This window comes from Megalops cyprinoides, chromosome 4 (genome assembly GCF_013368585.1).
Source record: "Megalops cyprinoides isolate fMegCyp1 chromosome 4, fMegCyp1.pri, whole genome shotgun sequence".
Lineage (NCBI taxonomy): Eukaryota > Metazoa > Chordata > Actinopteri > Elopiformes > Megalopidae > Megalops > Megalops cyprinoides.
In genome coordinates this window covers 10,477,748-10,621,926 of record NC_050586.1, presented here as the reverse complement: position 1 = coordinate 10,621,926, position 144,179 = coordinate 10,477,748, and the positions used below count along the sequence as shown (strand labels likewise).

Below are 144,179 nucleotides of genomic sequence, written 5' to 3'. Positions count from 1 at the left end.
AAGTTCAAGAACTACCTTGTTCCATGTCTTCAGCTATATACAGAGAAGTTGTTGGCCTCAATGTCTTGTCTGGGTGTCCCAATTTCACGTCGTTAGTGGTGTGTTGTATCTGATGGCCATGTCCTCGCTTGCCTACGTTGGATTTAGAGCCATCTAGTCTAATGTCTGGGATGACAGAGAGGTTGACCTGCGTGTCTGTGCTGGGCTTTGCCTGGATGTCTACAGGGACTGTCTTTTTCCTTTGTATTTTTGTTGTTCCTGCCGCTACATAGAGGGCTGAGAACAGAGGGCACAACTGTTTCTTCCTCAGAAACAAGCCGACACAAAGAGATCAAAGGACTACAGGCCAAGTACATATGAGGAGATGAGGGGAGGGGGAATGGGTGAGAGTGGTGGTTGCGCATCAAGGAAGAAAGGGACAGCGTGTCTTAATGCTCTCCGCCTTTGGTTTAATTGCAACTAAATTTACATGGGAGAGCTGAGTGAAGATGATCAATGGAGACCCTTCAAGTGGTTTCCTCTGACCATGATTCTGATTAGATCACTCCTGATAGATTCCAAGCCTTCGAACAGAGAGAAAGAGAGAGAGAGAGAGAGAGAGAGAGAGAGAGAGAGAGAGAGAGACAGAGAGAGAGAAACCTGGATTTCCACGAGTCATAAATCGCTCTCTGTCAGGGAAATGTAAATCAATGTGACGGGCTCAGATTGATGGGGCCTTTTCTGGCTGAGCGCACTTTGATTTCAGGCGCAGAATTCTCTCCCCTGCCACAGGTAGAGCAAGGAGAGATGGAGATGGAGAGCGAAAGAGAAACACAAGGGAGGGAGAAAAGGTGGGCGTAAATAATAAATAAAAGAAGAGCCCTATAGATCGGCACATTTGTTTAATACAGATACAGTATTTATAGTTTAGTAACTCATTTATGTGTCCCAAGGACCCTGAGAAAGACTAACTACTGTACTATACATGAAAGCAATGGTTGCCATCACTGCAGAGTCTGTCCCCGGGCGCTGAGTCCAGGAGGGGTGTGGTCATACCTGTCCATCTCTGGTGTGCGCCTCATTGCGATGCATTAGCAACCCTTCGAAAGCAAACAGAGCCAGGGTAGAAAGGGCGGAGTGGTGATGCTGCCGCAGCCGGCTGACAGATTCGCTTCCTCCATCAATAAATCCACCGGGCTTGGTGCAGCACAGAGTCATGCCTGTAAATTAAACAGAGGGAGGTGAACAAAAGTTGCTCTACTACTCCGTCATGGCCACCTGACTTAGGACCGGGTGTGTGGTGACTCCTCCCAGGAAGAGTGCCTGTTGAACCCCTGCATCATCTGCATATTAAACAGACAGCGATATATAACAAATTTAGTATTGTGTTTATACAGGGTGGGTCCTATACATCTGACTGAAAAACATTTTTTTTTCAAAATCACATGTTGCTTACTTCAGTTTCAGGTATAACCCAAAAGGAGAAAAAATAGATTGTTTGGTTCATTTCTTGGACATGTGAAATGAATATTATACTCTTATGTTAAAATAAATACATTTTCACACCGCCACTCAATTATCACCCTATGTACGTACTGTATGCGTATGGACTTTATGTATGTAGGTACACTATCTTAGGAAAAGTCATAGGACACCAAGTCTGATCATAGTAAAATCAGTATGCGTATAGGTGTGACTACACATGGTTTGAAGCCAATAACATTGGAACATTGCGAGTGGCCAGCAAAGAGCCCTGAACTCAACTTGACAGAATGTTCTTGGGAGGAACTGGAATGCAGAATTAGGACAAGGCCAAGACCTCTTCAGCAGGTGAGCTTACTAATGCTTTAAAGGAGGAGTGGAGCACTATCTACCACCATACATTTAAACAGTCATTAAGGCCAAAGTTGAGCCAACACACTATTAATTTCTTTGAATAAAGACCTGTTTTATTCATAACTTTTGGCAGGACAATGTATACATGTATGTATGTGTGTGCATTATAAAATAGACCACCACAGACACCTGCTTAAAAGCATGCATTCTAGCATGATATGTGAAAAAACACCTTGTTGACTTAGGATCATATTATCCAGCTATGGCATTTTAAGTTTTTATCAAATCACACAATCTCTGAAATCAGTCCCCTTGTATTAAAATAATTACACAAAGGATTAGATTGTGGTTGGCTTTTCCAAGAAGTCTAGAGATCTTAAAGTTTTAAAGTTTTACATTTCTCCATTTGAGAGAGTGCATTCAAAAGAAAGCTAGATATGCACTCAAGTCATTTATTTTACTATCAGTGAAATAGAGAAATAATACACTGGTCTATGTTTTGCAATTTATATTAATATTGATTTTAATTTAAAGGAATTAATGTTCATTTAAAATGTTAATTCAAAATTATTTTCAATTTAGAAGGCATACTTCTTTATTTAGAAACAATACTGTTTTAATGATTTGATTACAAATGTATTCATCACCATGTCACAGGAGAAAGTTCATTTGATGAAAAATCAAGCCTTGAAAATACATACTTTGAAAATGAATAATGAATGACTTTGTAGGCAAGTGCTCAGTAAGATGTTTTCAGCAGAAAATTTTTTGGTTCATATTTCTGGTGCAAGTTGATTTTGAACTTGACTGCACCACTGCAGACACACATAAAAAGCCACAACTTCTGTAGTGTTTCTTTTGCATTTCACTTTCTTCTGCTTTCTGTTACTATTGTGTCAAATCTTGAGACAGAACAGGTGAGCAGAGTATGACAATTTGAAGCTAAACACTTGTGGGGATATTAGTTGTATGAACAACCCCAGGGACTCTTTGCTTTCAAACACACTGTCTCTCTTTCACACACACATACGTATTCTCTCTCTAAAGTTGTGAACCTTGTGCAGATCCACCACTATACTTGGAACAGTTAGCAGAGACCTTTTAGAATGCTTATTTGTGAATGCTACACTAGAGTGAAAGTGAAAAAGATTTTTTATAGAGCATTTTATATGCAGAGGGACCATTTATTTTTATTATTTCTGTCTTTGAGTTTGACAATTTGCTTCATGATACTTAAGTCTAAGGAGCTGTAAAACAAGTCAGAAAGTAATTGGATCCTTGAGAACTGTAGGTTGGTGTTTGCACTTGTAGTAGATGCTGGAGCTGGTATAAATTAAAATAAATGAGGGACAGAGAGAAAAAACCCAGAATATTCTTAAGAATGGCCCCAACCTTTAAGGAAGCACTTAGTTGCTGAAAAAACTTGTTTAGGTGAACAAGGATCTCAGGGTGGGTCTTAAGATTAACCTGCTTTGATCAAGTTTTGTGTCACAATTGTGTGTTTCATTTGTAACTTGGTGTATGGTAATGTATTTATTATTGCATATTGGGTGAGGTGGGGGTGGGGGTTGGGGGCTTTTGGCAGTGCATTGCGGTGGGCTAGTTTCCCCATCTATGGTGCGATGCCATTTTGCACGCAGTGCCTGCCAGGTTTGGCTGTGGCTCACCGCGGCCCTCTACAGCATAATGTGGTTACTGAAAATGGATGGATCGATATTTTGAAAACTAAACAAAGAGGCATTGGGCGGTACTCCAATTCAGCGGAAAGTTACTTCTAACAGTGTGCCAGGTCCACCACTGGGTGTCATGATTTTCAGCAATTCCAAAAAAAAAAAACCCTTCCAAAAAACTTTAGTTTATAATTCTGCCTTTTTGTGACAGTTATTCACACATTCTTGTATAACATAGGAAGTGGCGGATATTTTCTTGGAAGGAGGATAAAATTGTTCTGTAAGGGAAAGGGAAAAGATCTGTTGAATGTGGAATTTATGCATTGAACTGTAAGGGCCACTGACTTGGCCCTCTCCATTGACTTCATTTTGAAATGTTTGTTGAATTTTCAGGAAAACAATCCATATCCAGCTCTAAATAGACATACATAGTATATTAAATTACACTGAGAATACACTATTTTTGTGAACATTTTTTTTTTACTGATGATGACTGAGAGTACACTATTGATAATTTTTTCACCCGTATCCCCTTTAAATAGTAGGAATCCCAGTGTTGATGGAATACCTTTTAAGAAAATGTATTTTTTGCTTTGCTATTTTAAGAGCAGTCTATAGCTTTGAAATGCATCGTTACTTTAGTCCTGAAGTTATGAAAAGCTCCTGGGACCAGCCCATTAAGGGGAGTAAACAATAAGACTTTGAATCATGTGATATTTACATCAGCGTTTTTCTTGGCCAACACACAGACATATTGGAATTAGAGGCACAGTTTTCTGTGAGAAACTTTCTGCTGTTTAGCTACCTGCCTTTTATCATTTAAGCTGCTGTTAACTGGGACACCAGGGAGAAACATGAATTGCATTTCAGTTTAATTCAATTCTCCTAATCTTGAGATTTCTGGGTTATCATGTACACCAACAGAGTATCCTCTGCAGAAGACGATACAGGGGCAGATGGGACTTACGTACTTACTTCACACAAAGCCAGTGCCTTTGCTGAGCAAAACAAACAAACAAAAAAAAAATGATCCTGTTAATTCCACATTGCAAGTTCTGCTGTTATGTTTGACAAACAAATAGCACAATGTCAAGGCAATGCATGTGGAAAACCCAGCTCCAGTAAGATGAAAACATCACTGCAATTGTGCGACCAAACTGTTGCTAGAGGGGAGTCAAGTCAAGGTTGCAGAAAGTGGGAGTAAAATGAGAAAATGTATCAGGTACGCTCCAAGGATCCAAGGTAAATCCGAAAAGAAACTCTTTGCGAAAAAGGTCACTATTGAATGAGACCAAAAAACAGTTTCTATTGATGCAAATGCCTCCTGTGATGATTTTTTTCTAAACATGGAACACAAATATCACAAATTCGAGGCAATCATGACTGGGAAATTATGCAAATGTATTTATTTCATGGCCAATTTCAAATTTAGACTGCACTTGACTATTACTGCTTTTGATTGGGGATGAATGATGTTATTTATCAAATCTTCACAGTACATATTTCATATTTCCTTGACCCAATCATTGTGCGGGCACAACACCTGATTGTGCCTCTCCTGAAACAAGCTGTACTTTGCTGCCTTTAGAAATAGATGGAACAGGGGTTGCACTGTGACATTTGGGAAAGGTGAAGAAGGAGGTATCATTCTAAGACCATTTCTGAGAACCACTGTCTTGATGTGGGAGGGCCATGGGCTGAAAGCATACATAGAAAAAAAAGCTATTTTGGGATACAATAAACATTCAGACCTACTGCACATGCAAGTGACAGGGATAAAGCATGACACACACACACACAAACAAGCAAAGAATAATCACGGAGTGTGTTTTTCTTTTGCTTGTTTCTCTGCCATGCTGCTCTTCCCTCTTTGTGTTTTTCCTCCCACGCTCTGCGACAGTCTTGGCATCTCTCTCTCTCTCTCTCTCTCTCTCTCTCTCTCTCTCTCCTCCTTCCCCCTTTCTCCGTCTCTCCCCCCCTGTTGAATTAGCAGATAGGATTTGAAAGGGGTCATTCTGAGTGTAGTTTGCTCCTGTCTTGTATGTGACAGGTCATTCCTTTCAGGCCAGTTGGTGATGTGGGTTGCCCCTTACTCACCAAAAATCTCCTTGTTGTCCAGCAGCTCTGCTGACTTCCACCAATCTCTGCCTCTCCTATTCTCATGTCACCAAACAATTGCTCATTAAATTTTGTGCCTAGCAACCTCAAGTTTACATTTTACACAGTAAGTACAGTACATAAATCTATAAATAGAGCCATTGGAACAGGGATGGGATTATCTTTCCTTTCTGTGGCATTTTGTTCACCAAATACACATAAAGACGGAGGATATTTACACACACCAAAAGATGAGCTAATTTGTCCAATAGACCAATCACTCAGAATACTGTCAAGGCAGGCTGTCATTATTATAATAGTGCCAAATGCTACATTTCCAAAGCCGTGATGATCCAATTTAAGCCCATTTATAAAGACAAACAGGCCAGGAGGACTGTGCTTAAACAATCAGCACATTAACGTGCGGGACACATTTGGAGTACTCCAGCATCCTGCATATGATAAATTGAAATTAGTAGTCTGAGTCTGTTCACACACAATTTAAATTCTGTAATCCCTTGTTATTCCCTGTTTATAGTACATGCTATCGCAAGAATTAATAAAGTTGCAATTCTCTGCCATATCAAATACATGTGAATTTTACAATGCTTAAATCTGTACCCATTACTTATTGTACTGATACAAATCAGATTAAAGAAAAATCCTTTTATCAGAATTTTATTTATTCTAATTTCCTCCTGATACCACTCAGCTTCAAGATGTTAAAGTTAAACTGATGTCTAATTTTCAACCCCAAAGGAGACTAGTGTTGCAGTGCTAGAGAATTGTTTCCTGCAAAAGTCAAAGGCACCAACGATTCAGGGCATGATGACATGAGCTGGTTTTAACTTAAACATGCTTTTGACAGGGGCCCTGCTCTGCAGACACGAGCACCATTTGCATTCTAGTCAATATGGGTACAATATGACTGTCTGCTGCAATTTAAACTGTCACTCATCTGTCCTGCTATTGGCGAGGCCCATAATTCTATCCCTTTTTATAATGCAATGCCCCGGTTTCTGACACCATGCTCTCTGTCTTATCATGAGCAGAAGATGCCCTCCAGGATCATAGAATAGATTTGTGTCAAAGCAGGACTTTCCATTTCCTTACAAGAGGGAGTCTTATGTGTCTTCTCATCTCTCTTGTCAGTGCTAGTCCCAGAACGACGATAAATGCTTGGTGAGGCAGAGCTAGGCATTGGTATAAAACACTTGTTAACACCTGCATAGTCTTTGGTGCTGATTTAAGAGGAGATGATAACCTTGCAAATGGCTGACCATTTGGGGGAGTGGGAAAAGAAATCTAAGCGATACCTGGCTGCAAGAATATCATGACTAACATTTTTTTCATTTTTAATCATCTTTCTGCGATTACAAAAATTGTAGCCTGATTACATCTTTTGCCAGGTACATTGTGTGCTTTGACTGGCATGACATGCTTTGACTGATGTGAACTGACTGTTCATTTTCTTGGAAAAAAAATAAAGCAATAAAGGATAGATAAGGGAATGACATTCCTCAGTATAAAATGAACAAAATGTAATGACAAGCTTACCCAGACTGAAGCGTTGATCTTCTAAGCTTTCGGCTGAGTAGCAAGATTTTGTGGTGTTTATAGATGATTGAGAAATGTTTTTTTTGGGACACTAACATTAATCTCAAACCATTTCTTCTGATCTCTCATGGACAGTGCTGTTTTACGTCAACAGTGCACATCGTTTGCTCCCAAAGTGAAATATATTGTGAAATATGTTGTTCAGCCTAATAATATATAGCAAATACATTTAAAATATATTAAAGCAGAAATGTATTGCAAAATACCAAAAAGGAAATAATTTGCATATTTTCAATATATTGATTTAGCTACAAAAACCTCTCTAAATTTTATTTTCAGTACATTATTTTCTATATTTTTTGTGTTATATTTCTATTTATCCTCTCATGATGAGCCATATCTGGTCTGTGTGTGAAATTCCCCTCCAAAACTTGTATTCCTTTTGACTAGTCTTCACTTTTTCATCCACATATTTCCTATTGAACATTTAATTGAAGATTTAATTTGAGTGCTGGAGTCCATATTTGAATTGGCAGTTATAAAAATGTGTGCCCCTAATTAGCATCTGGTATTGCTTTCACCTAACTGGGTATAGATGTCATAAGGACTCCTCTATAAAAATATGCAGGAAATGTGATAGTCTTAGTCTGACAGTCCAAAATGTAACTGGATAACTGTTTAATCAATGAAAGACTGTTGACTTCTTTCACAGCTGTTTTAAATGTTAAAAGCTGCTAAAAATGTTTTTTTTTTTTTAATGAGAGATTTCAGTGATCTATGACTGTGTCACCATGCTGCCCTACACAAGAGCTCTGACATTATAAGAATATAATTTCAGATACTATACAATAATTGCTGCACAGTGGCTAGTGCTGTTGTCTTGAAGCTCCCTGGCTGTGGCTAATTTATTTAGTAGTATCCTATTAGCATTCAAAACAACAGTGAACATCAACACATTGTAATATTAAAGTTGATTTATCATGTTTTCCCTAGTCAGAAATCTGTGTTTGTCAAATCTCAAAGCCACTGGGAGTTACAGTTGACTCAGTTTCGTCTGATTCTGCCGACTCTGTCAGATATCAAGTTTGCCTGACTCCGCCAACTCAGTTGCACATCAAGTTTGACCAGCTCTGACATTGATTCAGATAGGAGTATTAGTGACAAATGACAAAAATCTTAGTAAGCCTGAAAACTGACTCTGACAGCTGACAATGTCCTAAAATGGGCATTGTACCCTGATGCACCCCAAAGTGTCTGGGCACCCTTGACGTTGATATTTCTGCTGGTAGTTGGCCAATGGTTCATCACCTGTTCTTTTCTGGCAGCTGTGACATTGTAGTTTTTGTTTCCCAGATGAAGGTTTTTCTTGGTTATCATACCCATTGTCAACACTGCATGTCCAGCAAAGAAAACACGATTTTTGTCTCAGCACCTGTACCTCTATAAGGAGTAACACTCATGATTATGTGACAAAGGTGTATTGTCCAATTTATTGGAAAGAAATGCTGTGAGTCAGAGTACGGAAAATGTAATAATGCTGGTTTATAAGCATATTCTTGTAGCAAAACTTCAGACCCAGCTCAGGTTTTTAATGTGTTTCAGTACAGATAGCAGAGATAACATACTGAAGTTCTAAAAAATGATTACAGAGGAGAATTTTCAGACAATCCCTGTGCATTAACACTATTACATTACATTATCATCATTAAAGAGTCATTATCATCATTAAGCTTACAAGGTGTGAATACATTGTGCATCTAGTAAAGTGGTATGAAAAGCTGCACAGATGAGGCAATACTAACTGCATATGAACAAGCATCAGTGCCAACCACAGTGCTGAGATCTCAAGTGGGTGCCTGGTTAAATGTGCAAGTAGAGACAAACCTAGAAAAAAGCTGGTTCTATTTATGAGTAGAAAAATCCCACTTAACACTTCCTTTCCATGTCAAGTGTTCCCTCTTCCACCAATCTCCACCTTTATGATGTTCAGATAGGGGGTCAGCAACCCCAGCTTCAAATAGAATGGTCAGGTGCGATTGCTGCATCTGACTCTTATCCAAAGATCACCACACTTATATCCACACCAGCAACAATCTCCACCTTCTCCAATGCATGCATTCACATCGTATGGAAATTCATATTTACCGAATTGATTTTATTTGTGCAAAAATGAATTACATATCAAGCATGCACAATTATCTTAAGCTCACAATGTATTTTCTATTAATTTGAAAAAGATGTTTTAATAACATATTTCTACATTTTAATTCTTTCCATCAGGAAGGCAAGTAACATTTTAGCAAAATGTAGAACTGTAAAAGCAATATCTGCATCAGCTAAGACTACATCAAACGTTGCACGTTGCCCAGTGCATATCAAAATGTACTAGCCAAACACTTACATTATTCTACCTCATAGTGAATTCATGTTGCATGCTCTCTATGCCATACTGATTGATTTATGCTTGAACAAATAAATAAATGATAATAATACCCCAACATTAGACACTCAGAAATTTCATTCAGTACCCTTAAACTTTGTGTTCACCTCAAGCCTTTGCTTGCTAGTCAGAGATTACTGCCATTCATGCAATTCCCACAAAAACAACTGTGAGCGAAAAAGGCCAAAAGGCTAAAAGGTCCCTGGGATTAAATGTCTAATGAAAGATGATGGGTGGAAATGAATTAAAACACCAAGCAGATCTAAGAGCTAAAACTCCCATGCACCAAAGGGATGGATGAGGCACCTCCATCGCCCAATCGCCGAGGCCAATTAACACCTGTCTGTAACTAATTGCCTGATTCCGAGAACACAGCAGAAACGCTTCGCAGGCTATTAGAGATGCAAAATACTGGCGGGCCAAATGATCCATCCAGCACCTGCTTGTCGAACAGCTCCTCAAAGGTTCAGGTTGTTATTCTGTATATTTGCCAAAAAGAGGTGTTTATCAATACATTCATCTTGGGATTATCATTGATTACATCTGAGGCACTTAATAAAATTGGACTGTAAAGTTGAGGGACCATGTTATACTACATATCTCTGATTCATTTGATAAGGATGAATACACCAGCTAATTCATAATGTTTTCACAATGTGGCTGTGATGATACAACATCATAGATTTTGAGAATGACATGTATTACTTCCAAAAGAAGCCCATGGCAGTACTGGCCATTATATTTTTTCTTTACAGCCAAAATATCACATATATTATTGTGCAAACTGGCTTCCGCAGATAGATTATTTCCAAAGATTATAGTGGAAAAATACAAAGTTTAGTGTGTCACTGGGCCACAATAACTAAAAAAGGTGCTCTGCTATTAAAACAGATTTGGAAGCAGGAGATGGGTGCCATTGCAATCCACGGGGGTGCACAAAAAGTAATAAATGCTACGTGGACATTGGGATATAGGGAGACAACTGGGGGTGCACTAAGGAATGTCTGGGGGTGCAATGCACCCCTAAGCACACCCATAGTGCTGGGCCTGTATCAAAATCACATAAAACTCCAAATTGACCAAAATATAATTGTCCTGATTATGAGGTGACGTCTCTGTTAAAAAATAGAATCTAAAAAAATGACAATAATGCACTTCATTGAACCAAAAATTAATACTTCAGCAATGGAGAATTTTCTTCTCCACCTGTGCAGGAAATGCTGAAGCGAGGTGCGTGCAATCATGTGACACTACTCACCTGCAGCCAGTACGCATTTTATACACTGCAATTCCCACAGTGTGCTACAGGAGTGGCAACACCAATTGGAGTATTTGGTGCTTCTCTCACTGATGACATTTCATTAATTTACAGGCACATGAAGAGAAATATGAAAAATGTTGCTACACTTAGAGTGTTTTTCTAGGTGCTGAGGAAAATTCAGTCTTTGGCTCTGTTGGACAGCTATAGTGAGTAAGAAAACAGCCACATGTGCTGAATGCATAGCACCCCTTTAGCCAACAGTAGCTCTTTTCACCACTTAGTATTAGCGGCTTTGGCTTGTCTGAAAATATAGAGGTACTACACTTTAAAAAAAAACACACTGTGTAGAAAAATGGCTAATATTGAGGCTAATGCAGAACAATACACTGGCTTGCACACACACACTAAGCAAACTGTGCCTAAATGTGTTTCGACCTACGGGCTTCCTCACGCAATGAACAGATACATCAACACATGCATAGAACAGGCCTCTTATTTCTCCGTCTCAGGCGTAAAAATAGCAGCACAAGCAGCTGTGGCTACAGTCTATGATTTCACGTCTGATTGTTTACTGAGGAAGTTACAAAAGAGCTTTGTCTGATGAATGTTATTTTTCTCTCGACAATCACTACCATCTTTCAATCAAGCACCTCAAGGATCAGCTTCTATTTTCTTTTGAGAGGCTATTGATTTTCAGAAGACAATGCTCTGTCTCTCTCTTTTTTTTTTGGATCATTTCAATTCGTATAACAATTCCTCAACAAGAGAAGAGAGAGGGGGAAAAAAGAGAAACGTTTCAATACACAAAATAAAGTGAAGAATATCTGCTGCTGTGATTGGATTTTTCAGGGCTTCATCCGGTAAATGCAGATGTCTGCTGGGCAATTGCATATTGCTGTAAAAATGAAATGAAAGTGATGTCGGATGTTGAGTGTGATATTTTTTCTTAGCCTCTGTAATAGCAAAATCATAACTGAAGGACAAAGCACTGCTGAAAAAGCCCACTGTTTGTAATCTATGTGAACTACAACTGCCTCTAATGTTTGGCACTGCTAATTCATTCTGTAGAACTGGCTGTCAGGAGTGTGGCAGGATTCCCATGTGGTCTAAAACGATGGAGTCATGAAGATGCATACATCATGTTATCTACAAGGGCCCAGCATATACACAGTCTCTCTGCTTCTCTCTCTCTCTTTCACACACACACACACACACACACACACACACACACACACACACACACACACACACACACACACACACACACATTATTTCATCAATTTAAAGACAAGAGATACCCTGGTTCTGGGATGGAAGCAACGCCTGTATTATATATCATGAAGTCTAGGTCTTCAAAACATACACGCCAATTTTTTTTTTCCTTAAAAATACAAATAGGTGCAACTTAATCTTAAACCAATAGGCTCCAGTATTTGTTTACTCTGCACTGCTCCTGTTTCAGAGTTGATTGAAGTTGCCTCTCATTTTAATTTCAGCGGCGGAAATTAACTTTGCTTTAATTGAATATACAGCACAGTGAGCCGCAAAGAGAAGCATTGTGATACCAGCACTTCAGGTAATAAGTGAGAGAACAGTAATTTAGCTGCATGATTACAGTTGATAATTAGACACTGATCCTGCAATTATGTGGGAAAGGTTTAAATCTCGTACCCAGTGAATCCTTCATGTGATTTACATTCCTTATACAGAGGACTCCATCTGTACATTCATATTGCCTCTGAACTTGTAAGGATGTCCCACTGTATTCTGAAAATAGACTTGCATTTTTGAGGAGTTGTAAAGCTGGAAAGCACTACCATGCATATAGATGTTACAGACTTCATGCATAATTAGGTTTTAATGTGTTGACATTCGAATTATACCTTTAATTGTGAATTAAATTTTGACATGATGTTATTCAAGTCTTTGCCAGGTTAGGTAGGACAGGCCTAGCTCTAGTTTTTTAAAATGAGAGTACTCCTTACATAAAACTAAACAGTTTCATTTTTCTGCAGTGACAGTGGGAGATTAATATTAGCATTACTTCATTATCCAGGCTCACACATTCCTAAGTGTTCAACTAAAAAGAAAAGAATAAAAAAAAACAAACAACAAAAAAACAAAGATGAATTCAGTCCAGAAATAATTATTGAGATTCCTTTGATCAAGTGATTATATGACAGAATATGTAATTATATGAGATTGTGTAAAATTACAAAATGCAAAACCAACAGGATCTATTTATTTTTTCTTCTTTTCTTCCCCTTGCAGCAGCTCTGAAACTCCCCCTATGCCACTGCTTCCTACTTCTACTCCTTTGTGATAAATCTCCTGCCTAGTTTAGAGTGAATAACCAAGCTCATTCTCTCTAGTTTACTCCCACTAACCTTCCCTCCTTCTGTGCTAGGCCTGCCTGCCTTCCCATGATCCTCCTGTTCTGCCCTATGAGTCTCACTCCTGGGATGTCCGCCAGCAAGGTGAGACCCTTTCTACTGCAGGAAGTCCATGGGGGTCTCAACAACCTTGTCCGATGGTCAGGTGTGAGGGCATCCACCTGACTCCAGGCCAAAGATGACCTCATCCAACATTTGTCCTTACACGCTCACCAAAGATCTTTAGAAAAGCTTTTTTTTTTTTTTTCGTTTTTGGTTTGGAGATTTTCATCTCCATATGAAATGTTACCTTGTTCAGGCAGAGTGCTCAGAGTGTCAAAAGATGCTGGGATATGATTACCAAAGAAAAAAATGATACAATTCTTTTGTTCTTTTGGAGTCTTGCCACCCTAAAGTTCAAGCTTTTCAAAGTTGTGGAATTCACTGAGTGTTCTGAACAGAACATTTTTTTCCCCAAAACATCACTTAAGAATTTCCCACTCCACATGATACTTGATTGCCGTTGGCTGCAATATGTCAAATGTCTATTCCAGCCTGGTGGTTTTGGCCTGCATTTTTGACCTGCATAACATCTAAAACTGGTGCAGCTAATTTCACCCCTTGACACATTACCTCTAACTGGGAGACGGATGGAAATTATGCCCTGAGAGAACCTGTTCCCACATGGTTCAGGCTGGTACTTGAACTATGTGAGAACATACACATCGTTGTGTGTGACCGCACCTATTGGCCTAAGGAAGGTTGCTGAAATGTGCGGGGGTCCCAAGTGGCTTAGCTGGCAAGGTCTTTGCTTTGAACACAGACTAAGTTCTAAAGCCTGGGTTCATAACTGTTATCTAATGTTGACAATGACTGGGATCCCACAGCTGCAGAACAAATTGTCTTTGTTCTGGTGGGGATAGTGGTGGGTAGGTCAGTTAGGGTTTCCTTGTCTAGATCAGTCAGGGTATCCTTATCTGAGTCACCCCGTGATTTTTCAGGGACCTGCGAGTTGCTTGGGAATACATCAGTGGATAGATTCAGTGAGAATCTACTTCCCTGCGGCACACTGTGTGACATGCAGTGCAAAAAATAGCATTTGGTTGTACCTGTGTATGCATGTATTGGAATATTACTTTCGCCTTGCCTCAGCGCTCCCTTGCAAGAGCAGAGGTTGTCACAGTGAGACAAGCCTGTGCAATGTACAGTCGGTGATTCCAAAAAAATAGGGTTGGATAAGGGAAGAAAAAAGTTGCTGAAATGTTCGAGCTGGAGGAAGGGTTATAGATCCAACACTGTACGAGGTTGAAGAAGTACAGTTATGTAGTTGTACAGTATACAGTCATGTAGGTACAGAGTATACAATTATTTGCAGACTATAAAGGTGCAGGGCTGTTGTGCTGGTGCAACAGTTTAGTATCTTCTGAGTCTAGAATGCTTAGGCTCTGCTGTCCTGCTTCCGCATTCATTGCTTTCTGTGTATATATTGTTTTCTGTTTTACAATGGGATCCCATCACACACCGAAGAATGAAATTGATGGCCAAACATTTGAAGCTTCTGCTTTAGCTTTACAAGCTGAGCTACTGAATGAACTCTCCCTTTTTGAAAAAGTATTGTGTTCAGTAAATAGGACAAGGTGCAGCCTGGACATACAGTATAGCCTTCTTGGTCTGCAGTTGGCAACTACAGCAAAGCACTCAAAAAAGTGATTCACTAAGTCAGTCAGAGTACTTTGTTTGAATCATGAGGAGTCAAAGCAGACCTTTAGAAAAGAGAGAACATATTCAAAATATTCAAAGCAACAAAAAAGGAGAACTTATCACCAGTCATGTTTCTTTACTGATGCCTTCTATGACACATTGCATGCCTTCAAGTGATGCAAGGTTTGACTCCTCTTGGGCTTAAGGAAAATAAAACGCGATTCAAAAGGCTTTCAGAGATTGAATTCAGACAATGTCTGGTTATCTGCTTCTGGCATTGGGTTCTTAGATATTTCTCTCATTTTTACTTCTAAAAGTACAAAAAATACAAACCCCCTTTTTTTTCCATTTAACGTCCACATTTGCATCAGCCTGAGAGACACTGAGGGAGACTGTTGAAATACCTTCTAGAAATGTGAAATGTGTTCTTTCATTAGTTATGTTCAGCTTTTCACCTTTGGAATAAAGAGGATTTTGGCACAAGGCTATCTCTCTTTTTTCAATTTAGCAACTATTGTGATACATTTATCAAAAAGAGATTTTCTGGTTTTCCTTTGGCATGTAAGAATGTAACATTTTGATACCTGTTTTTTTTCTTTTTCCAGATCAGCTCCATTTAAGATGCTCTTGTAATAATGCAATCCTTTTGCGTGTGCAACCACAGAGCCTCATTTTGTGAAAAAGTGGAGGCAGCTCTCAGAATCCTCTTGACCCGATTCAGCTGTGCAGCCGACTGTTTAACTGGGTTCAGCTGGATGTGCTCAGATCCACGGCTCTTGCATTTCTCTCTGTTATTATGATTATTGCTTTCCTCTGTGCCATTACAGAAGTCAAGCAGCACAGCCCATATGTGGCTGAAACCAGGCCACTCTGATGAGTATGCCGATTGTGCTGATAGAGAAGCATATCCTTTTGTCTGGTGGTGGCTCCGACTGGCTGACAGCAGAAACATATTGACTGTAATTACAGGAAATAAAATCACATTTTATCGGGTCTTTTGAAAAACTGAAACTGATTTTGAAAAAAATGGCCAAGTAAATTAAGTTAACATTGACCGCTGAAACATGTTTTACAATGGGCATCATCTCCCCTTTCAGCAAGTAGCTGATGCATAACTTGGCATATGATAATGTGCTAAAATGAGCAGCAATCAAAAATGGCATCAATCAATTCACTCACTCAACTGTACATGTTGGCTATTAACAGTACCTTCTTTTTCACAGTGTGCATTGCGTCAACCATTGTTATCCATTATTCATCTCTGAAGAAGCTCATCACGGCAGGGTCACAGCATGCTATATTTACCATGGTGAGGTACAACACCACCCAAGGCAATTAGAAACAAAGACACTTTAACGCTGGTACGACCAAAAAAAAAGAAAAAAATCTTTAAGATGAAACCTTGAACTTGAAAACAAACCTTTGCGCCGACCTTGAGGCGCTTTTGAAGGAGGACACCTCCTGTTGAAGAGTCATACGGGTTTAAAAATAACCTGGGAGCAGGACTGGTGCCATTCTTGGTCTCTTCAGTCTGCACCAGCAAGGTAATCGGAGAGCGTTGGCACCACTCTGCCCCGGCTCCCTGGGGAAATCAGGCACACTCTCTCAGCCACCCTGCCTAGAGTCCTCCACAATGACACGGCCAGGTGCGCAGGGACAGAGGAGAGACAGAGGGGAGGAGGAACACGTGGCGACCCCAGCTACACTCTATTCTGCCCTGTCTACTCTTTGCAGGTAACCAGTGAGACAGTTTTTGTAGCTGCGTCGGCTATGGACATTTGAATTGGCAGCGAGTACTAAAACACAACATGCTGGTTTAATCTTGGCCATGAACAGATCTGGAATCTATACAATGAATGGTTGAGCATGAGAGAGGATTCCAGTCTGGCACAGACATGATTCTTGGCAATAGTTGTCTGCTTTGGCCTTTTGCGTGACTGTGTTGCACTTGGGATATGGCATAGACTAAGTAAGACTTAATGGATGCACTTGGGTTCTGTTTTAGGTGTGTAGTAATTTCGTGACAGATGTTCCACTGAATATCTTGAGGGCACAGCGCACCAGAGTGACTGACAGATATGCCCTTTCATGGTGTTTTACATGAAGAGAGGAAGTATTCAAAAATAAACATTCATTCAGTGTAACTTCATCATCACCATTATCGCTGTACCAGAAATTTGATTCTGTACAGCTGGCCATTTTGAAAAGATGATTGAACCATTTGGATATATCATATATAAATATGATAATAACTGGATACTACAATTTAACAGTAAGGAGATTCCTAATATGTTACTAAATACAAACTGCACCATTGTCTTTCCAATGGCAGTGCATTCATAATCTTTACCAGAAAAATTCACTTAATGCTGTCAATAATTTGAATAAGTGGTTCTTACATAGGTTCATTGAAATGATGAAGGACACAGAAAACTCATTTTAAAAAGGAGCAAAAAATTCAGTAATAGACTGTAAATCTATGAGAGATGTTTGCAAGGTCAGTGAACCACTGTGTGTTTATATGTGGTGATATCACTCAGTGCCAAAGGTTTTCTTTATTTGGAGTTTTACCGTCTACTAACGCTTCCTGAAGGCTTACGGTCCCCAGTGGAATCCAAACCTTAGACCGATGGCTATTGTGACCTGTGAGTTGGAAAGACGCAAAGTAGTATTAAATGGTGGGACCAGAGACTCCAACAGAATAGCTCAACAGAGGGGAAAATCTGAACAAAAAGGCCTACCAGGGTGAAGTTGTGGAGCTCTGGTCTTGGTCTTGTGCATTTTTGTAGGCTTATACAGTGCCATCTGAATCTGATACACTAGTGACAGGACTTTTTATTTCATATAATAATAACAGAATTATTAGCTGTCCATTTGTAATTGTTATCTTTAATGGCAGTTTAATGACATAATTTTAAGAGACCTGAGATGAATGATTCCAATAGACTCATTCTTTTGAAATCAAACTATTATATCATATTCCTGATTAACATTTTATCTGTGGTTAAAGAGAAAGAAAAAAAGAACTGCACACTATGTATGTGATCTTTAAATTTCTTTATTTTTTAATTTCATCATCAAAATTTTTACAAAACATCTCTGACAATAATATACTTAGAGAAGAGCCAAGTTTCGCATTGCACCAGGTCGCAAGGAAACCACTTTCAGGCTGAATAGAAAAAAATAAAAAAAGAAAACAAAAAGCCAACAAACTATGCAACGGTTAGTCTGAGAGTATTTACATCCCGCTTAATCACACCTCTTATGCCCAAAATGAATTGAAAATAAAAAAGTAAAAAACAGTTGATTTCATGAGGAGTAAATTGAACTGGCTGGATGCATTTCACCTCTGTGACAAACATCTAGGGCATGATTATACTGCCTACCTCATTTTTAAAATATATTTACAGTGATAAATCTCAGTTTCAAGGCAATGATTGGGGTGAAAAGTAGGGTGAAATCATAGAATGTATACAAAAATCCAAAATTAAAATTGTAACCATGCAGTTGTTTGACTGCTGTCAAATCTGTGTTATCTGTGTTTTCTGATTTCTCACATATGTAAAGTGTATCACTGAATCACAGACGACAAAAGATAACACTAATTGACATCAGAGGAAGTGAAACAGAGACGGCTCAAAAGCTCCCAACTTGAAAAAAAGTATTGGAATGTAAATTACATGTCCTTCAGTGTATTTTGATCAGGCTGAGCACCACATGAGCAAAGATACCGATTTAAACACAATCAGTGTCTACATAGACAGACATGGGAATGTGTCATAAAAGCAAGATATCATTTGTCAGCTGAGGGAACAGTGGTGGGATTTAAAAAAAAAAAGGCAAAGTGTAAGCCTGGGTTTTATAAAGGCCAATAGATAACTGTACGTCCCCTGTCCCTGTGGCTGTTCGAGTGCCCTCTCATGGCCTGTGCCAGTAGGTCTCAGTGTTAGATAATGACGTGGGGGGAAATGAGGCCAAACTCAAAGAGCTTGCAACAGCTATGCGGGTGTTTTTAAATGTGCCTGTGGATTTCATATCTCAGCGCGCTGGGCTAAGAGATGAAACAAACATGAGTGACCGTCTGAACAGACAGCCTCAGCAGAAGTTATACATTTTCGCTATGCATTTTTCATGAACCAGAATACCTTGGATTTCCAGATAATCACATAAACAAAATATGCAGAAAATGTATTTCATAGGATTATTTAAATTTCGAGATGATACAGTATACTGTATGCTCTGTATTCACATACTATATTTTTATGCATGGAATAGAATGAGATAGAATTTAATATAAAAGAATGACACATTTCAATTTTATGACAGAATGGCTGACTATTACATGTTTCATCTATAAATTTAGACAAGCGATGCATTAGAAGGAGAGTAGCATTTATGAACAAAAAAGTGTCCTCTCAGCCATAATTTATAGTGACGTCTGTACTCTGTAATTGCTCCATGCTTAGTGACTGTAGAGATGATTCCATGGGAAATCACGAAAAAGCCATCCTTACAGCACATTTACTAACATGTACTATAATGGGAACTATAACGTTAAAGATGCTTAGACATGCTGAGAAACATTGATCTGATTTTTGTTCCGAGGAGAACATTAACTGAAAGAAAAAAGGTCACCCTAATAACAGGACTCATAGGAATAATGGGTAGTAAAAGAAGTTTTATTTTGGTAAGTAACCCCTGGGCGGTACAAGCTATTTACGTCTCCTGGATATGCTGGGAAAACACAAAGAGCTCTACAGTGCAAATGCCACATTACTGGATTTGCGGTACAGGGACACAGTAACATGTAATAAGCTAGAAATACAAATCTGTCTTCTAAAAAGAAAAAGTATATTTCCTTTGTCCCCTCTTTCCAGTACAGTACACAGGGAGCCATTTTGATTTATCTTGTAAGAACCAGATAGGGGGGGGGGGGGGGGGGGGGCTGCTGAGAGAGGCTGCAAATTGCAAGTCCTCTGCAGGAAACAGTAGGCCATATCCACACAAAACAATGCAACATGGTTGTTACACCAGATGTTTGACCCAGCAGGAACACCATACAATGACAAAGCTGCTGAAAGATCCCCCGTGCAAAAAGGAGAAACTAAACAAATAAGTAAACAAACCAAACCAAATCAAATCAAAATAAAAAAAAAAAACAACACAAGCGTCATGTTTTGGTACCTGAAGCTGCCTTACTCAAAAACCCAATATTACTGATGGGTATGTGTGCATGTGCATGACCAAGTGTCAGTACTGTGACGGAAGTGAAAAAACAAAACAAACCAAAAAAAAAAACCCTTAACTGATTTAATATACCCACAATTCTGCAAGTCCCCTTTCGACTGACTTATAGTGAATCAACTGGACGGGATATCAAATGGTCAAAATGTTTTTGCAAAGTCAGACAAGTGCATGTGGAAGAGAAACCTTTTCTGGCTGGATTTTGGCCAAAAATTCATTTCCCAATGATGTACATGGTCCAGATCTCATCAATAATGAGATGAAGCCCCTGTGCTGCTTTGCAGGGCCTCCATATGCATCACCTCATAGAGATGCATCCCAGCCAGTGCATGACAAACTCCAATTCCATGACTGACAAGTGAAATTTAAACAAGATATCCATTCCCCCTGAGCCACGCTTGATAAGAAGCTATGGCTTAATGTCTGGTCTCTGGGTCCCTAGTGTCCAGGTCCCTAGCTGATATCCTCAGCTCTCTCTCCCTCTCTCTTTCTCTCATGCTGATCCTGCCTCCTTCTCTGTCTCTCCCTCTCTTTCTCTGTCTCTCTCTGGGGATCTGCATTTTGCTGTTTCTATGAATAAAGATAACAGAAGGAAAAGTACGCTTCATTGCAATGCCCAAGACCGTTGGTCTCATTCTTTCTGGCAAAACGTGAGCTCCCAGCAGGATTCAAATCCAAACCAAAAAAAAAAAACCAAAGCTTTAGCACATAGCACATCTGGGTTGGCTGGCTCACAACGACAGCTCTGAAGTAACATGATCAAACTCTGTTTTCTGTTTTCCAAGTGCAAGTTGAGACCCTTGACGCTAGATACGTTGCCCTCCACAAAGGCTAGGGAAAAATACACAAGCCAACTCTTGCTGCAGGTGATACAGTCAGTTTTTGCACACTTCAAAAAAAAAAAAAAAAACGAAAAAAAAAAACAACCAAACTCACTGTGAAAAAAAAGAAGGAAAAAAATGAAACAAAAATAAAACAGGAAATGGAAAACTATCGAGGTACCCCTCTTGCAGAGCTTGGAAAATCCTGTTATCCTTGCATTGTTTGGAACAAAGATAAGGGAGAGAGGGATTCTGGTAGCTTTGGAGACGGTCTTTCACCACAGCTTAAGGGAGGGGGTATTTCTTAAACTGGCCCCTTGCTGATAGTGGTTTTTAACAGTTCAAGAGAACTTGGGAAACACTAGGTGTGCAAAGAATAGGAAATAGATGCTTGTTTTTTGGGAAAGACTGAAAGTTCTTTGTCAAATCCTACACATCAATGCAAGTGTGTGGAAGATACAATGCAATATGCACATTGAAAGTGGCCTTATAGCTGTTCAGTTGGTTGTTTCATTCAGCAAGCTTCTCTAGGAAGCTTTCAAAAGGGGAAATAACAGAATAACAGAGGAGAACATCAAATAATCAGACAGAACCACAAATATAATGTCCTTCACTTTGTAATGCACACAGCTTTTCAGATTATATAATCATTTGAATACTGTGAAATGTCATTTCACCAGTGTACTGGATGGGACTTTATGAGCCAGCTGTGTAAATGCATCCACTGTTAGTTGGATATGAACGATGGTTGTTTGCTGTGTATGTTGGTTTATGCTTTATATTGTTTCTGACTTTTTCAAGTCACATACAGTTTGACAACAATGGGTTATATGCTGAACAACAGTAAGAAAAGAGCAAAACAAACATTACAGACCATAGTGGCAACTTGTATATAATCCTTATGCAGTTATAATCACATAAGTATTGTATAACTGCTGAGTAAGTAAGCATTGGTATGAAATCAATGTAACACATTAAAAGGCTGTGTCAGGGTAGAATATAAGGTGTATGCTAAGTTTACTGATATGGTATGTGTAAATTCATACACATTAGCGGTACCGCCATACACTTCACATTGTTCTTTGTATACTTGCAAAGTATCTACATGAATATACGTTCTTTGAATTGAACTGAATGACAAAAATGGGCATCATGTACATTTTCCTTCTGGCGCGAATGCCGATCATAATGAATAAACTAATCATAAACGGTCATAAATGGTCTTAAATGATCAATAAGGCTTTCACTTCACAGCAACAGAAGTTATCGTTCTCTTTTTTCCTGCACTCTTTCTTTTACAGCCTCTGATGTATATTTGAAAAATATCCAAATAGCTAATTAAGAAGAATTTAGATGATTTCCTTTAAAGGAAATTGATCTGCTCTTATTCCCCTTTGTTCTACATATGCACATTGATTGATGGCAGAGTTTTACTGTTCTTGCATACTTATATTGATTTAAATTTACAATAAGCAAAACAGTATGGGCAGCTTTACTCAGAGTTGGAGAACGGTGGCATCACTCCACCAAGCCTAAGTAAATCTTATGAGTAAACAAAATGCATGCTGTTAAGTTCGATATGAGGCTGCAAAATGACTCCCAAAGATGGGGAATGTGTTGATGGACGAACCCCATGACTGTGTATGGAGATGACTGCAATAAACACCAACTCAACATGGAACTGCCTGTCAGGGATGCAATGAACAGTTCCTATGAAACAGCTGTTGATTTAGTTTCTCTCATTATTGGTTATGCAAATTCATTAAGATCATACTGAGTTTAATTTCCATACAAAGAAGAGCACATGTCTACTTAGTGTGCAGAGCATTTTACAGTTAACTGAGATGGACCTTATGCTTGGTTAGCCCTATACGTTTTCCACCAAAATATGTGAGACATTGATTTGTTCAGTCAGTCCTAAATTCATATGCCACAGAATATTGCCATGTCAATAACAGTCTTCTTTTGTTTCTTGTATTTTCTTTCCCAAAAGCAGTTTTCATACATTCAGACCCCTTTGAAGACAATTCTAAAAAATACAGCAAATGTTGAGACAAAATCCTTAATGCCCACACAGTTTTTTGAAATGCTAATTGCTCTTGCTATCATAGACATGATCAAAAAACATTCTAAACATTTCCAGAACTTTCATGATGTTCCACAACAACATTGGTATTGAAATGGATGGAGCAAATGTATTTCCAAAATATTTTTACAACCCACATGATCAGAGTGATTTTTCTGAAGAATGGGTAGAATTTTTTTGGTTTGAGTTTGAGTTTGATCTACAACCTCCAGGCTGCCAAGTTGTCAACAGTATGCTTTGACTAACAGAAATAATGAAACATGGAGTAAAGATGAAAAAAAAATGTATTCATCATTAAACCAGCCAGCTAATATTGCAAAATATTGCAAATCATACCGTACATCCTTTCTGACAATACACACCGCTCTCTATCCTGGCTCACCTGGATTTAAGATAAGGCTCATCTTCTTGGTCACAAGGTTGTGTTTCTGAAGAAGCAAAGACATCATATTTTTTTTTACTTTATTATTCTGTATTTACAAGATTCACATGTCCAGTTGGATTCGATATTGGTTTCGTATTAGTTTGTGTTGACATTCCTTCGGTCTTCAAAAGTCTGACTTTCTCAAGGAATGTGAAACGCTTCCCGAAGAGGGTCCGTTTTTTTGTAGGGTCACACAGTAAACACCGAATGTGCTCCCCATGTCCCTCCTTACTTCCTGTCCTGCGTCCTCCACCGCCAAATGCACGTTGTGGAGCCGGACATATTGGTTATTGGGGAAAGGAGCTTTGACAATAAATCCACAAGTGACAGACAGCACGGAGAACAGTCAATACTGTTGGACAGCTTGCTGCAGGTGACCTTCAGTGTTCATTCGTCATATAACTCACCATGTTGCACACAGACCTCTCCAGTCTACAAGGGAATACAAGTTCACTGCAGATTTTACAGGCATCTTTCCACCATAGAAAGACTTGGGCAACGGGGAAATACGTAAGAAAGCATCTCGGTATGTCAATTAAGGGAGATGTGAAAATGAATGCTCCAAACTCACAAAATATTTGAATCGCCAATTTTTGCCCTTTGCACAAGTGTTGGGATCTCTGGGAGTCAGGCAGATTATATTTTTCTCAGATATTTAAACTGGTAGATTATTAGGAGTGAGCAATCACGAGTAAATTGCATCAGTGAGGCTTTAACCCTTTCAAGGGTCTTGCAGCTGAAGGAGCCCACAAGGTTGAGCATTAGAATGTTTATGATTGAATTCAGTCAGCTATAAAGCTGGTTACCTCACAAATTGTATTTAAGTGCTAAGAAAGGATTGACCAGTCCATTGCTTGCCAAAAATTATATCAAGGTGTCAGCTCAACTATTGAGTCATACAGAGCGGAGTATTCTCAGATATTGAAAAATATGACATACACAATCTAAACAAAAAAGGAGACATACAAATAAAATAGTTTGTACATTTAAATGGTACTTGTCTTTGGTAAGACAAAACTGCACTTCAACAAAACACTGTGAAAAATGGTCTGTACATTTTCCATATTCAAATAGACACATTACATTTTTGCACGCCACCTTGAATAATTTAATCTGGACAGCTCACCCCTCATAATCTAATAATGACAAACACTTCACTGCATGTACGACCACCAACCGAAACCTTATTAGAAACAACAGCAAGAAACCTTTGAGCTCTGTTTAACTTTAATTTGTTCTGCAATTCTTTTCCTCGTCTCACTGTTTTCTAGATTCTGTTTATTGCAGATTCCATTTAATTACTTGCACAGCACTGGGAAAGTGCCAGCACTAATTCCTCAAATATGGAGCTGTATATAGTTGAGGCAATAAGTGCAATAATGTTTAATTGAATTAGATTTAAATATTTTTTTAAAATTTCAGGCAGCTGGAGATGATTTCACCACCAATTGTTAAAAAAAAGAAATGACACGTCTTTCTAAAATGAAGAAGTCACAGAAAGGTCGTAAGATTTTGGATGGGAGTTACTGCTTCTTACCACACCCAGGCGTGACCCTTAAGTTTATTCATTGCTTCATTGCTCGCCACCACTGCAGTGATAACCTGTACTAGGTTCACCCTGTTCAGAACTACCCAATACAGCCAGCGTGCTCAAAGGAAACTTGCAGCTGATTCTGCCAATAAGGCCCCTACACCTCCTGCAATGACCTCCACTCCTCCAAGGCCACACCCGCCTGGTCAACATCTAAAAGTGGGTTGCAATCCCAGTCAGTGGGTGGAAACAGGGCAGTGGACCCCTCCCCCAGCAGATCTCACTGCGGGGGGGTCCGAGGGTCTGTGAGAGAGGCTGCAGGCACAGAGGGAAGGGCAATAGTCTGTATGGTGCCGCGCTCTCGTGGTCCCAGGTCCTCCAGTCCCTGGGGGGCGCCCTCGAAGCCCATGTTGAGGTGGAGAGGCTGGTGAGCCTGGCAGTAGTCCACTATGGGCTGCTCGTACCTGTAGAACGTCAGTGCACTCACCTGGTGTGGAATCTGTGGAAGTGAGAGGGAGGGGGATGAAAGGGGTAGACAGAGAGAAAAAGAATTTGGGTTACAGTCTGTGGTCTATATTTAGTAAACAAGCGAGACTATTATGAAAGCCTTGTGAACAGACCAGCTACAAGCAGTGTGGAACAGAGGTCAGACAAGAAAAATCAAAATTAACCAAAATTGATCTGAACCGGTCATGCTGGTTTTGAACCCTGTTTTGCCTTCAAGGAAAACCTGAAAACCTTCAGTAAATATCTACAGACATGCATATGTATAAATGCAAATTTTGAACTGACACTGTTTTGTGGATCCCTTTGTTTGGGAGTCTTTGCTGTCTGGTGGTAAAATAAAGGTACATGTATTGTCATTACTTTGGTGGGAGCTTCTCAGTCTGTCAGTGAATAGAAAGCACTTCTGCTTCTAGGCCTGCAAAATAGGAGCCAAAAAGAATGAGAAATTTGAAGGATTACTGCATTTAATAATTCATCAACATGGTATAACTATTTGATTTCCCATATTCTCTACCTGGGTCTCTCCTTATAAACCTGCCAAGGAGAGTGTTATAAACTGGATTAGAGCACATCTTCATGTGTGCAGTGAACCGAATGAAATAACAGCTTTTACCAGATGACAGTGGCTTGTCCGTCACACTGTGCTCTGCAGGCTCACTGTGACAATAAGTTACATTCACACTGCACCCTCTCACTTCATTTACGTTCCATATATGCTGTAACAGGTGCGCTCTGAGAGGCAAAGGTAATAAAACGATCTAGTACACGAAAATGGGTCTCTTTTTAATAAAATGGCATTTTTTTTTTCTCTTCTTTCTTATAATGCTCCTTCGGTTGCCCTGGAAAAGGCCATCTGTAACATAATAATAATAATAATAATAATAATAATAATCATAATAATAATTCATTCTGTCATTCTTTTTTTTTAATGGGATTTGTATTCATTGTTACATGCAGATTCAACATCTTAAATTGTGCTAAATTAACCAAGCAGAAAACAAATGTGAATATGACCATCATTGCAATGATGTAGGAACGATGAGAGAGGCAAAATCCCCTCGGTAAACAAAAACAATCTGCCACCGCTACAATAGCATCATCAAGACAACAAGGAGGACCAAAATGATTATTTTTCATCTGAAACTAAAATTAGATCTTCAAGAGTGCTTTGCTAAAGTGCCGGGGAGAAAACATGGCTTACTGCAGCGATAATGAGATTGAGAGATAATAAAACTTCTTTCTCCGTCAAGGGGGATTTGGAATTAGGAGATGGAAAGATGGGTTTTCTACTCTTTTTGGACTGAGGGAAGATGTTCATTTAGAGGTGGGGGATAAGGACTTAAACTGCTGTCTCTTCCTGACAGCACTGAGGCAACCTTGCTGCAGCGGGCTGCAGAATATGAATATTACTACGAGCCCATGAAAGTGAAGGGCGACAAAATGCAAATGTGGTTTGAGGTTCAGACACATTTACTAATCTGACAACGATAAGCAAAATATGTCCAACTGATTATGCTAATAAATTATTCCCTCTTGAAAAGACAATTCCCTGTCAAAACAACCATTTCAAAATTGCATTCATAACACACACACACACACACACACACACACACATTCCCAATAATGCACAAATAGACATGCAAATTGACATGAGCATGCACGCGCACGCACACACACACACACACACACACACACACACACATAGAGCAATGTTTGTGGAAAAGACATACAGGATCTGTAGGAGCAAAAAAGGTTATCTGAACAAGCTAGCATCAGCGATGGTGAGCCACCCGATCCACAGAACTCATTTTTATGCAAGTGGAAACACTTAAGCGAATGTGCATGGATACCATAGCTTTTTTTTTCTTTTAAATGGAGCCCTGACTCCATTAGGCGGAAACTGCTTATTACATTACAGGCACTTTGCGAATTCCACGGGTTCTCCCTATTTCGTGCTCCAGCGCTTTGAATTAATTAAGTGATATTGACTTCTGACCATTTCAGCAGATTTCTTTGCAGTGTGTGATCATAAATCTACATGTGTGTGTGCCCACACAAGTAAACATATGCACACGTGCACGACTGGTGTTGTCTCAATGATGATGGCTAATGTCTTTGCTTGGGTGACATAAATTAGTTGAATTAAGTCACAGAACTGAAAGAACATCCAGCATAGAGAACTTGGAATGGTTGACATTTATATAAATATGTGCATGTGTCTGCTTGCATGTGTGTGTGCATGCGGGTATGCATGTACACAAATGTTTGCGTGTATGCATTCATCTGTGAGTGTGTGTGTGTGTGTGTGTGTGTGCACTGTATGTAAATATCAACTGTCCCAGGTTCTTTCAAAGCTGTACTCATATACTCATGAAACAGCCAGAATATCAACCATTTTGAATTTATTACAGGAGCAGACTATGCAGTGGAAGTCCCATTTCAGCCTCTGAATTGCTATTAGATTGGAATTCTACCATTTCCAAGGCAGTAGGTTCCTGAGGGCAATTACGTAAGATTGAGGAGTGTCCAGCACTGGCCGAAAAGGACTGGATGGCCTGAATCACTCTCTCCTTCCATTGATTATTGAAGCCCCCTTCACAGCTGGCTCTTGAAACCCATTCTTTAGAAATTATGGACCGTAATAAATCGGTATGTCTGAGCATTGACTGCGAAAGCAGATCGCTCCAAGGATTCCATTGGATTCCAATAAGATTGCCTCCGCCGCACTAAATTACAGACCTGCTGGGAGCCCCGCGCGCGGAGATCGCCTGTCTGATGAAGCACAGAGGAGTGCCTTCAAAAGCACAATGATGGAATCAAAGATGTGGCATTTGAATAATCAGCCTGAGATCTTCAATACATATTTTATGCGAGGTCCAATTTGTATGTTTATTCATGCATTGTGCTTCTGTGGCTGTTTTGCTTGGTCTGTTTTTTTTTTTTTTTTCTTTTTTTCTTTTCCAAGTGTTTAGTATTCAGTTTAGTCTTCGGTTATTGCGCGGAAACAGACAATGCAAATGCATTTAGTAGGGGGTCCGCATCAAGGAAGCCACATCGTAAATTGCCAGTGGAACAAACGGCTAGTTTAAGGGTATGTTTGCCTAATTAGGGAAATAGGGGGAAAATGGTGAGTGCATTATAGCTGCATGGAAATGAGCTTATCCCTCGGTTGTGTTGAAAAGAAAAAAAAAACAGCTCTCTTGCACATGTCTGTGGCAGCATGAAGGAAGTGTGGGGAGGGGGGAGCAGCTTAAATCAGCATTTTAAATCATGTGTGCTCTCCTGTTAATTTTTTAATTGATGCAGATGCCATTATGCATGGCTGGCGTGATTGTATTTTGGCTTTTGCAGCGACCTGGGTTTTCCCAGCTCAACTCTGAGGCTGGAGGAACTTCCGACAGACCCGCCTTGGCAAGCGCTGCGGCAAGCCCTCCCTTCCCATTGTGTACACAAGGATGGGTTTATAATGATGGTGGCGCTTTCCAATGTGCAACATTAAGAGTTTTTTTTTTTGCCAGCTCTGTTTTGAGAAAGCACAATTATGGGAGCTGTGGCACCCACTGCTTAGCCAGCGACCGGAGACTGGTGCCTTTAAACTCATTGCCATCGACCCCATCTGGATACAAGACCTAATTGTGTTACCTTGTCAGTCCCATTGCCCGTGATAATGGATCTGTCACACACCCGTTCTAAGTAAAATTGAGCAATCAATTTTCCCTTGATTTCAATGGGATTGAAGCTAACTCTGTTTGGGAAAATAAGAGCCTTAAGTTGCATTGCACCCCACATGCATGCCTACACCGCTCAAAATAAAACAGAAAGAAACTCTAAGCACCTTGATGACCCTGGGGTGATCTGGGCAAGACAAACAATCACCAGCAGCAACAACAGCAAGAACTTGTCTGTTTCTTTTGTTTTTTGGTTGCTTTTTTTGTTGTTGTTCTGTGACTACCTCCTCCTTCGGGGCACTCTGTTTAAACACCCGTGCCCCTGCAGTGCCCCCCCCCCCCCCACCTTCCCCTTTCTCCATCCCCGAAAATAGGATTAAATTTTTGTCTGAGTGATGAATATTTAAAAAATAAAAGGCTTTTTGGCTCAGCGGCAGGAGTGTCCATCCAGGTTTAATCAGGAATATTGGGAGTGAGCTGGCTGTTATAGAGCCAGGGCTTTTAAAGACGTCACTCATAGGCTAGTGTTCAGTGGCCTGGGCAGCGGCCAGCACCGTGCATTAAGCGCTGAATGCTGTGGATGCAGGACTTTGCTCCAGGCCCTTCTCCTCCTCTCCTGCTTCCCAGCAGGACCCAGCCTGAAGGCTTCTTCGTGGACAGCCATTCATTCCCGGCGAAGACGGCAAGCGAAGGTGTCTCCGGGACAGCTACTCTCACCATCAGTGACAATACGGCAGACTGATCTCCCCACATTTCTCCTCCTGCCGTTATTACTTATTCATGTTAACTAGAGCAGCAGACGCTCGCAAACCAACAGAGAAATGTACCGGAGTTAAAATTAATCTGGGACCGAGGATGCCGCGGAAAAGTTAAATGCTAGTTTTGCAGGTTGCTTCTTTTCAATTTCAAGTAATATCTTTAAGTGACTATTTGCAGACAGGGATTTGCCCACAGAGACTGTGCCTCTTTTGGGCTGAATGACAACTGCCTCCCAGTAAAGAAAAAAAAAAACTGATGACAATCAATACATTAGAGTGCCTACAATTTGCCAAGCCAGATGTAGAATTTTTCATTCTGCTTCTCTGTCTCAGTTCTTGTTTTTAGGATAACTGCATTGGTTAGATAGTGTCTGTACGTCCACTTTAAAATGAGCGATTTAATAACAGTATTAACGTGACACTATTCACAATTTTGCAGGTGTTGCTCACAGCAACTGACACTTGTAAGCCCACACAAAAATCAAACGGCTTGTGTAAAATACAAATGCTGCAGGATGACGCAAGCGCAATAACTATTATCCGCCCATGGCAAGATACTTCACCCCAATCGCACTCACACAAATCCAGCTCTACAAATGGGTTACTACAGAATGAGTGACACGCAACATTCTAAACATTCTAAATCACCATGGTTAAGGCCATCTACAAAACAAACAAGTAATTTAAATCCGTAGTAATGAACACAAAGCGTAACAACACAACCCCACTAAAAGCATCTGAAAACTGGACCGAAGGATGCTTTTCTTAGTAAGCCTGTAGGGTGCATGAAGGAATAGAATTAGAATGCAAATCTTGAAAGATTGCCCTGAAAATCTGATTTTCTCCACATTTTTGCCTCTCTTCCCCAGCACATATCTCTGGACTGCAGCACTGTGAGTCCCGTCTCCCATTCATCTAATTATGTATTAATGAAGGTTTACTTAGAAACAGTGAGCCCATCTGGTTGATGAAAAGCAGGTTTTCCATGTCTGCATTAACATTCAGTTCACACTTAGTGCATATACATAACACTCTCCCCCAGGGAGATGGCCTGTGTAGTTACTTTTCCGTTTAGGGTTGCTTTGAGACAAACCTACTCATTCAGCACCTGAATATTTAAACATTCCTTGTTGTTTGTGTGGCTGCAGTTAGTCCATAATACTGACAGGCCTGTGGTCCTGCAACGCAGAAAATGGTGTTCAAAACAAGTTGTATAAGGTCGCTATGTTGGGTTTAAATTTTCATGATACCACTAGAAGCCCAATGCCCACATTAGATAAGTGTTTTGCCATGTGCAACAGAGATGTGCCAAGTGTTCAAATTTAATATCAACATGAGCGCATAAGTAGGTATCTACAACCAGATTTTAAGTGGGGGTGGGGGGGGGTACCTTTCTCTCTACGTCTCTAAAGGAAACTTATAAAGCAATAAAAGATCCTTCCCCAAACGCAACCGAGTGTGCACCCCAGAGAACGGGCGATCGACACTCACGTCATTGTGCTCTGCAATTAATTCTATTTTCTAAGCTATTAGGTTGGGATTGCTTATCAAAGCGTTCACTCAAATCATTTCCCTCTGCGCCGGGGTCAAGCCGCACTGAAATGATTTCTTTCTGAGAGTCATTATGGGACGGACAGCTGTGGCATGCCAGTGAGGCTCAGGCAGGCAGGGGAAAGAATGAGCCCCACTCCGGCATGTTAACAACATCCACGGGCCCCCCCGGCCTGAGCTTCTTGCTGTCAGTTGGGTAATTCAGTGCTCTGCGAGGCCCGGGAAAATACGGTGGGGCATGCGGATGGTCCGCTCTTATCATCCTTGTCCACAACAGGCCCATGGGTGCTGAGTGGCGCGCTAATGATCGCAAAGGCCTTCTCCCTCTTTAGTGGTCCGAGATAAACCACCTAATCAAATGAGGGCCCTGTAGCCCTGGAACAGATGATAAGCTTAGCTCCGCCTGGGACACGTGGGAGTTTTCCCTTTAAAGGGTTTGGTTACTGCTGACTGTCGCTGTTGTCTGCAGGTTAATGAAAATAGTATATGGACTTTCACCATTGACATGCAGAAATCAGTGTCTATGCCCACAATTCTGGAGTGTAAGGATAGCATGGGACATGTGGAATTCCTATTCAGAGAAGAAGAAATAAGAAGGAGCAGTGGAACTGATAGTAGACCATGTAGTCCATGGTGGACTTAATTTTGGATATTGCCAATAAAGTGATTTAAACTTTTTTCCCCCTTTTCCAGGCCTCTTTCTGCCTTTAATGCAGTTTCTATTTACTAGTCATTGTATAATTTTTTTTTTTCCTTTTTGGCTAATACAGAAATTCTGCTCATTGACTTATATTGTCTGGTCTTCACTTCACTTAGCTGAAGTGCATATGCACCAGAGGTTTCAATAAGCAGTGACAAGGCATAACTAGGTCACATGCAATCATGAATTAACCAGTGCTATTTAGGAAAGCAGGAAAAAAAAAACAAAAAAAAAAAACAAAATAAACAAGCAAGCAAGCTGAAAAAATGTAAACTATTAAAATAATGAATCATTGCAAATCAGTGAATTTGTTCACCTGTGTGATCTGCCCATGCTGGAAACCGATGGTGCCAATATGTTGACGCATTAGCTAAATTTAATTTCAAATATGGACAGCAACCAATTTATTCTAAAAGGATAACAAGCACAGAAAAAACGCCCCCAATCTGAGCCCAAAATAGAAGCCGAATATTGCCAGCCCTATAGACGCAGTATATCAGTGTTGACTCTGAATCCTTGGGTTAAGCATTTGCAAATGTGACTAACTTCACACTGCTGTTAAAACGGCCTTAATCCTTCTGACACCGGATTTATCTTCCCTTAATGCAGTTCATCCCATTAGATACTTAGTCATGTGAGTGTCAAAGGCTCAAATGAGTTTTATGAACTGGACCTGGCCATCAATGCTATTTGATAAATATGCCTTGAGTAAGTGTGATTGGGTTTAATGTAGCCCACTACATCGCATGCGATTGGACCTGAAGTGATATAAAGGCCTAGGTAAATACATTGTGTGAGGCCACATATGTGCCGGTTTGTATGTTTACGCTCAGTCGTTCATTTGGATAAAAAATCCTCAGCTAATAATCCATATCAGAGTGATAACGACAACCTGGTTGGCAGTTATAATGATAGACTGTTGAGCGTGAAATTGGTTTTTGTATTTTAAATCATCCCGGTGCTTTTGGGAGCTTGGCAAATCTTCACATGGTGCGAGTCATGCATCCGCCATTGGACTGTATCAGATATGAATGTGAGCTCACGGCTCGGATGGTGGGGAGTGGCAGGAAGGGGGAACCAACAGAGCCCCCCCAATTCTGCTGGACGGATAGTGAGTTCCACACGGCAGCTGCTGTGAATGGCATCACCCGGGCTCACGCACGACCCCACGCATGACAGAATGACACCAGGCAAATGCTGACTGGCAAGAGCGAAGTCCCCAATAAATCTGCAGAGATGCCTCTTTAGCAAATGGTAATTAAAATAGCCTCAGTCCTCAAATCCCTAATAAATATTTCATTAAGCCGCTCTGGGTGGCTGTTATTGTTATGGCACAACAATATTTCAAAGGGTTCTCAGTGAAGTAATTCCAAAGGGGGGGGGGGGGGGGGGGGGGGGGGGGATTAACTTTTTGGAGGGAGGGTGAATGTAGATTATTTATATGGTGGGGAAAGGGCAGCAGTTCTTGACTATAATGAAAGGCGGAACCTATTTTGAATTGGCACATGCTAAATACTGAGAGACCTCTAAAAAAATGAGGTTTCAAATGTGAGACTTCAACTTGTGACCATGACAGCAGATCCACTCAGTCTAATACAAACCCAGATACATGTCTGCAATACTTTTGAATACCTTGTGATTCTGATTCAGACAAAAATAACTGCAAGAAATGAAGAAGTCTCATGAGGTCCCATCATAAATTGTTCCAACTTTCCTTTGATGTAGTTTGCACAGAAAACACTCTGAGTGATTTTGAAAGGATTTTTAATAATCTATCTATTTAATGTTGTATTGCATGACAATGCTCATCTGTTGAAACTGGTTGTTAGGGAAAAAGGTAATCAAAAGGACTGTCTTTAAGTATCGTGCATGTATCATACACAGCCAGAAGAAAGAACACGTGGCTCACATTTCAGGACAGTGGCAGAAGGAAGACTTCAGGATCCCACTGCTGAGCTGGCTGAAGTCCTCCTGACTTTGTAATAATCGCACTGTCCCCTTTCAGCTTCTTTCTATTGCAGCTACTGGCTTGAAACAGCCATCCGAGGCAAGGTGTGCATTAACATTTCCATTTCAAGGCACACTTCAGCATCCAGATTGATTCTGTTGGTTACTTTTCCAGACAGAACACACAATGAATCTCATGTTCTCCGAGGAAGACTCAGTGCCCTTCTGTCTGGGTGATGCACTCTCCTGGATGATCACTCCTGATGGATTCTGTGATACAGCCTCTTATTCGCGCCTCCAGAGAGGCATTCACAGCCCTGCTTCCACTGCTGGGTTTTACTTTCCTGAGGTTGTAGCTTCTGTACACATCACTCTGTGTAAGTGAGAAATCAAGAAATCAAACAAGACTTTTTCTGCCAAGTTTTTCAAATCGGTTTTGTATTGTAACAGATCATATGAGCTTATAACATTATGAATGTAAGCACTGAGTGGCATTGGTATTTCATCCTTGCTTCATAAAAATTAATTAAAAACATTAAATACATTATATATAAAAAGCTTTTAATCTTCTCTGTGCCCATAGGGCTGTCTGGCTGTTGAACAGTAATGAAGATCAAATTATACAGACAGTCTGATGTCTTGAGCCACAACCATACAAACAGACAAGCACAAGCATGTATACATGCGCGCACACGCGCACACACACACACACACACACACACACACGCACACACACACACACACACACACACACACACACACACATACACACACACATATGTGTACATAAATATGCATACACACATCCATGTAAACAGCATTGAACCACTGGTTGACGTGATGCTGAAGCAGTGGTAACATCCATTTTTTTTTTTTTTGTAATTTCTTTCAGCACAGCCTTGCTCAGTGGTTATCTCTGACTGCTGTACAGTCAGCAGCGGATCCTTTTTAATGTAATACTGCAATGAAATGTGCATGGCTGACAAACAAAACCTTGTACAATTTCATGATTCCATGACTTGTCGTTTTAATATTAGCTTTTTTTTTGCTTCATTAACATAATCTGGCCTTTATGGTTCAAATGCAACAGCACAGAACCGTGCAGGGATATTCACACCATAATTGAGTTCTCAGAACATAAGAAGAAAAGCATGTCACAGATATATTGGAGGGGTAGAATGGAATGTCATTAATGACACACTGTAAAGAACCATGAAACAGATCTGTTTTTTTTCTGCTCTGTTTGTGGCATGCGGTATAGCCTGAATCCAGGTATGAATAAAAAATAAACATGCTGTCAACCGTTTTACCTACAGTATACAGCAAATAGGCTTTCCCATAATCCCTCTAAAGTAATTCTAGATTACCACTATCACCCACACATAATGATCTGATAGAATTATGGACCACTCAAAAAAACAAAACAAAAAAAACAGGAAAAAAGGAATATCAGGAGTATATATATAAAAACAAATGAAATAAATAAATGAAATAATAAAATTGAAATTTGGCAGGGCGGCCGCAAAAGTTGAAAATAAACAAGAGAAAAATGTCATTGGTGTTCAGGAATACAGAGCCTTCAGCATATCATGTCGGAATTATCCCCCTGACAACCCTCGTCAAGTAAATTGATAAATTTCGCAACCAATTTTCTAGAGATAGCGGTATCTGCCGTTGTAATGAAGCCCACCCTGGTGTCTTTTTCTGTCATTCTTTTTTTTTTTCATGGGCCCCGTTCAAGTCTTACGCACAATCGGCAAGCTGTTGGTGTGAGTAATGCCATCTGAGATCTTACGAAAAGTGACATAACCAAAACAAATGTCTGCATGCGATCGTTCCTCTTTATGACCGGCGAAATCAGAGGCCGCGTCAACACCGCGCGCCGTGCGCTTTGTTTGCGCTGTCCCTCCCTGCCTGAAACGAGCGTTGTGGGAGTGTGGAAGAAAACACAGTGTGGTACAATTATGCAAGCACATGCTGTTCATCCTTCACCCAGACTGCCGGAGCAGCGTGCGCCAACCGGGCTTGAGTCAGGAGCTATCACCGAGTGACAAGCCACCAAAAGAAATGACAACGCCCTTCGGTTCAGCCCCGATGCACTTCACTAATGCTCTCAGGCGTTAAAACAGTCCCACATAAGAGTTGGTTGTGCAAATGTATATGACAATCCCTCGTTGCAGCGCAGACAACAATATAAAGCAGTGGCTGAAAGTTTGGGGACAGATCAATGCTGAATAATAAGTGCGCTCTGAAATATTGAAACTGATTTCATTGTAGTGCTAGCAACTGCCGAGTGCCTGCAGAGCAAATATCCTGTCTACTTCAAACAAAGTAGCATCATCCCTGTCTCCCAAGCATTTTGAAAACATTTAACACCTTGAAATATTTTAGTGTTCCCTTTTTCCTTCCCATCTCCCTTTTATTCTCCCTCTCTGTTACAAAGACCAAGGGTTTGAAAAGAGGGGGAGAGGGAGAGAGGCTGGTGAGAGATTGGCTGAGTGCACATCAATGTGCTGGAGACAGACCATTTAATTTCCTAATGTATTTCATTGGTTTATGGGGTTCACCGGCTGCAGATGGAGAAATATCAAGCTAATGTAGCAACACATAGATACTTGCGCGGATATGAAGAGAAGGTAAGCCAAAGTAATAACAGCAACTGCTTTAATGTTTAAGGGATAATGATAAAGCAGTCAGATGGGTTTTTTTTTTGTTTTTGTTTTTTTTACCAAAAGCGAACTGGGGACCATTGGGACTGCATCCCCCGTAACAAAATAACAAACTCTTTTTATTATTATTATTTTTTTTAATTATTTGAATTCCCAAAAATGTTTTATCAATGGATCTGTTTTCAAGATCTTTGCACATATGAAAAATATACTGGCATGGATATTAGCATGAATTAATGTAAAACATGACATTAACTTGTGTTTATTTATAGCAAGTCAAAAACACTGGCATATTTAAGCACCTCCAGCTGTTGCCACGCCCTATCTTGAAAAACATTCCTATCTGGGGCACTTGATACATTTTTTAAAAGATCTGAAGTCAATCCCTTTTCCACCTGGAACCCCTTATATAAGGGGACATTTCTTTGCCAGCCTTATCAAAAGCCTCATGATAAACCATTTCTTTCTCTGGTAATTGCAGCTCCTCTCAGCAATCGCTGTGTCTGATAAATGAGAGCTTTGTGGAACACAAAAGTGCTACAGAAAAAAAGGCAAAATGTGCGTAAATAAAGCGGCTGATCTCTGTGTCTGCACACGCTTTTAAATTTGGAGATTTTAATTAGTTACCAGTGGTATCTGCAGCTGACATCTGAGATTCATCTTCTTAAGAAATTAACCAATGGATAGCTGAGCGAGAGCCTTAACAAACTGCTGTACAAACAGCACCTGTGATGAAGCCCCTCCCTCATTCCATTACATCCTGTAATCAAGGGCGAAGAAGAGGAAACACCGTTTACTATTCAGTACCATGTCTCCTGTCTCACTCCAGTATTATCTGATATCTCAGTTAAATCTTACACTAGTCATTAATATTTCTGATTTGTTTCTCCTACAAACAGCTGTTGAGGCCAAAATAAGACAACTGGAGGAATGAATTAAGGTGTGTTTATGAAAAAAGGACCAACATAAACGAAACACCACTTAGCAGTGAGGAAATCAATTGAAATTTGAAAATCTGTATATGTATATATATCATTTATATATCATTTTTCCATCATCTCTCTAAAACATTGTTGGAGTCAGAGGAAGCTCCAAGTAAGCATGCAATTTTAAATTGTGGAATACTGTCTACAGAAATGTCCAGTACTGTATAGCTGGGATGTGTGTGGGTAGAGTAGCTGTGGTAGAGTGACACCATGAAAAAGTGTATTTTTCTAAACTAAACAATTTTATTCCAGAACTAATTGTGCATACTATTGCTCTGCAGTATGTGTCTATTTGTCAATGGCTGAACAGAATACTATTTGTTTATTTCCTCAGGCAATACAGCAGAAGTTTTTATCTTTCTATTATTTTGAAATAATGGACCGCCTTTAAAATAACAGGCATGAACTCCAAATTTACAAAAGAGAGGACAATGTGATTGTAACAATTCACACTTCTCCTCTCCACTTGCATACAAAAAAAAGGTGTTAGAATGAAATTGCAGACCCTTTCATAAAGCAATATAAACTGCACTTCCTTTAGTGCATTTTGATCAATAAAGTATTAGATACACAACTGCATGAATATGTATTATGGACAGCCCACAGAGCATGTTTTTAGAGCTCAAAACAAAATTTTAGAAAGCTGTTTCTTAAGAGCAAAAATTGATAAAGAGAAAATATGAGATTGCAATACTGCATGGCTCCATTTAAACTTAAAATTCTCTTCTTTTGTTCAACAAAAAAGACAAAATAGAGGAGATCACAATGACATTTTTGCTAACATCTTGTTAAACCAAGTTAGGGCAATCATACTACACTATATGGATAAAAGTATTCGGACGCCTGAACATTACATTGTAATGACATTGTATTCAAATACATATACTTTAATATGGAGTTGGTACCCCTTTTGCAGCTATAACAGCTTCCACTCTTCTTGGAAGGCTTTCCCCAAGATTTTGGAGTGTTTCTGTGGGAATTTGTGCCCATTCATTCTGTAGAGCATTTATGAGGTCAGGCACTGATGTTGGACGAGAAGGCCTGGCTCACAATCTCCGTTCCAGTTCATCCCAAAGGTGCTTGATGGGATTGAGCTCCGGGCTCTGTGCGGGCCAGTCAAGTTCTTCCACACCCAACTCATCAAACCATATCTTTATAGTTCTTGCTTTGTGCACTGGGGCACAGTCATGTTGGAATAGAAAATTGCCTTCCCCAAACTGTTGCCACAAAGTTGGAAGCATAGCATTGTCCAAAATGTCTCGGTATGCTGAAGCGTTAAGATTGCCCTTCACTGGAGATAAGGGGCCTAACCCAAACCCTGAAAAACAGGTGTGGCCAAATACTTTTGTCCATATAGTGTATGTCTCACTCAGAGAAAGAGAGTGACAGAAGGAGAAAGAGAGAGAGGAGAAGCAGCTGTTTTCCAATATGGGCAACCATGTGGGTGCATGGTCTGTCTCCTGGCCGATCCCCTTGGTTAGCTATAGCCCTCTGTGGGGAGTATGCATTTCAGTTAATCTCATGCTCATCTCCTTTTTCACATCCAAAGTGCTACTCAGCTCCAGACAGATTTGGAATGGAAAGAATATAGGTCATTAGCAATTTCAATAGGATTCATGTAACATATGGCTATGGTATTCCATACGATTTTTATAAATCATGCATTGCGTCTTGTACTTCCATTTAATAATTCAAGCACCATTTCCTGAATTATTTCACAGCAAATCTGTTACATGTTGCTGTGGATCTCCAATTATCTCCCTCATTCTCTCTCTTCAATATAGACATTGTACATTGTTAATGAAATAAAATGGTGCTTCCCAGCAATTTACTTAGTACTTAGAGGGTTAAGGTAAGAATGGGTTTCATCCAACTGTAAATTAACTTTCATGAAGACAAATAATGCTTGCTTATTCAACAAAAAGAAAAATGTCTGTGGGCGTAATTCCTTGTAACCGACTTGCTTGATTACCATCGAGTATCGTCAATGTCAAGATTAATTTTTTAGCGCTCGCTTTTCTTGTTTTGTTGATGTTCTGTAATACTTCAAATTGTTAAGGAATATTGCTTAATGTCTCTTGACAATGTACTGCAGATGCTGACATATTTACTAAAAGCCTGCTAAATGCTCAGCGGTTTTTCTCAAGCAATTTGCCTGGGTGAAATACAAGTCAGAGATTTCATGGAAGTTCTTTTTTCCTCTTTACAGCAAGTCCCTCAATACAAGTATAGACCCTCAGCTGTTACATTCACTGTTCCAGACACACACTGACAGTTGACTTAAATCACTTAATTCTTAGTGCTATCAATATTTTTTTAAAAAGGCTAACTTGATTTAACATACATTGTACATATGTAAAGTGCTGCTGTGGAAGATATAGTTGAAAAAGGAAGGGAAAGATTACTCTTCCAACTTTGGACTTTCAGAGGTGTCACATTAGCACAGAGGGTGTCTGATCCAACAGGTAGGCAGGGGAGCTGAACCCCCATGTCAAGACAATGATTGCTGAGAATAACACCAGGGACATTTGCCGGGACAGAGAGTCTCGGAGTGTCCACCCACAGACGCTGGGGTTGGAGATCATTAGCTCTACAAAGGAGGTGTTGGATTCATTGGGGGTTCACATATTCTCAACCACCAGATGTCCACATGGCTCTTGCATCTACAAGCGACCCACCCCTGCCTCCAAAGCCCTCCCATCTGTGCTGTCTGGCCCTGATCATGGCTGTGGGTTGGAACAGAGCAGCCAATGTTTGTTTCCAAGTCACCTCCGGGTCAAAGGCAATCTCGGTTAATTTTCTCAACTGGTGAGTGATTAACTGAACTCTGTTCAATTAAACCAAAGAGAAGGGCAATCTCCATGGGGTGTCATTATGGATTATGCACTGGAACTGTAGTGGGATGTCCCAGCTCTAAAAGGACAGACTCTGCAAAACATGCACTGCATCGGTGTATTAGATAAAATCCTAAAAGCATATTCTTCATTAATCAAAGGGCAGAAGCTTTCATAAGCCTATGCTTATGAAAGAAGAACATGTGTTATTAAAAATAGCACTTCACGCTTGCTGGCAAAAGACATGTCCGTCATCTCCTTCTTTGTACTTTTGAAGGCAGTCCAATCTCTCTAATCTCTTATACGAAAACAACAACACTGCTAATTAGTAATGTAACATAATGAGCTAAGATAAGGTAGATAATTACAGGGCTGCTGAATATTGCAGAGACTCCCCATGATACAATGGAGGCATTAGAAATATTATTTCCCCATTGAAGCCTGTTAACTCTACTGTAGTTTAACAATTCACCCAGGAAATGGCTCATTCAAAGCCTCCCATTGCTTTTGTGTTAATCAGCCTAAAATAATGACCACTAAGGTTGTTAAAAGGCATTGCAGGGTAATGGACAGACAGCAAGGGTGAGAGACACTGGAGTTATAGTTATAACTCTGGCAATACGGGACTTAGTGGGTCATACACAGAAGGAAAGTTGATAAACTGTTTGGAAAATATAATATAAATGACAGTGGCTTCAAAAAGAGCTTTATAATGCCCATTCCCATGCCCCAGAGTCACAAGACCCCTTTCAATATCAATATACCTATGATTTGGATCGCCCCTGAGAAATGGATTCAATAACCTGGATCAGTAAAGTGCTCAGCGCTGCTTCATGGTTCTTTCGTCCACTCAAGGTCCTTTTTGGCCTGAGCCCAGGGTACACCTTCGCCTCTAAATGGCATGCTCTGAACCAGAACAAAGGGAAAAATTGAACCTGCACATTCCAATAACCCCTGTCACATTCAATCATTACAGACTGACCTGATACACTTGCAAAAAAAAAAAAAAGAAATTCAAAAAAAGGGGACCATCTCTGATTCAGCCAAGCCAGTGAGACAGTACTTTTGAATTCAGCCACTGTGTTTGAGCTGGGTATTGAAGGTCGGGATTGATAGGTGTTCCAATACTGCTTTTGACTCTGAATTGTATTAAAAAGGTAATAAATGTCAATAAACAGGAAATATGTTTACAAGTGGAATCAAAAAAGCCTCCTTTTGAAGCCCAAAGAAAAAAATGTCCATTGACCAGTTGACAGTCCAATATGCGTCAAAATGGAGATTTCCTTAGATATGAATCATTGAGCAAATGGAAAAATAAAGGTGCACAAAGGTGCATTACAGAGCAAATACTGTATATTACCTAGCTATATTTATCAATGCATTCAGGATGAAAGAAGCTCACATCCCAGCATGAGCACACAGACACACGTGCACACATCACAAACACCCACACACCCACACAAAACCCACCGTGTGGCAAAACTGGAAATCAGAACGTCACTGAAAATACAGGTCCCTCTCACTCACTCCCCGGGGAGAGCGCAGACAGGTTGTGATGAAAATGAAGGGGGTGAGAGGAGCGGCCGGCATGTTCCCCTGCGGGCCAGCCGAGCGAGCAGGGCCCTGATGGGAGTGCTGAGAGCTGGAAATGAGCTGCATTAAGGGCGCGATATCGGGTGATTGGTGTGTAATTGAATGGTTGTTCTGGAAATTTTCAGAGCAGTCTCCATCATCATTTTAATTTCATTGTAATACATGGGTGACCCCTGCTACTGCCGGCCTAATCAGAATTAATTCAGCAAGCGGCAACGGTGGCCTGCAGAAGCTCTCCTCCTTCCAGCTCTGGAGGAAGAGGAGTGGCAGGGGAGAGTTATTGCTGTGTGTGAGTCACCCCACAGGAAAACTTCATTGCCTGCTCTCCACCCCACTCCAACGCACTTTCCCTTTGCCATCTGCAGGCAGCTCATTCATATCTCTGTTGACTTAAAGACTTATTTTGTCTTTTTTAATTCAGTGAAAATTCACACAAGCGTGTGCACTGCGCGTGGGGTGAACTGCTGAGGCATGACCTGAGTGACTGCATGGATTCACAAACAGATTGACCACTTTGGACCACTGCACCCTACCTTGGAGAAATCGTTGTATGTTCTGCTGCAGATGAAGGACATGCATTATGCATTCTCAGGCCTTGGGGATGATAAATGACGAAGGCTGGTATTTGGAGCTTGAATAAACTCTATCAGTAGAAATTAAATTCGAGTTTTAGCACTGATAAGTACTGTTGTGGATTAGTCAGAGAATCCTTCACTGCCTGGTTCAAAAGAGGACAGTCTTTCTGTAAGTATAAACTTTTAGTCAGGCAAACCAGTCATAATGGTTATGACTAATGTAACACAAGCCTATACTGTAAGAGGGGAACTACCCAGAGGACACTGACAAAAAACTTAAAAAAAAAAAAAAAAGGATTCATAGTGATGTCAGAAAATTGTAAAATTTTAAAAATGTATAACTTACAATTCCAAAAAAAACATTCTTCTGGTGATTGTTAATTTGAAATGGGTTTGATTTAGCACTTAAGACACCTTGATCAGCATTTATTATCTCTGTATAACCCTTAACATATAACCCTTAACGTAAGCAAACATGACCAGTTTATAATAAGTGGCAATGTATGAGGCAGGTAAGAATAAGCATTAGGACACTACTGACATAAAATCAGTAGCACATGTTATGAAAAGCTATGAAAAACAGTTACAGGTTGGTTATAACATTTCAGTATGCTTATGACAATAGTAATGATGTATTCTATGGTACTTCTCAAGAACTCATGAAGGTGTTATGAATGTTACATATGATTCACTTGAAGTAAAATGTCAATTGGCTGAAGTCACACCTTGACTGCGTGGTGTATAGAACTTGTGCGAGGATATAGAATGCATTCAACTTTGGACATACAATGTGTCAGCATGAAGAAAAAAGTATGGGGATATTACAATAGTCTGCTGCTATTACGAATATGGGTAAGTTCCCCTCACTCTTGGTGATGTATATATTTTCCCTTTTCTTTTTTTTAAATCAGGCTTTTTCCTCAGCCACTATTGTGCTCTATTGCAGCAGGGAGCACGACCCATCGCCTTTACATTATTCCCATGCATTACATCTTCAGTGATCCGACAAGCTCACAGTGACAATAAGGCAAGACCCTTTCGAATCCTAATAATACATACCCTCAAGCCCCGACGGTGGGTGATGATGGATACATTGATAACCTTGGATGGATGCTACTATATTGATAATACTGGGGGTGTGACCATGAACCAAGAACCATGAGTAGCACTTTGTGCACACAGTCTATGCCTGATAATGATGCCCTCTGTGAGATAAAAGGCTGAACGCTGTAAAAACGTGTTTTATGTTGAGATTGGATGCGACCTTGGGCCTACTGTCTCAAAAGGAACTTTATCTTCCATTCCATTTTATTCCCTTTCCTTTATTATCTGTGGAATGTGGTTTCTGGACACTTGGGGAAAGTGTTTGGCTGGATTTGCAACACATTTATAAATTAGCTTTGCAAGGGCCATTGATTCTATATGTGCTTGATATCTCCAACTTAACACTTTCCCCCAGGGTGGATTTTCAAGCACTTAATGACTTTTTCCAGAAAACTTCAAATTAATTTCTAGCTTCAATTAGATATATACGCTCAATGATAATTATTAGGTAAAATGCTGACAATGTTACAGATAACAGCCCTGGGTGCCCTTTAAGCACTCTCTGTTTCTGATTCCTACAGGTGTTTGCACTGAGATGAAGTGCTGGCAGCCATATCATAGGTACTGTAAGGACCATAAAAAAAAGAATAGGAAAAAAAAGCTTGTCTGCACACCAATGAAGGAAGAAATTAATTTCAGAGCAAATATCAGATTTGAGCACCCTGTGGAGAGAATAGTTGGATAAACATTAGATGTTTATCCAACTGGTAACAGCTTGCTTGCACCTCTCACTTGCCTGGGATGAGTGAGCAAGTTCTTTAGTTCCAGAGCAGCCTTTGAGGCTAGCGATCGCAAAGTGCATCTTTATGCATTTCATCTTTTATAATGGGACTATTCTATCTGGAGTTGGCCATGTCTATCTTGGCATTTATGTCAGTGGGCTGGTGCACAGTGATTTTGAAATATCATTCATGCTATCTGCAACAAATCTGTTTTGTACAGGATTGAACATTCCTGTCACTTGTCTGCAGGTTTTGCCCCGTACTGAAAAAGGGACTTGAAAATAGGTTATGTAAATTACCTTCATTGTAACACCAAAATCACTATTTTCTATCAGTCAAGCTAAGACTGAGATAGGATGGTCTTAAGGTAAACTGAGGGGTCAAGTTGGGTCAGTTTTAACCCTTTTTCCACACTAAATGGGTGTTACTGAGTTCCCAATATTGAAAGAGAGCAAGTCCTACCTGATTATACAAGGTTTAATGGTACAGAAAAAAACCCCAAAACAAACATGGGGGCTGCAGTCTGAAGTGATTTCCGCAATCTGAGTGCAATTTTTTAAAATCATAAAACTTGCCTCTGAAACTTCAACACACCCCCAGAGAATACCGCAATTACTTTGAATGACTGATTTTTCTCCATCACATTCTGTCCACAGTAAATCACTTTTGGTTCTAGGCCACTGTTGTGGGGATGTTGTGTGATTGAGCTTGATAGTGGAAAGTTTTTTTTTTTTTATAATTTTTTTACGGCAATACGAGATCCCTGCTGCATCCGAGTGTCACGCTGCCTCTGGTCCTTGTGTTACAGAATGTCGATGCCAGCTCCCCCGCACTGTCACGCTTCGTACTTCTGTTCAGTTTCCATGGTGATGACAGCAGAGTGAGTACTGTATGTCTAAATCTATAGCAATAGCACTTCGACAAATTACTGACGGGGGGTGGGGGGTACGGGTGGTGAGGGGTGTAATTTCAGCAGGCTTTTCCTCTGTGCTCTTAATTTTGTCCTAGCCCAGCCGTGCATATTAACCTTCAGATTCATGCATGAAAGATGGAATGAAGTGTTTGGTTTGTTTTGAGAAGGCTGATAGAAATGTATATTTGATGCAACATAACAAGCCTGCATCACATGACGCTTATCCAGGGATCTCACGCCAGTGTCTTCATTTGCTTCTTCATACTGTCAAGCAAATTTGCACGTCACCATTACATTTCAATTAACTAAGTGAATCATTTTGCTCCTAGCTGCGCTTTTCGTTCACTTATTTCCTATCGGATAATAATTTAAAAAAAAAAAGAAAAAAAAGAACATGTAGTGATACACACCGTTACAGTACAGGTCTGTTTTAAATATTCCCACTTAATGAGATCAAAAGAGACGGCTCATCACACAACATAATACTGTTTTGTATTCAGTTTACATGGAGAGGAGAAGTGAGAGGGAGGAGAGAGAGAAGGGGGGTAAGGGGGGGTAAGGGGGGTAAGTGTGTGTGTGTGTGTGTGTGGGGGGGCTGAACGGCTGTGTAAGCACTGTGCGATGTCCCCTGTACTTGAGCAGAGGCTTGTGTTATTGATGTGGCTGAAAATGTGAGCCGACAGGAGATGAAGCAGCCAGCTGTCCTCCTATTATGATATTACCACAGAAGAATGGGTTGCAGATAGTAGCTTGCAACGCTGGACAGCTTCGGCTCCCACAAAATGGCAGGCTGAAGAAGCCTGAACCGATGAGCGGTGGGGGGGGGGGGGGGGGCGCCTTCCGCTGCCGCGTGCACAAAGCCGATGCATGTGACGATGCGGTCTCAATTCTAAGGAACAGACACTCCAGAATAAGCAATAGCCATATTGAATAACGAGACCACATTTGATGCAGATGTGGAGAGGTAGACCCATAATAGCTCTGCAGACCTTAGCTGTTGCCACAGTAAGGGCAACTGTCAATCTGGTGACGGTGTGACTAAAATAATGCAGAGGGCATACAGGAAATTAAATGTACACAAAATCCTTTCAGCTCCGATGATGCAGATCAATTCCCGCTTTTGCTCTTGACATGATCCTGGGCCCAGGGAGACTTCACAGCAAACAGCTACATTTTAGAAAAGGGAACAGAAGCCATCGACTTGACACGCTTGACCAATAACAGCCAGCAAACATTGTTGCAAACCTGAATGTCTTGTTAACTTCCTTTAATGGAAATCCTCTTTTTGAACATTTTGCGACAATTGCTGGAACACAATCGATGGATAACCCTGGTGACTCTCTAGGAAACCAATGAGAGTTCATTAACACCTTTTTCCTCTGCTGGAGTATCCAATTTGTGGTTGAAAAAGAAAATGATTTGCATTGACCACTGTATGGTGATTCATTCCAGAGTCAGAGACATCAAGCTAGGCACTTCAACAGAGTTAAGACGCTGGAAGTTTATGTAGAACTTTTTTTTTTACAACTACACGTTCATAGTGAAGAATAAATGTAGCCCTTTGTTTATCTGCTGTGATCCTGGAGCTGCCAGCGTGAATGATCTTATATCTTATTTCATTTTAGATTGTGTACTCACACACTGCCACCTTGAACTTAGGGATTTCCATTGATGTGCTTTGCTTGCAAGATACTGTATGCATCTCTTGCTTCATTTCTCTACTTGCCTTTTTAATCATAAAGCCTACACATAAAAAGCATGGTTCTGTCATGAATCACACTACCCCCCCCCCCCCCCCCCCCCAATAAAACATAAATGGCTGGATATGACCCATATCTACAAAGCAATATATTGAGACATCTCACATTTGACTTTTTTAAGTTCTGTGATTTAATCTCCATAATCCATTATCCCAAGGTCAATTATCTCTAACAGGACTCTGGCAAGGGAAGAGCTACAAGAGATATTACCCCTGAAGAGAGATCGCTTTCATGGGATGCACCATGACAGAGTAACTGTACGGACAATTAAGAAAATCAGTCTATTAAACATGCCTTCCAATGGTACTGTAAGTGGAAAGAAACCAATGGATAAAGTACTCAGAAGTGAGGGACAAAGGAGAGTGAGATTTGACTTATATATAATTGTAGGGATACAAGCCTTCTGCAAGAAAAAGAAAGTCCTACCAAAGTAATTATCATCTGAAGACAGTAACAAGAAGTTATAATATACTGCGTTTTTCATTGGTACCATGCATCTGGTGTCCAGTCAATTTAAAAGTCACAACACTATGCTTACAATCAGGGGCATTTCTAGCTATTGAAAAGGTCAGGGGCTAAGTCAAGTTTGCCTGGGGCTTGCCTTTTTTTTTTTTGAAGGGAGATCGGCATTGGTAGGTTGGGGAGGTTATATCTACCTTTATAATGAATAAATATTATCACACCTTTGGACGCTGCAAGTCAAGTTCCGCTCTGTTACACAGTCTGTCTGTTGTTTTGCTATAAACACCTCCTATTTAAGGGTGAAAATATTCGGGGCTAGGCTTAAAATATTTGGGGCTATAGCCCCGAATGATTGGATCTAACGACGGCACTGCTTACAATAATTTCCAACCGAGCTACTGCAAATCCTATGGAAAATTGTTATAATCCTGTAGAACATTGGCTTGTTCTGCAGATAATTTTTCTGCAATAATTATTGCCTGCAAAGTTCTCAGAGCCCGTGAACAGTTCTTGCTCTAGTTTTGTTCAGGAAGTACAATGGTCATGATTGATTTTTGAATAAAAAAGCATATTATACAATATAAATACTTTATAGGTGATATACTGTATGTGTCAAATATAAATTATGTGTAATATATATCTCTACACAGAGCATTAAACACACTGACACTCAGGCTTGCTGTGTCTTAAAGGAACTCAGAATAAAAATGTAATGTCAAAAAGCATTGATCTCTAGCAGTTTTGGATCCCTTTGTCCTCTGGAGTGAATAGTGAGCTTTCTTTCTTTTGAAATCGGACAGGGAATTTTTTCTCTCTGGGATGCTCTCTAGATTAGAGCTGAGATCCCTATGGAAAGTAAGAGATGAACAAAAAGTCATCAGAGCTCTGCCACATTACAGTGGTAACAACATGGTGCTGACATTCACAAGACACTTCCAAGATTTCAAATAGAGGGACAGGTATCTCAACCTCACTGCAAACAGCAAGGAATGAATGGAAGTCAAATGAACTTTTATCCAATGAGACAGTTTGCTCAGTATAATTGCAGTGTTGTTTCAACATATACAGTACATACAGTAAGTATTTTTTCTCAAGAAGGCTCCCTTCCTCACCTCCCTCCACCTTGATTGAACATCTTGATTGATTTTTCTCTTCATTCATACTGCACTGCATATGAGGTTCAATTTAGGAGTTGGATTGACCACGGATAGATTGGGGGGGGGGGGGCAGTGGCACTCCTTTCTCCCTTTCATATCGGCATTGCCTACCTAATTTCACCAGCACCCAAATAAAGATGGAGGGGTTTGCATCAACACCAAATAAAGCAGGTTGAACAGATGGAGAACAGTGGAAGTCAGTTGTGAGGTTTGTTGCTGTTGTTCTACATAGATTGTGCATGAAGGCATGCACGTCCCACCTTGATATTATCATGAGTTTTATTCAGAGAGGGGCATTGTTGGGAGGGTGGGGGTTAGTGAACCATGTCACTGGCAGAAGTGATGCTAACCAGGTTTGATTTTGTTTGCTTATTTTTAGAAGGAAAGGAGCATGGAGTTGCAAGGTCTTATGGGTAAAACTGCTGGACAGAAAGGCAGAGCAGGTTGATGGTGTGACAAATGGGCAGGTTGAGGCACATTATTTGCAGTGGTTTTCACCAGCACTGAAAGGAAGGGAAAGGGACAGATTAGGACACTGGGACAAAACTTTTGCCCATCTCTTCTCACAATAAAACAGAATTTAAAAAAAAGAAATAAGGTACCTTAGATGAGTAATTTTATTTGATATTATTGGGCAATTGGGAGTCTTGTTTGTTACAGACTAATAAAACAGAGGACATCTGATGTAGAATTTAAATCTAAATCAGTTTAGGATCGTACTTTGGTCAGTTTAAACCTTTTCCAATTCTGCTGCTGTCTGGCAGCAACATTTTTTAACCCTGAAGGTTTAGTAATTAATATTAAGAAGATATGCACTTCCAAGCATACCACATTAGTGAGGAAATTTCTATCTTGCCGCCCAATAAATCTTAGTTCTTTCTCATTGCTACCCGACGTCAAAGAACTCATGAGGAATGCGTAACACGTTCACATGTATCACTTTTATAAGACTAGTCAGAAAGAGTTGTTTTCGGCTAAATAAAATTCGTTGAAATCTTGAGAAAGACTTGGCTCAAAGTTTCAGTTCACAGTGCAGTGATGGTGAGGTTGAGCACACATAATAGATCAATCATCCCTCTGACATGCACACGACTACCTTTGGTCCTTTGTCAAACTGAGGAATAGTTTTGCATGAATTGTGTGCTGCGATAGCATCGAAGCTGAGGTTCACTGCAAAATAGATGAAGTGCCAAGATGAGTCATTAGTCCTCAGGCGACTGTACGTCATTACATGTAGTGATGTTTCATGGAATGCTGGACAAACATCAGATTCACAGAAATCTATGAGGGGATAGCAGAGATATAAAATGACTAATGAATTGCTAAAAATGATTAAATGAGTCCTGCAACTAATCCATTAGTTTGTTCCTGGCTACTGAATGAGAATGGAACGACTATCTTTAATTAGTAGGCCTGGATCCTGTGGTGTAATGTATTGAAGTTGCTACCACCAAATAAGATGTTTTTTTTGAAATTTCAATCCAAGATATGATCATCTTAGCTAAGATTCTGACCAAAGCTGCTTAGTGATGACATGAGATTATTTCACACAAGCTTTCTTTGATGCTTTATCTCTGGGGAAAAAAGAATACAAGAACTCTTCATCCTCCTGTTTGATTTCTGTATTAGGGTTACAATGATACAGTTCTATAGGTAGTTATTATTTATTTGTTTATTCATTTAGAGCTGTTTTGCATGTCACATACCTGCATGGCAGCTCACTCATAAAACTGACACTGTTTGCTATAAGGGAGCCAATGACATACATCTATCACACGCTGTTAGCGGGGACTGTGAGTAGCAGTGCAGGCATGCTTAAAGTAGCGACCAAAGAAAGTGTCAGACATCCAGAGAAGGAACCACGGTGGGGGTGAGAAGACAGCCAACATGGTGCCTGGGTACAGAGTGTTCCAGGCATCTCCTCCCTGCATCAGCTGTGGAGGGCCTTCCTGGCTGCAGCTAGGCCTTCGTCACATCCACTCCGTTGGCTCGGCATCAAAACCAGCGCCCTGCCAAGGCACGTCTCCTCCATCACTCGTCCCCACCGCGTTCACCGCCCACCGCCCACCCCTGGAACTCACACGTTCCTGTGCAGAAGCTGCAGCGGGCTTCATTACCTCGAATGAGTCGCTTGACTCTGACACGGCAAAGAGTTTATTAGGACTAATTGACCTTTTCCGTGTGGCTCATGTGCGCCTCCCTCGCACCACCCATGCTAGCTGACACCTGGACACTGGGTTTGGGACAGGCTGTCACAGCGTATCAAGTTTAAAGGTCACAACAAGAAAGAGCATAACAAGTGTAGAAAACCTGATGACAACCACACGACACCCACCTGCCGTGCCTTGTGAGATAGGGCTCGCTTTGAGCTCTGGTTGTTATTTGGTTTTATGAAATGTGACACTCGGAGAGAAAACATTCCAAACACTTTTTTTGTTTTTTTAAAGTGATTGAGGTTTCCAGATTACAGATTTGCTTGATGTTCTACACAGCAATTTTCTTAAATTGGCATTTCCAAAATTTTAGGGCTTGATGCAAATCTCATTAACAGGCTTAACTACCAGATGAAGGTAACATTCTGTGTTAAAAATGACTTTTGAATCAGTGTTTTGGTATTTATTTCTTAGCTGTTAGCTGTTAGTTATTAAAAATAAAAAAGAGCAGCCAGTAGGTCTTCCACCGCCCACTACACAACAATCTCTCTACAGTTAAGTCCCAATATATGGTACAGACAGGGAGGTAGTCGAACCAGAATAGGCTATTACATCCAAGTGTTGTTACATAATTCAATCAATGATAAATATCAACACAGCAAGGGTATGGCTTTGATAAGTTCAAGTGGGTCCGTCCTACCTCAGAATGTCTGTGCTACCATGGAACATCTTTTTTGAAAGAACTGAAACCAACCCGCTCTTGGTGTGTCTTTTCTCATTCAAATGAACCCTCAATTTCATTATTGCCAGACCGTGTTAATGCTACTGCTGAATATGGCACCATAACAATGCGTTTTGCCCGGACTTTTCACTGTTCAGAGTTCGTGCTGTAGAATCAATGAAGCCAGCTACAGAGCAGGTATCTGTTGAGCTTTGCTGACTTTTGCTTTAACAACAAGAAGTTTAAATGAAACTTGTACTGTACTATGAATGGAAAGCTATTACAGCCAGACTCTGCTGTATGAAGCTTGGATGGCTGAGATTTCCATGTGACTCATTACAGAAGCAGAGGCCAGGCCTGAAAACTCTAGATGTTCTAATTTCCAATTCATGGAACCAGGGCGGAAATGGAAAATCCTGCAAAGAATAACAATATTAATAATAATGGAACAAAAAAATAAACTCCATCTGCTTCACATTGGACTTTCAATCAAGTCTGCTTGTTCCGCAAAAAGCGCTTCTAATTAAAAACAACAAATAGCATCGCCTGTTTCTAATGGAATTATTGCAGAACACTGTATTTGTATATCTGAGCTGCTCAACTCTCTATTCTGGTTCATTAACATGCATTATATTCAATCACTTGGCAGAGGGTATGTGCTCCGGGAATCCACAAGCCAATCCAAACCCAAAAGAGGCCGTGATTATTTCTTGGCAAGGGCCGAGTGCATTATCAGCAACCTGATGGATATCCACAGAGTTGATTCATTTGTGGGCAAAGGCAAAGGCCATGTCAAAACCAGCCTGACTTCAAAAAAGCAAGTTTTTCAGGAGATTCTGGCCCTGGAAATTTATTTCTGAACAAATTTGGGGGTTATAAACACATTTTTGAACACATTTTAGACAGCACCCAGCCATGAATGTGGCAAAGCGGAGGCTTGCCAAAAAATTCAACTTGATTCCCTTTCATGTGGAAAGAGATTTGGTGCCCAGAGCTCATGGAAAAGAGAATGGAAATGAATGGGCGAAGGAAAACAGTCACAGCTGATGTGTAGGTGTCTCCTGTGGCTGGGGAGGTCAGTGTGATGAGAACAAGTCTCTTCTCTCTTGCACTCAAAATGTAGGCATATGTTGATGATCATGGAGAGAATAATTGTCCTAACTACAGAAAGAATGCAGTTGAGATAAAAATTATTCCATAGATCAATTGCTTTATTTTTTTCCTGCTTTGAATCTCTTGTGGGGATATCGATGAGGGATTAGCCAAATTGAAACATGATATTCATACATCATATGGTCCTAATCATATCACTCCAAGCATTATTTGAGCAGCACTGACAATTGATGAAGTATTTCCAGCTCATTAAGAACCTCCACAACCAACACTGTGTGATGACAGCACTGAATAAATTAAAAAGTAAAAAAAGTAACAAAAGAGATGAAAAATGTGTTCATAATGAAATCCAAAAGCGAGATGAGTCAGTGAACTGCAGTCAAGCAATGATATTAAATGAAAAAAAAAAATTATATAAAAATATGAATAAATAATAACCAAACAAAAGCTGTCGAATAAAGGCAACCAACATATGTAATAACACACTGTGAATCAAAGAGGGAAAGCAAAGTGCTGATTCTAAATCACAAATGAAGCCTCATTAGTCCACAAGAACCAAAGTGAAGACGAAGTTCAAATGGATTATAACTTTCCGCATGTAACTGGATATGGTAAGACATTCAGTGTAAAACAATCTCTGAAAAGCATGCAAATGAGGCCAGGGGGCTTCTGTTGTGTCACGCCAACCCATCTCGGCTCTCGACGGATTGCTTTTTTGGCCACAGCACTAATTGAGCAATAATTTTGCCTTATTGTGCCGTCTGTTTATGACAGGGTGTTTTTTTTTTTTTTTTTCTTGCATAATGTCGCTGAGCATAGGAATGATTGCAAATGTTATTTCACGTACACTGAGAGCTGGAGAAAACATGACACAGTCATGACACAGACAGAGACAGAGGTACATTGACAAATTATTGAAATCAGAATTTTTTTCGAGATACAAATATATTCCTACTATCATTTAAAAGCTATTAAAATGCATGAGCTTAGCATGTTTCCGGTAATTCATCAGGTAATAACAGATGTAACACAATTTGTCACATAAGAAGTGCATCTGAAGTAGTATTTCCCTGAATTTCCAAGCAATGTACATTAGGAGATGACTCGGGAGCGGGAAACCTTTGTAGTAGAAACACCTTCATTGAAGGTGTATACATTTTATTTGGTCGCATTTAAATGGATTTACATTACAGCAAGAGGGAATGACAACCATGTTTAATAGGACAAGGAAGCATGTGCAAAAACAATGAATCCCCGGACAAGTTAGGGAACAAAGTTCCCAGGGCAAGTTTTAAATGTGTGCATTGAGGAGCTCTTTTAAGGTGCTGTTGTCACTAAATTAAAGGCAGAAATTGACAAAATATTCAAATAAATATGGCTAGTAATCAGTTGATATCGATATGATTGTAAAATGTATGCCATGTGATATATATATATATATATATATATATATATATATATATATATGTGTGTATGACATGCATATTGCATATGTAAGGTAAGTGACAAATAACTGCTGTTACTGCGTATTAATCATCTATTAATGGTAAAAAACTGTAGGGGCTGTCAATGCCAATGAGTCATGACATTGATTCGTCTGCAATTAATAATTTGGCTACAATAGCTTGTTGTATGCACGGTGCATTCTTTGAGTTAAAATGCCAGTTGACATGAAAATGAAGGAGGAAGGGGAAGAGAAGCAGGGAAGCTCACAGCACATGAAAGTGAACATGGAGATAATTGGCAGGGGACCACGGTCAAATTGACAGCTTCCTCAAGACAGGGATTAGCGCGCTGCCGCCATAACACTCCTGACAACATACTACAAAGACAAAAGACAACTGTTTTTTATCAAAGTCCTCCACCGAAGCCAGATCTGAATAGTCCTTTGTCGGAGAGGGGAAAAAAAATGTAGAGGAGAGAGATGTATGGTATTGACCTCAAAAAGAGATGAAAAAAACTGACAAACCAAGAGGCCGATGGAGAAATCTGAGGACCCTGGAACTTAATGGTTCTCAGCACGTAATACGGGAAAGCATTGATTTCCCCTTCCCCTGAAAGTGGTGGAGATTACAGAGTTTTTAGTGTGACACCTTCAACAAATCTGGGCCATCTGCAGGTGGCTGAGGGCCCCTCTGAGTTGGCTGTGCCTTAATTACGGCATGGGTAATGGATTAAAGGGAGAAGGACTCTGGAAACGTGAGAAGGACTTTGCAACCGGGAAAGGTAAAGCTATTTACAGCAGCAATACCAGGGGAAATCAAAGAAGGCCGCTGGAAATGCTTCATCAAGCCTCAGAAAACAAACAGAAATACAAAGCAACTTGACAATAAAACATAAAACCCTGCAGGTTGATTAACTCACTGAAATTGATAAGTCTGTATCTGACTGTGCTGTGCTGAAGCGCTGTACTGAAAGGTGACCCTGTTTGGCCAAATGGGCCACAGGCCATTGGTAGCACAGACTGACTTCACATGAGGTGCATCAGCAACAACTATTCTATAAACATGTACTCTTAGGCCAGATTGCCAAAGTAACTGCTTTCCCAAGTTTTTCATGACAAAATGATTATTCTAAATCACCACTATATTCAGTGTCTTGTTGTCACCGACCATATTCGGTTGCATGTAGACCATACAGTCTTAGATTGAGGCCATTCAGACAGGTGGTTATTACTTTTTTCGAATGCCTGTGTCCAGATGCATAGCAGCTGTGTTAGAGGTCAGCTGCCATTCAGAACTCCCTCACTCCATCCCAGCACACCAGCTGTTAGCATACTGAGTAGTAGTAGTACTACTCAATGTGGAACTTTGCCTGAAAATGACCAAAACACACACAGTGAGGAAGATCTAAACTTTATGCTACTCCTCATCTATTTCAACTTTATTTATATATATATATTCATTATAAATTTGTGCTTATTGGAGAAAACAAAGAGATAGAATGGACCTGAAAGCATCCTTAGTACAACTTCCGCTAAAGGTCCCATTTTATATATTATATATTTATTTGGAACATGGTCCTGCCCAGACTGGTTTCCAAGACCATTGTAATAGGATACCTAACATGTATATTGTTGGAGCAACAAAAAATACAGAACAAAGTTTCAGAACAGCATGTATTACTAGTACTGGGAAGCAGGTGGGAGACCACTATTAAAATCTATAAATCCTACAGTAATTATTTTCAGTGTCCACAGAGTGCATAACAATTATCTTTAAAAGCAACAGACTATACATCACACTAATGCGCATATATAGCCTAATAAAGATCTAGAGCATCACCTTTCATCATAGTATTCACATGGTACTAAGCAAAGATCAATTGGAGCAATGGTACCTTGCATTACACGAACGTTCCCCTATCAATCTGTAAAAGCCATGTTCATCCGGTTTACTTGTTTTAGTGTCCGCTCATGCGAATTTAAAAAAAATAAAAAAAAATAAAAAAAACGTGCTCAGCTTGCTGTTGGCCAACTTGGGTACTATATAGAATAGCAAGCTGATAGAGACCAGCCTTGCCAGTCAAAATCTTGGGCACACCTGATTAAGATGATGGGAAACATGCTTTCAAAGACATTTTAATCTAAAGACTTATGCTTAAATGCTTGAAATTAGTTTCTCAGACAAATACAAACAGTGAGGTTGATGCCTATGTATGAAATATCTTTCCAAAAGAAAATTTATTTTCAAAAAATATTTTTGGCTACTTTTAAGAATCTAAAGTATAACACAGTTTTGATTTGTTTGACAGTTTTTGGCCTAATTGCATTTGTGTTATTTCAGTTTTGATGTCTTTGCTATTATTCTAAAGTGTGGAAAATAATAAAAATACAGAATAAAAGTTGTGTCTAAACTTTTGACTGGTGCTGTAAATCTGAATCTAACCTAGTTGAAATGCTGCACGTGTATCTACAAGTCCATCCAGTTCTCTAAATTACCTCATGTATCAATGACACTAACCACCCTCCACCCCCTCCACCAAAAAAAAAAAAAAAAAAAAAGATCAGGGGTGTGTATCGGAGCTTTGTGGGGGAAATCTGTGATGGACTGGTTGAGTTAATGGCCCATTTAGCACCACGAAAGTTCAGCCAACATATTGCTGAATCCCCCCGTCCCTTTTGCTGATGGAAGATTTCATAATGCGGGATGACCTTCGCGTTATCGATAGGCTGGCGACTTGAGTGATGGACTGGTGTGCCGGTGCTAAGAATGACTGATACCTCACGCTGTCATCCCACCCAAGGTTGTCCTTCCACACTTCTCTCACAGCACATCCATGCCAGTGCCACTGCTGTACTCTCAATGTCCACTATCACCCTATTAACACCTCTACAATTCCTACAAATTAAATCTGAGCATATTTAACATACTGATCATTAAAGTCACTCATTGGGATGCAACTGCTTTTTCCCCCTCCTGATTTCTCTAACAGTTGATGTACAGTAAGTAATCCTTTGAGCCTTTACTCAGGTACTCCAGTATGTGACATCCTTTATCTAAAACCCAGGAGAACGAAATATATGAAGTTAAATAAATGAAAAGGCGCTTTCTTCAGGTGATACTGTACGCTTCCATCCTCTGGATCCCTGATCATGAAAGCAACCTGTCTGCACAAACTGATAACTATTAAAAAGAAACCATGCTGTTTAAACTAATATTTAATGTCTGCAGACTGTTCAGCAGAGAATCATACCTGAAGAAATAAACCATTTTGCTACCTAAGCGCAGCTAAAATGTTAATATGATATGAAAATCTATTAATTCTTAATTTGATTACCATCATGCTCCTCCATCTGTAAGTACTAGGTGTGTATTACACTTGGTAACACAGGGACTCAGTTCAGCTACAGTGGCAACAATACTTCATGGCAACAGAGATGCCCTCAATAAATTGAATTCAGCTGCTACAGCGTTAGACAATGTGTTCATACATGTCAGGGGATGTAAGATTTTACATGGTTCATACTGAGATTTATTTGTTGATTATGTCTTTATCGAGGTAAACCTGCAAATGACAAATAGGACATTTTATGGCAACAGTTTACTTTAGGCTTAACATATTACATGCTAATTACCTACTATTAATTACTTGCTAGTGACATAAATGTACAGTAACAGCATCTAGTACCTAATAAGGAGACATTCACCAGCAATTAGGTACTTGTCATCTGTAGATGTGCTTTCCTAATATTGCATATTGTGAAGAATAGCCTTTACCTGTCTCAAAATCAGCCGCATGTTTTGTGTATTTTAAACTGTTTTTAAAACTGCATTTCATAGTTATGTGACATGACAATTCAGTTACCTCAAAAAAACACCATGATATTGATATAATACAGTAGGTACAGTATTGTCGTTTATGTGGGTCCAAGATTATCTTTGTAATTTGAAAAAAAAAATGTTGGTTGCTAGGCAAATTGGAAAAAACGGTTCCACTCTATTCCCCACTCTATTCCTCACTCTCCATACATAGACAGACTCATAGACAGTTTTAGACACACACACGCACACACACGCACACACACACACACACACACACACACTCACTCACTTGTGTACTCAGGGATAGGCCCTCAGTGAGGAGGACAGCAGGATGCATAATCAGTGGAGCCGGTGTGCGTGTGCCATGTTAATGTTGGTCCACGTTCTGACTCCACATTGCTGATGACTGGTAATAAATCATGCTGTGTTTTTCAAAAAAAAAAAAAACCCAAGTGGCCTTTGTGCAGGAGCTCACATGTCCATCATGCGGCATTACCCAGCAAACAATCAGAATGAAAACCCACGGAGAGTTTACGGAGCTTCCCCCCCTCCTTGCACTACATTTTCCTTTTGACATCTGAAAGCTCTTAGTTCAACAGCACTCAACCTCACCGCAGCTGTATGCGGTGCAATAAATCAAGACTCTGCGCTCCCTTACTCCTGCGATAGACGAGTCATTTGATAGATGCCTTTAACAAGATCATAAGGAGATGCTTGTCAATCAAGTCTAATTTTCAAGCAGGAATCAAAGGGGGGTTAGAGAGAAAGAGGTGAGGGTGGGGGGAACACAAAGGCTCCCCTGCGAATTGTCAGTAATTTATGTAAATCAATGATTCATACATTGTGATTGAGACAATTATACAGAAATCATGGAGTGGTGCCGTAGAACAGGGCTGTCACGTATGCTTGAGGCGGGGGGAGGGGGGGGGGGTGGTAATATTATACAATGTATTACATAAGGCAATGCTTTACAAGACAAGAGCAGAGACACAGGGTGAGAGGAAGGGTGAAGAAAAACCATTTCTTGCTGCAATACCACTCAAATTAGTTTCAAGAAAGACTCCAGTTCATGTGAACTCATTTGGAGAGGCAGCCAGTACAAACAGGGGCAACATGAGACTGACTGCTTCAGGGATGAAACGCTGCCCCGCATTTGCACCCTGAACTATGTGCTGCTGTGCTGGTGGGGGGAGGCATTTACAGTTCATTACATGGTTCAACAGATCCATTTACCATGGTGAAAGCAAATGCTCTTTGTCCAAAAAAAACCCTAAAGAGCTTATTCTCATATGGTCCATATACTCTATACTGTCCATATACTACATACTGCATATATACACATACACACACACGACTGAAATGTATCTTTTGCTGGATTTTAAATGTGAATACCACCAATAAATATTAAAAGCTAAAAAAGAGACATTGGGTTCCCATCTCATCAGAGTTCTGTTTGCCTTGTAGCACCTTCATATCACTCTGCCATCAATAAACACATGCAGGCAAAACTAGGCCCTTTGTCTGAATTCATCACAAGTCATTGACAAACGGCTGTCGATCCGCAGTAATTTTAAGTGTTCACAGCTGTCAGTTTGGTAGCATGGTTTGATTGGTTGTTAATGACACTTCGCAAAACTGTTCCGAGATCGCCCGGCCCGTTTAGTCCATAACAGATGGTTAATGGACAGCTCTGCAAGGCTATTCGGCAGTTCTAATTAGCAATTGATGCTAAATACATTAGCACTGGGCGCATGCATGGTGATATAAAAGAAATGAGTCTGCGCTCAGAGCTGAAGATAATAGAAAGTCTGAGAGAAAGATGGAGCTCAATAATCAATGCGTCTTGTGGAGTGTAAATTGCTGAGCGCCATTTCCTAGTCTGATTAAACTCCTTTCCCAAGCATCATCTTTGTTGATCATTGGTTTTAACGCGTCCTGTCTGCTTTACTGTTTAGAATGGCGCAGAGGTGTCTTGCTGCGGCTATACCTATATCGTAGGTTTGATTTGGAAAGTGGTGGGGACATAATGTTAGCTAAGTATACTAGCTACTAGTATAACATTAATATGCCTAACTATTTTTGTTTGGTAATTAGAAAAGTGGTAGGGACATATCCCCACCGTCCCTACCATAAATTATGCCCATGCCTATATCCGTAGGTTTTTTCATCAGCCGCTGTGTCTGAGATACCCAGTGATGAGAGTACCTTCTCCTTTCCATGCTCATTAAATCTTCGAGCTTTATTGCTGTTGTTGCAGCCTTGCAGTGAATTTTTAGTATTTCCCTCCTACTCGTGCCTGGTTGTTTGGTTTTCTTCCTCTAACCCCTGGAGGTGGTCTCTCTAAGATATTCTACATTATGACATATTCAGCTCCTGTGTTACTCCCCATCCTCTCTCTAGAAGGGTCCAGTTGGGAACAGGAGGTTCACGCCCGAGCTGTGTTGTATTGCTAGCTTTGGATGTGTCAGTTTCAGATCATGCCCCTTTCAAGAGTGTTCATATTGAGCCAGGGAATCAGCCTGCTTGTAGGTTCTGTGGCAGAACTTTCAGTATGAAGCACAGTGTGGTCATGAATATCTGTGGCCTTACATTTATCACCGATTCCCAAGCCTCCTTCACTGACACTTTGCCTGCCATCCCTCCCCCGTTAACCGGGAGATGTACAGTTGCCTTTCCATTTCTTTCCCATGGCTCACAAACCCTTCAGCACTTTATGGACTCCCACTAACCTGTAAGCAGTAGTCAATGTCATTGCAGGATTCACTTTGCAGAGAACAACCAGCATAAAAAATAGACCGAAGTAAATGGTGTGCCCGTAATCATACTGGAAATGAATTCCAATGCAAGATTACTGTTGATATCTGTGAAACAGGTCTCGGGGGGAAGGATTTATGAGGTACACACTTTATGGGGTTTTAACATCGGTAAAGGGGGCACACGTGAATTTATAAAGGCAGGATGGAACGTCAAAGGCTTTACCAACTCATAAAATCCACAAGTGCCGTCACCTATAAAAAAGGTGTTTAAAACAGCAGCAGAATTGTTTACTGGGACGCTGCCTTGGTAAAAGATAAAGAATAAATACCGTTCTGCAATTACGTTTCCCCATTCAAGAGGGAAGCGATTTTCTTCCCTGAAAGTTGCAGACAGCGTAATTAGCGGAGACATTAATGTTGGAGGGACAATACACTGATGAATAAACGGGCCATCAAAAAATAAGAAAGAGCAGCATTTTTTCCAGTGTTTCTGGGTGCGAGGCCCCGATAAACACCACAGTGCAAGGCAAGCATCCCTTAGCGAGATACGATGGAGAGTAATGCTACGGAGGAATTCTAAGATAGCTAAACCTCTGTGCACTGACAGCATTTATTTATCCCGAGTTACTTAAAGTAATTTAGTCTGTGACAACAAACAAACGGGTCGCTTCACACACGGGAAACAGAACCATTTACAACCCTGGCCTTAATTACAGATGCCTGGGAAAGGAGGGGGACGCGGGTGGGCAACTTTTCATTTGACGTCATCATCTTCACCGACGTAGACCTAATGGGTCAGATTAATTTCCTGCCCAAGCAAAGACACTTTGTACCTTGCACTGCCTTCCCATTTATTTGCTTACAAAAGAAGATGAGAAGAGAAGATGCACAGAGCAAGACATTACACATACACGAGGGAGCCAGTTATACAGAGAACCTGCTTGTCACTGGAAATGTGTGTATAATAGGACTGCAAGGCTTAAACTAAACCGCTTACTGAACAGGAACTCCAAAGAGTGGGTTGGCTCAGGGCTTGGCTATTGACGGTGAAACCATAAACTGAATCTGGGTACATGGAGAGAGAGGCAGGGGGGCCTTTGTAATGCTCTTCTCCTGTATTTCCATATGAAAGTGATAATATGAGTCTGGCTGTTCATTATGGTGTATTAGGCTGAGGACATCACAACATCCATCATAACTAATGTCTTTTGCAATAACTTCAATATCTGTTGAGTTTTGGGTGACGGATTAGGGTCAGAGTAACAGGTAACTGAGATTGTGAGGGCTGTTTGTTCATATCTTTGCTGAGGTACTGGGCACCCCACATAATAGTGAAAACAACACACACACACACATACACACACACACACACACACACACACACACACATACACACACACAAGCACACAGACACACACACACGCACACACAAACCCTGAAAATGAGAAAAAAGGAAATTGATTGTGCTCCATGTCCCCTCTCCCCAGGGAAGTTGGGCCGTTATTATTCTGCCCTCATTTCTCAACGGAGAGCCAGTCGCACGGAGATGGAGAGAACAGGCCTTTCAATCATGCCTCATTATCAAAGCTTGTCTTTTTTTGCATATACCAAAATTCAGAACACTTATTTTGTTATCGTCGATCCCGGGCCCTGATTAAAGCAGTTAGAGAGGAGGGGAGAGGAGGGGAGGGAGAGCTGTAGTAATTTTAAGACAGTGTGTGTATGCATGAGAGAGAAAGTGTGGGAGAGCAAGGCAGAAAAAGAATATGAAGAGAGAAATAAAATCAGGTTTATCCTTTCCCAATACAATGCACCACAGAGTTCCCTAGCAGGTAAAGTGTAGAACAAGCAACAAGACATGAAGCCATTTGATTTTGGCATGAATAACACAGTGTCAGAAATCTAATTTCTCTCCCTCTCTCTCTCACACACACACACACACACACACACGTTCTAGTGGAGATATCTAAAAACGCTCAGTGTAGTCCTATTTTGGGCATGTTGTCAACAATTTTACACGTCAAAAGAATTAATAAGAATTGAGAAATTGGTATACATGACAATTTTCTCTTCATCATTCACATTGTTTTCAATATCTTCTAGGCGGGGGCACACTCAGAGCCAGTAACAGAGCCATAAGTCTTTGATCTTCAATTTTAAATAGCATCCCCCAGAATTGTGCTCCCCAGAATTCTGGTTCACGTTAACAATTTTAGAACAAAAAACAGATCACAAACGAGAAAGGAGAACCTCTGGGGGAGGGCGAAAGTAGTTCTGTGTCACATACCAGAAGATCTCCTCCTGACAGCAGACTGGCGTGTAACCAAGTCAATCCCGGCACTGTTTTGTATAAACCGAGCAATGTTTTAGAGAGAAATCGAAGTGCGAGCAGACATCAACGCGCCGAAATTGAATTCACGTCGGTAGGATGCAGTCATTGCCTGGCACCTGTCTCAACAAGGCACAGCCAGATCCGAGCTCGATCCATCACTCCTCAAGATAAAGAGTGAGTCTTGACAACTACAACAGTCTCTCAGCATAAACAAGGAAGCAGGGCTGGCGCCCTATACTGACTGATGTCACACTTTTCTCAGCAGAACACAAAGTTCCTGTGACTTGTATTCACAAGTGCGTACTTTTGGACATTAGTGTAGATTGATGTTGTGTCTTGTACTGGCTGACTATTAAGTCAGCAGACAACAAAAGGCATTGACAAGGCTGGGCAGTCCAGGGCTAACAAGTCTCCCAGACTTAAGTGTTCAACATTGCAAGATTCAGCACGACAATAAGCATCAGGCTGAATGTAATTCAATCCCGCTGTTTTAATAATGTTGTAATAACATTTTGGATTAGAGTAACTGAAGCATAGAGAAATCAGGAACAACCATTCAACCTGGAGAGCAATATCCATACATGTTTGCTTTCAGCAAAGAACAAAGAGTTCAACAGACCAAGAAACTTGCGGCGCTGTGTAATATATAAATGCCTGTCATCAGAGGTATGGTGTGTCAGTGATCTGGCAGATGCAGCAGCGAGAGGCTGTGGGGCTGACCTGCAAAGCTCCCCGAGGGCTCTTTTTCTACTCCCAGCCCTGCACCTCTGATAGCATGAGTGAAGCACACTCCAGGGAACTGGGAATTGATCCCTGCATCCAAAACAGATCGTTTAATTCATGAAATGCTTGATGTCAACGTACATTAGGTAATTCCTGTAATGCAGGAGGATGTGTGAGTGAGTTTCCGGTTTTGTTAATATTTGTATTATTAAGAGGAGAGAAGAGAAATTTTAAATATGCAAATGTGTTATCGCTGGCTTTGTCTCCTTTGGAAAATTTACGGCTGAGATCGGTTGCTTCTGCTTCTCTTTATTTATCATGGCTGAGGGGTCTCGTGGTGCATCAGATTAATGTCCTTGCCGAACCATCAATCCTACTCTAAACTATGGGCACCTCTGGGTTGGAGGGCCTGGTTTTTATTCACCTATGTTATTTATATCAACAGCTTTCTCCTCTGTTCTGCTGTAAAGGGCTCCAAACAAAAGAAAGAGGGGAGATAAGACTCCCCTGGTGAAATCACTCTGGACCATTTCAGATTTTATAAGCTGCGCAATCATTCTGTGTTTACAGAAGACAGACCCAGGCAGATGTCCTATATCTCAGACTTATTAGCTCATTATATACAGGGGAAATAGAAAGCAGTCTGGTCTTTCTGCTTAATTGGTGGCTGAAACTGCCTAAACTAGAAACTGACCAAACCAATTTGTGTCATCTGTAAAATCTGTCAATATATCTTAACTCTAATTCTTAGATTATAGTGTCCTAAATATTTTAATAAATCAATATGACACAAACATACATAAGCACATGTGCGAATACAGGCACTTGTGCATATGCACACATACTCACATACCCTCCAAATATTACACTAGACAAAAAAATTAAGATGAATCTGTATTGCACTTCTGAAAAGGGAGACCGCTAACTTTCTGAAACAAAGAGCTCAGATGAGAGGACCACCTTTAACCATACTGTACAAGAACCCTCATGCACCGTTAAAGAGTTGTTATAGGCTACATTAAAATAAGTGGCTCTTTCTGAAATTAAAAAAAGCATTGAAACAATAGTTGAAACAACAGAACTCTGAACAATGCAGAATACCTCCTACCCCCACTAGAAAACTCTGTGCCCCACATACAGTACCACTTAAACTAGAAACACTAATGAAAAAATAAGGCATGGCTTTGGATTCGTTGCTGAAGAATCATCTTCTCAAATACAGTCATTAAAGGCAATGAATATGCTTCACAAAGGGGAGCCAAGGGACAGAACACCTGAGAACACCAGACCAAAAGCGTGTAGAACCAATGTTCCAAGCTTAATTAGTAGAAACAAGAAATTAAGAATTACCATGAGGTCGACCACAACACAATATATACACATGAATAATCATCACCAGTGGACTGATTAAGGTTCCTATGTTATTTTTTCTGAAGGAAGATTGTGTGATATGTAAGGCAGCTCATCCTCTTCAACTACAGAGCTCATCTCCTCCACACAGACAATCCCAAATGGTTTATAATGATGGCAATCTTTATATCTACATGCTTATATACAAGTCTCACAAGGAATTTTACATGTATAATGCATAAAAAAACATCAAATGCAATAATGCTGGAGGCAGAAAGACTTGTTAATCTTGCTAACAGTGAATCTTGTTTTACTTCAGTCACTGGGAATACTGCTTTAATTCATTTTGATAGCATTTGGAGGACAAAAGCTGATTTAGTAGGATATTATTTATAGGATAATAACAAGATTCTATTTACTAGGATACCATCAAGCAGCAGTGATAATTCACATTTAAATGAAAATCTGATATTGCTAAATAATAAAATCATAAATCATACACTTGTATGCTATACACCTGACACTTGAGACATTTGGATACACCGTCCAAAAACTAAACCACACACAGTTGTATCAAATCAAATGTATTTGATGTGACGGTAACCTTGAGTAGAATCCATGTTGTCCACCTCAGAGATCGATTGATTAAGTAACACGATAAGATTTAAGGGGGAAGACGCAACATTCTCTGTGCAGTCAATTAATTAACTGCCTTGAGAAAAACACCACTTAAGTAATTACTTCAGCAGCATGGGGAAATTTTGTCACTGCCATGCTGACATGTGATACATCGATAGATTGACTATAGTTAGGGATGCCATATTTTACATTTTTACTTTTTTTGATATTGATTTTGATTTCTTCTTTGATATTTTCATTTTTCTTTTCTCTCTGTGTTTTACTCTATTACCGTGGTTACAGGTATTTTTTCCTATTCATTACTGAAATTACAATGAACTTGAGAAAGCTACTGAAAATTCATGAACTTTCCACTGGAAAAAGAAGAAAAAAAGTTCTGCACTGTAACATCTGGAACCCCTGCATAAATTTGAGGCCGAATGAAGCTGACACACTGCACTGCGCACAGGGCTTGATGCTGACTGTCATAATTCAGTTGATGACTACCATAGGCCTACACCAGGACGAGGGAAATGGAAGTACTGCTGATGATTCAAGTATTTATGGGAGAGGGGATCAGAGGGCCTCATTAAAAAAAAAGAAAAAAAAAACCCCTTGTTTGGCACCGATTGTTAAATGTAAAAGGTATTCCTCAATGTCACTGCCAGCATCTGTCCAGATTAGAGTAAGCACCAGAACCGGCATCTACGGCCATGCCAGGATCAATGATCCCACAGAAGTCTCTGTGGTGGTGAGAGGAGTTCAGAATGTGACCGGCACTGCAGCGAAATGCAGCTAGTCACAGCAAACGCCACCCCTGTGGTGTTTTGCCCCCACCACAGATCTGGGGAGGGAAAAAAATGTTTACCTTAACCTCCATTTGTCCCCTGTCATCCTCCCGTGTATGGCTATCCCCTTTCAACATCGCTTACCTTGGCTGCATGCGGAGCGAGAGAGACCAGCACATGAGGGTCCCTCTGACAGAGACTTTCAAGTGTGACAAGACAGCTGAGGTTGGGAGGGTAAGAGAAAGGGAAAATCAAAGCCCCGTTATCACAGTCTCCAGTTATTAAGAGAGAGGCTGAAATACAAAAACAGAGAGCCACATCCCTTGTAAGGCTTGAAGGTTTTATGCAGACAATCGCATTACATAGTTGTCAGCTTACAAGGTCAACATATTAGTTCAGTCTCTGTGTCTCTGACATTTTATTTTGCCCCTGTCATTTGCTGGACACAGTTCATTTGCCATGTATAAAAATGGTTTTCCAGATGATGGCACGGACAGTAAAGCCATAGTCAAACATCTCTTTTGGGAAGATGATAAAAAATCCCGTTGTATGGAGGTTTTTCATGGGATTTGAGTCCTGATGCAGATAGCGATGACAAAGCCAAAAATACAAAATGTGATGAAAGTTACTGTTAGGATTTTAACGACATACTCCGATCCCTCTTGAAATATTTCCTTAACTTATATTACTGTTACTTTTTAAATCATCATTGATATGCAAACAATGATGAAGCCAAGTTCTGTACAAAATGCATTCCCATTACACCAGAAAAAGGCCAGAGAGTTAATGACAAATCACAAAAGCGGGATGATTGATTAGCCTCTTCCTTGTGAGATGACAAGCACAGGCCTACCATATGTAGAGCTATAGCTCATCTTGTCTGGTTTAGTCTGCATTCTCTGACTGAAAGCAGTGTGGGAAAGCTGCAGTGAAACACAGACTAGGGCCATGAGGTATCCCTTATCAGGGGCATTATCATCATTCCCACCAAATCATCGTTATTAAACTCATTTTCGTGAGAGGGGATAAAACCTCTCTCAAAGTAGACAGACAGCAGAGTTCATCTCCCTCTCTCCGACCCAGCTCAGACTGAGACGACATTAGTATTCCAGCCCGGACTCTGTCCAACAGTAGGTCATGCCAGCCGCTTAATTTGTCATTTATTGTTTCACGACAACAGCAGTAATTGAATCTTTTGCCCATGGAACAATTCCACCAGCCTTGTGGCTATTTTTTTTTCTCCCATGAATGCGGTGGCTGCATTCAGGAGACCTTCATGGGACCAGGGACACTGATCTCATTTTACAGAACTGTGTGGCAGTTAGCAGGTATCCTTGCTGTTAACCTCTCTGGCCTTACTGTATCTTGCTGACCCCTTCTGATGGACTGAACTGAGAAGGGGCTTGGGGCCGGCACTCTTCCCTAGGAAGACTCCTTCAGCAGTCTAATCTTTCAGATGTCTCCGTTGAAGCTGCTGTGTTGCTGATTGAACTGGCAAAAGAAAGCTTAATGGCAATATCTGGTCCATTTACAGTGTAAATGTAAATGTAATTGTAAGTGTAATCAGGTGGAAACACCCAGTAAGGTATAGCTGTCAAATCAACCACAAATGCTGTTGTGTGTAATACAGTACCAATATTCATGCCTTTGATGTCAGGATTCAGAGACAAAACACTCTTATTGCACAATATTTTCCAGCTGAAGTTTAGGGACTACTGTCCCAATATTTAGTTAAATACATGAATGAAACAAGTGCTTGAATTTCTCTACCCACTTTGTATTACCCCTGACGCTCATTGTGCCGTTTGAAGTTGTTGAAGTTTGCCGTTCGAAAGTGTATCGTACTAGTTGTCCTTTAGGCTGTAATTGTAAAAATCTGATAGTACTGCGTCCTCAGACAGACCTTGCTCTCAGCTGAGAACTGTCTCATTGTGGAACTGTACACACCCTGTCCCCGTACTGTCGCTGTACCTACTGTATGCACTTTTGTAAGTCGCTTTGGATAAAAGCGTCTGCTAAATAAATAAATGTAAATGTAAAATGTATAACCTGAAACACTGGAAATGACTGCAGAAAGTTTTTTGAGAAAGTAGCATTTCAATTAATATCTTTTTACATTCTAGCAGAAGAAGAAAGCAAGCCAGCCCATTACGCTATACCTACTCTTTTATAGCTAACAGCAGTTACTAGACTGGTGAAATTTAGAAAATATGTCCATTAAGATACCAGCCAATTATTGGCGCCAAAAAATGCTCTTTGCTGAGACTGTTATACTTCCTCCTATTGACAAACAAGAGCAATTAAGTAACTGATTGAGTTCCCAGCTTTTTGTGTTTCTCAATTGTCTTTGACACTCCTTTGACTTGCTGGTCTGACATCTGGGCCTTCAGACACCACTTAGTCTCATTTTTTTCCTAGCAGTCATTTTAAAGGGCATCTTTCCAGCCCTCTCTGACGAAAAACTCTTAGGCCTGCTCTGCTCTGAGGGGTTATGCAGCCCTAAAGTTACTGCATCCCCTAGCCAGTTGATTTAGGAATCGTATTAGCACTTGTGTGGGCTGTAATAATTTTCCATTGCATTGCAAACCTGAGATGCCCTTACAGTGTATCTTCAAGGCAATGCAATCTTTTTTTTTCCTCTCACAGAGGAGAAACCACTCATGAACGAACCGTGGTTGTCTCTTGAAGACGACAGAACACAATTACCTTGGAAGCTAATGAACACAGATTGAAATTCAATGAATTACAAGTTGCCATGGCATTGAGCAAAGCTGAGAGAGGGAAAAAAAGAGAGGGGGGGGGGGGGGGGGTGATGTTGACTGACAGTCTTGGTTGTTAATTTCCTGTGAGTTTTCTCTGCAGAAGCCCAAGGCGCAAGCAATTCGTTTTGAGACCGTAATAGAAAAGAAAGGGCATCAAAAAGCCTGGCCTAAGAAGTGCAAGCGGACATTGTCGGTCCCAAAGAGGCCTGTTTGTTTGGGCCATTCTGAGACAGATCTGGGTAACCGCCTTTAAGCATCTCTGCCAAAACAAATTCACGGTTCAATTTTATCTTTCCCACTGCACACTCTCCTTTCCTTTTGTCTCTGCCTCGATTGTTTGAAAAGGGGAGAAAAACAACACCATGATGTCCAAAGACCTTCTATAGCGTAGTGGAATTTTACTCCTCTCATCTTGAGACAGCCGTAGTATGTGCCTATGGGGGCAACTCCATATCAGGAGCTCAAAGCAAGAGGAACGCTTTGACTTTTTGTCATGAAAAAAAAAAAAAAATGACAGGCAAAAAAGTCATGAAATAATATTTCAAGTTCACATTGATGGTGTCAGTTGTTATTGAAAACCGTGCAGTCATTAGCTGAACGCGCCTTGAATGAGAAAACATCCACAATTCAGGAGTAAATCCTCTTTGGTTTGTGCTTGGAAAGAATCCCATTAACCTTTTCCCCATTCCTGAACAGTGATGGGTGGACTGTTTTTCCCATGACAGCCTATCACACAGTGCGATTTTTCGATTTTGAAGAAAAAAAAAAAACACATTTCACTGCAGTCAAGGATGTCTCATGCACTGATCCCCCTTCCACCTCACAACTTATTCTCTCCTGTACAATTTCCCTGGTGCATTTCCTGTCTTATTGCTTGATGATTTCTGCAACACCAGGGTACAAATCCATTCAGGAACTTGCAGACTAACTCATGGACCTGCAAGATTCTGACCTTGGCACAGAATGCGATAATCACAGCTATCATCTTCACACTGTCCCTGATGGACTTTGGCTTGGGGAATATGCTACTCATACTGTTAATACAGAAGGGGTTTTCTGACTCCCCTCAGCATATACAGAGAAAAGGACATTTCTCTACTGCCTTTGGGTAGAAGTAACATGAGATGAAAAATACATATTTCACTCAATGTACACAGCTGTTCACTTTTTTTAATATACAGGAAAGGGAAGGGTGTATGTGTGTCTACATGTTTGTGTGTATGTGCTGTAATATGACAATGATACATAGGAAAATTATATTGTGCTATATTTTCATCAAGTGAAGAAAGAATATGTAGTGTGATGAAGTTTTCCATTAATCTAAAGGAAGGAATGGAGATAAATATGATGTTTATATCAAGACAAGTCCATTAGTGTCTGTAGTAGTAAAGCTGTATGCATGATCAAAAAGACAATGGCAGATGGTGCACATGTAAAAAAAAAACATGAACCACATTTCTGAGAGTCTGTCATGAAGTTACAACAAATGTTTCTTCTCCTTGTTGAATGATACAAAAGCCCTAGTGCTAAGACCCTGCATGAGAAGAGCTGAATAATCCAGAGTGTGAAAAGGTCATTTGTTTTGAGTGATATTTCACTTTATTCCACACAGAATAATCTTCCTTCATTACTGTTGATACATGCCTACTATAACATATGACCACAGATCAAGCCATTGAAAAATGACCAGCTCTGACCCTTACACATCAGAGTCTAGCTTTTTGTACTTTCCTAAAGTCCAGTTGAACTGTGATTCAATAATACAGTGATTCAATCATAAGGTAATGGTGGCTCCTCTTATTAGCCATATACTGTGCCTGACTAACATGAAAACTAAGTGGGAGCAAGAACTGATTCTTTCTCTAATCAACACTGTAGTCTATCCACTACATTAAAAATAACCTTTGCTGTAACGATCTAAATGAATTTCTAAGAGCCTTTCTAACCGAAGCCTAAGCCTTTCAACCTAAGCCTTTCGACAGCAGAGGTCTGACTGATACAGGCGGTGATTGCAATTAAGTTTGTGTTAAATAGCAGGAATAACAAAAGAAAGCAAAATGTGGTTATTTTATAAATATCATATAACACATGACATAAAATTACCAATATCTTCCATGTTGGATCTAGAAGTGTCAGCATGGGGCAAAATTACTTAATTTTCATGTTTAAGAAAAAAAAAAAAACCCAGAATACTAAATATGTGATGTTCTTCTAGAATTAAGGTGTTGGATTTCTTCTCATCCTTGGAGTGTAAGATACATGTCCTTATTTTGTCATCGTGCGTGATTAAAGGATCATTCAACATTGCAGTCAGTTAAAGTCTAAATTAGGTGGTGTCATTTTTCTACTGTATAAGCCACATGCTCAAGTGAACAGGTGCCAAAGTGAATTCACACACAGATTGAACTCATGGCTGGAAAAATACTAAAGCACAGATTAACTGAGTTACAGTACCCATCCATCTGTAGCTGTAGTTTGCTTATTTACTGGACCAATTCCACAAATAAATGGAAGTAAAATTTTCTGGTTTTATCTATTGCTGCTGACAAATGTTAATATACAATTAAACTGGCCGTGACTAGGCTATAATTCACAGGACCCAAACCAAAAATATTAAGGTGAGATGAGAAGGTGAGAAGGAGCAAAAAAGACTGGCTTTACATTCTGTACCTTTGGTTCCCTTTAGTTACCTTTGGTTTTAACATATGTAGATTCTTTGAGTATTAAAGACTAAGGACAATATCTTTGTTTTGGTTGCTTCAGAGACAGAGGTTTGGGTGTGAACTGACATTCCTGTAAGATGATTTTTTGACTTTATGGGGCCAGACACGAAAAAGAGCACAGTTACACATACATACGTATCCTTGCACGCACGCCAACTCTTTTGAGAACTAACAGAGGTAACAGTCTGTTGAGCAGAGCAGACATAAAAAAATAAAAATAAAAACGAAAGCTCTCGATCTACTTTAGCAGGTTCCTCCCCATTCACCTAATGCCACCACAGTGCTCCACTTTTTTAGGAGACTGAGAGGCGGCTGCCTCCATCAGTCTTTGGTGGACGGAGGCAAGTAAACAGTGTTTACAGAGAAAGTGCAGGCAGAGAGCAGACTTAAGTGCATCGTGAGAAAAGGTCAGTGGCCCCCACAGGTACAGAACACAATGACCGCTGTGAAAGCAGACACTAGACAACCTCCTGTGAATCTGTGAGATTTAAATTAAATATGAGGGCTGGCAGTGCATTTGGGAGACAAACAGGGGCCCCTTAATAGCAGTTTAGCAGATGTCTAAACCCATGAGTAATGATTCGGTTTACTGCGACTTATATGTAAATTTCTACATATAATTGGTGCGTTAAATAAAGGGAAAAATATGCGCAAATTTTCCTTTTATAAGTGGAGCATTTTTCACTCAAACCATCCTGCACTCACCTCTGACCCTCATTTCAAGCATTTGATTTTGGATTTGATATTGTGATGTTATACAGGCGTTTGGAAGCCAATCATTAATTTGAACTTCTCAGATCAAATGATACTCACAACTATCAGTGGCATAGTTGCACTGGCAAACTTACCAATTTAATCATTAAAGAAGACAATCCTTTGTCATTTGACCTGTGGAACCATTCTTGAAATGATACATAAAGAGGACAAAAATGCAAAAACAAACATATAAATGAACTGCAGATAAAGGCAGCTTAATCTGAGGAAATGCGTGAATGTGTGTGCCTTTTATTTGTGTTTAAAACCGGGCAATTGTGTAGCTGAACCCATGGGGGGTACATCTAATTACAGGCCTTGAAATGTTTACTCGCTATTTAAAAAAGCCACTTCGTTCTTTCATTTCTTTATCTGTTTATCCATGTATTTGTTTTATTTTTTAGTGAAATTAAGTAATTGAAAAGTTAATGAAGGCTTTTATGAATTGCAGTGCAGGGGTATGTATAATACAGAGGGACGCTAAAAACGCAACGCTCTAAATGGAGCTGCAAATGCAACTAAATCCATTAAGACCCCACTAAAACGTTTATGGAATGCATCTCTAAGGAGAATATGAACTTTGGCAGAGAGAACACTTTTACAGTATGTCCTTTAGATGAGAGTGCTATTCATTTGCGGAGAATGCACAATAGACTGGGACCACATCCAGGTGCATTACACGTTTAACTATTCAGTTTTGTTTCTGTTTCTGTATTCCCAGTGATAGATGACTATTTTTGAAGCTATACAACATTTTCTCTTTAGACATTTCAGGATTTTGCAGATGGATCTATTCTCCACTGTTATCCACCTCTGTTGTAAATTTTGCTAAGGTAACTGATTCTTCCGTCAGTTAATGCGTATCTAATTATAAACCTACAGGGTGAAAACAAACAGCGCAAGGAGTCTTTGTGAGCAGCATAGCTCTCCCCTTAATTAGGTCTCCGTATCGGCTCCGCCTATCCCACCTGCGTGAATGGAGAACTGGGCGTACAGCATGCAGAGGTTGATTTACTGCCATTAGCATGCCACGGTACCAGTTCTTCTCCCCTCACTTAACACTGCAACAATCCCGCATGAAACATAACCTTTGCGAAAGCTGCCGCCTGGCAAGGGATTTGAAACGAGCTGCGGAGACGCCCCCCTCGTGCACCTGTAAATCGTTTTTAGTGACAGCGGCCTCCAGAACCCACTGATTAATCACAGCGCCGCGCCACGCGTGTGACGCCATCCATCACGGCCCAGCGTCAAAATAATAAGCATAAATAATGACAAAGCAAAGATGCAGTGGGTTTTCAGTCACGTGGAACAAAGCTGATAACCGCTGAGCAACAGGGGGGCTGCGCTGGGCTCTGGTTAACCTGCCTCCGCCCCCCAGAAACCTCCGCCGGGCTGGCTGTGAGTCATGATGCAATCAGTAAATAACAGCACTTCCCCCCAATAAAAGACTACAGAGGCCAGTGCGCTTTAATTGTGAATGCAACCCCGGTGGCAAGAATTCAACAATACACTCATGCAAGGCTGATTAGATTTTTCACAAACTGTATTTCTTCTCAGCCATCATTGTCACAATACACAGAATTAAATTAAACGTAGTGGACCACAGTTGTTATTGTTAGATTTTTTTCTGCCCCGAAGTAAAATAATGAACCTATTTCTAGGTGAGGCCTCTGACTTTGTATTAAATCATGGTTTGATTTAAAAGTGCGTTATGGGCACTGCTGATACCCGAGAATGTGACACACAAACACAACTCTGCAGGGCATCAATATCTTGATGCCAGTAATAATAACAAATAAAGATGCAAATAAAGGGACAAAATGCATCTTAAACAATTTTAGTTTGGGATTGTGCAGTAAAAATTGTAAGCCCTCACCATCTGAACTCTATGGTACATACATGAACACCTGTTCTCAGCACCTCACCAAAGTCACCCTCTGGTTCACCAGGCCTGACCTCTAACAGTGACCAGGCCACAGCCACTGTCGGGCCAGGGAACGGGTTAATGGAGAGTAGCAGTCCTGGCGCAAGAGGGAGGGAGGGATGGAGAGAACGAGAGAGAAGGGGGAGGGGGGAGGGGGGAGGGGGTAAATTATAACTCAGTGGGTCTTTCCTGGGGAAGTTTCTAAATTACCCTGAAACGCAGACAGCTTGTCAATTCCAGGGCCAGCCCCAGCCTCTGCAAAGCACCAAGCTGGTTTCATTAGGATCCCTGCCTCAGTGCAAGTTTCTAAATCCACTTTTATTTATTTGTATCATTATTCTTAAACCAATGTAAGCTCCCAGCACACAACCCTATCTAGACCAATGACAATCTGTCCAATTCCTTTTATAAAATTGAAACTGGCTTTCAACATTTTTCCTTCATAGCTTTTAGCTTATAGTCTCGTTCGTTTTTGTCAAATTTTCACAATTCAATACCAGCTACACTGAATACGCATGACATGTAAAGACAAATGTATGGACTCTGTTCCATATGTCATGTTCCATATGTTTCAAGTATAAAAACGTGTGACTGAACATACAGAAGCTTCTTCAAGCGCAAATCGGAATCGAGTCCCTTGACTGTTTCACCAATTAGTGATAATGTTGAGGATGCATTTGTTTGATGCACCAATTACATCAGACACAAGGGGAGCAGGGAAGGAAGACGATGACACATTAAGCTAAGGTATCGGGTAATTGTCCCGAGGAGAAAGTGATCTGTCACGATAAGTGTTTCACTTGGCGGTTGTTAGAGTTGATTTGCATAAATGCTCATTTTACCCACAATCGGGAGTGACATAACCGCTTGTTTGTTGCATAAAAGAGCCTTGTTCTGAAAGCAGGGGGTGCTTGTCAATGCTCAACAACCTTTTCAATGCTACATCTGACAAGGGTGCATGTATTCTGTCCATTGTGCTTTTTAAATTGACATAAAAAAAAAAAATCACAGTCATTCAAGAGTCCACTCTGCATATCTCTGTAGAACAGCTTTGCTACCTCATTCTGAAATTAAGAAAATGCTATATATGTTTGTCAGCTTTTTTAATCATGTTGTTTTTAAAAGGAATTCACTACAAGGAATGCACTAACATCCTCCATCTGATTACTATAAATGGGGTCATTCTCAGACAGTACTGATTTAGGATGAACCAATCCAACTGTAGAAACCAGATAAGACTTTGTCGCATCAAAATGAGCAGTTATATTTCACCCTCAAAGATGTGGAAGCTGTGAAAATAAACACTGAAACTGCTGAAAATTCCTGTAGAGAAAAACAGAACTGGGCAGAAATGTCATATGTGATCATCTGTCTTTGAAAGACTTGTTTTAGTAAATATTTTGCGATGCACTGATTTCACCTATGGAATAGATAGATACATGAAGTAAAAGCCTCAGGTGCTCAATAAAATGATGCTGTCTTGCTCAGTAATGTGCTTCATCTTGTTTCTCACCATGCGCCAGATTGATTATTAATATTACTATTATTATTGTTGTTAGTGTTGTTATTAATATGATTATGTTGGTATAAATTATTATTAATAATAACAATCAGAAAAATAATACAACAAAATTTAAAAACATCTGATACAGAAAATTACTAAATACTGAAAGTCCTCGTTCTGTTGTGCTGTGCTTGTGTTTGTTCATGGTAGATCAGTCCCGATTTTACTAAAGGTTTTGGTGTGTTTGTTTCCATTATTTTATTAATTTAGTGCTTGAGAAACCTCGCTTAATAACAGGACATTGAAAATTCCATTCCATGACACAACACAGGAGTATAACGTGAAAAAAAGCATGCCCGGCGTTGTCAAGATTCATCACAATGTCCAAGCCTAAAGAAGAAACGATGGAGATAAACAGTCACTGAAAACAAGTCATCAGCAGTCAGCTTTGAAGCCATATATCAGAGCTCTACTAATGCAGAATGAACAGGATTTCAATCTACTCTGCTAATATTATTTTTTAACAGTTTTAGTCAGCTATACAAAAAAGGGCTTTTACCTAACTCTCCACCGCTGGCATTGATTGAACGACTCATTTAAGTGACGCATGGCTTGTTGCTGGGAATGTGTGGAACTGAAGGAAATAATGATAATAATGGAATAGGGGGGCTAAGCTAGTCGGGGGGGGGGGGGGGGGGGGGGGGGGGGGGATGGGGCAGCACTCATGTTAAAAGCCTAGATCCTGTCAGATCTGAAAAGAAAAAGCACTGTAGCCACCACTGCCAAACAGAAACTGAATGAAGCACAACAGGACAGGATCGTGCACACACCTTGAAATTTGATTGATAAGGTGAGCAATAGCCTCTTTGTTATCTTCCAAGGGCTGCCATCGATGGAGGATACGTTAAAAGATGCTTGCATGGAGAAAAGGGCCTCAAGGAACTCAAAAATCCATATACAGACCTCTATTTATTTATGTATCAATTTTCTGGCACAATGTCATTCATGTGTGGTCAGTGAATTGTGACCTTTCTTTGTTATGTCTATGGATGTACACTGTTGTGCACTTTGTGTACTCTTTTAAAAGGCACCATGTTGCTGCAAACATGGTTGGATATGTGTAGAATCGTCTGGTCTCTCCCCAGCCATCACACTGTTGAACGTATGAGGTTTACTGTTGTCACATGAAAATCATATTGTCTACTCGTCCCTACATACTACATGTTGCTTCTAACTTCTATTTCGTGTAAGCTCAGAGAATAAGCTTAATGAAAGTTGATCTAAAAACTAAGTCACAAGTCATAGAAGAATAAAAAAAATAGTGTTGCCTTTAGAAGAGAAAGTATAAACATTGGATAGACTCGCTAAGTGCAATCACCTCATTCCTCGGTTCAACAACATTAGCATTATCATCCTATTAACTTTCAAATTAATAGGATGAAAAAAGCTTCAAGTTGCAACTTTAAATTCCATTTTAAAATTCTAAAAAAAATCCCTGCATTGGATTAATTACAGATACAATCTAATTTAGTCCTGGAACCTAAAGTCATGTTTGCCATAGACCCTTAGTATCTTTTTAAAAATAACTGCAGTTCACACAGTGCTTTTTACATGTTACCACCCCTGTAAATGAGTGTACTCTCACATGAAACAAGGGATAATGTGTCAGTTCAAACAAGATTTGAAGATGCTATTGGCAGTTTGAAATGTTGACATTTCAAGGGGGAAATGACCACTGTTATCGATTTATACTTCTTCACTGATATTGACCCCTTCCAGGTTTGGAATGGCTATTTTGATATGGCTTTGCTCTAGGATAAATCTGAAGTACTGGTGTACTGTAGGGCACAGACTAACCTGAGAGGTACTGCACTTATTATAATTTTTAAACAGAAACTCAAGGTCCTTCCACATTTAGAAAAAGGTCAACAGGGAGGCAACTTAACTGTATGTTCATGTCATCCGCCTCAGGCTGTTTTGATTGAGCTAAGTGGCAGACAAAGTCGCAATGGTACCGGCCTGACGAGGGTGAAATCAATCACATCCTCCAGCCCTGCGTACCCAAAAATCAAAACTCCCTCCATCAATCAGTGGCCCGGCATCTGGTAGCGCACTTGAGTGGCAGTTGGTGTCTCTGGCTTCCCAACACAGCCTCGCAAACTTCATAGCCCCCAGCGTGGCCCCTCTTCCCTGCTCTGCCTCCTCCACTCCCAGCTCACCTCTGGCATCGCTAATTTGGCATCTGCAGGCAACCTTGCCATCAATCACTTGAGGACAACCAATTAGCCTCTTGGCCTTGGTTCTCACAGGGCCCCATTAACTCTCTGTGGCAGACCACTATGTCAATCGATGACGATGTATTTCAATCAAAGCACAGCTAGAGAAACACAAGCATAAATCCCAGAAAAAAGTCCACGCAAAAGTTCAAGGATCCGCCCTCCTGCCGTGACCAATACAAAAGTAAACGCCTAGACAACTATAACAGGCCCCTTTCACAGAGGGAGGTGTTGTCAAGGTCCAAGGACCCCTACGGGGTTTCTGGCTCAATCACTTCCTGTTGTACCCGCAGCACTGTAATTTTGTACTTTTCTGTCCTTTTTTTTCATCTCCTCCTGCTGCTGCAATCTGACACAAACTCCTACCAAATGCTCAGCCTCCAACCAAAGTCCTCAGATGAGCAATTAAGCACACCTCCTTTGACCTCCCTCCTGCTGGTTTGAGAGAAGCAATTTAATTGTCTGTTTATTGCTTCTTAATTCATGTTGTCACTTTGGCATTTATAAGGTTAGATGAGCACCTGCTACGGACATGCGTATTTCACATCACAAAAACCCTCTGAGGCATCCGGCATTCTCGTCTACCTCTGACCATGTCGTCAGAAAGAAAGAAAAAATGCCTGCAATGGTCGCCCGATTGTGTCACAACATATAGATACCACAGAGGCATCGCTGGCCATCTGTGCAGGTTGTGCTGGATTGCTTCTTGGCAAATCACGACAGCTCAGACAATATGTGCTTTGAAAGTTTTATCAGCGCCAGCTAAATTCCTCATTTTAGCCAACACAGATCAAGGCATCGATTTTCTGCAAAAGAGATCGTAGACAAGAGAAGTGTTAGATAAGCAAACAACTGTTCAATTTATCTTCATATGCTGTGATAAAAGTTGTATTCAGCTGCCACAAGCATCCCTTCAGGACAGGACCCAGAATTACTAAGGAGTCGCTCTGCAGGGTCACCTCAATCTTAGAGGCTGAAGCTCAAAACAAAGGAAAGGGAGAGGAAAAAGGATAATGCATCTGTCCCCTGAGATGCAGATGAAGAAATAACTAAAATCCATTGGCTTTCTGCTTTATTATTTCTCTTCACCTGGCTCTCGATATTTGGAAAAGAAGAAAAAAAAAAAAAAAAAGATTTGCCATTCTAATTTCCACCAGCCAAGTTTGACAGAAATATAGGGGGATTTGAGTGGCTTAGCCAAAATTGAATGCGGTATGGTTTCTTAAAATGCTTAAAAGCAATACAGCTGAGGGCTATGGTTGACTACTGTCCTACCTGCTTACTTCTGAGCATGTAGTCCTTAGCATGGGGATTCAAAGAGTCTTCAGTCAAAAGAGAAATGCAGAAGAATTATTGCTCTCAAGTGCTGACTGACGCTGGACCATTGAATCCAGCAGCAGGTGCCACCAAGCAGGACTCCACTGGAAAATGGAGAGATTTAAAATGGTGGAGAGAAGAAGAAAGAGACATAAAAATGAGTGCCCACAGAAAAAAGCCTGGACATCACTTCTAGCAAGCCATTCTAATGACATTTTCCTGAGATCCATCCATATTGATCCAGATAGGGGACCACTCCTGCCAGGAGGAGCGCTAGGTTGTGACTCTGTAGAGCCATGTCACTTCTTAGAGGTAGTGACAGCTTGCCAAGAAAAGAAGAGGGCAGAAAAATGAAAAAAAAGGAGAAGCATAAAACGCAACAGACTCAAATGCAGCTCTCGTGACGGCCTTGGATCATAATAGACCCAGGGCTTTGACGTGGATATTAATGCAGTAGTCGGTTATTTATAAGCACAGGAGCAGAAGCTCTGCAGGAGAAATTAGACTGCCCCACTATTTATCAGGGGGCTCATTAGACAAGGGATCAGTCCGCTCTCAAAGGGAACAGCCTTGCAGTTCATATCGGGGTATGCAGAGGGAGTAGATGATTAACAAAGCCTTGAACACCTCATTTACAGGCCTTTGGGTTCAGCACTATTTGGCTCAGCTTCCTTAGGTCTTCAGATTTTCTACTGTACTGCCTTCCCTTTCCTCTGCAATACACTAAGAGAAAAACAGGCTACTGCAGTCTGCTGCATACTGCATAGCGCACCCATGAAAGACAGGCTAAGGAGACCTTCTTGATTCAGAATTCATTGGCAGATGTCTCTAACGAAGTCAGAGGTGTTTGCCATCTCTCTCTGCGCATCAGTATGTCATTCCCCGACTCTGCGGTCGGTGAGAGCGGGCCTCTTTTAGACCTCTTCTGGAGAGGATGTGGGTCCTGCAGCTTGGAACATCACAAACACGAGTCGTGGGTGTTCCATCAAAAAGGCATTCCTCACATGAGAACGATGGCGCTGCAGGCCCGGGCCCTGCGGAGTGCTGATGCTATATATTCAGCTCCTGTGGACCTCAGATAAGAAAACGGGGAGGGGGGGAGGAAAAAAAAACATAATAAAATAAAAGAACATCAATCTACCCAGCGCTGATGCCCCCTCTGACTTAATGTATTTGCAGTGGAGGGAAGATGAGTCCTCTCGAGAGATGCTCACGTGTATAAGGCAAGCACAGGCTGGCGACGCTGGAGCTTGATGTGGTGTGCGAAGCCACAGAAGCATGCCACTCCCATATGTCGCTGAGCTCGGCGCCCGGTGGCACTGGAGCGGGACCCACGGCTCGGCTCAGACCCGGCAGGGCTCCCATGCAGGCCCCTGTCTGCCCCGCTCCGCTCCAGTTGGTAACTATACCGCCCAGCAGCATGGAACATTATTTAAGAATACAATACATAAATCTGCCATAACAAAGGAGACACGTGCTCACCAGTGTATGGATATTCTTTTTTCTTTTCGTTTTTTTTTGAACGGTTTTGGAGAAATGAGTGGTTGCAAATTCAGGCAGAGCTTTCTGGGGATATGAATAGATTTACAGCAAATTTTACATGTGAAGTTCAGGCATGAATAAATATAGTTTGTTTTCAAAAAAGGGAATGAACCATTGAAATATTGAGTTGGCCTGTGTTATACATCAAGATATTAAGATAGACCACCGCCTCGGCAACACCATGTGTAATGCTAGAGCTTTTAATTAGAAAAAGCCACCAGAGAATGCACATTTCAAATAGTCACACAAGGGGCACTCATTGACACATCAAGAGCAATGTAAAATCGGTAACAAATTAGCAAGACCAGAGCACTGGACAGTTCAGCCAAGAGGACAACACAGCTCAGATGGAGTTACACAAAGCCAATATTCCACACTATCTTGCAGATGAACCTAATTAACAAGTTCATAACTCTCTAACGTTAACTATGCACTTTCAGTACTTTCAGTTGTCATCCATGGGTTTCTTGATTCAGTTCTCTATGAAACAAAATACTGATATTAAGTCATTTGTATTTCATGACTAATATTAAATAAAACAGTCATTTGTTATATTTGCAATGCACCAATGGAGATAGGAATGAGTAAAGATGTCAAAATTAATTCATGTAATTAAGTGGCAGATCCAGGTATTGAGGCACGAGTTGATACTGTCTCAGAGTGAGCTTTTTGAATTCCTTGTCATTAAGTAGAGGCACTTATTATTAAAATTCATGGAGGAAAAAAGGCAGATTATGTAAAAGTAGTTCTAGACTAGAACACAGTCTTGTGCATTATTTTGGCAGTGTGTGCAGGTCTCAGTGTCTTATAATCCCATGTGTTATATAATTTTGTTTGTATAATGCAATCAATGTATGATTTTGTACTGAATTAGTTGAACATTGGTATTCACTGAAAGGATGACGATATTTTTTTTACACACCAATGTCCAATCTCACTAATTGTCCCATTTGGTAATAAATTACATACCCATGAAAATGTTTTGCTTGTTTCAGCAGTTTCTGTTAATTCTGAAAGGATGGGTGGTGGATTCAGTTTAGATGTGATGTCAGAGCAACACATGAGTTAATGGCTTGTCTTGGTTGGTTACATTGATGGACTTTTTCTGAGCTGATCCAATATAAGTAATGAATCACTTTCAGATGTACGGGATAGGTGTCTCATGCCTTTTTTGCTTCCATGCTTTAAATTGAAATTGCCTTTTTTCCCCTTTGATTGTTAGATTATCCAAAATAATAGTTATGTTGTATTATAGTTAATAGAATGTTATTAGTCATTTAATAATTTTTAATCAGTCTCAAAGGGTTACTGAAATTGTACTGTTTTAGATTTATTATTTTGATTATTATTATTTCTTAATTCATGACAGGGAACTCACAAAGGGATACGCTGTTGAAGTGAGATTGTTCCAGATCTAGCCTAAATATAAAATGGGACATGCTTTTTTCTGAATTTTTAAAAATATATATAATAAATCAATGAAATGTCTTTTCATATGACTAGGCTGAATGCCATTATTTTCATGTTTTTCCTCCGCAGTGACTGATTGTATCCAGGTCTGAATAATTGCATCCAAGGCTAATTTGGGGTTCACCATTGGACATACCATCACTGATGGGACAAATCCAACATGTCCAGCATGCAGTGTTACCTCAGTGCCAGACATGTTGCTTGAGGCATGAAAATGTCCCTCCCTATTAATTAAGATTGGCAGAGAACTGAAACAGCCTGCATCCTGATTGCTCCAGTCCTGTGGAATCCAAATCTTTATCAGTACAATGCAGACATGTTTCAGGTTAAAACCTGGTGATACCCAGATTACAATGTCAAGACCTTTTCCAAACTGAAAATAACTTAAGGTAAATTTGGAAGTAGAAAACTGTTTTTCATCTTAATCAGATGTGATCACACCAAGATCACTACTTTAATTTAAACACACTGGGAAAACATACAAGAAAACATTTAACTTGTCATTTCAAAACCTCTCTACACAATTAGGCAATGTAATCATGATATGCTTTATCCTTGACTTTAAATAACTGAACTTAGACAATGTAATTTGTTTGTTACTTGTATTTTAAAACACTAAAATAAATGGTTATGGTAATGTTAAGTTCAAAGGGAAGTTTGATGAGATTGAACTGAAAGAGGCACCTAACAACAAGACCTGACATGCCATTGTAATAACACCTTTTCCAACAGGACAAGGACAGGGGTGCCAGTTCCTGTCTCTTCCATAGCATGATAACAGATGTCATGAAGCTTGACGATACCTCTGGCTGTGATGACCAATTCCACAGAACCACTGACTTTGGCCCCACTTTGATCCAGCTCTGACCAGTAATGGCTGTGCGGCGTCTCTCATCATTGGAGCCAAACAGGGATTAAACGGTCCTGTATCTCACTTGACTCACCCCCAAATCCTCGCTTCCCTTTTTTTTTGTGGAATATGGCCATCAATCAGCGCAGAAACAGATGGGGATTGACAGCGATCCTGAGCTGAAAACTAATTAGGAGGGACAGGGAGAGCTCGGCAGTGTCAAACATGAGCAATGCCGGGGAAATCAATACCGGCTCCTGATCTGCAATTGATGAAACGCTTCTGTCCTCTTGCTCTGGGATAATCTCGCCCAACTGATTTATCTCTGGTGAGAATGTTTTACAGAACATGCAATATTGATTTTGCTCCCCCTCCATTAAAACCACCTCCATGCGTTCCAACTTTTCTTTTTGGGTAAATACACAGAACTACACATACCCACGGTAAAGGAGGGTCCTAACTGTTGCCAATCGGTGAAGCAGCAGTTTTCATGGTGAACATAGCTTTGTCAGTAGTCAGGAAACAACAGGTCAAACAGCTCTGATCTGCTAGTGAGTCACTGCCGGTGCAGGTCTGAGGAGAGCTGGTGTCACATATAGAGCTTGCAACAACAGGTTCAAATGTCCTCTGTTCACTCAAGGAGAAGGGGGTTGGGACCAACCAAAGATGGCACATCAAGGTGAGTATGTCAGAGCGCTTGGAGAATGTATCTGAACTGATCTTTGATTCCTTCACCTGTATGGTCCCTGCTTTTCTTCCTCCCCTTGTCTAACCTTGTTACACATGTTGGATATGCTATATAAGCAGAAAGGTACCAATAACAAAACCCGGGATTCAGGTCAATATGCAAGGCCTTCGCCTATGTGGGTGTCTTATGCGGGTATTTTATGGGGGCAGCACAACATCCTCTTTGGTATGTGCCAGGGCTAAGACTTGCACATCTGCATCTGGGTTTTTGAACATCAACATCAGTTGACAAGTTGCCCAAGGCAGGCTAAGTGGTAATACTCCCCTGGTGCACTGATGGGTTCAAACATTTTTCTGTTTTAACTGAGGAGTGTCAGAACTGAGAGAGTTTTGTGTCGTGATTCATTGCCAAGGTTTCACGGCACTAGGATTTCACAGAGTTACAAATAATATTAACGGGGGACATTTGGTGCAGTTTCCACTAGGGGGATTGCTTTCATCACAGGACAAAGAGTGAGCAGTTGGAAATTAATGTCTCCCTGTAAAGGAGAGTGAATTGATGTTACACTTCAGATTGTACTGAGCATAAATTGCAAGGGCCCTTTTTTTTCCCCATAGCATCCGCCAACTTAATTTTGCAGGTGCACTCACGGCCCCCTCAATTAGCGAGGTCAACATCTGTGTCACTCAGGCCGCACTCAGCGCTTTTGACCCGCACTTAAACATTTTCAAACATTATTTGTTTCCATGTTCTGAATGCTGGGATTTTACAATGTGCTCCTGCAGCTATTATCTCCCTCTGTACTGTACCGTCTGTGCTTTCCGTCTGGTGGGTGCCTTTGAAGCACAAAGAATGCTTAGCTAAATATTTCCTATTTCTTATTTTTTTCCCTAAATAAAAAAATGGCACGCTGAGAGATCGGATAGTGCCGGTTATAAAGTGATAGGTTTTGAAAGGCTGCTGGAAGACAGGAAGGAGGAGGCCTCCACTCCTCTACCTGACTTGGCTGTACAGGTGTTGGCAGACTCTGCCACTCGAGAGGAGGCCGGCCGGTAACCACGGCAACCAACAAAGCCCTTGCCATCATTATGGCATCTCCAGATTTTCTGTAAGACGGCGCCTACGTCGGCTCAGGGAGCCTGAGCGCTGCCAGGTGGTGTGGGTTAATGGGAGACGCCTGTAGATCTAACCATCCTTTCTAAACCCGCCTGCTCCAAAGCAACAAATGCGCGCGCACACACACACACACACACACACACACACACACACATACACAAAAACATGGCAAAGTATACATGAGATACTGCCCAAAAAATATTCCACTTACACATGATTTAGACTTTAATTTAGTTATTTCTTCCATACTGGAAACGCCGCAGCTCCAGAAGAAGCATACCCACCACTACCGCCAAGCAGGCCCAGCTGTCTTTGATCATGAACTACCTGCATCCCTCAACAGAAACAGACGTAATAAGACTATGTTTTATGTGCCTTAGACACTCTCTTTGGGGAAAATATTCTTTTTTTTTTTGTTGCTTTTTCAAAACAGGATGGAACAAACAGCTAACTAATGTTGCCCTGAAGTCTGGGGGCTTGAGTGTTTGGCAGGAAATGGGCATCTTGTCTCTTCTGTGCCTCTACTGTTTGGAGTCCCAGAGTGAGTTCCAGCGTGCGACTTATCTGACTCTCACAGCGCTGGCCCCGGGGTGCCAGCCTTCTGCGCAGCATGCAAAACACGTGACGAAATTTGGGAGACGCTCCGGCTATAAGGCAGCTGAGCCGCGAGAAGAAAGAGCAGGAAGGGATCTTGAATTCCGCAGGGCTGTAGCATTATTTCTGAGCAGGACAAATTATCAGGAACAATGGTTCAGTTCATTATGAAATGGGAACTGCATACTTGCACGGCAAAATACTCAGCTTGGACTTTGTGTTGATGTGTGGTTTGCCAGCCTGGGGAATTGGACCCAAGAATCAAGTAATGCTTTAAATGTTATGTTACACGTCATGTGTCTGCTTCAATGCAGTATCCTACTGGAAAATGATGACTGAGCATATGGCTGAAAACCTGCACTAACTGCTGAAAAACCTGTGCGCTCTTCTGCAATGCCTTACAGATTTAAGGAGAATACTTTTTATATATATTAGATGGACAAATAATTTTCTAAACGATCAGTAAGGCCTAACTTCTGGAGCTGCACAAGGAAGCTCTGAGTAGCATGAGGAAATTGGTTAGTGAGGATTGTTGCTGGCACTTAAAACAAGTGAAGTGTTTACAGCAAACTGTTCAGTGGGTTTAGAGAATGGGCTTGGTCACAGCCCCACTCAGATGCAGGCCAGGCAATTGCACCCATATAGTCCTTGAGGCAGAGAGCCAGCTTCAAGCAACACACAGAAATATTGCTTTGTTTTGACATGTTGGACTAAAAGTATAAAAAATCCCTTTTAAGTTTTTGTATTCATCCCCAACATAAACCTCAATTATTCCAATACAAAGTAAGCAGTAAACATCTGATATTGTGATGGATAATTAACTGCCTCTGCTCCACTTTAGCATATTAAATGGATTGCTGTTTGATTAGCTACAACTGGAATCTAAATTAGAGCAGTGCTTGATTAGTCACACAAATCTAGACAGCTGTATACACTCTCAAAGTACTGCTATTCTGTCTGAGGTCCATGGTAAAATCTCCATGCAAACTTCATGAACCAAACGGACAAGATTTAGGGCATTCTCTTTCTGACAGTACATGAAGCAGATTTTATTTAACTATTGACCATTGCTTCAATGTCTCATAAGAAAAACACACTAAAATGTCAATCAGCACATAATCGAGCACTGATGAATGCTTAACTGTCACTGCTCACAAAGTTAGCTTGCTAGCTAAGTAGACAGCAAGCTTGATAACAAGTACATTGGTGGATTCACATTTCTGTGAGTGCCTTCAGATGATGGACTGATGATTATTCAGAGGTATACTGATTTTTCTGATTCCGACATCAGATACCTCATTCAGACTAAATCCTGTCTACCTTAAGGCCAAAGCATACTGGACATCATTAACATGTGTCAGAACTTGATTGAGCAAAACTGTGAAATTGCTTCAATTAGTTGTAGTTAATTTCACCAGACATACTAATTGTAACAGCTCTTTTTGTGGAGCACAACCCTTGCTCAGGGTCAGTTTTTTGTTACGTGGACAAAAATGAGGAAATAATGTCTCCCAGGTTCTTTGACAAAAGGAGAACTCAGGTCCTTTGAATGCTTAATTCATAAAAAGTCTGCAGTAATCAATTTCTCTAGGCAGAGATGTACTTCCAGGCAGGAGAGAGAGAGAGAGAGAGAGAGAGAGAGAGAGAGAGAGAGAGAATATGTATGTGTGTGGGGGGTGCAGGAGGTGTTTGTGGAAGACTGCCTGTCCTGCTTAGGGCTGCATCATTAAATCTGCTGCCGTGCTCCGTGACTCACCACTCCTTGACATCAGATAGCAGCTTTAAAACACATACTGTCAGTATTTACAGGCAGGAGTGGGAACACAGAGATCGAGATATATACGGCTTTTGGGGGTTTCAAGTTCTTCTACCTGGCAGAGGGGCGAGCTCAAAGTGTGATTAAAATCGTTAATGGTCTCTTCTTAAGGAATAAAACAGAACAGCCTGTCCCTCTCGTTTTGTCTAATGCTTCATTCGAACTTCTTTTCGCTCACAGGGTAATGAAAAATTCCTATTATATTTTAAATACCCCAGCTGCTGGAGGGGTGAAGCCTTAGTTCTCTACTTCCAGGGGGCGATTAGTTATTCTTGCCAGAGGAAACACTATTAGACCCCCTGTTTAGCACTCCCACATGGAAGTCAAACTGATGGACAGAACGCATAGATGAAGGCTCCCCGCCTATTTTGTCTTTTGTAGACGGAGCATTGAAGGCGTGCCCTGATTGGGAATTGTCTCGCCCACCTGTGTGCTCAATAATGAATGCCCTTTCCGAGTATGTTTTAACACAGCGAATGTGCCTGTCCGGCACTGATCTAACTCCTGGTCAGTTTGTGATGTTATCATAGCACTCTGAAGCAGCGTGGTGGTCAATGTAAAAGCAAGGTCACTGGAGTGATTTGCAGAAGAAAATCCTCAGATGACTTACGGGACTTATTTTGCCTGCAATGACCTCGCCTCCCTGTTCCCTTTTCCAGAGGAGAGCTCTCTCGATGGGCCCACAAAAGATAAAAAAAGCAGACACAACGATGAAGCAAAAGTTCTGAGTCCTGATCTGGCACAGGGGAGAGGCAGATGACCTTGATATGCAAATACCCCCCCCCCCCTACTCTTCTGAGTTTAAAAAAGAAATCTTGACAAGATAATTATCTGGAGTTATTGGCAGTTGGTTCTGCCTCATTTAAGTGACTTACGTGTCTCCATGTTTTTAAATACATTACAGTGCATCCGCTCAAGAAAACAACATCCGGGAATGGCTATGATATTAGAAACTGAAACTTAAAATGATCATATATTGAAAGAACACACCGACCTCTAAAATACACTGACTCTAAACATCTGCCTCAGTAATTTGGAGGCTATGAATATCAATTTAATTTGTTTGCCATAAATACCACTAACATCCTTATCACAGAGCATTAACAGAAGTAATTAGCCCACGTAATAAACTTAAAGCTGACATATTCTCAAATTTAGAGCCAGGGATAGGCTTCTTTGCCTCATAACTCATTGCAACAAATTTTTGGACGCCGATAAAGCATTTGGGCTTTGACCAACCTGTTCATTGTATCTTTTAATCATTATTCACTAGTCTCCAGTACATATGAACAGTAAAATATATACTGTAATATACCCATTAAGAAGATGTAGTAACCAAGGTAACATCCGAATTGTCTTTGTCTGAACTCCATTCTTTGCCTCTCTGCACCATATCAGACAGATTTTCAGTGTGTGCTCAACAAAGGGTTATGAAACGAGGAGCCTTGCAAATTTATCTTTCTGAGCCATGATCACTTGTGATTTGTTGACAATCAATCCATGCTGGCCATATTTTACAACCTTTATAAGACATCTACTAGGGAGATTGTATGGAAAGATCTAGGCAACTTTTTGGATCTTTGCCAGTTCTGGTGAGTCTTGCCTTCATCTTCTGAACAGCAAGCTGGCATCTAGTGAATGAGGTACTCAGAATTCAAATCTTGGTAGCGTGTCATGGAAGACTCTGCATGAAACTGTACTTACCTCTGTTCAGAATTCTCACCTTCACCGAGAAACTAAGTTAGAGAGACTTTTAAGGAACCTTAGCCTGAGTGAGGATCTCCAAGCTAATCCAGACCAAGAGCTTTGCCTCTGAGTCTAACCGAGGAGAACCACAAGCCATTGATAGAAGAAAGAATCAAGCTTCTAGTTCAAAGAAGGACAAAGATCAAGGGATCCAGCTGTGTCCTGCTCTACCAACACAGAAGAGCCAAGCCAGAGATCCAGCCCTACCTAGCACACAGACAGGACCTGCTGCACCCAGCCAAGTAGTGAGCCTGACAAAAACAGAGCATAACCTATATAATATATAAAAAGATATATGAAAGATTCTCAAAGTATTTAACTCAAATTCACCACACTATCTATTCAATATCTATTCACCACACTTCCGCTTACAATTTATTTTGTAAATATTTATTTGTTTATTAATAACTGTTACGAGTTTAGGTAATGTGTTTCAATTCCTCAGTAAGTTGACTCAGCAAATTCCACATCCTCCACATTCAGATTAATGTCTCATTTTAATTAATTCTTTAAATGTTTAGGTGAAATTCCTAAACCAGCACCCTGATAATTTATAATTGACAATTTATATTCATGAGAGGAATACTATATTCACTACATTAATTGGTGCCCCGTGTGAGGATAGCTGTATCTTTCGAGATAAAGTATTTATTAAGATGGTTATTAAAACAGAATTATTACCATTGAGACTAATGGCTGCCGACACATCAGAGGAAAAGAGAGCAGGGCCACATGCCAGACTAAAACAGAAGATTCCCGCTTTCCATGGGCTCCTCGATAGCAGGGAACAATGCAGGCGAACGATGCTCCATGTCCACCACTGTGCTTTTGTCTCTCCCTGCGAGGGACCAGCTAGAAGACAATGGCGCAGACCGTGCCGTCTCCCTCCCTCCCTGTGTTTATCACACTTCAGTATACTGCCAAGACCAGGTGAGCAGCAGCAGCAGCCGTGTACAGGATTTAGGGGGGGGGGCATAAAGACAGAGGGGTGGTAGGAAGAAAAGGAGGGAGGGAAAGAGAAAGCAATAAGAAGGGCAGAGAGAGAGAGAGAGAGAGAGAGAGAGAGAGAGAGAATGCGAATGCACACATAAGCAAAAAAGAAGCTAATTAAGAAAGGGTGGATTAATTAGTCTTTCTGTCTGACTTCCTCTCGCACTCCCTCGGAGCCTAGTGGCATTCTCAGAGAGAAATGATAAGGCGGCTTGCCTTTCGCGAGATTACTTTCCTTTCTCTGCCATTCATAACCGCAGGCCATTGTTTCCTTTTTCGCTCACCATAAAAAAAAAAAAAATATGTGAAAGGTAAGGTTTGTCAGCAGGGCTTGTATTTTTCCGCAGAATTACCAGGTGGAGGGAAAGTACATTGTGAATTGTTGAGTAGATAAATGAGTAGATTCAGACATAAGTATATTAAAAAGTTAACACTGATTTTTTTTTTCCCTCAAAATGCTTTAACCCAATTCAGGAAAAAAAAAAAAAACAAACACAAAATATAAGCCAAAAACATTGACTTCTGGCCATGTAAATAAAAACAGAATTCAGAATGCACTACAGTTCAGGGCTTTATTTTTGTGTTGTGAATGAGTTTTTCCAGTGTTGCATATTCAAATAGACTATAGTAATTTTGTTAAGTTGGCACACATTGCCATTTCTGTTACTGAAGAGGTACAGCTAATTGATTTCCCCACCCTCTAATGAAAAGTTTGTAAACACGTCTACTCACACGCATATGCTGGCTCAATTAGGAAAAGCACTCACAATATTTGTACAGGCCCTTCAAAGAGTAAAGGTGTTCCATTTTGCATTTTATAAGATCTCTTTGGATGCATGGACAAGTACATCACTCAGTTTAGATGGAGCATTATGATTAACATACCTCTTATGTTGCTACCTAAAATTATAACTACAAGTGTTTTACTCTGCATTCTCATCTCTTTCAGAGAGCACTGATGGCACTCTAGTTGCAGTTGACTGGGACTTAAGAAGAAATTCAAAATCATGTCCTTTGTTTCAAACAACCAACTTAATTAGCCTGTATAATTGAATTCATTATCAATTCATCAAACCATTAGAGGCCTGGATGTGCCAGGGTCCTGCAGTTGCATACTTGTCTTAATAGCTTTTGTCTTATCCTTTTAGAGGGGAGGGGAAAAATGAAATAAAAAACACTTTGGAGACTCAGAGCACTCAAACTTTTTTTTTCTATATGAAGCAAACAGCAAAGACCCTTCAGCATTTCTGCGAATTCTTGGACGTCGATGGCTGAGGGCCTGGGATGAATATTTATCAAGAGAGATCTGCAGCAATGCCAGAGTTTTGGAGGACCGGTGTGTATGTGTGTGTGTGTGTGGGGGGGGGATGGGGGGTGTGGCGGGGTCTGGCTGGAGGTGTGTGTGTGTGTCTGTGAAAGCTGTTTATTCCTGACTGACACAGAGGCTTGTAGGCCGTAATTCATTCTGAGGAGATGCTGCGGTGCCCTTGCGTTGGCTTTCCGCACAACGCTATGATAATTCTGATAAATTGCAATGCACCGCACAGAAATTAGAACTGTGATTACCACTAAATCAAAAAGGCCGGGCCTTGCAGGTCGACAATGGGGGTGATCTGTCTCTCCACCAACGCCGCCCTGGCACCCACACAACACCCAATGTGAAGCAGAGCTCCTTACTACTAAAGAGAAAATAAAGCCGGGATGAATGGTTGCAAACTGTGCACAAGAATGCGAAGAAAGCGTGACGTGCAAATCCAGGTCCATCCTTTCCCACCTCTGCATCTTATCGTCTGAGTGTCAATGGGAAGGATGAGGCACATTAGTCATGGCAACTGACAGAAAACATTACAGGTTTAAATTAATTCTGCAGCCCATCCTTACAGGGAGCTACATCACTCAAGGCATGTCACATTTGCACTAGCTGGCCAACTGCTCCTTTCCCCAGCTGTTTTTATTTTTATTTATTTATTTTCTTTTTTGGTAAACAGTTTGCCCACAGGCCTAACAGGGCCTCTTCTGCACCGAACTGTTCAGAATGGGGCCCGGCTGGCGGTCAACGCGATGGGCTCTCCACAAGTGGGAGCTCTGCTCGCCAGCGTTTTTGACTCCGGTTCCCTCCGCTTATCTGGTGTGAAGGAGGATGGTGGTGACAGTGAGGCGGAGGGCCCCGCTAGGCTAGATGGCACTCCAGGATGAAAAACACTGGTTTAATTACCCCAGCAGGGCACATGAGAGCATTGCAGATTGGAGGCAGCGGGGCTCTGAAGTGGTTAAGATTCTGGCGCTTGGTGATCGATTGTTTCTTGGCGCATGCGCGTCCTGTCCTCTGATGCAAACTTCCCATGCAAACACAGGAGCAGGCTCCCTTTTCTAGCACTTAAGCTTCCCCCTCAGTTAAGAAACATCACTTTTAATTTAGCACATCTGTCAGGTGGAGGGGACGAATGTAAGGTCAAGGATTTTTTTTTGACAGAAAACAATTCATTCCAACTGCATATGAAAACAACATATTTTATGAACAGTGTGACTGGAATCCACCCTGTGTCATTCAAAGGCAGTGGTAACCTGGTATTCCCATGTGGCAGAGTGCACATAAACTAGAGAGATGACAGGTTTATTGTACATTATGTTATATTTTAGTCATTTAGCAGACATTCTTATACAGACTTGCAACCAAGAGGAGATATGCTGCCTGTGCATGAAAGAGTCGGCCTTTTATATGGTTTAAATGCAATTAATACACTCGTGAAAGGTTGAATTGTCGCTCACTCATCTCTGATGTATTTTTCTGACAGCTGCATAAATATGCAGTCATTTCCATTTACCCATCCTTTGTATGAGTACGTAATGGATATTCTAATAAATAATAGGAGGTCTATCATTAAATCTCCTAGAACTCTAAAGCTGTCATACCTTCTCTACAGAAGCAAGCAGCCTATTTACATATCACAGTCCACACAAAGCATTCCTATTTTTGTAATGTTAAAAGAAGCCAATGCCCCAATGCTCTCAACACAGATCGCTATTGCGAGCTTGATTCAGTTTCATTTGGGGTTAGGGCTCTCAGGATAGATTCAAGACAGCAACATCTGCAATTCAGCTGTTTAAATGGTAACGAGTAACCGTAATTTCTGGCTTCCAGGTGAGTGCCCTTTTACCTTCCAGCTGCTACACAGGTGAACGGTACCAAACATGCTGTTGCCACATGCAGCTGCAATGGAATAGGCTCCATCAGAATGCCGCTGTCACAACATGGTGTCAGTCTCACGGTAATTTTCCTGTAGTGCTCAGACACCAGACAAAATGGTTCTGTTTGGTTTCTTTTCAGAATACAGTGGTGAGAGAAATATAAGCTTGGGTTTGAGGGCTGTTTTCTGTTCCATTTACATAAGCTAGTACAGGCTGTCAGATTCATAGCGAAATAACCCGAGAGCCATCAGAAAGCAGTAGGGAGCAATATGCCAATTTCAAGAAAGTAATGGATCACCCTTAAGTCCCTATTACCTTTATCACTACCATTATCAGTATTATCACTATGTATGTAACACAATCTCAGTAAAACATATTCTGTTTGCATTCACGAAATCAACAACAGCGGCAACAGCAGTGGATGTGAGTCACACCAATACACTATACGGTGTCTGTAAGATCGTTCAAAGGTGATACCTTAATGTTATCCACTAAATATTATCATTATTATTATCATTATTATTAAGTATTAGTAGCAGTAGAAAATGCTAAGGCTATGAGTGAGGTTTTTGTGTGCTTTGTTAACATAATCAATTTCCTTTCCTAAAATTGTATTTCACACATGGCTCTTCACCTCAAACGTTTGGACTCTACAGGGGCACACAGGTCCCACAGCTTTACACAGTTCATGCTGCAGTGCTGTGAGTGTTTTATTTGATCACCTGTAATAAAAGAGATCCTCCACAGTCCTCGACATCACTGCACACTTTGTAATTTCAGGCTTGTTCATTTGCGGCCACAGAGAGGGAAGCTGTGAATGCTTCACTACACTGATTTTCATGTGTCGTCACATTGGTTCTCCCATTGCTTTCTCCCCTGTGTATTATTATTATTATCATTATTATGAAGTATTACTGTACTTTAGCTCTCACAAAACAAACAATAAATTAATGAACTAATTAATGAATTAAATGCGACCGGCCTTCTTCCAATGCATCCCGTTTGTGTTTCCTGCCGGGTGTTTAATCTAGCCCACAGTGCGCATCGATCTTATATTCTACATTGACTGGTCCACTTTCACCCTCCCATGTCGTGAGTTTAAGGCTTTAATTTATTTGTTTCCGCTGATTACTTACTGTTGCCATCATTTGTATTACTATGACCAGAAGGGGAACAATTACCAAGCTTGACTAAAAACAGATGATTATTGGATTGGTTTGATGGGGTCTGCATGGTAAAACTCCGCGTGAGTATGCCAGGGTTGCATACTGGTGGGTGGCTGTGAGACTGGGGAGGAGTTCTGGGCATATGCATTGGGAAGCATTCCAATGCCCAAGGAATTGTCTTGAGCTGAGTGTGGAGAAGGGTCTGCAACAGAGCATTGGCAGCAAAGAGCAACCGGAAGCCTTGTGTTGCTAAAGAGGGCATTAATAGTTTAAAGAAGATGAAGCTGGAGTTCATTTGGGAGCCCCACTGGGTACTTGTCAATCATAGTAATATGAGACCTTTGGTCACTTTAGCTGAGGGACTCAATGTACTGCCAGGCAACTAACACCATCAAGATAGAAAAAAAAAAATCTACAGAGATGTGGCCTATACTGAAAAAAAATCAGATGCATATAGATATCAGTTGCTTTTGATGCTATTTCGAAGTTTGTGGTTGTGAAATGAAAATGAACAGATTGCGTTAATTAATTTTCCTGAATTCACACATAGGCCTATATTAAAGAATACACCAGAAGAAGCAGATGCAGGAGAGGCTGTCTGTAAATAAAAAAATCACAGGTTGTTATAACACATTATTAAATGAGTTTACAGACATTGGATGCTGGACGCTCAAGTCATAACCATACACACATCTCTGTCCTGATAGACTCTCCCTATTCTAACTTACCTCAAATTCTCTCAGTCAGTAATGAAGACAAAATTGCAGCCCAGTCAATTAAATAGTTCACTTTAGGTTGATCTATGGTGCTCAGCAACCTTTCCTTGCAATCAAAACTGAATAAAGTCTATTGGACTAAAATTATATGTCTGCAATTCTAAGTAATGAAAACAAGCAGCTGAGAACCAAGGAGTCTGACATTTGAAAGCTCAGTGCAGAACAAGAAGCAAAAAAAAAGATTAGAAAAACACTTTTTTCTCTGCAGATGAATGCATGAAAATGTAATGCAAAACAGCATCCAAAATGTTATTAATGTTGACACAGCATTGGCAGAGAGTGATAAGGCATTAGGTAACATCAGCAAGTTGATTAACTAAAGGAACAAACTGGTTTTTATTTAGTTATGTGCTATACCTCCAGAATAGCCAAGGTGCATGCCACTGTGGTGACACACACTGCCCCTCAACATCAAGAAACTTGAGTAGCAGGCACTGTGTGTGTGTGTGTGTGTGTGTGTGCGTGTGTGTGTGTGTGACCTTGAAATCTGTGTAATTATGCTTAAATGCTGTCAAGCTGGTGAAGCAATCAGCAAATAAATGCGTATATTAATTACAAAGATTAGTACAGCAATAACAAAATCAAGTCTTTTCTTCTAAATAAGGTAAAACCAAGCTGGCTTTGGTAATACAGTGGGGAAAGTGAGGAGTGGTCTCTCTTTGTCCGTTTCCTTTTATTTTTTTTCTCTCTGTGACTCCTTTCTGACCTGGTCAAGAGGTTACACTTTACACATGTTCAATAAAAACACAATGACTGTCTTTACTCAACATCTCTGATCTTTCACATAAAGGCTTGCAGTTTACTGATATTAAATCTAGCACCCTGTCTCTGCAGAGGGGGCTGTCTGGCTGCCTAAAGGATCAGGGGCATCTGTAATGGCAGTGCCTCCAGCACTCCAGCAGAGCCCTAGTTCAGTGTAGGACAGCTGCCTTCAACATTATCCAGCCGGGGTTTGCAAAGCCAGAATAGACATGCACGCGCATATTCACGCATACACACACTCACACATGCGTATACAAACGCACACACAGACACACATTCACACAAACAGGCACACGCAAAGAGAATATGCTCCTCCTTGATTGCACAAACACACACAGACATATTTGCACGTCACACCTATATATCACTTCTCATGAAAATAAATTGCACTACCACAAAGAACAACAGAGAGAGAGAGTATGTGTGTGTGCGTGTGAGAGAGAGGGAGGCAGACAGAGAGAGAAAGAGAGAGAGGTGGGCTTGGACAGAAGGAGGAGACAAATGGCATAATGACACGCCATTACAGGTAGCTTATCACTCTCCTTCAGTGAATGAAAATAGGTCCTTGTTTCCTTCCAGGTGATGAGAATCATTGGTAATCTAACACCGTCATTAAGTGGGTATCAAAGAGCTAAGGAAATTCAGACATCTCAGAACCACAGAAGCTAAACTGACTGGATTAGGAGGATGAGGGAAATGGGCTCTTGTAGAAAACACAAGCAAACAGACAGCTCTGCTCTGGCCTAGGCAGGCTTCTGAAGACCCCTGAGATGATTAAATGGTGCTTGAAGACACAACAGCCCATGTCTGGCTTGTTTGCAGCATCAGGCGCAGACTACTTTTTTTGTACCCGAAGAGTTACAGTGCGTATATTGGTTTTCATATCGGTACATGTTTTGACACTGCGCCTCCCAGAGTACATTGAAATGAAATGAAATGAAAATGAAAATGAAATAAAATGAAATGCCTGGTACAGGGTGTCTGAAACTCTGTGTATACCTCTGTAGCGTAGCAACTGTAGACACAAACAATGAAAACAGGATAATTGTACACTGTGGGGAAGGTCTAACCGAGTTCAACTATAATCAAATATTTTTATGATTCCATATGAAATGTTTTCATTTATTATGGCTCTTCCACAATATATTTTGCCTGCTCCCTTAAAAAAAAAAAAACAGATTATTAAAAAAAAGCACAACGATGTAAGTGTACACATTTGAGAAAGAAAGCATTTACAGCCATAAAGAACACTACAAACACTCAACAATGTAGCACAAGAAGGAGAAAGTAAATACAATCACACAATGGCAGTGGGTATACTAAGTCACCACATTAAACAAGACACATCAAGGGGTACACAACAAAAGGGACTTCACCCTGGCATGTGATTTGCTACATGTTCTTTCAAAGAAATTCATACATGTAGCATAAATTTTAACCTTTTATGCCAGAACAGATAGTAAACAGTGCTAACTTCTAAGAAAATGTGCCTTTGTAACAGATATGTTGTGTTTTCGAAAGCAAGACCAGCCTTTCTCCATCTATATTTTCTTTCAGTCATCCCTCTACGGCTCTCTGTAAGTTTATACTCTTCGTAACCTGGACCAAATCATATTTTAGCTCCTGATTCTGTACAGTATATATATATATTTGAAATCGAACAATACCCTCAAGGAGCTAAAAAGACAGAGTTCAGATCCCTTTGACTGTTATGAATGACAAAGAATAAAAAAAATAAACCCTCTGTGTGACTAAGCCAAGTGTGGCCTAATATCTGTGATTCACCGGTTCATAAAAGGATAAAGCCATCAATACAGGGAACCCTCTTACACTATGCTGAGTGTCCATTAGTAATCAGGAGTTATAAGTGATTTTATTTATTTTGTTGAAAAAAAACAAGCAAAATAAATAATAAAAAAACTGTATTCATTTGACTTGGCATCAGCTATCGCAAACAAAGCCTGCAGCAAAGTCTGTGTTGGCGGAAATGTAAAAAAAAAAAAAAAAAAAAAGAAAAAAAGGATAGGAAATGACTCACTGCACAGTAACTTGATCTAGTGCATACATTTCTGAGGCAATACATGGGTACATTTGAACTTTGAACATGCAATTGACCTCTATGCCTATTACTGATAATAACTTGCTGTGAAGCCTGTAATTGTTTCACCAATCATCACCTATTAACAGAAGACGCTTTACTTTATGTTGCCTGGATGGACAAATGGAAATGGCGCCGCTCAAAAAGGTATGACCCAAGCTACAATGCAACGTGACCCATCTCTCCTACCCTCCAAACAAACACAGCTAAGGGAGGGGGGAAGGGGGCAGGGGGGAGATAGCACATGTTTTTCCTCAAAAGCACTGGAAAATTTACCTCTCGATCCCCGCAGTGGAAATGGATTTTAGGAGGGTGACGGATCATACCTCACATTCTCTGGAGCCCGAGATGGTGTAGGTGCAGGGTCCTGTCCCATTGACCAGCACGTCCATGGTCTCAGAGTTTGTGGGTTTGTAGTCCACATAATACTCCTGCAGGGGGGAGTTGAGGGTGCGTTCTGTTTCCCGCACCTTTTTCCTGCGCTTTCGGACCATGGAGTGCTGCTGCAGCTGCTTCATGCTGCTGGGGTAGCGCTTCCACGACACATATATCACCAGCAGGATCATAGCTACCGACAAGAAGAGCGCCACACTGCCGGCAATTATTTTGTGGAAGGAAACATGCTCAAAGTCCTGCTCTGGGATGGTGGAGGAGGCCCCCGAAGGCATGGGGCTGGCGAAACCAACCCCCGCCAGCTCCTCGCCCACTCTGGACAAAGTGGGAATGGGCAAGCGCTCGGGTTTTGATGGAGTATTGGGGAGGGTGGATGGTGTGGAGACAGATGGGGCCGGAGTGGCTTTGCAGATGCTGTACGTTTCCACTGCATCCATCACTTTCTCCCCCTGGGCCTCCTTGGGTCCCGCACAAATCATGGTGGTCTCCTTGTTCCCCTTGAAGTTCCTCAGCCAAACCACCAGGGGGCAGATGCTGGGGCTGCAGTCCCATATGTTGCCTGCTAGGCTGATGGTGGTCAGAGAGATCCATGCTGCCACCGCCTCCTGAGACACATTGCTGAGCTTGTTGGAGTCCAGGTTGAGTGTCTGCAGGTTGGGCAGGCACTGGTAGATACTGGCATCCACAACTTGCAGGTCGTTTCCCGAGAGGTCCAGTTTCTGCAGGGAGGTCCAGATCCAGGTGAGCCCCTGGCTGATGGACCGGATGCGGTTCCACTGCAGGTAGAGCGCCCGCAGGTTGTAGAGGCGTGGAAAGTGTGAGAAGTTGATCTTGGAGAACTGGTTGTGCTCCAAGTGCAGTTCAGTCAGTTTGAGCAGCCCCGCGAAGGCATTGCGGGTGAGGCTGCGCAGTCGGTTGTAGCCCAGGTCCAGAAACTCCAGGTTGCGGCAGTCCTGAAAGACTCGCACGGGGACGCTCTTCAAGGAATTGGAACGGATGTGGAGGCTGAGCAGCTTGCGGAGACCCTGGAACTGGTTTGGCTGCAGGGCCTGCAGCTTGTTGTAGGACAGGTCGAGGTTTCGTAAGTTGGGGACGGTGTGGAAAGTGGCGTTTTGGAGCTGTGTGATCTTGTTTGAGCTCAGAATCAGCTCCTTGAGCCTACGCACTCCCTGGAAGGCCTGGCTGTCCACGGTGTTGATGTAGTTGTGGTCCAGGTAGAGCCAGACAAGCTGGCTCAGGCCGGCAAACTGGCCGGCCCTGAGGCTCACCAGGCTGTTGTAGCGCAGGGACAGGCCCTGGCACCCACCGGAGACGTTCTTTGGCACGTCGCGAAAGGCGTTGGACTCACAGTACACTATCTTCCCATCGCAGCGGCAGCTCCGAGGACACGGACGCTCACGGACGCTGCTCGGGGATGCCAGCAGCCAGGCCTGCAACAGCAGCGGCACCATTAGCCACCTGCCTCGCATCAGGGACCCTGCAAACACACAGGGCAGACAGAGATGCTTACATTAAACTTCCCCCTATAGCTCCCTTATCTTTTTACTCTAACTGTCTAACATTATAGGATTTAATGGATTTCATGAACTTCATGTCACCTCTAAGGGACACAATAGCATGGTCTTACTGAAGAAAAAAAAAAAACCCAGAGAATTCAGATCACAACCAAAATATTTCAGAGATAAGTATTTCATTAACCCAGAAAAGTTTATGTCTAATTAAAAGTAATTAAAACAAATATTACATGCTAGAAATTTTCTAGGTCTAGAACAAAAACCATATTTTTCAAATAATCAACTTCCTTTATTATTTTTTTTTAAGTTGCCTTTTTCAGATGAGCTTTATGAAAGCATTTAGGTCCAGAAACCTGTGCCTTAAATTAGGGGATATATCAAATGAATTAAAAAGCAGCTATTACAAACAGAACATTGTAATACAGGTAACACACAATGAATGAATTTATGGATTAAAATTATATTTCGGCAGGAATGAATAGGATTGGAGTGAATTGTTAGTTAATTGGAGTCAGCCCCATTTATACTGAGGGCTACCTATTAAGGTTTATTAAACAAGTAATTATGTAACAACTGATAATTGGCTTTTCACAGCTATTGTAGTAAACAAAAGTAGTACAGAGGATCCCAAAAGCCTGAGTTTTGACAATATTACAAAAACTTTGACAACATTACAAAAATTTGTCAATTTCTGGTTTGTAGGGAAATGAATTATTCACATGAAGTGAATAATTTACTTGAGCTGTATTATTTTCACCCCAACTGGAAGTCATGTCTATGCTGTGTTTACTTGTCTGTGAAGTAACTGTGGAAAGACTTTTGACTCTACACTACACTGAGACTTTGTGTCTTACATCTACTTTCTCAATAAATTACTATGTCTTTCCTTGCACACTAATCTCCAAATAATGCATTCAGGACCATCTGAAGATATCATAAAACAGGTTTCCACAAAATACAGCTCATCTGCTTATTCTTCTGTTATCAAACAGCAGTGATCCAAGTCTTTCACTACAGATACAGCAGAGTAATACCTCATTATGAAGCTAAACAGCACAAAAGAGATTATACTTGATCGGCGTAACAGATGGGGGTGGTAAAAGAATAAATATGGCAAGAGTTTAGGGGTATGGGTCCAAGCAGTCAAAAACTGAAGGATTAATCAGCCCTGTACTTCTGAGTGAGAAAAGAAACGTCCTTCTATAAAAAGTTTCCTTTTCGTGCGTCAGAGAACTTAAAATTACTGCAAGCGTAAACACAATCTCTGATGTGAAATGGCTATTCTTACTCATAGTCTTCTTATTCTAATCCTTGTGATGGCTTTGTCGCTGCTGATTCTTTGACCAGGGGTAGCTGACAGATATTAGGCAACATATGTTAACTAACATGACATTTTGTTTGTGCCAAACATATGTGGATCCCATATGGGTGCGTGAGTAAGGTCTTTTTTCAGGAGTCTTTTACTCCCAGATGGAGGGATCCATGGGATGCCGCTGACAATTTGGGGAAACAATCCACAAGCCTTTCATTCAGAGGAGGACTTTTTTCTCGTGGACATATTAAAACGAAATAGGCGATGGATGTTTTTCTAAAGAAAGCAGTATTTCATGTCTTTCACAAATTAGGAAATGTTGAACAGCCTGATAACATTTAGCCCAATTTAGCCAAAACTCCCTCGGTCAAATTTCATGTTTCCATAATAGGGACCTGAGACAACTCTTATGACAAGCTCAATAGAAAGAGGTAAAGATTGAATTTAACTCTCTACTCTCTAATACTACTTAAATAGTTCACTTTCTGAATAAACAGAGAATTTGCATGCCTTAATATGCAATTTGTGTGATGGAGACATGGTCATTCATAACAAAATCAAAATAAAACATCCTCTCTTTCCAAAACGACAACCTTGCATATCATGCAGGGCCACCCAGCTCATTCTCTTTGGTGTAATGAATGTTCAGTACATAATTACATGGTATGTTATTTCAAGTCATGCTGTTTCTATGATATTTAACAGAGAGGGGCATATTACAATCACCCTTGGAAGTGCCAAACAAACCGCTTTTACCAGATGTATTCTTGGGTACTGTGAAGGAGCTGTGATTGGGGAAAGGGAATTGTAAAGCCTGACTAAAGCACAGTCAACCATCAGAATCACAAACACATTTGGAATGGAGATTGTTTATTAATATGAAAATGTTTGTAACTCAAAAATAGGCCTGAGGGCTTTTATCTGATAATAATTGAGAATGTGATAACCTATGTTTTTACACTACATGTACATACATTCTACAGTAAGAAAACAATCCTTAGTAGACAGTTTAATTCCACTGAATTCTAATGAAAGAGAGAAGTAACAGTGCTATTGTGTTCATACATTTTAAAAAAATCTTGTCACTGACACCATTAAAGTATGCTTTATCCTTGAGGAAGTGTATTGATAATGTGTAGTGCTGGTTAATGTGAGCTGCTTATTAACCAGAATTTTGGTGCTTTTGTCTCTGGGGTTCACCAGTAACCTGACTAGGGCCAAGGGTCAAGGATTGGGTAATTGGGTATGATGTGGGGTATGTCAACATCACAACTGTTGGCCTTTAGAGGACAGGTAGAAGCAAAGAGGTGAGACTTTGGTGAGATCAAGGTGCAAATGTATGGCAAATCACTCTGAATATATGCTCTCTGATAGACCTGTGCTCACATAGATGATTACGAAGACACATTGTTCAAGGGCTCAGAATGATTTCCTAGACTGCAAAAATAATATGTCAATACTTTTTATATTAATACTGTTTTGACACATTGCTACCGTGAGCCTTTTAAAAGTTTGATTCAAATACAAATTGGCTGTAGCTGTGGGGACAACTTGGGGACAATTATAATTGCATAGTGGTAGTGATATTTCACCTGCTCCAATAATTGGGATAGTCTCCCTCATATGTTAAGTGAACCCATACACTTATAAAGCTGGCCCATATAAAAAGCCACTTTACCCCTTAATAGGCAAAACCCCAATCTAAATTGGCCTGTCCTAAAGTATATACTGTACTGGTTTGTTTAGAGTGGTCTTCCTGATGCCAGAAGGTTGTTGGTTCAATTCCCAGCTGAGTCATGTCAAAGACCCTACAGGGCTTGGCACAACAGAGTGGTTGGGAAATAGACTGGTATCCTGTCTGTGGGATGTATTTGTATTTCAAGATGCATCACACAGCAGAAATTAAGGTAAGCTCCGACACTCTCGGCCACCCAGGCCTGGATGTGCCTTCCTCCCTCCCACATTTTAAGAAGGGATCAAAACGTACTTTTCACCCTGTAAGGCTGTACGGATTCTAATTCACTTGGCACTCATTTCACTTTTGTCAGTCTTGTTGGCCATGAAGAATGCTATCAAGACAGTGTATTCTTTCACAGAATGTGCTTGGATATTAGACTATTACAGTATGTGGAGCAAATTTGCCCCTGAGGTTTTTGAGCCATCCTTCTAATCTTCAGTTATAATAGCAATATGCAAGTGTGCCAACGAGTTGCCCTAACACGATTCTCAGCTTGAAGTGCTATCCGGTTTGTGTTTACATTATTTCAGTGCTGTGGGGGCATGCTGTAATCACAAACGGCATGCTCTTCCAACAGTGATGGGAAGTTTAGCCTCCCTTGATGATGCAGAAATGTATGATACCCAAAACGATTTCTCTTTCACACAGGACTACACAGGCCAATATTAAGGCCACAACATTCCAGTGAGCACCAACGCACAGTAATGGCAAAAAACTGCACAATAGAAAATAAGCACAAACAAACCAGCAATGACAGATTTTTTATTCTTCCCCCTATTCTTAATGATATTTCCATTTCCCAGATTCTAATTTCCCCTGACAGTGACGGTTATATCTGAGCAGAACAATTCACAGCATAAGCAATCAAACCCAGGAAGCAGATATGGCTCCTGCCTCTTTCTCCTCCTCATCCCCTGACAGGCTTTCAATCTCCTCCTCAGTTATCTGTTTTGACACCCTCTCCACTCCATTACATGAGAAAGCTCTTAGCCATTTAATAAGGGACACCTCATCTGTCTAACAGTCTCCTTGTGTGATGTAGCTATTTGAGAGAGGGGGGGGGGAGAAAAAAAAAAGAAACATATGAGGAATTTACTGAAACCCCAGCAGCAATCTCTGTTTCATCACTGCTCCAGAGCGAATATTTGTTTTGACTGACACCTGTTTCTAAAAGTCATGTTTAATGTTGCCTTTTTCATATTAGCAACCCACCCTGCCATTATAAATGTAAAAATGTACTAAGGCAGAAAGTTTACAAGATTAATGCCATAGCTGTGGTTAATGCCACAGCTGTTTGTAATTCTGGGGCTTTTCAATGATTATTACAATTAATAGGCATGGTAGATTGACAGGTGTTTAAGCTTGGTGTGCAAATCGGTAAACTTAGAAAGAATAACATTAAAATCAACAATTACCAACTACTGGTAATACTTTCAGTATTAAAAAGCTATCGGGAGTCATGTTACACCTCTGAATAATATACTCCCACGACAGGATATGGATACTGCGCAGGGATACACGGGAAAATACTGAACGAGGTGTCATTAAAGAGGGGGAAAGCATCTTCATTACGCATGCAAATGAAAAATTACGCAACATACTTGCGCAATTACGCAACATACCCGTGATTTGTGCAAAAATTATACAGGAACTGTAACTATCAACTAAACCATCCGAATTTCAGTATAACGCCAGTATTGGGATGCCTTCTATGCATTTTATAGCCCCCACCCTCTATTGATAATATGATATAAGTGGTGTAACTTTCTCATAAAGCACATGAGGCCATGTTTGACGGTTTCATATTATCACCATTATGAATATAGGACTGAACGCAACACGAAATACTAGGGCGAAACACCTGTCTTCTATTCTAACTTGAGAAATGAATTGCATTCTGTGGGAGGAGCTTTCTTTTCCTGCTGCTTACTGGATAATTACATGATTAAGTGACCAAGGGGTTGCTGAGAATTTTATTGGGTCGCTTCATTAATTAAACCTCAAACCGCACAGTGTTTGAAGAAACCCTGAACCACTCAAGCAGGGTTAACCATAGAAAAAGAATAAGAGAAAAAAAAATAAAACTAATTACTTTTTTTGCGATTGACTGTTCAATAAATGATATATGCTTACAGCATGACCTTAACAAAACACTCTGGTCAACACTGCAGTGATTCACAACAAAATTCATTGGAAAGCACTGTGTTATAAACAACTGACCATGAAGTTTCAATTATAGATGAGTCCAATTGATAGACAAAGTCATTCCGAACCGCGTAAGCACGGAGAACACTGCCGCAGCGCCCGGTTGGTTTTGCTATATTTACTGTATAGCTGTTAAAACGGAACGCCTCCGCTCCTGGCTAAGTTGTCATTTTGTGTTCGCAAAAACAAGAACCTCTCCACTGCCGCAGAGCCATTTGGCGCTATTAATCATTTTATGAGGCATAAGGCTAGACGTACTACATGCTACCAATGAACAGCATCAGAGCTGGCCACATACTCATCAAACGAAACGAGTTCTAAAAGAAAAGCCTAAATATAAGCTAAGACATCAAAAGCTCACGCAGGGCGATTGGACATATAGCTACAAAGCAGAGACATATACCTTTAACTTATTAATTTGAGTTTTTCGATCCCATCGAAAGGACAACAAAATTTCTGAAAACCTATAAGTACACCTCACAATATACTTCCACTGCATGCTTAGAAAAAAAGCTAAACATACAGTAACCTCAAAAAAAAAAAAAAAAAAAAAAAAAAATCACACGACAGCAACACTACATATTATTATTATTATTATTTTATTATTATGTATATTATTCTTACTGCCGCGATTATGATTATGCACAATAAAAATATTTTAAATACATACAAATTGTTTGGTGGTGAAAGCTGAATGAACTCTAGCTCTCCTGTCATAGTTACCAGTGCCCTTTATAATTTATTGGGGAAGAGAAAAGGAGAGGAACTAGGGTACTTTTATTTAAGCATTTCTGTTGATTATACACAGCCAGAATACACTCAGGGTAATGATAAGCACAGCTATTTTTATTAATTATAATACCTTCAGTGAGTAATCCACCAGTGCTCTGCTATTTTTCGTGACTGCTACTGACATACAGGCTACTTTGCCATATGTGTGCTGAAGAGCCACAGAATGTTACTGGGATCGCAGTGAGCGAAGGGGACTCGGTTCTGCAGTGGCAGGGGAAAAAAAAAGATCTTAAGTGCCTTCATGAACACACTGATAATCTAAAACTGCAGTGAGGGACAACGGCTGGCCTCATAGGTAGCAGGTCAATAACGAGGCGAATCGGTCCCTTATGAACCCACCAAAATAAATACATAAGACGACACAGAAATACGCGGTGCGCGGTTTGAGGCACATTCTATGTGCTCTCCAGCCGCAAAGGCATCAATCAACCGCCGCGGTGAAGCACAAGTCACAACAAAATGCTCGTTAGCCTCAGTCAACAGCACAACACGCAGACTAAAGACAACAAAGACGGGCGAAAGCGAGGCGTTACACGGCTGTGAGCAGAGACAGATTAAGAAAAACACCAAAAAGACATTGAGTTGCAAGGAAATAGTATATAACCCATATTTTCACAATCAAGTTCTGCTTTATGTGCACCTGTTGAACATGAAATAGAAACATCTGTTCGCTATCTTTGTGATAGGATATCTTAACCAGTATGCTTATACATAATTATGCACAGCCATGCATGATAAAGTTGCCAAGCTTCTAACATTAACCTTAATTAGCATTTCAATCCCAGTCAACGGCCCTTCCCAGTCCTGTTTACTAATCCATACAGGAAAAGTACACTTTACATAACAAAATGTTCGACAATTAAAAACTAAACTGCGATGAGCTGGACAAGTATTTCATGAAATGGCAATATCCGTCATTATTCAGTATCTGTGGTAATGTGAGCCGTGGATGGTGCGGCTATTTCAGCATCGGTGCTGCGCATGATGTTGTGTTACTTATTTTTAATATAGTCAGCAAACAAGTGTACGATATCAACCATGTCTTAATGGAAAATAGACAGCCAAATGAATTTTGCGAAGACGCGGGTGCATAGCTGCTGTGTTGTTTGAAAATACAGCTGAAATGTAGTTGCATATTCATGCAACAAAACAGGTTACTGTCTCAAGTTTATTGTGCCGATCTGTAAACGAGGACTAGAGGGTGGAATATTCACCCCTAATCTAGGCATGAGCTCTTTTGGCAGGTGGCTGCAGATTTTTTTTTCTCTTTTTAGGAAAGCAAGCACTGAGCGTGTAACGTTCCATACCGTTTACTTTGCGCAGGTATTTTCAAGAAAGAATGAGCACTACAAGAAAAAACTGTTTTGCAATGACATGAAATAAGTATTGATAAAGCGGCACATAACATACCCATATCCGCGTATCTATCAGATCCTGTCCACGGGTTTATAGCCTGCTACAAGCACTTGACTCCCGAGCCCGCATGACACGCGGTCTCCTCAGATGGTTCCGTTTTTATCCACTACTCAACCCGCTCTCGCAGCTCAGCCGGTACAGCAACCGACAGCAAGCACAAGCGAGGCACACCTGCCCGCCGCTGCGCTCCGGAGGTATGGCAAGGGTGAGCAACCTTGTGCCCGTATTTCAGTCCCCAAGTCCAGCCATGCAGCATATCTCAGTGTCCTGATGCAAGCAGGGAAATAGCCTCGACTTCTCTCCGGGATTTTGACGCATTATTAACACTATTTTATTGTTACGCAATTAACGAAAAACAGCAAGAGAGGAACATGAGCGGATAGTTCCAAAGCCAGACGGACTTACATCCGGAATAAAACGTGCGAGAAAGAAAAGTTTATAGAAGCCACGCTACTTATTAATGTTCGCATTGCGTTTCATCCATCAGGTATGCCATAATGCGTAAACAACGATTCTCTTAAAATAAAGATACTGCAACAGCAGGATTCAACAGACAACAAACATTCCTTTGCAATAAACTGTTCCAGTTGACCGAAACGAGCATAGTACAGATTGCCTGGGAGTCTGTATTCCAACGTTTTGGCAGAAAAGTGATATGGGAGTAAAAGAAAATCAAACAGTTCGCAAATCAAGAGCCCTGTTAGGACAAATGCTGCTCCTTCCCGTATTCTCTTCCTCCGTCTCTCAGTTCCAAATAGGACAGGGGTAGAGAAGGCGGTTTAGTAGCGCGCTACCACTGTAACAATATCACGGCTGTCTCTCACTGCAACTTCGCTGTGTGGAATGATTCATATTGCCCTCTTCTGGCGAGAAGCGAACGCCCACAGCAAAACCAATGCTGCCCTCTCACTTCTGTTCGCTCCTACTGTATGTAGACTACACTTTAACGCATGTAGACGAAACCCTAGCAAATCAAGCAGAACAGAATTTTCCGTTGGATTAAGTGTATTTCAGTTAAATTTTATGAATATCGCTATGAAAAGACATTAAGCATAGCAGGAAATTAGGGTCCCACTTGCTCCTATATATTTACAAATGCCTTTACAGATATCTGACATCAACATCTATTTGTTTTATTCATATATGTGTGATCAAGTTCAAAATTGAGCAAAATACATTTATTCCCTAGCAGCCACGTGCACAAAACATTAGTATTTTCTGAAACAAACAGAAACACGAATATACCGGTATTTATTTTACAGCTGTGCAGTTTTCCTTTCATTGCACATTAAAGCATTCCCTTATTTCCATTACAAAAAAACCACCAGTTACCCGAAATTGCACATGATGCTGTGGCATTACTACAGTGTGCCAGGCCTCCATGAATGAACATGAATAAATGGAACTATTTCAAAATAAAATGTGTATGTTGCAGTCAAATTCTTTTAGGATATATTAATACCATACTTTTGCATTCAAATATCCATATTTTTATTTTTGATTATTACTCTCTCTCTCTCTCTCTCTCCCTCTCCCTCTCCCCCCCTCTCTCTCTCTCTCTCTCTCTCTCTCTCTCTCTCTCTCTCTCTCTCTCTCACACACACACACACACACACACGCACACACACACACACCCACCCACACACACACACACACACACACACTAAGCTGGTATCATAAGAATCAGTCCCATGGTGTCCCTTGCCTTCCATTGCAATTTACATCTAATTACTGTGCATTAGCTTATCTCTCAGGGAAGTCAGTAACACATGCAGAGCTCCTAATAAGTGTAATAAAATGGTCTGGCCAAACACCCGTTGTGACCATATCAGTGGTCCATAACCCTCACAGTATACATTCATTACATTAAATGATTACAGTTCAATGGAACCATGTTTCCATACAGTGATAATGTATTTACGGCACTGTGTGGTTTAACAGGAAATGTACAGGAATGTGTGGAAATAGCATGTTTAGTCTCATCTTTTACTCAGAGTCTTGGGAGTGGGCCCCACCTGGCCAGTCAAAAAAAGTTATTGAAACCCTTGTGGACATCATTGAACAGCACCTAGAAATGATTGTTGTGTTCCGCTGCCCACCACAAAATGTGGTCACTAACAGGAAATGTCCATGTATGAATGTTACATCTGCACTATGTTTTGAATTCCAGTGAGTAAGTATATGTGATGGTTCTGTCTTCTTAACCAAATATAATAAATCAGACATATGAAGATATATGAAATGTACATGTTAATATGAAAAATATGTAGTATATATTGTACATACTTCCCTCACCTAATACAGTAAATGCATAACCATTTTATGAAAAATATATTTCCATTGAACTTTAATTATCTGATGTAATAAATGTGTACTGTCTGGGTTATGGACTATTGATATCATCAGAACAGTTACCCCCCCCCCCCCCCCCCCAAACCAACCCCACCCCCACCCCCAATACATGGATTATATGAGGGTTAGAATGTGATCCAAACCACAGTCTACATGACAAACAGAGAATATCATATTTACCCACTATAACAGAATGAACACACCATGAACAGAGGGATCGGGTCCATTAAGCAGATGTAAGCATGGACCAACCACCGAAACTCTCAACTAGTTTGAGGCCAGGCAGTTGGAGGAACCTTTCCAGACCTGGTTGAATCAGAAGCATCACAGATGGTGCTGTATGTATGGCATTCAAGTGCCAAGGCTAGACTAGTGCACTAGGGATAGAGCAGGACACGAATGGAAGCGGAGATTGGGCACAGTAGATGAAAAGGAGCGGAAACCAGGACTGCAGGACACTGGGGACAGTGCAGAAGCAGCGGTAGCATTAGAGAGATATTACTTAAACATTTAATGATAACACAACTCCAGAGGCAATATCAGTGGTAATGGACGCTGATGATAAGGCCAGCTTAACAAAATTTTATCCATTTATACAGCAGGATATTTATTGAGCCAGTTGTGGGTTATGTGCCTTGGCCAAGGGTACAACAGCAGTGTCCTAGCAGAGAACTGAAACAACAAACCTTTTGGTTACAAACCCTGCTTCTTACCACTGTGCCACATTGCTGACATTCTGTCCTTTTTCTGGTATCTTTCTGTCATTGACAGTAGCTTTCTTTTCTTCTATTTTTTTCTATGTACAATTTTCCCATATCTTTTCTTGTCGACATATGTCCAATTGTAAATTAAAATAAATGAATCAGTCTTTCATTAACTGTTGATACATGGCAGTTGTACAGTGCTATTGCTGACATGGATACAGTCTTTACTGTTGGGAGCCCACGTCAGAAGAGCAATCATTAGACAAATTAAATGTTCACTTGAATAAATCAACATCATTGGACCACATTCTCTGAAATGTTCCATGAATATACAAAGGTTGTGCGTAATAACCCACTAATAGAACTCTGAACCAGGGTCAGAACTATTGTTCCTCACGTGGTTGTCTCTTGCTGCTCTTTATCACTAGCATAATTATGGGTAATAGACGCATCAAATCACACCCCTAATAGAGTACACTTGACTCATGGCAATCAAGCACATTCAACCAATCACACAAATATAGCTAAATTAAAGACAAGAAAAAAGAGTGGGGAGGAGAGACAGGATGCAGTTGCGCAGACAGACAGACAGAAAGATGGACAGAGAAAGCAGTATAAGCACGGGCTACTAATCTGTCAAACTGTGCGTTCTGTGTGACTAATTTTCCTCCATTGTTGTGTATCCACCATGAAAGAGGCTGTTTCATGAGCCGGTACATGAGCACATGAAAGTATTTAAGTTGGACTTACTCCAAAGGCATCCCTTTACATATATTGAGGGAATTTTGAGGATAAGTGTCTTCTGTGAACATCTGCCTCTCACATATGTGAAGGATGTTTTCAGAACGCATGGTGCCTTAGCTGTCATGTCATGTAAGGCATACAAGAATTCCCTGTTTCATACTACTAAATATAGAGCGAAAGTAGAAACTTTTTGCAATACACATACTGACATGAAATGCACGGCTGAGCTTATTTTGTCATCCTCCCCGCTACATCCAAAATCAATTTGTTAATATTTCCTGTCAGACATGACTTCAGTTGACTGAGCACACCTAAAACTAGTAGCAAAGTTTTTTTCTTTCCCTTACAAGGTTTAGGTGTGGGTACCTTATCTGCAGTTATATCTGATTGTCAGTTTTGAGCTATGTATGCTACATCACTGTGCACTCTGCATATTTAAACTTTTGTGAAAGTAAAATAACACTCATGTCTCAAAAGGAAACACAGAGCCTCCCAGCTGGTGTTCCTTAGGAACAAATCACCTCATTTATTTGCCTTGAGGTGTTCCCAGACAGAAGCTGTAGTCTCATGGAAATAATAAACTATGAATGAAGGATGAAAGTGTATTAAAACCAATGGCGTGACGCAAAGTATGAGCTCTAAATATTCTAAGCAAGTATAGAGTATGAGTGGCAGATATACATTTATATAACATTATTTATTCATTTATTTATTTGTAAGGCCTTTATGGCCAAAGGGAAACTGTACATGTAACATGTAGAGTTTAGATAACTTAAGATTTTTTGGTGAAGTACTATTCATTCAAAAGATGGTTTAATAGTCTTTGATAAGCTATTATTTTCATATTTATCTATATATTTATATCTGTGTGCGTGCAGATAAATGATTGAAATTAATCCTTTACAGCTTTATTGACACTGACCAAAGTACAGGGCCTTACATGATATAAGGGTGAGTTCAATACATTTACATTACATTCACATTTATTCATTTGGCAGACACTTTTATCCAAAATGACTTACAAGTGAGGCAGAGTACCACACTAGCAAAGTTTTTACATTTTATAGCAAAATACATTTTACGACAAAAGTCAAATCTATACTTATCAGGAATGTGAAATGTAGGAGGAGCTACTTTGACCATATCAGACATGTCTGGGCCTTTCAGACTGTATTATTGATAATAACCATGTATTAAGTTGAATAATAACACCTGGATGTACATAGTGGGGTTGCCACTTACTCCACCTTGGTTCAATCCATTTATCCACTGTATTTTGAGGATATAGGAGCATCTCAAAAATGGAAGTAGCCTACCCTTAAACCTTTCATCTTTCTCGGGATCTGTTGTAACTCTGAAGCAATGAAGTCCTTTCCAACTCCCTCAACAGAAGGAGCACTCTATTCTACTCCCAACACTAAATCACTCGACACTCTGCTCCCTTCCAACACTGCAACAATTCATCTCTCCCCCTGTCCCTCACTAAATCTCACCACACTCGCCTCAAACACCTGACCTATCCATTTTGGGCTGTCAGGTAACCCAGCAAGTGTTTAGGGAGAGGAAAAGAGCCACACTTTGCTTTTCAGGGCCAATTACCACCAGAATTCCTGTCACTGATGGCCTGGCAGCCATGGTGGCACTCTGCAGGTTGAAGTACTCATGCTCAGGATGAAAGTGATGGAAAGCGCTGCTGATATTTACCTGCATTCAGCGTGTTTTCCTAATGGTGATGATAAATGATTCCAGTATTCTTTAAATTAGAAAATGCAGCATATGTTTCTCATTTTTTTCCCAAGCCACTAATTACTTGGCTGTATTGCATCTCGCAGAAATGAGTAAAGGAATGAATGCCCCATGAGGCTATCAATACATCTCCTAAATGGCGGTCCTTGGTAGAGTAGAAATTGAAATTAAGGAGACCATATTTTCTGTGGAGAATGGGTGTACAAGACCACTTCCACATAGCAGTGGACAATCATGCAGCTGAGGTCCCTGCAGCAGGAAATGACTTCCACTGGAGCTGTCTGAACGCAGAAGGGAACCCCATCTAAATTAAAGGTAACGCCTATACGGTACATGTAAAGAATGACAAATCACATCCTAGGAAACACTTTATTTGCATTGTATTTCACAATGTCATCAGGTTTCAGAAGAGCTGTAAAAAAGTACAGAAGAAGTGAAAAAAAAATGAGTGGAAGAATTTTACCAACGCACACTGATAAAAGAAATCATGCAGAAGACTTCATTTGGCATAAAATGGCTTGACAGAAGCAACAAAAGAAGGCGTGATATGGTTTGAGCCAGCATCAAAGGGCAGATGTAAGTAAAAGGACGTTACAGCACTACAGAGGGCTTGACAGGGCTTCTCATAGCAGTAAAGGGCTTTACAGGGCAGGCATCTGAGGGGTTGACAGGGCTTCTCATAGCTGTGGAGGACTTGGCAGGTTTTGATAAGGCTTCAGGGGGAATGATATGACTTCAGATTACAGGAGAGGGTTTGGCATGGTTTCAGATGGTAGCAGAGGGTTTGAGTTGGTTTGGAAATGCATCGAAGGACTTGAGAAGGTTTCAAACACAGCAGAGGGCTTGACAGGGCCTTCCTCCATAGCAGAGGCAGTGATACAGCTACAGAGAGTTTGGCAGGGCCTCAAACATCAGTACAGAGTATATTTTCCTTCGAATTTACCTTCGCACTTACAGCCTCACCTCTGCATCTATGTGGTATTTTGCATTGGTGTGTGCATTGTCCAATCAAAATTCTATAATCATTAAACCCATCCCTTATCCAGGCAGAGGTTCCACAAAAAACAAGACATTGATAACAGTTTGTAGAAATTCTTTCTGCAAGCCACTCCATTACAATGTGCCTTTAGTAATTAAACATCTATTTTTTTTTTTTTGCAGTGGTATACCTTCTCTGTAATTAGCTCCCGTGCAATACTAAAAAAAAAAACAAATATTCGAAATTTACTGTGCAAGTACTACATCTTGTGACTAATAACTCCACCCAACTAGCATGTGATTGAATTAATTTACCAGTGGCTCTCAGAACTGCAGAATCACTTCTTCTGATACCAAATAAACACACAAATACACACATACTCGTTCATACATCTTAGATCCTGGAATATGGACCTGTCCTATAGTCACTGTCAATGCTAAAGTGAATTATAATGTAGTGTGTGTTTCATTTTGTTGTTAGTCACTATGAATATGGTAATATGACACAAGCACTCTTACGGCTCATTGTGTTTTACCATATATGGTATATGATATGTTTATAAACTCTGTAATGTGTGGAGCTTTCACTTTTATAGATCATTGTAAGGCTCTAGATTCACTTTAGAGTATTTTCACTTAAGGGTAATGGCTAAGCACTATGTTTTTACTGCTGTATTTTTATCACTCTTTTCTGCTTGATGGCCCTTTCCTATGATACCGGTTGCTTTGTCGCAATTATTGTTGATGTTTATGGTCCTGGGATTTGTACATATGATATGGCATGTATTATACAAATGTAGCCTTGTAAATTACTCTGGACAAGAGAATCTGGCAACTAAATAAATAAAATGATTAGTATTGACCATTGAAAACACAGAAAACACATCTGTTTATGTTTTTCTTGCAGAATGTGTACCTGCTATATGCTTAATACTGTCACTGAAGTGTATTCTGATATAGTGTTGTGTAGTTTCCAGTTCATTGTTTATCACTATGAATATGGTAATGTGATGCAAGTCCTCTGATGGATCATTGTCTGGTACCATAAAATAAAAAAAAATAGAGAAATGTTGCTTATTACACCCCAGACTAGGGGGACCTGGGCATAACACAAAGGGATTCCTACTTTCCCCACTCTCAAGGATGACCCGTGCCACAACGAATACAGTTACGCGCAAGTGATTTATTTACATAAGTGTGGTAATGTTAGCGTCAGGGTTAGCATGGCCAAAACAACAAACAAAACAATCTAACATGGATACTACTAAATAACCTATTTAGCAAAGAAAACAGAAGAACATACATGTGGCCTACATGTGTTACCTAGCTTCTTAGTGCAAAAAAACAGGAGAAAAAGAGTGCAAAAAAGAAAAGGCTTCTCACACAGGGCACAGGGAAGAAACACCCTTATGACAGGGTCATAACATGCTTTTCACTGTTAGGTTTTACATTTACTGTAGTATGAGGTAAGAATTAAGTATGTTGCTCTTCAGGGTAATTGCTAAGCGTTATGTTTTTACAATTATGTTTGCATCACTCTTTTCCACTTTAATGTGTATTTGCAGTAATCTTGTCAGCTCTGAACCTATTATTTCTGTTCATATGCCTCTGTTATATGTATTTTTGACATCAGACATCTGCAGGGAGTGCTCACCTTGCTATGGACTTGAACTGGTCTTTTTGTTATGCCTTTACTAGCTTGTTATCTAACTTTCTAAACTATGTGATATCAAAAAATGCAAATGTAAACAGCTAACATTAGCTAGTAAAGATGACCAAACAAATCTGATCAATCAAGCCTAGGTCGCTAAAAGAAGCTGGCCAACACATTGCACATGCTCACAAAAAGGGATGTAATTTATAAAATCAAACAATTTGTATTAAAAAAAACAAACAAACCCAACCAGAGCATACAGCCCCAGCAAACCCCCCCTCCAAAAGGTCACCTGCTCTCCCTCCACGCCTGTATTTAATATGCCTTCCTTTAGGCAGGTGTGCTGTGTTAACCAATTGCTGGCTTGATAAAATTAAACAAGACACACTAGCACAGACCATGACAACCACAATTAACTGGATTTGAAATGAAGTTGATTGATTTCTTGCAATTATTGACAAAGTTGTGGTTTCGACATAAGGATCCTGAACACATTTAAACAATTAACAATTAATCAATCTTCTGTTTTGGGGAGAAAGGTGGAGACGATCCTTTACGTTTAGCCCTGTAGATAGCTAGCTGATGCATTGTCTAAATAAATGCTCAGCTAAAATGATACATAAGTACACACTGTTATAGTACTCACAGAAGTGTTTTATGAAGCTATAAAGAAGACAAAGAACAATAAAGAATTGTTTGAAGCAATTTTTATTTAAAAGTGTTTTGCTCACAGACTGGAAGACATTTTGGTATACTGCATGTCTATCTACTTTCCTCTCTGCTCTGCTAATGCCTGATCTTGTGTTGTGTCGTGTGCATCACCCCTGCTTGTCCCTGCTCCCTGCGAGGGTTACATTAACTTAGATTCAGGTCTTAAGCTATTGTTCATTCAATTCTTTTTGAGTGTAACGCAAACTTACATAACCTCAGTGCTACAAAGAACTTCAGGACATTTCTTTATTGTTGCATCTGAGATTTGGCTTTATTAGAAACAATAGATGTGCATGACTCATCTTAACACCACTTACAATATACAATCACACAGTAACATATGTTTAAAGAATAATAGACTGTCCATCAAACAACCCACTGTGCACTAAGAAGCCGGGTTCTGTTGGGCGGTCAGAGCTTGGGTGTTCACATGTTGTCTAGAAGGTACTTAGCAATTTGTTGTTAACAATGTATATGTAAATAAGTGAGAGATTATAATTGCAAAGCTTTTCTAAACATCAAGCAGCGTGACATTGAACAGCTTTGGGGGAAGTGCTGTTTCTATAAAGAGCTGTGTCAACCTTATATGTCTGAAACACTTGCCACAGGGAAGAAGCTGAAAGAATTGGTTTGCTGGAGGTGGATCTGGTTGGCAATGATAATAGTGGCCTTGCTGCACACAGCACCATTTTCTACTATTTTCTCCAAACTCTTTTTATTTCTTTGGGTTGTGTTTTTGTATCATATGGTTGTGGAAATCTAAGCATGCTGGTGATGGTTGCTTTGTGAAATTCACTGTCAATTTGTGGTTGGCTCAACAGTCTTGTGCTGTCTTTGGAAAAACGATAAGCTAGAAGATGTGTGTCCCACTTTGAAACATCAGTAATGGGGGTGTTATGGAACTTTACCTTCTCAATATCATGGTAGTTTTAGTGATTTTATAACAGTGTTCTTTCTATTGAATATAGATCACAATTTATTTATATTATTCACGCCGAATCCAGGAGTGCAGAGGAGATGCAACAACATTTAAAACATTTAATGCACATGAATCATTGGAGAAGAGAAATGACTCATACTGATACATACAAGGAGCTGTGCAACAAACACTGGATCCAGCAACACACGTGGGGTCACAAACATAGTGTTAAAAGCTTTCTGGCACTTTTGAGTCACCTCTTGAGTCACCCTCTGAAAGACAGATTATAAAGCCAGTGTTTAAATTCCAGCACACCCTTTCGGTATCCCTCAGAGTGTTTCATTCATAAATAAAGCATTAAAGATGCCGCTCTGCATTGGCTCCGTCCTCCCCGTATATTCTGGTAAGGTAACCCTGCGAGGTCTGCTGTGTAGAAAATAACCACTGTCACAACTGTACATATATTGGTTGGCTGAGGACGATTCACAGATGGCAACAACTGGCAATAATGCAGTTTTAATGGCCTTTGCAGATCCAGAAAAAAAAAAAAGACTCCAAGGGGCCAGGATTCCGTTTTACGTTAAAAAGGAAGGAGAGTGGGAGGGAAAAAAAAATATTCTCAGTGATGGTGTCAGTTCTCCCCCCCATTAAACCATAAATATATGCAATGCTGAAGCCGAGCAGCAACCGGAAACCATGTTGTACATTAACGGTTCTGACAGATTCAAGGAGGAGTAGTCTATGGTGATGGACACACCACACATCTGTTTTGCGATTTGATTTATTTATTTATTACTCTTATTTATTTATTTCATTATTATTGTTATTATTTTTTTTTTTTGTAGAGGGGTATCACTGTAATTCTTTGCGACTTGTTGACCTTGGGTTACCTGATGCTCTCTTGTCTGACAGCAACAGATGGGAATTTTCTTCCTTAATAATGACTTAACAACTACAAAAGGGCACAAAGAGAAAGCAGTGTACAATTACACGGGACATTCGCTACGACTACACTCAAATGCCATTCTTCTGCTAACATACAGCACTACAGCCATGTTTCCAGGTACAAAATAATACGTTTTCTTTCAACATCTGAATGTCATAAATAAAAGCAACAGACTAAGACAGCTGGTTTAGTTTATGAGGAAAATTCCAAAAGATCCCATTTGGAGGTGAACAGAGAGAGGTCAGTCTGAACTATATTGAAGTGTCATACTGCCCTGCCTTTTTTTGTTTATTAGTTCTTCTTCAGAGAACATGTTTGGCAGGTGCTCATAACAGTTTCTCCACCTCAGTGCTCGCCGGAGTCAAAAACTCTATGGCATCCTGAGCCTGGGTTTTTCATATTTATATTCAGCAACCATAATGGATGACAAAGCATAAATAAAGTACGGTGCATAAATAAAGTAGAAAGCAATCTGGAATATTGTGATGTTGGCTGTGTTCTCACCCGGGAACTATAAGTAGAGTAGTTGAAAGAACATGACTCCCTGTATTAATCCTTTTCAGGCTCAGGCTTCTACAGATGAAGTTCATAGGCAACGTTCCTAGACCTGGTTTTTCATTCGTCCTTACCATTTTAGATGTTGCTCATGTGTTTCATACATGGATGAGTACGTGTGTGTGCTTGTGTGTTTTCATGTGCATGATTCTGCGTGAATGAGTGGTGATATTTTGACAGTGGGCTGGGACTGGAAGCAATTTATTAGTGCACTTCCCACTCATAAACCTAGCTGTCAAAATAATTCCTGTACACAAACCTTTTCAGTCATAAACACAGAAACGCATACGCAATGCTGGAGGAGGCACAATGTGACAAGACACAACTGTCAAGAAGAGGGTCAGAAGGATTCTTTGGTTGAAATGTGTTGCTTTCTGATTGCCACCCTCCCTGTGCCGAGAATTGCTCATCCTCTTCCCGTCTCTCCGTGTCTTGTGGGCAGCAGGGTGGGTGACGAGTCAGATGCACAAACAAGTGAAGGATGACTATGCTAATCAGTTTGAAGGTGTGTGGCAGGAGGGATAATATGGACTGTGTGGGCTTCGCTTCATTTATACATCAGGACCTGTCAATGCCTCACTCTAACGATGCACACAAAAGTGCCTCTGACCACACATACACCCAATCTCTCTCTCTCTGTCTCACAAACACACACACACACACACACACACACACACACACACACACACACTCTCATACACAATCATACACACCATACAAAATCATACATGCTCACACACTTGAAAAATGAGTATGGGACTGCTTACGCAAGTAGTTACATAGTCACAGAATGCTTTTGTTTGTTACATGCACACACACACACACACACACACACACACACACACACACACACAAAGACACTACACAGACACAGATTTAAGATTTGCATCCTACTCCAACCATTTCAAATGGAAAACGGAAGCACTGAATGAAGTGTATATGTGATAGATAAATAAATAAATAAATGATCACTTTCGTTTTATTCCCTGACATGCAATGAAACAAAGGTAACAAACTCCCATCAAGCTCATCTAATTGCTAATGGCTCCCTCTGGGATTGATGCCCAGAATAAGTCGAAGTTTCCTCCAACCTGTCAATTGCAAACGTAGTACGTGACCCTAGCTTTTGCCTGCCACTGCTTGCCAGGGTTGTCTTGCCTCCATCCAACAAAATGATTAAAAAATACATAAATAAATCATGAAAGTTGGCTGAGGTTATCATATCGACCTGGCCTTAGTCGAGGTTTCCTATCGCTATTTCTAATTCTTTAACAACAAAGGCTCAACAACAGACAGAACCATTAATGATCACATAATCTTGGAAATTTTGTCCAAATAATGTATTAGTTGTTTACATAACAATTTTAAAAAAGCACGCATATCTATCTATGTTTGCTAAGGTCTTGGAATGATCTTTGTTTTTGATCATATTGACTGTAAGAAGTTATAAAAATTGGAAACCATTCCTGGGGAAAATATTTCATTGAGCATCTAAAGTACTAGTCCCCTCAAAGGTTATACAGCAATCAATAACAAACAGTAATATCCAACCAAACAGTTTCCCTGGGTCCTATGTTCTCAGAGAGGCACCCTAAGTGGATACTTTCAAGCACCCTAGGTGGAAGGAAAAGAAATAACTTAATATTGTATACTTCTCAAGTTATGAAAAAGAACATTGAAATTCAAAGCTTACATTACTCAACACAATGTAGACTCAATATATTGAGCTGAGAAACAATGCAATAAATATGTCTGTGCGTGCCAGATTTAGGCTATGTTTTTGGTGCAATGTGTTTGTGCAATAGACTTCGGCCTCAACTCACAGTAGGTGGGTCTTAATTAGAAGACGTGGGAGCGCTCTCTTTTTATGAGCGTGTTTGGTTGCCATCATCCTCTTTTGTTTCGCTCATGTGTTTTGGTGAACCTCTAATCTGAGTCAAGATGCCAAATTAATCACTGCAACATTTATAATTAGGCTGCAAAAAGTTGCAGGCGAGGTAAAAATGGAAGATGTACTGTATGAGAGGCCACCCACTCCCACCCTCAAATTTCAGAGATAAATACATACAATGAACAAAGCATGAGTGGTGTGATTGCTCATTGGAGACATTTTTACTTCTGGTATTGGCTGTTGTTGGTGACTCCCAATGGCTTTGCCTATAGAGGGAAAAAACACACAAGGAGCTTCACTTGACATGCTTCAGGAACCAGTTTATTTATGAACCTTTTTATAGTTCAATAAATCTTCTCATGTGACCCAAACACATAAGCATTTTGTTGTGACTCTAGGGCCCAAGTCACTAATCACCACCAACGACCATCCCACTGACCTTTTGAGGGCCATCACCTCATCAATTACCATTAGTTGCCACCTTCCCATTATTGAGCTTCCATCATTTATTCTCATCAACAACAATTAGATGCTGCCGTTACATTATGAACCTTTCATTACGAGTATCTAATAACCTGTGTCCATTGATGAGGTCAACATACAGGTGCCTGTCAGTACAAGGTCTGTTACCAATATTTAAAGGTGCATGCATTGAATAACTGTTTCATTTGGAACTAAATAAAGAGCTGCTGCAGTCCTTCTGGTGACAATAGTGTCTTAGGTGGCAAGGTGCAACAGTTCAGCTTTAGATTTACACAGAAATACAACAGTATGGACTATAGCTTCCTTGAACTCATGCATTATAAGAAAGACCAATCCACTGGTGATACATAATTAGTTTTTACGGGTCCAATGTACACTATGAGTATGTTAATTATGACAAATTGTACTGTATTACACCAGGACATAGTTTAAAAGGCACCTTGTATGGTTTTATGAGAAAATATGATGGCTAGGCAAAATATATGGTTTGATGTACAAAGCCCTTAAATCAATCCTGTGTGAGGCACAGACTTGGTGTGCACTTCATACATCTAACTGACCACTTTCCCTGAGGTGGAATTCCAAATACGATTGACTTTTTCCAGTCATACATAAACTATAATCGTACGGGAAATTGATGCTATTTTTTTTTCAGAGAACAGCCCTAGGTTCTCTTTAAGAAAAGCAGTAATTCAGATAACTTCATCGTGTTCAGTTCTTTCCCATCCATGAATGTTCATTTCCCAGATATTTTGTTTTGTGTAATATTATTATGAGGACAAGAAAAAGAAGGCCCGTGCCCTAACGCGCATCAAATTCAATATTGTGTCTAACTTATCTGAAATTCCCGGAATACAAAGACAGAGAATTTGCACTTCACTTCCCCTGAAGACATACTCTCTAGATCTCAGTTTGCAGTGGTAGTGGTTGTGTGATTTAATGTGAAGCAACTGACTAAAACATGCCTGTGAGCTAATCACAGTGAGCATGGCTCACTGAATATGTTTAACATGATAAGAAAGCAGAGCACATATCTGAAGTTCTGTAAATTAAGGCAGTATTGCTTCATGATTACAAAATGAATAAATGTAAAACCACATTCTCTTCAGGAGGTAAGATGAAGAAACACAAGGTTCAGTTACATGTAAGGGTGGATGTCAGTCATTTCAATGTCAGACCTATTTTTGCACGTTTCTGATTTATGACATTCCAGTCATTTAGCAGACACCGTTAACACAAGTATATCCAATCAAGTTGAATGAGCAACAGTTCATTGATAAAAGTTTAGAAAATAAGTGCATTTAAGGAAGTTTTGCCATTTTTGCAGGCTGAAGGCATTTTTTGAACATATAAATATATCACAAGGCATTTGCTGGACTTCAAGCAAATGCTACGTTTTGTGAGTTTGATTTATGTAATGCTACTGTAGTCTAGTTATACCAGAGAGGTAGTTCTGTGTAAGGTACAAAACAACACGATGCCAATGCTAGCTGGATAGCAGTAGAAGCATGGCTGTATGAAAAATATGACAATGAAAGGCACATCCTCCTAGCTAGTGATATAGTTAGGAATGTGAGCAGTAAGACCCTTTGGTTCAGCACAGCTACAGGCATGTCTAAGTGTGTTAAGGTACACCCTTTTTAAGATTTAGAAGATGTAAAGTTGGCTGGGTGTGGCAAAATCACATAGTCTAGTAATTTTTAGGACTATACCTAAATCTCTCTAGCTGGCATCAGTTAACAGGAAATGCAAGCCATTCTAGCTGGCATTAGTTAACAGGAAATGCAAGGCAACTGTTTAATGAAAAGATGTTGCTATTAGTTGAATATAATACAGTTTGGACAGGAGAGATGAATGATGAGAAGTATTATAATGGGTACTAGAGGAATTGTGATGATGTCTTGGGAGGGAAAAATAAGATGGAAAACAAGAAGAATTTCTTCAAGACCCCCCCCCCCCCCCCACCAAAAAAAAGGACCTATTCTTTGTGGTGTATATATATACACACACACATATGTGTGGGGTATATGTGGGGTAAGCTTCATCAGCCTCTAACTCGGCGGATGGAATACATACCATATAGGGGAGGATATTGTGTCTGTACACTTCCACCTTGGAGGCTTACTGAATACTGTTGTTATAGTTTATAGAAAGGGATTCACATACCATTAAAATGTCAGAGTCCCCTGGAAAATCACAAAGTTTTCAGTGCTGCTGAGAAACATTTCCACTGAGACTTGCTGAAAGCAGCCAATCTCCTTGACAACAAAAGATCTTTTTTGAAATTACAGAGACTTGATTAGTGGATGTTTTTTCCCCTTTTGACAGAATCCTTTGATATTTCATTTCGGCAGAGGCAGGTAGACAATCGATTTTTCTGGATTTCTTTCTTCCGTTTCCCCACCCCCTCTCTCTACTCCCCATTGTGCCTTCCTGTCTCTCAGTAGAACTGTTTGCTGTGTTTAAGAAGGACGTTGTCAGCGTTATTATTTGTGGCTTTAAATGCATGGACTACCATCGTAAAAACAGACAAATATAACATGGGTTTGTATGAGGGTGTGAGTTTGTGTGTGCGTGTGTGCGTGTGCGTGTGTGTGTGTGTGTGTGTGTGTGTGGGGGGGGGGGGGGGGGGGGCAAAGTAAATCCCTGATTTCACTGAGCATTTCATTTCATTTTCTCAGATGTTCCCTTTACCTCTGCTTTCGGCTGTCATCATTCATATTTCAGATGTTTAAAGCAGTCCCAAGTCTTTCAGCCCCCCTTTCTCCTCCTGTTTTCTGTTTTTTTTCTTTTTTTTTTGCTGCTGCTCACAAATCTGAGCCCCCTAAATGAGATGCCTGTGTGACTTGGCTCACTCTCTAACATCGCTCTTTCACAGGCCTTTTTTTTCCAAGGAGAAGCTTAGCTGTGTCAGTTTAGAAATCAGTATTCACAGAAGGAGGAGGGAGAGTGAGTGAGCAAGTAGGAGAGAGAGAGAGAGTACTGCCATCCTCCGGATTTCTGCGTTCCGTGAGGTCACCTCGCTCCCTCAGTGTAAGATGAATACGCAGATTACACTTAATAATACACCGGCATACATTATATTATGGAATCAATGAGAGATAGAGCTGTAGTTTTGAAATGTATGAATGTAATTGTTAAGAGAACATTCTTGGTCGCATATAGCGAGCCTCTTTACATCTGATTGCGTATGATCAAAAACAACAGGTTACCTTTTTGTACCTCACTGATTCCCTTTGTGGTCAAATAAACAAAAGATAAACCTATTTCAGAGCACGGGCTGTGTGTATGCCTTTGCTAACAAGTGATTGCTTTGTTTTGCCGTTTTGTAAGAAAAAGTGGAACAGGAAGGTTGACATTTCCTCTCACTAAAACTGGCTGCATGGCCCTTCCTTGGCCTTGTTGGGTCAAAGCCTTCAGTCCAACCTGTAAGCAGGATTGGAGAAGGCAGGGAGAGACATTTCGATGTACCAAACAGAGCTTTCGTGGAGCAGGCGAGTGCGTTACCATGCTCAGACGGGGCACACCTGTTCACATCAGGCTGAATTATCGGATTTCCTCCACAGAGCCGTGCTAATTACACGCTGGTGATACATCAATGCGGATTGATTCGGTTTTGCTCCGCAGAGCGCAAAAGGCGCCTTTAATCATTTCCCTTCTTTCCCGGGGTTGGTTCTTCGACTAGGTTTCAGCAATGAGGAGCACCATTGGTTTTTTTTTTATTCTCAAGTAATTGTATGGAACCCTGAGCTGATTAAAGGTATCTTATCACGGCCAAGGTCACAAAGGACATTTTGTCCAATACAAAAAAGTGTTGTCTATCAATTTCCTTTAATGATATACATTCCAAATTCCAATATTTACATACTTGTGTGTATTACAAACTGTAATTCTCCAATTCTTTTTCCAAATTAACCGACATATAAACTACAGAGATGCCCCTGCCATTGATGGAAAACTCAAGCCTGGCAACTTATCTGTTATGAAATGTTTCCTCAAAACTTTTTTCCTCACCACTACACACTTCCAAGTGTGTATTTTGTGCAGCACTCCCTTCTCTTTTATATCGGTTCAATGCGTTTGGCAGATACATATGTGACGCTCCAGATATTTATAATAAACAAAACATTCATCCTCATGCATTACGCAAGCATCAAAGCCAACTGTTAATTGGTTATGCTCCAAACAAATTGGTTTCAGCTTTAACCGAGAGAATATCCTGTTTTTTTATAGATGAAAATGGCACCTTTTGAATCATTGAACGCCGTTGAGCCCGTTTCAATGCCGCCGCACGGACAGATTGACACAGAGATTTGTTTAATTACATAGCGGCGGATAAATAAAACATCCTTGTCTCTGGCAAGTGCTGAAGAACAAATGGCCGTGGGTGGTGCTGGTGGGGGGGTGGGAGTGGGTGGTGGAGAATATGGGGGAGAGGGTCATGGGTGTGGGGGCTGTGAAAGCCCGTCCTTGGCTCGGGCGATGTGAACGGGAGTGCACAGCGGGCCACGGAAGGTGACTCCCACTGGCTGTAATTACACAGCAAACTGCCTCAGCTAAACAGCGGCGCCGTCCTGCTGAGGGCATCCACAAGCTGGCATCTGCGCCGGACTCTGGCAGGACCGACGCACTTTGCTCACAAAACTGGCTACCGGGATCAGATGGGCGAGTGTGAATATGGCTGTACAAAACCAGGGATGCATCCGGTCTCTAGCTGCAAGATGTGCCAGTTACACCTCAGATCAAGTTTTTTTTTGTTTGATGTTGAACAACTATTTTATTGTACTTTAATGGTTCTCAAGGAGATAAAGGTTGAACCATTACAACAACAAGAAAAGGAAATAAATGAAAGCGCTTGAAGGGAGAAACTAACCTCCCTTCACTACCCTCTCTCTGTGACCTGTATTCAACTACACAATTATTACCCATAAAGTATTTGCTTGCTCTGACAATAAAATCAGTGATCCTACTTATTGCACTGATTGTTGGGATACTGGGATCATTCCATTTGTTTTATGCTAGCATAGTTGTATAAATAATTCCACAAGACACTTTACACGTTCAAAAGATTTTATTAAAATCTTATTAAAAGCTTCTGTCATTGCTCTGACTAATATGATTTTTATTCATGACAATTCATTAGATTCACTCTCCAATACTTTTCCTTTATAGTTGAATTTAAATAGAAAAATCAAAGGGAAACACTAAGCATACAAGTGTACTAATCAGCACCTTTTTCACTTTGGCATTTTGCGTATAGAGGGCCTGATTCTAACGGCACAGACTTACGCCTCTAATGCAGTGCACAGTGGTCAGGTGCATGTCAAAAGAGGTAGCAAGTGGGCTGGTGATCAGTGTTGAAGGAGTAGTATGCGCAGGAAGACATGAACATATGAAGGTCATTCAATTATCGGTTTTGTCATTTGCACATATTAATCATGCTGACACACCTACACTGTCCTTGTTAAAAAAAATTATGTTAATCAAATGTTGCATCTTGCAGCTGTTATCAGGGTAACATAAATTATTTAAAATTTTGCTTGTCTGGTGCTGAAAGGTGAGTGTCATGAAATTCTCCATCTATTTTTTTAGCTTGACCCTTGGATTGAATGCATACACCATTATTATGAAACCAATAAATGATTAGTTGAAGGATATTGTTTTAAAAACTATAACTAACACAGGAATCTCACTTGGTTGTATATTGCAGCTGTTTTCTCTCTGACTTTCTATGGTTATGAGGTCTGCCCAAAGCATATTCATTTAGTGCTTGGATGTCAGTGCTGTAGTCATTGACCAATGAGGACTATTTTTCGGGTGAATTATTATCATCCATAAAGAAGGCGGAATTGATTATGAGCCATGCAAGCCAGCTAATCTCCATATTTTTTTTCTGTTTCATAATGTCTGGTTTGGGATTGTTTCCATTTAGTTTAATTTTGCAGCTCCAGTTTTCAAACAATCAATGCTGTCATTGAACTTAGTAATATTGCTCATGAAATGCTGGTGGTGATCAACAGATGCCGTTTCTCATATTTCACCAATGTATTTGACATTATCAAATGCCCCCTATCAAATTTCCTTGTTGCAAAATGGCCCTATAACCTTAAATATGCAGAACCAAAGCCTGAATTTTTGACCACCCACCTATCACCCTGTTTCACTGGGCAACAGACAAGCACAATAACAGACTACTTGACATTGCACAGATTCCAAGACCATAGGCTAAAGCATTTCAACAAAGATTCAGTAAACAATTCAAAGATGAACTGTGAGCTATTTCTTAATGAAGGAAATAGTTTAACTGTTTCACTGGTGAGTAGCTGTTGACCACCAGATGGTAATAATTTATTTCAGTAATTTGATGGAAACATGCATTCACACTGGAATACCAAGCATGCCTGGATGCTTGTCACTTCATTCTTCTGAATGGGTCATCTGAATGAAGGCCATTGAGACGGGTTACTGGTTGCTGTTACAGACAAGGAAGTACAATGCATTGCCTTTTTCTGGTGGCGCTTTTTCCATCACCCGTGGTTCAGCGGCCATGCATTATTAAAGCTATTTAGCACACTACTGTTTTTTTTTTTCCTAGATTCATAGTCCATTAGATCTACATTACACCATGTTTGCTCGGTTCTTCCTTTTATAAACCCCAATACAGAACAGCGAGGCACAAGTTGCGGAGTGTAAAAAAAAAGAGGTCCAACGCTAAATAAAAATAATAACGGTACATTAAGAACGGGCAACATTCAATAATTCAACTCGAATCTCGTCAGGATTCGCTTTTGATGTTTAACTTCGTTTAGCTGCGGTCACCCTCCAAAATAGCCCCGACCACCGAGATTTATGATTTGCTCACAACCCCGGCAGGCAGACTTGAATAATTCACGACGTGCCACGGCCTGCGTGCCTCGAATGGCTGATGATGCCGAGGCCGGCGAGGGGAGGCCGAGAGAGAGGAGGGGCAAAGGGTTATACGGAGAGGGGAGAGAACGACGGGGTGAGGCAGAGAGAGCAAGAGACGACACGGATGTGAAAGACACAGAGGGATCTGTGGGAGAAGGGGGGGGGGGGGGTGGAATTCAGAGGGGACAGATGGCCTGTGTTTGCCACCAGGGCCCCGCTGCATTGTGGGATAGGGACGTCAACATGTCTAGATGAAATGCAAGACAAATTTGCTGAGTAAGGGTGCAGTGGGTCTGTGAGCTCTCAGCCAGAAATGCCTGTTCATTTCTGCGACTGCTTGATGCATTTAATCACTTATGCAGCTGTTCCATCTGTCCATATGCATTTATTCAAAAACAGAGCCCGTCGCTTTTTTTTCCCCTATCGTCAACAGGGTAATTACAGGGTGAAGGCAGCAATGAGGGAAATCAAATTAATGTTACATGAATACAGAAGTTCAAATTTGAGCAGGCACAGAATTTACTGAAATAGTTGCCTCATATAAATATGGTAAACAAATTAAAAAATTTTGAACTATAACTAACATAACATACAGTTGCATTATTTGGTATGTATATTTCTATGTATATTAAAAAAAAAACTGTGGATGTTTGGTTTATTTAGAAGAACCTCAATTAACTTGGCCATCTAAGACTGTGCTCACAATGAAAATGCCATAAAAATGTCCAGCATATTATGAAAATAAATCTTTGAGTTGAGAGATTTTGCAGATTCTTATTTGAACCTGTACATAAATACATTTTTGTTAGGAAAGCATCTGCAAATAGACTGTAACACTTTTGTTGGATCAACTTCCAGTTGTAGCTATTGAATGGCAAGTAATGAATGTATTGTGATGTAATGAATGTACTCACTTTGAATATGAATCTCTCATAAGAAATTATATTATGTGAGTTTGAAACATGAGGGGACAATGTTTACCTGCACCAAGCTAAGGCTTGAAGCCAACTAACACCGATAGCATCACCCTGTATCTTATGTATGGTGAAACCATATATCACACTCCTTTAAAGCCATCAGTGACCTATAGATGTCTAATGTTCATTATGGCCCTAAATCAGGGGACATTTTAATCACTGAGGAATAAACTTAAGGAATGCCATTGTTATTTATATTCAGAATATAGCCATGGATGTATTTATTGTCACAATGTTGGTTTTGTTTCTGTTTTATGTTGAGGAAGAAATTGTGTTGTCAAAGACATAATTAACCAGGTAAATATCGGGAAGACAAAGTTAATCAAAGTTAAAAAAACAACAAAAAAAAAAAAAACCAAAACAACTAAACTTTGGGACAGAGGTAAATTAAGGTAACATGTCAAGATCCGAACTATTACATCCTCTCCCTAAAAAGATATACCGTTGTTTTTTGAGCACATATGCAACAGAAGACAGAAAATCTTTTGTACATAAAACCCACTACACATAATCAGACTTGCCAAAATTCACTCTGATCAACCAAAAATAACAGACTCATAGCATCTGAGACCTCATGTCTCCCAATTCCAATTCAGGATTCACTTTAGCTACAAGACATACAGCATCAGTGTTTACAGTATCTAAATTACATACCTCATCCATTATGTCTTTTCAGTTTTTATGTCTGTCTTGTGTTTTTCAGCTGGTGGTATTTTCATTTACTATTTGTTTGGGGTATCTCATGAAGAAAATATATAAAATATACATGACACAGAATGTATGTTACAACGTTACAATGTTTAAATTCCTACATGAGCAAAGATAATTAATGATAATGTGATTTATAGATTTATATGTGATGGGGATGACTTTGCAGCCCATAATATCAAATTATTCTATCATCCTGTGTGTCTGGTACTCCTCAGAGCAGCTGTAAGGATCCCCTGTAGGTTGGTTTGGTAATCTGTCTTCACGTGTTATTTTATTATACATCAAATATAACAGAAACAGAAAATCTACAAGCTATACCTTTGCTTTTGTATACAGTAATGTTTTCATTGGTCTGTTGGTTTTGTGATTTTGATATTTATGGAAGTTTACAATAAAAAAAAACTATATTCTGGCAAGCTGGCACATAATTCCAGTACATATCATATTTCTTTCGTCTCAAAACTCTTGTGCCTACAAATCTCCATCACACTTTTTCTGAAGAGAAAAAAAAATGTGAAGAAGGTAAAATCAATTCAAAAGAAAAAAAAAACTGTGTCCCACCTTCGGATCCTGGTGGACCAGCCTTAGGCCTGCTGTCTTCCCTGCAGTGTGTCGGCTGCTGTATGACAGCCAAAGTGCCCTCCTCCTCGGTCCTTTAACTCGGCATCACTGTCCTGAAACAGTGGCTCCGTGATGGCAGCTTCTCCTTGCGGGTCCGATGCCCCCGTTATTGCAGATGCCTGGGAATGCGTTTCTTAAGAACCCTCCATCCACAAGCCGTCCCAGCGTTTCTCTCCCTCGCCCACTAGAGCCTGCCATAACTCATATCATAATGTATTGTACCATATCCGCTGTCATCATAAATTACATTTCCCTCCGCTATGTCATTGCAGATGCATGGTGAGCTAAAAAAAAAACACATTTCACATGACTGTAGTATGTTCCTCAATAGCTGAATCCTCAAAGTTCTGACTGGATTGCTACCAAAACCAGCATATCGTTTTTGGTAACAATCAATATCAAACTGTATTAACTGTATTAATCTGTCTATAATATTCAGGATATACTCCTAGAAAAGTTTGTAAATAACTGTCACTTAAAAGTGCAAAAAGAACTTATAGCGAGTCTGTCACTCTGGATTAAGGATATTAATGTAAATCATTTGCTCGTTTTTATATTCAGGCTGAACTGGGCTGGGCAAATTGGGTTGTTGTTGGACTTTCTGTTGTTGTGCTCAGTTTGGTTTAATCCAAAATTTTAAACCTGATCAAAGCTCTAGCTGCCTCCAGTCCTCTCTGCATTATTATCATTTAGCAGACTTATGCAGATCTAATAAAGCGGCATGAAAAATTGCACAAACAGGACACCACTAAGCGAATGCAGTATGAACAAGCATCAGCGCCAAACAGCGCTGAGATCTCAAGTATGTGCTGTTATGATTGTATCACAACACAGCACACACGTGCAAACCTTTTTTCGTTTCATTTTGTTTCTTTGATTTGGCACTGGCTGCTGATGTCATCACGCAGCTAGAGGCAGCCTTGCTTCCAGGTAAGCCTATGAAGGTGAATTGTTGACCAGAAGAGGGGAAGAGACACACTGATGGCGGCAACTTTGAATTGTGAGGAGAGGCTGGTGTCCAATGTGGGGATACAGTTTGGATGCCGTAGTATTGTAGTGTACTTGGCTTCTGTTGTGTAGGTTGCAGAAGTTAACTTGAGTTAGGGCTTGAATGGTGTTATGCTCACACTCACTGGTCTGTGAGTGTTTTTAGCCTGGTCTGACACTGTTGCTCATTTAACATGAATGGATACACTTATGTTCTATTGTGCTGGAAGTTGTTCTGGATAAGAGCATCTGCTAAATTCATGTAATGTAATGGATGGGGAGACCAGCTGACAGCACTTGGTTTAGACTTACATTGATTTCGGTCCTTTTTTTTCCTGTGGTTTGTTCTCGCCGGGACACCGGTAGACAGCATTTGTTTGGGTCCTACCGTGACCCTACTGCAAGGTCATTTAGTTGTGCTGTTTGCTCCACTGGGACTCTCAAGACTGCATTTCTGTTTGTCATCGGTTCCCAGACGCCAGGCATTGGACTTCTATCTATGTGGTAAACTGACTGCTACTTTTTTTGTAGCAGTCAGAGAAGGCCCCAGAGTGAAGTGACTGTACACCGGAAGCTTTCTCTCAATTTCTTGACTTGCATCATCCTTATTTTGCTGTTAAGCACTCTCTCTAACTCACCGCATCTCATCAAACCCCTGGATTAGTCATTCGACTCCTACAGACTTAAGGAGCTTCAGGTCATGCCACTCTGCAACTGCTGAGGATCTGATAGTGTTGTGTCTTTGTCCACCAGCACAGTATGGCATCATCACACAAGCCTAGAGGCAACACCAGTAGTGTCTCTCCCTGGCCACAGTCAAGCCCAATCAAAAGGCATATTTGAATCTGACTGTACTATGTGCTGTATTTATCAGTATAGATTTAGCTTCATCTGGTGATTGTAGTATTATATTATATTGTAATTACAGGGAGCCGCTTTTCCTGAGGATAATATCAAAATGGATTTTGTAATAATCATTAAATAAGATAAATAATTTGTGTCATAATCAAAGCCAAACTCCCGAGTGGCTCACTCAGCAAAGAGCTTCTCTTTGAGTGTGGGCTGAGCCTTCCATATTGGGTTTGAAACTGGCTGTCATTTGGCTACAATAACTGGGAGCCCACATTGGTGAAACAAATTGGTTTCGTTCCACTGGGGATATGGGTGGATGTGTCACCCAGAGTGTCTGTCCAATTCTAAGCTATACATATTTCTTACTGTTAACCAATTAAAATAACAACAGCAACAACAACACCAACATTAAGAAACATGAGGCATCTAACCACAGTCAGCTATCAGATTGCCAGATAAATAATGATATTGGATACTCTGAAGGTTTAGTCATTAATAGAACTGAAAATTTTAATCAATTTTTCATTACACTGAGTCCTGCTCAGCTCTGGTCTACTAGTTTAGATCCGTGTTTCCCAACCCTGCTCCTGGAGGCACACTGTCCTGCATATCTTCTATGTATCCTTCCTGCTTGACTAAATCAGGTGTGCTCAGCTAATCAAAAGTGCCACTGATGAGTTCAGTCAAGTAGGTAGAGCAGGGATAGATAGAAGATATGCAGGACGGTGTGCCTTCAGGAGCAGGGTTGGGAAACGCTGGTTTAGATTTTGCAAAGGCTACAGTGGTTTCCACTTGAATTTTTTTTCCCTGTTTTTCAACTAACTTTGTGGTCTTCAAACATCTGCTATATTCATAGGATGTATGTTATGTATATATTTTGTCAAGTTGAAGATTGTGAGCTATCAGACAGAACTACTGGGATGCTCATAGGAAGGACCTGGGAAGGGATCAGAGGTAACCTGCTTCCTTAACATTGAGTCATGAGTAGTGCAATTCTTCCTGTGATTGAAGCACCACCATTTCTGAAACTTTACATCAAACAGAAGTCAAGACTATGTATCGGCACAATGACACAGGAGTCAAAACACCACCTCAAAGCAAAAATTTACAATAAAACTAGTGACCTTTCCACAAACCACCTTACAAAATTTTGATTGGTTACCTGGCATTGTTTCAAATGCGTATGCAATCAAAAGGCACACCATTCTTTCCTTTGAAACTCCATCATCCACAAAAAATAAATTTAGATGAGCGGATGTGCTCTGTATGATTCACCGCTTTATTGCTGAGTATTGCCTTCCACTTGACCTCTTGATCGCCTCTCAGCTGCTCAGCTTGGCTTCTGCTGTTCAGGTGCATATTTCAACCTCCTGCAATGCAGTGCTGGCCAGTACTTCAGTACTTCATTTTGATTACCACCGAGTATATTGGACATGTTATACACCCATGACCCAGACCCCAGCCCCCTCCCCGCCCATCACACCTCCATACCATTTTCCAGCCAAAAATTACTTTTGAAGATTGCATTTTTTGTTCTTTAAAAAATGACTCAGAGTAAAACAGAAGGGCTGCCCTGTTGCAGCTCTGGAAATGCCACTGGCTCCACGGTGTACCGTTTTGTAATGTGAGGAGCACCACTCCGTGCTCCTTGACTCCGGGGGCTTGCATGGCTTTGTGCCAGCACATTTCATTGAACAGGATACACCTCAGACTAAGACCTCTGAGGAAAGAATAGGAGAGATTTGCAAAAGGGTCACAGGGGTGCCAGTAATATTGTATTACCTACATCTTATTTGAAATGACTTCAGACCTGAATTTAAACAGTCATTACGATCAAACATCCCGTTATGCTTTCAGGTCTTTCCCAGTGGAGCTGCTGTATTTTCCTAAAGCGGCACAGTGGCAGTAAGTCATCTCTGTACGATTTGGATACATCAGATCTTGATGCTCACAACCCTTACCTTTAGCAAAACCCTCACTTCATAGCTCCTACTCTGGGGAGTTTACTCCGTATGTTACTGCTTTCCTCTCTCATAACTGACAAAGGCAATCGGCAGGATGAGGGGGCATTAGAGCCCTGTGCCACCATTTTAAAATGTCACTGCATTACGCCCCCAGTGGGACAGACCAGTGACACCCCCCCTCAGTTGTCATCATTAGGGATGAATGATTGTTATTCAATCCCACTGAAATTCTGCCATGCGCAGCCATCAATGGGACATTTCCCCAATGCAATGCAAAAGTGAAAGGGTAGACCCCTATCAAAGCCATAAAGCTGTTCGTCCATTAGCTGTAAGGAGGCAATATATCACCTCCAACTGCCAGCACTTTGTTCCCACAACTGTGAAGGAGTCTATCTTCCTCTTCTTTTATCTAGATTTTGCAAAGTCCACCTTTTCATCACAGCTGCAACCTCTTGTCCTTGAACTGTTTAGCTCCTCAGAATTGCATGCGTTTGGGAAATGGAAGTGTGTCATGAGGAGACAGTGGCTGTTCCCGGGGTAACCTCTTTGGCATGTATCGAAATGTAAACCCCTTCATTAATTCTTATTATGTGCCAGTTGAAAGGGCTATTAACCACCCCACCCCATTCCCCAAGAGTATTAACCTGTTTATTGCACTATTTGAGGGGAAAAAACGGTCACACAAGTCCTAATGACAGCTTTTCTGGCCCACTGTCAAAAAGACAAATGAACTTATGAACATCTAAAACATTTCAGGTTATTTTGCAGTTTATATTGTTACATTACATTATGTTACACTATATTACATTACATTATTGTATAAGTTTACATTGCATATGGTGAGTCTATTTGTTGCATTCTCTTCTTGGTGTGTTTTACACTGTTCTTGATAAAACATGTAATTGAAATTATATGAGAGCCACCGTGGGAAAAGTTGCATATATCTACTTAATCCATTCAGAGCTGTATGAAGCATGACCCCAGCTTTGTGCACAATACTCTCACCATACATACATCACACATTGACCTACCCCAGGGCATCCTGAGCCTAAAGATTTTGCACAGGACAGATGAAATACCTGCCTTGAGCGACATCTCCAAGGCATGCCTTAAAGTTTATTTTATTCATTATTTTTATTGAACTTTTCTAAAAAAAAAAGCATTGTGTAAAACATTGCCTAAATCAGTTACACAATGTTTCAAGTACTTCCAGAACAACTGATCTGAATTTGATCAGAATTTATTTAGAAAACTGTGCAGTCCATGTGCAGTTTGTACACAGTGATGATTTCATTGCTTAGAACTCAAATGAAACTGAAATCTCACTAGAGTTGCTCATGAATCCTTTTAATGGAGGATGGAACAGGAGGATCTCCTTGTTACTCAATTATTAAGCAAAGTAGTCATGAATGTATTAACCCCGTGAACCTGAATGACGCCAACTGGAGTAAGAATTCTCTCTCTCTGCCAACTTGCTCTGTTATGCTGAAACCTAGAATGACCTTCTTTTTCTCGTGACGTAGAGGAATCTAACTTTGAGTGACGTGGATTTGGAGACAATCTGTGAGGCTATGTAATTAGTTTACAGAGACAGTAAAAAAATGTTCTCTCTCCTCACAGCGCAAAAGTTATTTATGGTCACAGTGGAGAGCTGATGATACCAAGGGATGAAAGAAAGCAGGGTGTTTGTTATTAAAGGGACATTTAAAATATCACCAACAAAACTACATTGTAATAAAAATCCATCTGGTTCAACTTAAAAAAAAACTTAAGTTCAATTGCTGCCCTAAAGTTTCAAGTAAAATCAAATTGGATTTATTAATTGTTTCAACTCATTATTTTGAATCAAGTTTAGCTTTGGATTGTTCGCTGTGAGTTGACATGACTGTATAGTACTTCTTGTTTCAACTTTGCATGCAAGCTCAAAATAGAGATAACTTATTAACGTGCATTCTGTTCACTTGTCCCGATTAGTGGTTTCAACTTCAATATAACCTCCCCAACCTACCGATGCCGATCTCCCTTCAGAAAAAAAGACAAGCCCCAGGCAAACTTGACGGATCTTTTCAATAGCTAGAAACGTCCCTGGCAGGTCCTATTGACATAGCATTGAGCATGAATACTTGTAGTATGATGTCTTTTTAAACAATGGGGCACATGGTTTACAAAACCATCTTTCTTCTCATTGCTAATGAGATCTTTATTTATTTATTTTTAGATGCGTAGAGCACTTCTCATGGAATTCAGAGGACTTCAATAGAAATGGGCAAAGATGGCACAGTTGTAGTGGTTTAACTCTGATTCAAAACACTAAGAAACACTGTGATTTGTTTACAACATTTATTTTTAAGGAGAAGGAAAGTTACTACACACTGAAATGGGTATGCTGCTATTATCGTATACCAGAAAGGAGATTCTCCTCCTACTCTTCTGGTTTACTATCTCCAAGAGCCCTGCAATTTGTTTTCCTTTCTGTAGTGCAATCAGATTTCCGTACAGCATTGCACTCATCTTTAACATTCAAAGGCGTCCTTTGTCGTTTTCATTTCCCCCTATCGCATGCTGGATAAACAGTTCCTCAAAACTGCGGCTGTAGAAAAATAAAGATTCTTCTCATCCTCATCTTCAGCCAGTCTACCACATCTGTTCAGATGTTTCCGATAATAGTGGACAATAAAAGCTCTGTAAAGAAAAATTACCTTATCAAGCCTGGTAGGAACTAATGGCAAAATTGGAGATTAACCAAGGGCGGCTTTGTAACATGGGAATGTTAAAAGCGAAATGATGTTTTACTGGTCGGCAGTTATGCACGGATCATAGAGCTTGACTGGAGATAGAGGTGGCATTGTATGGGGGTGGTGACCTGGGGTAGAGGATGTAATAGTTTTGGTGAGAAATATTTCATTTATATCCTAGAACACACACAACTTCAAACCAGATCAAAGTCAAGTCAAAAATACTCACTTTGAAACCAGACAATCAGTCAATATCTAAACATGGGTGGTCATGGTTCTTTGGTGCTTGACATACTCTATTTTATTATTATTTAACATACCAGTGTTCTATAACTGTTTTATAAATACAGTTGTAACCTGGTGAACTTAATCAGATATTTGATCCAAAATAGGATGTGCTCTGTGTGACACTGAAGTGCACATAAGTGTTCTCAGATAATGGCTAATGACTGTGTTCTTCAAGTCTTTAGGGCATTCACACCGCATCTTAACAGACATCTTAGCACTCTGTGTTTTGGTTGTTTCAATGTTAACTAGTGTGCAGGGTGATTTTGCATAACAACCCATTAGCATTGCCAATTTAATAATTCACCAAATCTAGAAACATTAAGTGACATTACCATTCATGTGACACTCGATATTATGAAAAGGAAATTATTTTCGTTTCTGAGCACTGCTGGATACTGTGGCTCTCCCCTTCCACATTTACCCACCGCATGTCAAGTTGTGCCGTGGTTTTTTTTTTTTGGCAGACACTGCAGCCTTGCTTATTAAAATCCACTTCCCTGAGAAGGGAAAGGGGGGGGGGGGTTGGACTGTTCTTTTATTGTCTCTGTGCCTCATTAGTCTTACCGCAATGCTGTCCACGAGAGCCTCCGAGTCAGCTGAGAAGCCTGCGCCGAGCTCGGAACAACGACGCCCCCCCCCCCCCCATGTCACCATTCATGGGTCCCTGCCATAGCTGAGCAACCTCCAGTGAGGCTGTGACACTCGTGTGGGGAGAGACCGTGGCAACGGGATGAGCCAGTCCCCTGAGGGATTCTGCTTCCATCCTATTACGGGATTGGGGGGTTTATACTCCACTGTCAAATAAGGATTAAAGAAAGGATTGCTGTAGAGAAGACCCATCCTCGACGATGCCCCCGTTTCTGGGGTGAGGCAACGACAGATCTGACCACTCGGGTCTGTGGGACAGCTAGACGCTGACATATGCGCAGGTTGACAAACTAACCCCCAAACAAACACAGATTAATAGCTCAGTGGGGTGGCCTTAGGGAAACAACAGCAATCTAAATATTTTTGGTATTTGCAGATGATGAGATAAAAGTTGTTGACTATGTCTTTAGAGTTCAGTTCAGGGTGTTTTTTTTATGTTAAACTGAATTGTAATAAATTCAAGTAGTCTTTTTTGTGTGCATGAATCAGCATTGAATTACGAATTGATGTTGTGTAAAATAAACAACTTTAGATCTGTTTACATGTTGCCTACTGGGTCGAGGGAACAGGCTTTATATAGCTGCCAAACAGTGATGCCTGGGACCCAGTTTTTATCAGGTGGGTCATGGTATACAAAGTCTGGAGACTTGTTTTTAAGTCTGAGCTCAACACTGCCTGTTTTTATTTTATACACACAACACATTCAGGAGCATGTATATATTACTTTATAGCAGACATAAGCAAATGTGCGTTGTGCTATTCATGAGTTTGATGTCCCACCTAAAATTATTTGCATGATTTTATGGTTCACATGTTATGCATTATGTCACCTATGACAAGAGTCACAAAGCACTACAGTTGTTTATGAATGCTTTATAAAGCAGTAATTGCAGGTTTACATAGGTGTTATGTATGTAAGCTGAAGACCTTATATTAAAAAGGTTATATTTAAAATAGTGACTAGAATTTGATCCCTGTCTTATATTTGAATCTAGAACCAGAAGTTCCAAATGTATATTCCCTTTAATTGTAAAATACTCAGTAGTCTGCACATTGTGTGCTGCCTCTATATTTTCATTATAACAGAACAACCATTCTTTGGTCGTAAATCTAATGTTATTACTTGTCATAAAAAAGATGGGTGTACATACTATATCAAGATCACACAGCAAATAGCAAATGCAGTCACCACTGGCGCTGTTAGCAAAGTCTTCTTTTCCATTTCAGCTGCTCTTCTAAGCACCCATATGATGAAGCTGGCTGATGCTTCAAACATGAAGTCTCTTTAAACACACAGGGACAGCTAAATATGCTAAATAAATTGGACAGATTTAAACAGACAGACAGGCACAAGTACAATGGATAAAAGGGTTCAAACAAGGACTAATACTGTTTAAAAAAAGAAGCAAAAACCTTCAAACAAAATTTCCTGTTCTGTCCTTTGGCTTCTCTTCTCTCAAAACCTGCTCTTATTTATATCATCTGCTAGTCTTAATTAGGATTTTTGTCTACTAAAGAATTAACCAACAAACTCACATTCTCATGTGGGCACACTAATAGAGGAGAAAATTAACACAAAAGCCTTACTTATTTCAAGATTTATAAACTTTTAAGCATAGATCCTGTCAAAACAGTTCATCCATGCAATCATAAAACGCAGCATTCAAAATACCACAAATCAAGAGCACTGGAAAAAAAAGGAAGTTTATAAGTTTATATGCATCATTTTCACAATCCACTATGCTGGTAAAAGGTTTGAACCATTTCACAACATTGGGACAAAGCAATTTTATATGATTACTGTCACTCTTCTCCTGGGGGATTTTCTTTTCTTAGTGTTTATACGTATGTATTCAATCTCAAGAAAAAAAATAATACTACCACAATTTCCCCTGTGATTTCTATTTAGGAGACTGAACGTATTGGTGCTAACCTCTGTAGGCAAAGTATTACAGTAATCTCTTTATTATTGTGTACACATGTGTGTTTATATGCACGTGCATGTGAGTGTATGTAATAGTCTAGATTGCTATATTTTTAATCAGTTGTCATCTGTGACATGACCTGATTTTTTTTTTCAGAAACAGTAACAGGCCAGCGTCTCTTTAGCAGTTTCTTACAAGTCATTGTACTCTGGGTAGGCCAGAAGCCTTAATTCAATGTTTCACTATAGCCTTTGCTCCACCGTTCTGAAAACACATAGCTGTAGATAACAGCATTGCCAATAACACAGGCCTTGAAGTGGTTCACCAGCATGACGTCTCGCCATTTATGCAAGCTTCATGAGTCATATAACACTCAATATAGAAGTTGATTCCATAAACAAAATGTTGTGCTTCAGGAAAGTGGAGGCAGGTACTCATTGAAAGTAATGTAACTATAATGTAATAATACTGAATATTTATTCCTATGGTACTTAAAATAAGGTAACAAATAATGGTGGGGATGTGGGATAAGTACTGCAAAGACCCACAAACAGGTACACTTGTTCAGGATTGATGTGTCTTTATTCCCTGCTTGTCTTTACTACCCTCCCTTTGATCCTCACAGGTTAAGAGACAGCGTGGTACCGTGGATACAAGCTCACCTTTGGCTTTCTTCTTTAACCGCACTGTTTCAAGACCCAGAAAGTCTCCCTGTGCTTCTCAGATAAGATGTAAAGGTTCACTTAACACCGCAGAGGGGTTATCCATGGGAGTCCCTGTAAAGATTTAATATTAAACAGTATATAAAAAAATCTAAAACAATGCATTGGGTTTCCTGTTGCTTATCCTTGTCGGGCCTTTAAGGGATTACTCTATTTCCAACCCCTTTATCAGCTGCCAAACAATATGGCTGCCAGAACAACAGAAGCTCTTGCCAGGTGCTTTTGTGTTTTTTTTTTGTGTTTTGTTTGGGTTTTGGGGATTTTTTTTTTACAGTGCTAAAAGGAGCTTCTCACCTCCACAAATGGGCAGGACCTCGGGGTGGCGTGTTGGCGTGCGGGCTACATGGCAACAGAGCGCCCAGCGTGCCTTTCCATGCACCCGCTGCTAGCCTCCAAATTGGCTCCCATGAAAGTTTAAAGACTGTCTGTGACTTGCGCTTTGAATAATTGAACAAGGGAAAGACCTGATTCTTTCCTGGATAATGAATCCCACTGTAACGTGTTGTGCGGAAATATATAAATAAAAATACAATTAGGAGATACAAAAGGAACGATGGAGAGAGCAGGGAGGTTGGATGTGGGTGGAGGTGTGGGAGGGTTTGGGTTATGTTGTCTCTCTCCTCTCCCCGTTCTGCTGTTTGCTCGATCTCAGGCATTTAGCTTTAATTACTGTAGGACCGGGCCCGTCCGTGGAGACCTGCTCTAGGGGACTGTAAGTGTGGTCTTGATGATTACCTTCAGAACTTCTCGTCTCTACTGATGCTCCCCCTGTGCACTGATGCTACATCCCTGCTCATTAGAAGCCTGCTCTTGTCATCTGGAGAGGTAGAGTGAAAACTTGAGCCGATTGGCTGCTTTTTCATTACCTATTTGTTTCTTTAGCCTTAACGTGGCTACCTCTCAAGATGCACTTCGGCAGCAGAGGGGAGAAACAGAAGACTTGGCTCAATGTGCTAAACACAGTTAACATATATTGTATATCAGAGTTGTACAGAATCTGGTGCCTCTGAACGCTGTCACATACGTGAAGTGCATCCAATCATAAATGATGTTTAGTCACAGTTTAGAAATTGGAGGTTTCGCAAGAGGAACTGAAATGATTGGTAAGCTTAGGACTCATGCAAGAGGCATGAGATTATATATAAAGAAATCAATCCCCTCAGGTGAAGGGATAGCTCAGCCCTTTAACTGATTTAGTATGCACAATTTCTCATACATTGCCTATTAGTTTTGTGACTCAAAGCCTAGTCACAGCTTTATGTTTTATTTATGCATTTCCTCCAGTCCTTTTCTTATTTTCCTTCTGAGATACCTGCATGCTTCCCCATTATATAGTTGCATAATTATTTTAATTAAACATCCTGTTTGCATCTGTACATCTTTGCATTATTATACAGCACTCTGGGACATTAGCATAAAATATTTATGCATTATAACAATTGTATACTATGCTAATGTGTGTCTAATATATCAGAAATCATTTCAGGATACTTATTCAGCACTTGAAGTACAAGAAGTCTTCATGTTAGTATTCATGCTTTTATTAATGTTATGTTACTGGAACATCTGCATACATAACTACATCCCTTACATTTTAATTAGTTTCACACTTACAGAGCACTGCCCTTGTTCAAAATATGGCCCACAACCCAATTACTGGGGCATTTCCTGGCTGTTTTAGCCAGGCCGAAGCTGTAGTGTGAATCATATTATCAATTCGTCAAATATGTGAGGATGAACTTTTCCACAAACCCCTGACACCACCTGCTCTAAGCCCAGTTTGACCCCATTGCTGGGGTAAAAATCATGTATTCTCACAACAGTGGCTATCAGAATTCAGATTGTCATTTTAGACACCAAATCGAATCTTCTGCCTGCTTTGCTGCCACTCTTGCACGTTCCTGATGCTGTTATTCCACTGTCAATGGCTTTATATTAATTGATAATGTGTTTTACTATTTTATAGCTGCCTGGGATGGCTAGGTCAGCGGCAAACCATCCCTCCATCGCTAATGTTTTCATGAGCCAGCAGGTATTTTCACTTTAAATGCTCTCACAACTTGGTCTTAATTGGTGTGTTTCCTGATTCACTCCTTTAGGTGTCTGACTGGAGTAAAATCAGCAGATACCGTAACCTTTCTTTGCCTGTTTTTATAAAAGCTGACTCACGGAGCACAAGAATTCCAATGTACCTGTACTATCCTGTACCTGTGCAAATGGCAATAAAATCTCTTGATCTTGATCTTGAACTCTCCATGGTTGGGGCTGGACAGGACGGTTTTTCTGGTCCATGTTGTAGGTTGGTGCTCAAAATGATGTAGCTATCAATATAAACCAATCATCCGGACGAGCAACATCGGGGGGGAAGTGAGCAGGGTGAGCCACATAACAACTGGTCTCTAACAAGAAAAAGCTGATAGATGCAAGCTTGAGATTTCTAGTTGTATGACTTGATATTGATTAATGTGCAAAACAAGAATGACATAAGGATTATAGAATACAAAGACACTACATTCCATTGAATGGTTTATATACACTTTCTGATGGATATTGTCCCTGATTCACTTGACCTCTTTTAAACCTCTTTTTTGAGGAAAATGAGTAATTAGATAGTGAGAACAATATAGACAATATCCATTTCACTAAGAACTGAAAATTTGGAATTGTAGCAATCTGAATGTTCTTACATTTTAAATTTACATGTAGTATACCATTAAATGTCCTGAAAGCAATTTTGAGAAATGCAAGCAAGAAAATAAACTTGTTGAATTAATCTATGATTTTTTTTTTTTGCACATAGCGTACACACTGGCCACTGTAGCACATGAACTACAGACAAGCCAGAAGCAGTGTCAACTATCAACTGACAACACTTAAAACGTGCCTAACCTCTGTGGTGACTACAAGTTCATCAAGGGCTGAGATGACGTTCGGGCTAAATAGGCGCATATTTTATGCGGTGCATGATTTTCAATAACATAA

At 40.4% G+C, this 144,179-nt stretch overlaps 1 protein-coding gene across 2 annotated transcripts; it reads right to left on the bottom strand.

The window, feature by feature from the left end:
• Window positions 1–25,011: 25,011 nt before the first annotated feature.
• On the bottom strand, window positions 25,012–108,479 carry LOC118776613 (leucine-rich repeat transmembrane neuronal protein 4). Of its 2 annotated transcripts, none has more exons than XM_036527068.1 (3): window positions 108,170–108,479; window positions 99,132–100,675; window positions 25,012–25,518 (listed from the first exon to the last, which is right to left on the bottom strand). In XM_036527068.1, the coding sequence occupies exons 1-3, from the start codon at window positions 108,171–108,173 to the stop codon at window positions 25,300–25,302; spliced, it is 1,767 nt and encodes a 588-aa protein (XP_036382961.1). In that variant the 5' UTR covers window positions 108,174–108,479; the 3' UTR covers window positions 25,012–25,299. The 2 variants fall into 2 exon arrangements, with proteins under 2 accessions (XP_036382961.1, XP_036382962.1); XM_036527069.1 differs by having other exon boundaries at window positions 25,449–25,518; window positions 99,082–100,675.
• Between the last annotated feature and the right edge of the window lie 35,700 nt (window positions 108,480–144,179).

Excerpts from the sequence above, each read along its gene's own strand:
- LOC118776613 (XM_036527068.1), bottom strand. Across the intron at positions 25,519-99,131 it reads CGGGCTCCAGAGAATGTGAG|ATTCCACACCAGGTGAGTGC; the intron begins GTATGATCCGTC and ends TCACTTCCACAG.